This window comes from Phalacrocorax aristotelis, chromosome 2 (assembly GCF_949628215.1).
Source record: "Phalacrocorax aristotelis chromosome 2, bGulAri2.1, whole genome shotgun sequence".
NCBI classification, from domain to species: domain Eukaryota; kingdom Metazoa; phylum Chordata; class Aves; order Suliformes; family Phalacrocoracidae; genus Phalacrocorax; species Phalacrocorax aristotelis.
This window is the reverse complement of record NC_134277.1, coordinates 108,586,090-108,730,268: the sequence shown is the minus strand read 5'-3', so window position 1 is coordinate 108,730,268 and position 144,179 is coordinate 108,586,090. Positions and strand designations below refer to the sequence as shown.

The 144,179-nt window shown below is 37.7% G+C and overlaps 1 protein-coding gene across 1 annotated transcript; it reads left to right on the top strand.

Annotated features, from left to right (window-relative positions):
- Positions 1-52,118: 52,118 nt before the first annotated feature.
- LOC142053266 (cadherin-7) lies at positions 52,119-135,888 on the top strand. The gene is made up of 12 exons (XM_075084607.1): positions 52,119-52,633; positions 61,462-61,859; positions 92,182-92,476; positions 99,860-99,979; positions 102,319-102,486; positions 103,778-103,965; positions 115,787-116,040; positions 119,895-120,031; positions 121,965-122,086; positions 123,549-123,666; positions 125,725-125,976; positions 132,948-135,888. The coding sequence occupies exons 2-12, from the start codon at positions 61,650-61,652 to the stop codon at positions 133,439-133,441; spliced, it is 2,358 nt and encodes a 785-aa protein (XP_074940708.1). The 5' UTR covers positions 52,119-52,633; positions 61,462-61,649; the 3' UTR covers positions 133,442-135,888.
- The last annotated feature ends 8,291 nt before the right edge of the window (positions 135,889-144,179 follow it).

The window sequence follows — 144,179 nt, the reverse complement described above, 5'->3', positions numbered from 1 at the left end:
TTGCAGGTTTTGCTCTTTGAAGTGTAACTACTAACCACTCAGGAATGGTAAAGCAATGTATATCTATCACACAGTTTTGCTTTTTCTAAGACATGTACCATAAGTACATTCTGCAGAGTATGAGGCATGATACACTGGGGACTTGGCATGTTTTCACTACAAGGCAAATGATAAGCAACATTGTCTTTATGGTTATGGCAGAAGCCATTATGATATTCATTGGGTCTGCATTAAACAGTGCTTTCTTTATGTCTGAATTCATGCCAGAGTTAGATATATAGGGGTAAATTAAATGTGTTTATGCCAAGAATAATTCCTCTGTGAATTCAGTAAAAACTTCATACAAACAAGGGTACTTTGTATTTTTAATTGTACTTTAGAAGTATATACATTCTTGTTTGGTTGTGGAATAGCCAACAGGGTTCAGCAAGTGGTTGGATATGGTATTTTTATAATATTTTTTACAAAAATAAAGGCAGAAAATCAATCTTTGTACTTCTACTCCATTATAAAACAGTGTGAATTTGTTATCTTTAAAAATAATCACACTGTTTTTATACAGGAGGAGGGGGATGCTACAAAGCTTGAAATGGGAAAGCACTTTATCAGAAGTGATGTTACATGATCAGCAACTGTTGACCTAATTTCTACCATTGAGCTAATCTGTGATACAAAAATAAAAGAGAAGTGGTACAAAACTGGCTCTATGAAGACTTATGCTCACAAAAAGGAAACAAAAGATGAAAAAAAAAAGTTATTAAAAACTGGAATAAATAGACAATAGACTCCCAAAGAACATAAAATGCAAAGCAGGGCAAAAAACCCAAGATAGAAACGAAAAGAGTAGAAATGCGCTATACAGAAAAATGGTAGTGGAATCAGTCACACCCTTTTAAAAACGTTACAATATATAACTGAATTAAACTAATAATGTACAGACACACTATAAAATTTTTGAGCAATACTAAATACAGAAAGGGATTCCCAGGTCCAGTTGTCCAGTTTAGGGCCCCCCAGTTTAAGAAGGATGTGGAACTGCTTGAGCAAGTCCAGCGGAGAGCTACCAAGATGATCAGGGGACTGGAGCATCTCCCTTATGAGGAAAGGCTGAGAGACCAGGGTTTGTTCAGCCTGGAGAAGAGAAGGCTGTGGGGGGTTTTCATCAATACCTATAAATATCTAAAGGGTGGGTTTCGGGATGATGGGACTAGGCTCTTTTCATTAGTGCCCAATGACAGGACAAGGGGCAATGGTCACAGGTTGGAACACCGGAAGTTCCACCTCAATATGAGAAAAAGCTTCTTTCCTGTGAGGGTGCCAGAGCAGTGGCACAGGCTGCCCAGGGAGGTTGTGGAGTCTCCTTCCCTGGAGACATTCAAAACCCACGTGGACACAGTCCTGTGCCCCCTGCTCTGGGTGTGCCTGCTCAAGCAGGGGGGTTGGACAAGATGATCTCCAGAGGTGTTTTCCAACCATTACAGAATTGTGATTCTGTGTTTGGAGCAGACTTGAGGCTTTGAGATAATATTTTGTGAAGAACTGGAAGAAGACAATATGAAGAGAAAGACTCTCAGAAGTACAATAAGGGCAGTTTTAGAAACATGAACACCAGAAATAAAACAAAACAAAATAAATAATAATTAAGAGAACAAAAGAAAACGCTTAAGACTCGTTAATGACAATTGATGAAAAATAAATGGGGATCACATGCAACTACAATCATATGGGGTCAGATCGTGTCTTGTAGAACAAATTCAGTCTCACGATGAAGGAAATGATAACACCTGTATGACTTATAACACAACACAGAAAACTGTACTTTTGCATTTCCTGAAAACACGGAACAGAATGTCAATACTAGGAATTTCAGATCAACGTATAAAAGTAATACTTTACTGAATAATCAGCTGTGGTGTCCAGCTTTCTTCTGAGATCCAAACTCCAAAGAAAATTAAAAACAATCTGTGTGGTTGGGAATGATGTTACACTAAGTAATAACAAGATACCCACTGAATTATTAGCCAGAAAGAATTTGTCAGACATTATCACTTTATTGTGTTGTTTGGTGATTTCTGTAATTTATTCAAAAGTGAAAATGAGGTGAAATGGAATTAAATGTATTGCACTATTTCTTCCCATTTATAATTTATAAAGTCCTACCTCTGATAACTCTATGGGTGGGGAATTACTATGCTGCAGTTGTAGTAGATGACAACTAATATGTAGCCTGATAAGACCCACATACAGTTTTAGCATGAAGCAAACATTTCTATCTCAGTAGTCTCCTCTAAAGACATGGAAATAAAATTTGAATTGATACTTTTCAAAGCAGTAATATAAACAGTCTTGACATGACATTCCTATTGTAATGAAAGACTTAATGAATCTATGATAATAATTTAGCATTGAATTAATGCAAAAAGGCACACTTTCCCTAGTATTCTTAAATGTGAGCAAAGGAAATGTGATCTTTAGCATGATCTTTGAGTCCTGATCTTTGCAAAATTCCTGGGATGAGATGAATTGACATGTCCTGAACCATCTGTGGATGAAGGATTTAAAATTAACAAAATTTGTATCTATGTGTGCCTGTAAGAGTATAGAAAGTGCTTTAGGTAAGTTAAATAATAACAACATTCAGACATCTCAATGAGTTCACTGAAATATCTAGAAAAACTATACTTTTAATGGAGGAAGAAATTAAGGAAAGTGATGGACTAGGATACAGCAATAAGCTGCAGGTGGATGCAAAGAAGCTTCTTGAGGTGAATTATCAGAAGTAAGAAATAATTTCCTTAACAGGAACAGGTTGTGGTATTATAATGACTACACAGAATAAGTAATGTAGTATGTCTGTCAGTATATTAAAGAATTTTAAAGATTCACATAATCTTTCATTCCTACACATGAGATGTGGCCGATTCTGTAGCAGCTGACTCTATACAGTGAATAAACATCTTCTGGAGTTAGGTCTAGCCTCTTCCTTTACAGTGTGAACTTACCCAAGAGAGAAAGCAGTCAAATAGGAAACACAAGAGGAAATTTTAATCTGAGACCATTACAAAACAAGCAGAGCTGTGTAGAGAACTGGTATGGTCATGGTATGAAGGCATCACGCTTGTATTGGGCCATAAAAGGGACAGAGACTTGCATTAGACACTTACACACTTTTTACTGTTATTGCCATAACATTGTTTTTGTAGCAATCACTTTATTTTACATGACAAATGCTCTTAAGTTTGATTTCAGGTACAGAAATCTGTCTCTAGCACAGTCAATGTGTAGTATTTGCAACAAAACCTGAAGTGACAGGCATTTAAGCAGGCTTTTTACTTTATTTCTAGGCCCTCAAAGGGAAAATATATTCTGTTGGAAAAAATAGTGTTTCTTTTTTTCCTGAAGACATAGGTCTGTTGCTATTACATGTTGTGCATATATATTACATACTTTTATTTTCTACTCTTTCCATAAATGCACTAAATAATAATAATTTTATGCTTTTTTATTTTTAGTGATCTTTTCCCCAGAAAGTTACAGTTAATGACTATATAGTATATATGACAGTTATTAGCTGTTCTATGAAATGCTTTGTTATATGTTTTTGTGCAAATTTGCTGTACAACACCAATGTTTTAAACCATAGGTGTTGTCATGGTTTAGCCGGCAGCTCAGCCCCACACAGCCGCTCGCTCACTCCCCCACCAGTAGATGGGGGAGAGAATCAGAAGGGTAACGCTCGTGGGTTGGGATAAGAACAGTTTAAGAATTAAAATTAAAAGAAACAACAACAGAAATGCAATGTAAAGGAGAACAACGAGAGGCGCAAAGCCCCGGGGAAGGGGGGAAGGGAGGGGGAGGGGAACGAACCGAAACAAACCGCACGGGACACAGCCGTGCGCCACCCCCGAGCCACAACCTGCCCCCCTCAATATACTGGTCATGGTGTCACAAGGTATGGAATGAACCTGCCATTGGCCAGTCGGGGTCAGCCGCCCCCACCATGGCCCTGCCCCTCCCAGCCCCCCCCCCGCGCCACACGGCAGAGCGGGGGAAGCTGGAAAGGTAGCCGACCCCCACAGTGAGGAGAATTAACCCCTTCTCAGCCAAAACCAGCACAGGTGTTTACGTTAAAAGAAGGGATATTCATTTTCTGTACATATAATTTATTTCTAGACACTTCAAAACCAGATGGTAACAGTAAGTACTGAAGATTTTTTTTAAACTCTATGTGAGGGTGCAGGAGACAATGAATAAACCATGGCATCTTTAAGAAGGTCTATAATTAATTTTTTGAACAGATAATTGTTTATATAAACAATATATGGGTGCAAGAAATTCTGAATTCAAGGAACCTGTACAAAGAAGACCTTTCTTAAAATTGTTTTGTGATCAGGTTGGGAAAGGGGAGGGACAGATGAACATATTCAGCATTTTTCAGTGGATGAAAGAAGACAGGAGGATCTTAGATTTCACAGTATGTATCAAAACCAAATAAGTTGTCATTATTCTATGTTGCCATATTTATCTGTGTATATAACAGTATGGCAACCCTTATTTTAGAGGAGAGAGCTGAAAGGGTGAAAGAAGATAGCAATGTTTCTTTTTCTGTGAAAACTGCATTACCAACTTTCCAGTATAAGCTAAAGTGGCACACTTCTAAATGCACCAAAACACCTCAAAATATCATGTCTCCTTAAGATCTCAGCTAGATCATGATACTTAAATTATACCTCTTTGGTATAATTTGGCAAAACATCACTTAACAGAATGAGTATCTGTATGTCATCATTTATATGCAGCTTAATTCTGAAGGCCAAGAATCACAGAAAAAAGAAAAAAAAATATGCTTGTCATTAATTCATTAGAGGTGTATGCTGTTTTACTGGAGAGAAAAAAAAAGCAAAACTCCACAACCCAAACTTTAATTTACACAGTATGGTAAATCCAGAGCTATTCTGTTAAACAGATGAATTTATCATGTGCATCATTTCCATTCATAGCAACATAGATATTAACGCAATAATAAAATGACCAAAACCCATGAAAATGTTGCTAGACAACTTTGCCCTTACATAAGCAGTGTTATCATTTCCTAAGATAGATTATCATGAATTTGGACATGAATTAGGAATAAAGCCTAATATTTATGCACACATCTATGGTTTTGTATTAGCAGGTGGGCTATGGTGCTTATAAGGAGAGAAAAATGACTCATAACCTTAAGATATGAGTTGATCTTAGGGGAGAGTTTAAATTTTGAGGAGCCAAATTATACTAAACTCCAAAAGTCATGCTCAAATACTTGCATACAGTGAAGCAAATCTTTCAGCTGTCAGGTATCTGCTGTCACATCTCCATGCTGCAGGAACACGCTGACACAGGAAGCATTGAAAAATGATATGTCTAAGTCATAAGGCATAAAGGGCGTTTTGGAATTACACAGGTGTCAATTTAGGGTCTTAACAGATATAAAAAATATTTGATTTTATATTAACAGCGTGGCTTCAAATACAACATAATTCCATTTCCTCTGCTGGAATGGTTTAAGGCCAAGGAAGTGCCTTGGAGAAATCAGGTCTTTGTAATGTACCTTATGAGACTGGAAGAGTGAAAGCGAACATCTTCTGCTATCATGGTAATGTCAAAATTGGTTTTCCTCAGATCAATGTTTTCTCTCTGGTCGCTTCATTTTCCAGAACATTCTGATTTACTAATGAGGCACTAGAGGGTGCTGCAAAGTTGTGTTCTGATATTATACAGATAGCTGAACTATTTATTTAAATGTTTGTAGAAAATGCAGGTCTAAACTTTCAGGGTATAAACTGTTTTTATGAGGTACTGATGAGCTATCATTGGCTGGTAGGCTTGAATGTCATAATCTGCAGAAAAGGTAGAAAAATGCTAAAGTTTCAATGACAGACAGAAAACACGAGTTTCATGAGTTAAGTTAATCTTAATAACTAATAGTATGTTTTCTTCTTTCTTTATATGCATAAGTAAGGATCCATGTTAGGATACCGTTGCACAGCTATCTAATAGTTTGAATTTCATTCAAGCATGTCTTCTGGCCATTAGCATGCCATTACACTGACTCAAGAAGATTAACTAAGAAAGTAAAGAAGGTATTGTTCTAGAAAAACTGAAGTAAAATCTTGTGTCTTTAATATAATATGGAGGACCAGGTCTTTTGTTGTTGTTCTTGTTGTTACAAAGGCTTCTAAATAAGACAACAGAGCAGCAGAAGAAATAGTGTGTGGTATGATGATGGCTGAATTGTGTATAAATCACATAAATCACAGCCTACACTCCTTCTGAGCTATGGTGTGTACTTACGACCTCTTAATGGTGGAAAATATGGTGACTTCACTAAATTACAGTGGGGGGCACTTAGAATATCTAGATTTCTGGCATTTTAAGACACAGTGAGAAATAACAGAGAAAACAGCTACCAACTAAAATCCCCCTGTAAAATAATGAGCGCTGAAGAATGATATAGGAGGATATAACAGAATCACAGAATGGTAGAGGTTGGAAGGGACCTCTGGAGATCATCTTGTCCAACATCCCAGCTTGAGCAGGCACACCCAGAGCAAGTGGCACAGGACTGTGTCCAGGTGGGATTTCGAATGTCTCCAGGGAAGGAGACTCCACAACCTCTCTGGGCAGCCTGTTCCACTGCTCTCCCACCCTCACAGTAAAGTTCTTCCTCATATTCAGGTGGAATGTTTTCAAATTTGTGTCCATTGCCCCTTGGCCTATCGTTGGGCACCACTGAAAAGAGTCTCGCCCCATTCTGTTGACACCCAACCTTTAAATATTTATAAGCATTGATAAGATTTCCTCTCAGTCTTCTCTTCTCCAGGCTGAACAAATCATAGGAACATAGAATCATAGAATCATTAAGGTTGGAAAAGACCTCTAGGCTCATCAAGTCCAAACGTTAGCCTAACACTACCATGCCTCCTAAATAACCCTCTCTTTTCTATTCAGGATCACAGCATTGAATTGAAAGCCTAAAGTGGAGTAAAGTGATACTGTTTAATCTTATCAGTACTTAATGCCACGATTATACTAGGTTTGTTTACAGCACAGGTGCTTTAATAATTTTCAGGCCTTCCTAAAGACCACAACATCTTCCAGTAGCACATCTTGCTGATGAAAATGGTCATTGTCCAGTACTTCTTTATATCCAGGTAACTGCCGTAGTGACCATAATTACACAACTAAAAAGTGTCTTCCTAACCCTTGACAGTAACTGGATGTCTTATGCCTAGAATTGCGACTACACTTTATCCTATGTAAACTAAAGATGCCTGTTTTTATTCTTCATATGTAATTCTTGTGGGGCTTCCTTTTCTTTGAATTACGTAATTTACTGACCTCAGAGGTGTTTTTTCCTTTTTCAGTCATGTCCAAGGAAATGAATACTAATGGGGTCACAGCTATATTAAGGGAGAACGGCACCAGAAAAGTTCATAGGCACTAGTATAATTTTCCTATTATTCACTTCCATTACAGGAAGAAGAAATATGGCAATAAGAGCCTCCACATGGTAAAGCATGAATACTATAAAATACGTACAGTTTACTTACACTGTTTTAATTGTACCACTAAACGTAATGGAGAAGAAACAAGCGTGGGGGTATGGAGGGAGAAGGTTGTTACTTGCTGCGTTGCACTGTGCAGCTCACGTGAGATGGCAGTGACTGTAGCCCTCCTCACTTGCCTGCATTCTGCTGTGCCCCGGCTTATGCTCACATCTGGCAGCAGTGCTGCATGTTCAGGCAGACCATTCTGTGTGCTACCAACAAGCGATAATTATCATGCCATGCTAATGTCATTGTATATTAACAATTGTATGAAACACTGTTCGCTTTATGGTTTTTCTGTCTGTGGAGAATTGAAGACATAGAATGTCCTGAGTTGGAAGGGACCTGCAAAGATCATTGAGTCCAACTCCTGTCCTTGCACAGGACAGTCCCAAATTTACACCATATCTCTGAAGGCATTGTCCAAGTGCTTCTTCAATATTGTCAGGCTTGGTGCCATGACTGCCTCCTTGGGGATCCTGTTCCAGTGCTCCACCAACCTCTGGGCAAAGGCCCTTTTCCTAATATCTAACCTAAACCTCCCCTGGCACATCTTCCTGCCATTCCCTTGGGTCCTATCCCTGGTCACCAGAGAGAAGAGATCAACGCCAGCCCCTCCTCCCCCCTTGTGAGGAGGCTGTAGGCCGTGACGAGGTCTCCCTTCAGTCTCTTTCTTTAGGCTGAACAAACCAAGTGACTTTAGCTGCTCCTGGTATGGTTTCTCCTCTAAACCCTTCACCAACTTCGTGGCCTTTCTCTGGACACTCTCTAGTACCTTTATATCCTTAGTGCACTGTGGCACCCAACACTGCACACAGTACTCGAGGTGAGGCCACACCAGTGCAGTGCCAAGCGGGACGGCCCCCTCCTTCGACTGGCTGCAATGCAGGGCTTGATGCACCCCAGGACATGGTTGGGCCCTCCTGGCTGCCAGGGCACACTGTTGGCTCATGTTCAACTTGCCATCGATTAGAACCCCCAGGCCCCTCCCTGCAGAGCTGCTCTCCAGCATCTCATTCCTGAGTCCGTATGTACACCCAGTGTTGCCGTACCCCAGGTGTAAATCCAGCACTCACCCTTGTTAAACTTCATGCATTTGATGACTGCCCAGCTCTCCAATCTGTCCAGATCCTTCTTCAGGGACTCTCTGCCAGCTGTCAACAGCTCCTCCCAGTTTTGTGTCATGGTCAAACTTAATTAGTATTCTTTCAAGTCCTGCATCTAAGTCATTAACAAAGAGATTAAAGAGTACCAGCCCTAAGATGGATCCCTGTAGAACCCCACTAGTGACTCGCCACCAGACTGGTGTAACCCCGTTTACTATAACCCTTTGAGCCTATTTCTCACCCACTGCATTATGTGTTTATCCAGCTGTATGCTGGACATTTTGTCCAGGAGGATACTGTGAGAGTCAGTATCGAAAGCTTTACTGAAATCCAGATTGGTCACATCAAGTGGATTTCTTGGTCAACTAGGTAGGTGACCTTGTCATATAAGGAAATCAAATTTGTTAGGCAGGACAAACCAGGTCTCTCAGCCTTTTTTCATGAAAGAGATGCTCCTGTTCCCCAAATCATCTTCGTAGCTCTCTGCTGGACTCTCTCTAGTAGTTCCCTTTCTACCTTGAACTGGGGAGCCCAGAACTGGACCCAGTACTCCAGATTTGGCCTCACTAGGGTAGAATAGAGGGGGAGGATAACCTCCCTCGACCTACTGGCCACACTCCTTTTTATGCACCCCAGGACACTGTTGGCCTTCTTGGCCACAAGGGCACACTACTGGTTCATGGTCAGCTTGCTGTCCACCAGCACTCCCAGGTCCTTCGCAGCAGAGCTGCTTTCCAGCAGGTCAGCCCCCAACCTGTACTGGTGCCTGGGGTTGTTCCTCCCCAGGTGCAGGACCTTGCACTTGCTTTTGCTGAATTTCATGAGGTTCCCCTCCGCCAAGATTTCCAGCCTGTCCAGGTCTCATTGGATGGCAGCACAGCTTTCTGGTATATCAGCTACTCTTCCCGGTTTTGTATCATCAGCAAACTCGCTAAGGGTACACTCTATCACTTTGTCCAGGTCATTGATGAATATACTGAACTGGACTGGACCCAGCACAGACCCCTGGGGAACACCGCTAGTTACAAGCCTCCAACCAGACTCTGCCTCATTGATCACGACCCTCTGAGCTCTGCCATTCAGCCAGTTCTCAGTCAACCTCACTGTCCACTCATCTAACCCACACTTTCTATGCTTACCTATGAGGATGTTATGGAGACAGTGTCAAAATCCTTCCTGAAGTCAAGGTAAACAGCATCCACTGCTCTCCCTTCATCTATCCAGCCAGTCACACCATTATAGAAGGCTTTCAGGTTAGTCAAGCATGATTGCCCCTTGGTGAATCCATGCTGACTACTTCTGATAACCTTCTTGTCCTCTACATGCCTGGAGATGACCTCCAGAAAGAACTGCTCCATCACGTTTTTGGGGATGGAGGTGAGACTGCCTGTCCTATAGTTTCCTGGGTCCTCCTTCTTGCCCTTTTTGAAGATTGGAGTGACATTTGCTTTCCTCCAGTCCTCGGGCACCATTCCAGTCCTCCATGACCTTTCAGAGATGATGGAGAGTGGCTTAACAACATCATCCGCCAGCTCCCTCAGCACTCGTTTGTGTATTGCATCAGGGCCCATGGATTTGTGAGGATCCAGTTTGCATAGGCGATCTTTGACACAATCCTCCTCAGCCAAGGGGAAGTCTTCCTTTCTCCAAATTTTCCTTCTCACCTCCGGGGGCTGGGATGCCTGATGGCCAGCCTTAGCAGTAAAGGCTGATGCAAACAAGGCATTCAGTAGCTCTGCCTTCTCTGCATCCTGCATCACCAGGGCACCCACCAGTGGGCCCACAGCTTCCTCAGTCTTCGTTTTACTGCTGATGTATTTAAAGAAGCCCATCTGGTAACCTTGACATCCCTTGCCAGATTTAGTTCCAAGAGAGTCTTGGCCTTCGTCATTGCATCTCTGCATAGCCTGACAACACTCCTATTTACCTCCCATGTGGCCAACCCCTTTTCCACATACTATAAACCTCCTTCTTTCATTTGAGTTTTTCTAGAAGCTCTTTGTCCATCCATGCGGGTCTCCTGGCTCCTCTGCTTGACTTCTTCCTCATAACGATGCACCGATCTTGAGCTTGGAGGAAGTGGTACCTGAATATTGACCAGCTCTCTTTGACCACCTACCTTCTAGAGCCCTACCCCATGGGATTCCTCCAAGCAGGTCTTTGAAGCAGCCAAAGTTAGTTCTCCTGAAGTCCAGGGTTGTAATCCTACTTGTTGCCCTGCTTCTACCACACAGGATCCTAAACTCCACCATCTCATGGTCACTGCAGCCAAGGCTATCCCCAACCCTTACATCCTCCACCAGATCTTCTTTGTATGTTAGTATAAAGTCCAGCAGCACATCTTGCCTCCTTGGCTGCTCCACCACCTGTGTCAAAAAGTTACCCTCAGTGCTCTGCAGAAACCTCCTGGACTGTTCACGCCTTGCTGTGTTGCTTTTCCAGCAGGTATCAGGGAGGTTGAAGTCCCTGGTGAGAATCAGGGCCTGCAATTGGGAGGCTACTTCCACGTGTCTGTAGAGGGCTCTTTGACCTCCTCTTCCTGATCAGGTGGCCTGTAGCAAATGCCCACAACAGTATCACCCATATTTTGCCTGCCCCTTAATTTTTATCCATAAATTCCTACTTGTTCTTCCTCCACTCCTAGGCAGAGCTCGATACATTCCAGTTGCTCTTTCACATAAAGAGCAGCTCCCCTGCCTTTCCTTGCTGGTCTGTCTTTCCTAAAAAGTATGTAGCCATCCATGACCACATCCCAGTCATGTGAGCTATCCCACCATGTCACCATAACTGCAATGAGATCATGGCCCTGCAACTGCACACAGACCTCTAGTTCCTCCTGTTTATTCCCCATGCTGCGTGCGTTGGTGCACAGGCATTCCAGAGAGGTACTTGAGCATGCAGGTTTCCCTGAAGGGGTGCATGAGGACCCACTGTAGCCATGCACACCCTTGAGGTGGCTGGTCTTTTGATTGTGATCTGGTGACGCAGCTAAGGCACCTTTGCCGCTGCTCTGGTTGGCCTGGCTTAGACCCCCATTGGATGTGCTGGCATTAGCATTGCCAGTTTGGACCCTCCCCATCAAGTCCTTCAGTTTAAAGCCTGTCTCACCAAGTTGGCCAGCCTGCTTCCAAAGATATGTGATTCATTTACTAGTATGGCTGGCAGCATTTTCAGCCAAAAGCACTTCAGAGGTGATAGCAGTATATGGAGGTGAAGGATTATAAAGGAGACTCCTCTTCTTTATTTACATCCTCCTTGTCTTTTTTGACAAGCTTTGTTCCCCCAGTAAATAGGTTTCCTTTGCCTGTAATAGCTTTATTAATGTTTATTTCCAAACTGTTTACAAACCACTTGTGACATTGCCCAATAACAAACTAAGTTTGTAGATCTTGTTTTTAAACTTAAAGACACTAGTACAAGACACCATAATGTGTTTGAAGATTTATTGAACCTCCAGGACCTGGTGCTGGCACAATAATTCAACCTACTGCACCTGCTTGCAACACGGGAGATCTGACACGTGCTGCTGAAAACATGACTTAAAAGTTTCCATTTGTGGGAGCAAAGACCCAACCATGTTTCTCAGCAAGGAAAGACCCAACCATGTTTCTCAGCAAGGAAAGAGCTGCCTTGCCCACAAGAGGGCTAATATGGTTGTAAATTGGACAGATTTGTCAAGTTTCTTGGAAAACAATTTCAGGAACTGCCTTTTTGACTGCATAGTCTTTTGCAGGCAGATGTGGGTTCCATTGGCTCATCTTCTGCCATGGAGTAGACGTGACATGGACTTGTTCATGCAGTTGCATGCCCAGGATGAAGAACAGCTCTGTGTGAAGCTCTGGCCCCATGATCTGGCATCTGGCTGCTACTGAGAAGCTTCCCGTGCTGCTGCAGTTTGCAGATACCCTTCCTCCAGCACCTCAGGTTGCCCAGAGTATTCTGGTCTTGTCAGAGGTGATTCTCTTTACTTTCTCCATCAAGTACAAATGCTTTTTTCCCGTCAGGCAACAAAAGAAGTTGGTGTGAACCTTTGCACATCATTCCATGTAACTATTGAACTCCGGAAGTTCCTCCTGATGTTTTGCAGTCCTTTTGGGCTTTGAAAACAGCATGAAAGGGCTAGAAATAGTGGAGGGGAATATTCTCTACAAAGTCACAGAACTGATCTAGTTGTTATTGATATTTTTTCCTTTTACAACCACCCTCTAAGAATAGAATAAAACCCCTGTCATTTATCTCCCTCAGTGGATCCTAACCCTGTTACAATCTGAAAATTATTTCCTTTCCACAATAGATAGTGCTATATCTGAGCAGTAGTTAGCAGTTACTGTGTCAATGTAAAGCAATAGGCAACTTTGATAAGTAGATTATTGACACAGTAGATGGTAATTTTGCAGCTGCAACAATTGTGTCAATATACAATTGGGAAGTTTGTAATTCATGGATATGCTATCAGTAAATGATAAGTCATTATGGTGAAACCTGTAGTCCACTGGTTCACACGTGTACTGCCATGGTCTGTTTTAGCAGTGAACTGATGCATTTAGAAATTAATATACTAAATGATCAATGTATTATACTTAACATTAATAATAAATATGCATCCTAAAAACAATAGAAAGAAGCAAACGTAACACTGGAGGGTTTTAGAGTTTAAATCTTACTGCTACATTAATAGAAAAAAAATCAGACACTGATCCTAATTACACATAAACAACTGTAACATTTTTTGATTTCCCTTTCAAAGCATTTGAGCTGCAATAGTGATGAAAAAACATCCAGAGTGTCTTCCTTTTTCACTGTAGTCTCCTCTAACTTCATAATATCTAAACCAATTTAAACCTGTATTAATAAAAAAGCTTTGAACTGAGACCTTACGTGTCAAGTTGCAACACAGAATGAATTTTTACTGTCAAGTTATAATCCTTTATATGCTTTATAATTGAAATGCTGACACAGACTTCTAATTGTAGAGGTGTTGGCAGGTGCTGCTATGCTAGCATTATATTAGCAACTTTTGCATGTGAATATTGTTCATTAAAGGTTTTATTTATATCACATGCATACAGATTATAGGCTGTAGAATGACAGCTGTGTAAAATCAGTCAAATTAGAACACACACTATAGATGCAGTCACACATTAAACAGATTAAATTAGTATCCTTCAAAGTTTCTTTCACTTTAAAAATATATATGGCAAATATTTTTATAACTATGTGCTTAAAAATAAAACAGTTTATGATACAGTATTAATAATAAAGGGAAAATAAAAATAAATTTTCTCTTTCAACTAAACACTAAATTAGCTCAACTACAGTAGTTGCCTGAATTGCGAGTGAATGTTACAGAGCACAGATCTAATTGCTGTAGTGTTCCAACCCTCCAAGCAGTGCAGATGTTATGCAAATAGCTTTGTGTTCATTTTCAGACTGTAAAATGTGGTGCTTTTTGCAAAATCAAAATGAATACCAACATACACGCACACACACTTTTAAAAAAAATTAACTGAATTCCCCTATCTCTGGTTAGTAGAAAAACCTTTCAAAGCACACTCTTCTTTTATAGTGTTAGAGAGTGATCCTCACCAGAAGTCTTGATCAAAAGGTGGTAGACTTAGATAAAATTTGGATTTGAAGCTCACCGGGGCTGCTGGGTCTCGCTCTGTGTGTGTGCCTGTGTGTGCATATTGAGAATGTTCGGGCTATGAAGTTCCAGTGTGGTATGTTGCTACAAATGTCTTTATAACCCATTTCTATCCTGTCCCCATCCTGTAGAAGATCATGGTCCCCACGTACAAATTGCTGATATGTTCTGCCAGTGTAAATTAGCCCGTTTTCATCATTGTCTCATGATGATTTAGCATGTAAGTGCCTTAGAGATGAGACCTATGTAGGTGCTGAAATATTTAAAATTATCCTAGTTTTAAAAATTGTGAGGCTTCTTTCAGCTTTCTAATGTTTCCATATGCCTTCAGTGCAGAATTCCAGCTATCCGTGTTTACACTGCAACGTTAGTACATTTAGATTATTTAAAATACAAACAGAAAAGCAAGTTTAAGTGCTTTTTAACATTTATATTTTTTCTTTTATTTTTCGTTTTTCTTTTTTTTCTTCTTTTGTCTTTTTTCAGGAAGATAATTAATTTTATGTTAAAAATACATATATTTGTTAAGCTGGTTCTGTGACATTAACTTATCCTTTTTACATATAAAATATATATTCAGCAAGTCACCTCCCACTGGTACGTTTAAACGCTTTGTTATTTTTAGTAGTTATTCTCTTAAGTAGATGTCATTATTATATTTCCATGTATGTTTTATTTGACAAGGAGGGGAAACCTAGCTAGAAAGATTATTCCATGGTAACTTTTCAGTCTCATTTATTACAAGAAGTTGGATTCCTTATCCACCCCATCTATTCCTATCCTATCTATTCCTTATCTATACCTATCTTTCACTGCTTGCTCGATTACCGATTTGTTTTTCTCGGTTTGGCCCTATGTGTATAAGTGTGTTGTAGTTCATTCCTATATTCAGACATCCACATATAATTATGAATTAGTCTGTCCTGGGCTTATGTGCTGCATTCCTAACCCACGTGTTTTGCTACTACTGCAAACCGTCATTTGTTACGTGTAGCTACTTTTTTCTTTTGTGTGATTCATCAGCATATTGGACCACAGGGATATATCTTTAACAGCGTCACAGAGAAAGCGATTTCCAAAAATTGTGTTGGAAATTTTGAGAGAAATCACTGATGGCTTTGCATAAATTCTCAACATAAAATGTATTAAGTATCAATTAAGTCTTTTATCAATATAACTGGTTTTAAAAAGGGCAAAATTCTGGTAACGGAGTTCTTTTATTTGGCAACTGCATCAAAATTCTTTTGTCATTGAGATCAACTTTTATATAGAACTACTTGTTTGGGGAGTTTTTTTAGGTACAGTCAGAGCTTAGACATTTTTTTCTTTAGATAACAAGCACAAATTTAAAAAAAAATCCCAAAGTGATAGAAAAAAAGGCATCTAGATAAATTTTCTATTCCTGTTCTATCTTAATTTATATTTCTTACACAATGTGTTCAAGAGGAGCGATTAAGATCCTGCAACGTACCATCTTCTCTTGCTGTGGTAAGGAGGATCCTCGCACAGCAGACTGCTGATATACATTCAGATTTTCTCTCCAACTGAATCAGTGTAGAGAACTGAACAAAAGTTTTGACCTATTACTAGTTATTATTATAGTTCAAGAATAAGGTGAACTATGACTAATTTTCTTATTAAGGAGAGACTAGGGGCATAACACAGCTACTGGAGACATGGTTGCATAAACCATCAGAGAACATAGAAGACAGGCACTTTTTCTTTTTTTTTTTTTCTTTTTAATTATTTGGGTAGCAGATCATACTTTCTCAAGAAAAAATAAATGTATGTAATTGAGATTGAATTAGTATTTTCTCCTTTACCAGAGGAAATACAGGACAGAACAGGTGAGGCAGTTATAATGCCTTTATCAATTGCTCAAACATCTGCTGCCTGACTGCTAGAAATAACTTTCAATTAGCTAAACAAATGAACATGCAAAGCACTTTCTTTCAAAAACCTGCATTAGCCATAAATAAATAAATAATAAATTAAGGTTGAAACCAAGCAATAATTACATTTTTGCTTCACTTAGTGCTTGGGACATTTTTCACTGCACTCACAATTGCAGTGCTAGGGCTTTACCTGCTGAAGTGCACCATGTTTTCTTCAGTTGTAATTGCCAGTGGCCCTAAAATTGTCTTTTTATTATTTTTTTTTTTCCACAAAATAAGAGGGTAAGATATGAAAAAAATTATCAGAACACTCACAAAAGTTTTATTGTTCTGAGCATACTGAAATGCCAATTTGATTTCACCTCTGCCACCTGGAGGAAGCAGAACTCAGTTTCTCATCCTAATCACTATCACTAAATTTCTTCAGTATATGACAGCACACCGGGAAGGGGAAGTGCAGTTTGGTTAGGGCAGGTGCCTGAAAAAGAGGACTCCTGAGTTCATTCTTGTCTGTTTTTGGTTCAGGGTTTAGTTTTTGGGTTTGGTTTTGGGTTTTCTGTGTGTGTGTGTCATTGTGAGAATTAGTTAATTTTTCAAGAGAATACTAATACTTTGGTAAAAAAGTGCTTTTGCAAGGTTTTACAATTCCTGTTACTGTTATTATTATTTCTACTACTACTGTGACAACTACTATTAAACAGTTTTGTTTAAGGTATCATGCTGGACATAGATTTATAAAAAATAAAAACAAAATTTAAAAAAAATAAAAGGAAAATTACCTCCTTTATAGATAACACAAACCTTAATCATGTGGTACTTAAACAGACCACCTAATTAAAATAAAGACAAGGAAATTAACTGAAGTTAAAATGTCACTTGTTAATCCATTAAAATATCATCATCCTCTGATGCTGTTTTCTTTGACTGTGCAGCATAAATAAACAATCATCTCTGTAGTTAAGATTCAGGGGTATTTTTATTTGACCATTTTACGGCCTCATAATAAACTGGAGATCATTCATAAGGAAAATGCTAGTTTGCTGTGCCTCAGAAAATGTATTAGACTGCATTTGGACAGTGAGTGAAATGACTGTAGAGTGTATCTAGTGCACTTATAGGTGAATAAAATTGTTGCCATCTAAGGAATAACAGTACATTGGCATAAGCCATATGAGTTTATATATATATATGTGGATGGATGTGTACACACATACCTCTACGTATACATATATAAAACATGAAAATATACAGATGCATTTATTCATACAGATGAGTTTACCTATTTTATTCAACCAATGCCATTCTTTTTGTCCTGCAGCAAGATTAAACACTTGGATCCGCTGAAGCTATTATTCCACAAAAATAAATAAATAATATGTTGCAACATTATTTAATGATGGTTTTGTTACCAGAAAAAAACCCTCTGTTGAAGGCAAAAATGTTTTCTGTAAGTAAAGCACTTCAATTCAAGGCAGGGGTGGCTTTAGTTAAAACAATCTGTTTGTGGTCTGACACTGATTTATGAGGTGTAGCTTATTTATCTCCTTTGTTTGAATTGTCTTTTTCTCTGCTGGTGATCAGATATATTTTTAATATACTTTGTTTAGTTTTGGCAGAAAATTAAGTCCTCTGAGGATTAGTGGTATGCTACACCCTGAATTAACTGCCAAAGATGCAATAATTTTTCCCTTCTGCTTAATTGTATTGTGGAAGCAATCAGTCATGCAGCAAAAGCAATTACGTTTTTGTTTTTATTCTATTTTCTTACTATTTTTGTTAATATCAAAGTGCATACAGTGTTTGAAAACATGCTCTCTCTCGAGCATACTCTATCTCTGTGAAAGCGAGGAAGCAAACCAAATCCAATGGTAATGAAATAAGTCTTGGTTTTGAGGTAGGGTACGGGGTAGAAGAAAGAAATGCATATTCACAAATATCTCATAAAAATATTTTATGAAAACTTATTTAATAGATTTTGACAAAAAAATAAAATTAGAAAGATGTGACTGCCCTCCACAGAAAATTACATCTATTCAACAAAAATGAAACACCTGAATGTCAAAAATATTCAGCTGAAATATTTTTATTCACATCTGCTGATAAGAATGCCCTATTGGCATTCAAAAGTCTCATGCCACTACTCTCAGTAGGCTTGGTTCATTAGCAAAGATTTTTCCCCTTGACGCACTTTTGGCCAATATATAACATGAGTAATTTTTTAATGTACTGAGTTTTCAGCTCCTAGGGGAAAAATATATCTCTGCTAAAAGTTGAAGCTATCATGGAAAAAATCAGTGATTTTATAAATATTTTTTTTTTTTACATAGAAAACGTATTTCTCAGGCATTTTTATTTGTAACCTTGGCATTACAAAGATCTAGTGCTACAGAGTACAGTACCAGCCAACCAGCTAACTGACACACTGGGATCCCAACCTCAACTACTCCATGATATGGGTAGATATTTTGGAAAACTGTATGATTTTGGAACAAATTTTTCTTTCTGTTTCAACAATGAACACAAGGAGGATGTCCACTTATTTGTAATGCACAAAAAAGCCTTAGTCCTTTGAGCACTGCATCCAAATATACTGAAATAAATCTGTCTTGCCACTTTATACTGTCTGACTGTACATCATTCTTATTCATCACTCAGAATCATAATTATTCCCAAATTGCAAGCAAATGATGCTTTAAAACCTCTAAGGGTCCAGGAAAAGTGTTGATGAGAAGAAACACCACAGATTTCTTTGGATCACATTCAGTGATTTCTGCCCTTGATCTCCCTGAATCTGATATTAATTATAATACGCTTTATAATTCTAATTTTCTCCTGGTATAGCCTGATGGAAACTAGAGAGGGTGCTCTGGTGGATAATTTGGCTATTGTTTTTCTCAAATATCTGCATGATGTATGTACTTGCCAGGTATTAAGCTTATAAAATAAACAGCATTCAACATGGGGAAGAATGGACATTGCACATATATCAAGTACAAAGTATACAACCAATCCTGACTGTACTTTTAATCATACATCTTGTAGTTTTATGAACTTTCATATGAGCAAGATTCCATTTTCAAAAAAATGTAGCAGCAAGAATAAAATTTAATCATTTTGATGAGGTAATTTTATAATATCTAAAAAAAGTTTACTAAAGGATTTTTTAAACATACCAGAATTCATCAAGTTCAAAGAAAATTAAATACATATTCTCCTTTTTAAATATGTTGAACAACAAACAGTTGCTAAAGCTCCTTAGTAGTATCCAGAGAAAGAGAGAAACTCTACTTTAACGGTGGAAATCTAATTAGTAGCAACCTATTCATACACTGTAACTCTCAATGTGTATGCAAAACAATAGCTTCTGTTGATGTCTCATTATACTGTTCATCAAATTATAAATGTAATATATTTTCTTACATTTTGTATATAGTATTTAAAAATACCTTGTATACATTATTTTTGTACTGTGGGCTTGTCTGGAAAATCTATGCACATATTTACCAAACAGTTCATTTGATAGATTTAACAATATTTCAGAATAAAATATTGAACATTTTTTTCATTATTCCTCCAGCCCTTATTTTATAAAATATTGCACATCTTAACATTATTGAATTTTTTTCCTTTAATGGGATAGTTTGGCATTCAGCTTCATATTAAGTAACTTTCTTTAAAGCTCTTTTGCTCAACTCTTGAGCTTAATAGGCTGAAATTCAGTTTAGTGGAGCAGAGGGGGGGGTGACTGGGCAGGAAGAGCACAAGCGCAGCGGGTTCAGGGTGTTGAGTGTGGCTGTATGCGACAGGATTCACAATCTAGCACCTGGGTTACCCCTTCCATGTTTAATGCAGACTATTGCAATACACTTTATTTTCAGGGTGCAGCTGGAAAATCCCAAGTATCTAAATCAGTGCAGAACACAACCAGTTACCTTTTATACGGTACAATTTGCCAACATCAGCTTAAAGTACGGTTTTAGCAAAAGTCATTTTAACTGCTGTATTGGGTTTGTATGGCAAGGTTTTGGTAGTGGAGGGAGCTACAGGGGTGGCTTCTGTAAGAAGCTGCTAGAAGCTTCCCCCATGTCTGATAAAGCCAATGCCAGCTTGCTCCAAGACAGACCCACCACTGACCAAAGCTGAGCCCATCAGCCACTGTGGTAGTGCCTCTGGGATAACAGATTTAAGGAGCGGGGGGGGGCAAACCTGCTGCAGAGCAGCAGCTGGAGAGAGGAGTGAGAATATGTGAGAGGAACAACTCTGCAGATACCAAGGTCAGTGAAGAAGGAGGGGGAGGAGGTATTCTAGGCACCAGAACAGAGATTCCCCTGCAGCCTGTGGTGAAGACCCTGGTGAGGCAGGCTGTCCCCCTGCAGCCCACAGAGGTTAACAGTGGAGCAGATACCCACCTGCAGCCCGTGGAGGACCCCATGCCAGAGCAGGTGGATGTGGGCCCAAAGGAGGCTGTGACCCTGTGGGAAGCCCTCACTGGAGCAGGCTCCTGGCAGGACCTGTGGCCCCGTGGAGAGAGGAGCCCTCGCTGGAGCAGGTTTGCTGGCAGGACTTGTGACCCTGGGGGGGACCCACGCTGGAGCAGTCTGTTCCTGAAGGACTGCACCCTGTGGGAAGGACTCATGCTGGAGAAGTTCATGAAGGACTGTCTCCTGTAACAGGGACCCCACACTGGAGCAGCGGAAGAGTGTGAGCAGGAAGGAGTGGCAGAGACAATGTGTGATGAACTGACTGCAAACCCTATTCCCCATCCCCCTGCACTGCTTGAGGGGTGGAGGCAGATAAAATAGGGAATGAACCTGAGCCCGGGGAGAAGGGAGGGGTGGGGGGGAAGGTGTTTTAAGATTTGGCTTTATTTCTCATTATGTTACCCTGATTTGATTGGCAATAAATTAGATTAATTTCCCTGAGTGGAGACTGTTTTGCCTGTGATGGTAATTAGTGAGTCATCTCTCCCTGCCCTTATCTTGACCCACAAGCCTTTCATTATATTTCTCTCTCCCCTGCCCAGCTGAGGAGGGCAGTGATAGAGTGGCGTTGGTGGGTACCTGGCATCCAGCCAGGGTCAACCCACCACAACTGCCTGTTTTCTTAGAAAGTTAGGAAGACCTGCTTGAAAGGCCACCTTCTCTCCTTCCCCATGCTGCTGCTGTGTAGCTGTGACCAGAAGCCAGAGCAAGCCCGTAGCCTCACTGTGCTGAAGGAGCTGGTGCTGCTGCAGGTTCCATGAGTCCAGCCTATTCCAGGGGCCTCCCACCCCAGAGGGCTGGTCTGGGCCAGAGTCAGGTCATCGCCAGGAACTCACAGACCTCTGAAACCCGGGCAGGAGACCACACTTGGGAACTTTTGAAGTGGAAAATATGGCCTGAAACAGATTAGGGAAGGCTTTTAGTTTTGATACTAACCGTTTCATTGGAATACTCTGCTATATGCTAAAAATGAGGAAATCAATTACCATAGTACTTAAACACCATATCTACCATAATGCCAGAGGCAGACCTGGGCTCTTGTCTGAACCTAGAAGCAAGCCACTCTGTGTCCATCCAAAGATTACAGAAATCATCTGGAAATCTCAGGTGCTTGAGGCAGTGCTAAAGAATGATAACTGTATTCTTCATTGAAATGGTTTTCATTTAGCCCCATCGTTTGGAGATGATGAAAAAGGGGAAATGAAAGGTAAAAGATGAATGTACCTATGCAGAATGGTGCAAGTACGCATGAAAGATGATCCTACACAGCATACCAAATACAGCTCTAAAGCAGAGATCCATGACTTAATGAGAGTGTCAGTAGTGGTTAATGCATTGCTCTGCATGGGATATGAATCAGGCCATACCTTCCCATGGTAAGGAAAGTGTGATTTCAGATTGTTTCTGATATCAACATGCAACAATTCTGAGCAAATATTGAACTTATAATGATGATCACTGCATTTTAATTACTGAATAAATTATGTTGCATATAATAGTCAGTCCACTTGCAAGTACATTACATTTCAAGTACAAAAAATGACTATCGACTGAGAAAAAAGAATCCTGTTTTCTCAAAAGCATGCAAAAATCAAAGAAAAACAGTACTTTCCTGAAGTAGATAGCAATTTTATTAAAAACAAACAGACAAAAAAATCCCACAAAACTATGCGCACACACATACACACGAAGAGGAAAATTGGAAAAATCATATCATGATAGATTTCCCCCTACTTACCTTCTAACTTCTCCTCAACTTCTTGCTCGCATAGTCACAACAGTAGGGCAACTGGAATGACATCATCAGACCTGTGTAGAACACTCAGAGCATGAATTGCATTGCTGAATAATCAGAATTTTTCTCCTAGAATGCCCATTCTGTATTCTGAGCTAATACACTATTCTGAAAATTGAATATCTTTGCAATCATTTTAATATAGAACAGAACAAAACAATGCTGAAAGATGCTTACATTTAAATAAATTAGAACAAACTAGCAAATTGCAGAGGTTGAGATACAGGATGAATTGTGAGCACGAGGCAACTTTATCTAAAAAGAGTTCAAAACATGCTTTATCTCTGAATTCTTGAGGGGTGAAAAGAAAATCCACAATAAAGGAGGCAGTAGAGGAAGCTAGTTTTTTCACACAGTAACCAAACCTTTGTAAAGGGCAGATCCACCACATAATCCCTATTTACTGCAGTCTAAACTCTTGTAGGCAAATGTAAATATTCAGCATAAGAATGTGTGCACAATTCAGACATTCTTTATTCCTCCAGAGCAAGGCCTCTTCCGTACAGCTCATTGTCAATATAAGATAGCTGTCTGTGCAGAGAAAAGAAAAAACCACATTGTCCACTGTAAGCTTAAGCCCTTGCTCCAAAACGAAGGTTACTCTAATTTGAAACAAGTCTTTCTTGAGTCTTGGCATCAAGATATTTTCAGGCAATAAATATGTATGAACAAGTTCCTTATTACAGATTCCACAAAGGGCTTTATTCAGGTCTCTAAATGAAGTTTTTAAGAAAAGCCTTTTTTGTGTGTGTGTTGGGCAGTTTCCACATTTTTTGTTTAATAAAATTTGTAAACAAAACAGTCGGGATTTCATTACATTAATGTGGTGTACACAGACATTGTAAATGAGTATGACCACTGAACATACTCATTTCTGGACTACACAATGTGTGGCAGTCTTCTAAAATTAGGGATTCGCTAGCTCACTGTGTTTGTTCTGTGTGTTGCCAGTGTGCTTTAGTGAGAGTGGTTTAGTATTATAAAGTTTTAGTTAAGTTAATGCTCATTTTGCACCATGCAGTGTAAAGAGCTTGAATGTACAAAAAAAAAAAAAGGGGGGGGGAGGGAGAGGAATTTCTTAGCATATTATTACTCAATCACCTAAAAATGTTGGTATGTCATACTTTGTCATTTGATAGTTATTTTGCAATGCTCTTAGCAGACATATTGCTTCCCTAGATAGAGATTGTCTGAAAATTTCATTACAAACAAGAGCCTTCAGGGAAGAATGTTGCCTAATGAAATTAATCATTATACAAGTTTACTCTTTAATAAGCTACTTTATAAGAGATTGTTTCTAGTTTGGATATATTAGTGCAGATATGCTGTTTTGACAGTCACCACAGCATACAAGAAAGAGAAAGAGCAGGAGGGGAGAAGGATTGAGGGAAGGGAGGAGGAAAGAGAGGGAAAGAAGAAGAAATAACCTCTTTACCATCCCTTCCTCTCTTCCCCCTAATATGTCCTGTGAAACACTTGACCTCAGAAAACCACCTGGTCGTTAATCATGTGATAGATAGGAGATGACTACATGACTGGAGAGAGTGAAGATATATCCTATAGAGTATAGGTTTGGTATATTCTCGAGCTATGTTTATTGTACCTCACAGGTGTTAACGCAAATCAAATAATCTACAGAGAGGCTGGACATGATACAGAGGAATTGGATTTTGAGTCCTGTTCCTGTTTTATCCCTTAGAAGTTTTCAGGTGGGTATTTCTATGCAGGAGTCTTCTGGCTTTTTTTTTTTTTTTTTTTTTCAGAATCAGAGACTCACTGGTTCACTTGTGTCTGCCTCAGAGTTTAGGACCTACCTGAACTTTTTTCTTTTCTGTTTTTTTTTTTTAAATTATTATTTTATTTTAATTTTATTTTTAATAGTGCACTGTCTATTGGGCTTAAGGTTACATGCAATTGTGCAACTAGGAGGACCCTTGATTTAGAAAAAAAAAAAATCAATGGGTCCAATGCACAAGGTAGATATAATTACTCATAACACCTTAAGAACTACTTCTGGTCAAGCTTCAGGTCATTCACTGGTGATAGATTTCCCTGAAATCTATTTTGCTTATTTGCAAATATATTTTTCTTCTTATGCAATGTATTCTTAACTGTCTTTGAAGGTAAGCTCATACTTGGAGATTAAAAAAGGAAATCTGCTATAGCTTTCCAGTGACCATCAGCAGTGTTAGCAGGTGGCTGATGCTTCATGAATTATTGTTCCAGACTTGTACAACTGCAGAGTTTGGTCGTCATCTTTCTTTTCTTCAGCTTTCATAAAGACTTTGTGTTGCCTCCAGAGTTAACTCTACAGGCAAGAAAATCAACATACTACTTTGGGCATGAAATCAGAGTAGTCCCACAAGACAAAATCAGAGAACACTACAAATCATCTGCTTCATGTGTGTCCAGTAACAGGTTAGTTTTCTGCAGGCCACACTGGTACAGGGACATATGGCTTCTGCCTTGGCGCTGGAGCAGGGGGAGCTGTCTTTAGTGTCAGACAGTCCTAAAGGAAAAGGTATATGATGGACTATTCCTCCTTTTCTTTCTATCCATGCATATCACTTCTTTAGTTCAATATTTGTTCTCAGAATTCACAGTAAACGACCTTCTGAGGTGAAAACATACTATACTCCAGAAAAAGGTATATTATGAATTAGACATAAAAATACAAAATGTTAAAAATAGACAAGGCATATGAAAGGGCATGGCATTTTACTTGGTTATATTGTTGTGAACCCAGGTTTAATTCACAGAAATTAGCTACAGATCTGTAGGCCTGGTATTTTTCTCAGATGAAGAACATAATCTGGAAAAGAAAGGAGAAAAAGCAATTTTTATTTTGAGCATGAACTATAAACTATCGAATTTGCAAATTTGGACACTAGCTTCACTATGAGGCTTAGCCAGCCTTTTATAATTTAACAAGTAGCCCTGATAATCTGCTACATTGTGCACAATCATTGTGCCATTTCTAATTAAAATTGACAAACCCCTTGAAATTTCCCCTAGAAAAAACGCGGCAAGTTTAGGATAGCTTGAACTGGTTTAGGTTTTTGGAATGTATTTTTAAATAAGCACTTTTTGGAAGAGAAGCAACAATGTATAGAAAAGTATAAAAAGCCAGTACAAATGTCCAGAAAACCACACAGCCTTCTTGCAATGCTTACAAAACCTTTACCATATAAGAAAACATCGTGAAAGCACCACTTTCTCTCTAGGCATGTTAAAGATGCTTTGTGCTTATTTGGAAGGGGAGTCTCTGAGAAAAATATTGTCTTATATACAGTGTGATCAGAGCTGTTGTCTGGATGGCTGCTTGTCTGTTAAACCTGAAACTCCTACTGCAAAATACAGTGTGTGCTATGGCTCTTATAAATGACCTACTTAATCTTGATAGAGGCAGCACTGGACCACTTAATTCAAAGGCATCGTTTGACACCTCCTCCTCTCCTGCAACAAGATGGCATCCTTGTAGTACAATAAAAGAGTGGTTGGAGGGTGCCGTACAACAATTTGCGGATCAGGAAGCCAGAATCCTTCAGTCTTCATCTATACATTTCTACGCAGAATTATGACAGTCCTCTCTTCATACCTAACTGTGATTAAAGCTAGTTGTGTAATTCAACTTATTTATAGAAAAATACCTTTCTCTACTTCTGTGAAAATAGTGCAGGCCTTAATGGCCAATTTTTTAATGAAGCAAATGAAACAGTGGGGAAAATGTTACCAATATATACGAGTGCTGTATACAGTCCTGTGAGAGGGTATGCATTTTGCATATTTCAGGAGATTAATTTTGCCTGCAGTAACGCAGTCCACTTCTGGAAGGAACAGAGTAAATTTCTGAGACCATGCAGGGGGGTGGGAGAGAGTGGGGAAGAAATGGCACCAAAATGCAGATCTGCATCTACTCATATGTTAGGGGACTTCTGGAAGTTGATATTGTTAACATCCTTACAGACAGAGTACTGAAGTAGCTTTTGTAGAGACATTTCATTCTGGAACGAAAGTACATTTTTATTGATAGTGGCTCTCTTTTGCTCTACGAATACAGAATTGATGATGCTGAAGCCCCCATCTTGGCTAAGACACCTAGCTAGTGTTGTAATAGGCATATAATACAATGCATATACTCAGTAAGTATCTGGTTTAAGCAAGAACAGAACTGTGTTCTTTGCATGTGTGTCTTGCAGGTAATCAATGAGGTTGGTTGAAATGCATGGATTTGCATTCCTACCTCTAAAGACTGCGTAAAAAACCAACCCCCCCAAAAAAACAATTGGCCAGAATGCTTGTGGTTTCTGAAAAGATCTATTTATCTCTATTTTACACTTGTGCCTTCCCAAGTGACAATGAGGTCCAGAAAGAGAGTTCTGTTTCCTTGAGAACTTAATAGCAGAGAAATTGGTTCAGAGAGGGGAAGATAGAATTCTACATAACAGTTCTGTGATTTAGAGGGAAAAAATATCATTACAAGGGGAAAAAAAGTCCTTTTTCTGTCTTTGTTTAACATCTTTGTGTGTGTGTGTGTATGTTTTGTTTTCTGTTACAAATAAGTGAAGGCAGGAATTTTGAGAAAAAAACCTTCTATTTACTACTTTAATTTGAAACCAATTTTTATGAGTTACTTGTAAAAAAAGGAAGATATAAAAGTCCATACAAAGTTATAGACTCTTAGATTTCCTACTGCAATAAAATGAGTCTCTTTTTTATACCTGTTATTCCTTTAGATTGAGTAATGCACCTGACCTAGCCTATGCTTCCTTGTTTCCATCTTTGTTGATGAGACACATGAACAGCATTTATTTTCTGGCTGCCCTCTCCTTCTCTCCCTCTCTTTTCAAGTACTTGGATTCATGTGTAGCATATTTTGGCTTCTTTCGTCTTCTTGCATGATGAAGCATCTGCCTGTGGTGCCGAAGCTACTGGCAGTGCCTGTGTTTGCCCCAGAGCACGTTACAGATGGTAATGTCATTGCAGATAATGATAGCCTAATATGCTCACGGTAGCAACAGGGGACAGATGCTGCTTTTGTTCAGTTTTCAGCGGCAGATCCACCCTGCAGACTGGGGCGGAGGGGGGAAAACTACTTTAAGAACAAGCAGCAGAGCTGGCAATTTAGGTGATGGCCACTGGGTGGGGCAAAAGTGCACATCATTAAAAAAAAAAAAATACCGTGGAGGATTTGTCGGAAACAACAGGGGAATCAAAAGCACGACTCTTTAGGGTGGCCACGAGATTCTCAAAGATGTGGAAAAAGAGTTTCTACATATGAAACAGTAGACATTCTTAATTACTTTCATTACTTCCTCACTAACCTACATCAGATTACACAGGGGACCATTTCAAGGCATCTTGTCTACCAGGGTATGGATGTGAAAAAATCACACCCGATAATCTTCCATCATCACCAGTGCTTTTTCCACAAGGGGTTTACACTTACACATAAACACTTAAAATCCCACTGTAGAATGGCAAAGAACCATCCTTCCAGAGACTGCAAGCATCTATAATACATGTTGTTTGTTTACCTTTTGCTTTTGTGCAGCATAGTTGGATGAGGAAATACTTGCCAGACCATTATACTAAGTAGGAATTTGACTATCACTATTTTTATTGAGTGTAATGTTTTAACAAATTGCACTTGTCTTATTTCTCAGTTTAATATCTTGGGATCCTAAAAGAAAATTTGTATGTTTTTAATGATTAACATGATTTTAGTGCAAAACAGCATTTTTCCCTCTTGTAGTTAGCAACACTAATGAGAGCACAGACCTCAGATTATCCGTCATCCGTGTTCAGCCAGTGTATCAGAAACATAGCAGAGAAGCTGGTAGCTGAGCAAAAACATTGCCCTGTGCATGAACTTCTTGTATACCCTTTTACCAATACTCACATCAGCAATCTGTTTTCTGCCATAACATGATTGCTCTGCATGAGGTCCTTGAAAAGATTTCTTCCCACAGAACTTCTTTTCCTTTGGTATTTTTATGTGGGAAGGAAAATTGTTGATCTTAGTTCAGCAAGTCCTTAAAAAGGAAGACATAGGGAAGAAGAGAGGAAGTATTTCAGACGTTTCTAACAAATTTCCCAGACTTTTCCTGAAAAGCAATTGGAAAATAAACAAATAAACAGAAAGTCTCCATCATCTTTATAAGGCAACTGCCATATTCTAAATCAGCCAAAGGAACTAATCTGCATGCAGTTGTCCAAGCACTAAATCCAAGACAGAGTATTGCCCTTTCTTTTTAGACAAGGCCTTAAAAACACATATTTTTTTTTTGTCCTCTTCATCTTCCTACTTCTTCATTACTATATCCACCTATAACTCTAGAAGACCTCTCACATTTATGAACTCAGTAACTATTATTGTTTGTGTCATAGGGTCAGTGGACAGGACAGATTATAATACAGTATCATTTTCTGGAGGGATAAAAGAACACCATAACTTATTTTCTGCAAAAAGACTAAAGCAAGGTGATAGAAGCCATTATATTTCCTCAGTCATTTAACTCCATGGCTGGCACCATTTTTCACTGACCTCACAACTATCTCTCTTTCTACAGACATTTCAATTAAAGCTACTTTCTGTGACTAAAGCAGCCATCTGCCTATGTCGTGAGTCCTTCTGTTGCTAGAGAGGACTATTTCTCCTCACTCTTCTTTAGAGGAATTGACCACCCAGACATATTTCTACTTGCGGTACCTGGCCTACAAAATGAACTGCTGATTTCAGGTCATTTCCTGTTCATCAGGCATACCAATCAACAAAAATCATTAAAACAGATGTTACTATCTGTTAGTGGCTTTAAAAGAGAAGACACTGGAGAGCTGAACTACCTTGCAGAAATTTCCAGATGTGAAATGGTCCAATGCACATCACTTTCTTAATGGTCCTAGCCTGTGGATAAATGAACTTAATTCTTCATTGTTGCCAACTTTGCATTTTTCAAAATATTAAAAACTGAAGTGAAGAAAAGCAAGCACAGTCACAGATAACCATGAACTTGTCAACAGTACTTGGACTGCATAGTGTTTCAGAGGATACAAAAAAAACCTCTGCTAGAGTCTTTTAGTTGTCCTGTTGTAGTGATGATAAACAACAAAACAGAAAAAATTAATCTCAATAGTGTATGTAGTTTTACAGAAAGGGGGATGACTGAAATATGGAGACATTACTCCTGGCTTGCCAAGGAAGTGTGTAATTATGCTGGATATTGGATATCAAACTCGTAACTGCTGTCCTGTAATAACAAGATCACCTTTCCACCCTGTCTTGCACTGCAAAGCTAAGATAATAATGCTTTTTAATAATGTAATTACTGATAGTACTTATTACTTAAAATATTACCCAGTGTTGTAGTACAACTGCCAGTCAAACTGTGTACCAGAGCTGAGTCTGTTTCATAAGGCTTTATAAAATGTGAAGCACTTCAAACATATAGGTAACCATGGCTGTATACAAATGCGGAGACTGAAATACAAGTTTGGGCTTTTCCTCCAGGTAACTCTCTCTTTCCTGAACAAACTCTGTACTACTGTACAAAGCAGAGTCTTTCAAATTAATTCAGCTTTGGGCCCTAGTATTGGCTTGAGCATACTCTGACTAGGTCTTCCAAGGTATCTTCTTCCATGCATTGAAAGTTTCCAATTTACTTCTCTTCCAAAAATCAGTCATAATCCCTGTCTAAAGAAGTTGTAACTTTCCAGCCTACACAGTGAGTACATTGGAGATTTCCATTTAGATTTATGCCTCCTGACTTCCCATCCTTGTCTTCGACCACCGAGAAACTCTGCTTTTTCATACTTGTGGTGGGAATTAAATGTGGCAATATATTCAACATGGGTTCAACAGTCAATAAACAATTGTCAATAGCAACTTGAAATATTCAGTTAGGGCCTAAAGTAAATTTAATAAAAATTTCATAAGAGTTAATTAACATAAAACAGCCAAATGCAAAATGAATTAAATAAACTAAAATAAAGTTCATGTTTTAATCAGCAAAGCCTTGTTGCTTAACAGCTCCTCCAGGCTTAATGTTCAGCTTAGTTTCTGGATCACACTCTTTCAAATTGCTCCACAGAGACATAAATCTGACTGTAGCTACTGTATACTCTTGTGAGAGTGAGTATATGTGTATATTTCTGAGTGAGAATGTAAAATATAGTGTGCTGGTGAATTGCATGTGAATTAGTCTTTTCTGTAATAGGAAAAATTACATTGCAATATTTTTCTTTTACAGAACACTGTCAAATATTTTCAACTTTCTTTTGCTTGGGATGATACCAGAGAAATTCAAGAATAATACTGAACTCAATTAAACTGCATGAAAGCAGAATAAGGCTATTGACTTCACTGGAATTTTCCAGAATAGACACCAACATGTTTGAAATCTAATGCTAGCCCAAAGTTCCCTCCTTTGAGTGCCTTCATTGTAATATTTTTCTTTCTTGAGAAGGAAAAAAAGAAACCCCAAACATTTCACAAACTCTTAATCCATTGATCTAGGACACATGTATTTCAAAATAATGTCCAAACTTACACTTAAAGCCACGCAAATAGATAAATTATATGGATTATGCCACATGTGTTAGCCTACTCTGTCTGATCCGTTATGCATCATCACGCAACCCTCTGAACACTGTGAACACAATGAGTGAAAATGCAGCCGAGATGTCTTTTCTCCCTCCAGTTTCTTACTGAAGTTCAGAAAAACTTGACCACAACATGTTCTAAGCAACAAAGTTGCTGTTGTTTGGCAAGGTATAGCAACTAAGCAATCAATACACTAGCTGGCTACTTCTTGGATCTAAAGCGAGAGGGTTGAACTCCCAGTAGGATATCCACTGGCCTACCTGGGGCCCTGCCCTGGCTGTGCCTCTGTCCAGGAAGATGGGGAGAGAAATGTTGTCTAGCATTAGCTATAACACCAGGTCCAGAATGTATCAGACCAGTATTTTCTGTGTGCTCAGATATATGTCTGAATTTTCCTGACAAATGTAAAAAAACTTTATTTTTTGTTAATAACTACATGGAAATCTGCTTGTATGGTCACCTAGCTTATATATTTTATATATATATATATATATATATATAATATATTAATAACCTGCTCCATTCTTCAGTCTCTTCAGTCTATATTTCTGCTAAGGACTTCTATTTTCATATATGTTATCTGAGTTTTTTTCCCTAATTTTCCCCATCTCTAAGTTCATAATGATACTATTTTGTATCACAAAGATTGTGAAATTTAAAAGTGTCAGGAAGAGCTTTTTGGGCCTCAGGTAGAAAGTTTCAAACAAGTGCAAAGTGACTTTTTATTTGCTGAAGTCTATAAATGAATCTGCAGCTCAGAGCAAGCTTGTGAAAAGAAATTCTCTAAGGCAAAATAGTTCACATGGTCCTACTCAAGACAAGCAGGTAACTTCTGTTGTGGAAGTTGTGTGCTTCAAATACAACTAATTGAATTCTAGAAATTTTTATGTGGGAGCAATTACTGAATGAAATATTTTTTCATTCTCAAAATTATTATTCAGAATTAATATTAAGCATAATTTGTTGGGTTTTTTAAAGCAGTATTGATTTCAGTTATCTTGTTAAATGACTAGCGATCACTGTTAAAGAGGGTCCCCTCTGACAACCCTATAGCTATCAGCACTGTATCTGAAAAGCAACACTTGTAAAAAGGCCAGCCATCCTTTTACTATTGGTATGCCTTAGATAGTCACTGCATGATGTTTTCTGTGGTTTATCACATATTCATTCAGTGGAAAAGATTTTTAACAGAAAAATGCAAGAACATGTTTGACAGCCGGAGAAGACAACTCCTCAGGTACACCCTTGATTTTAAACAAAGTTGCTAAGATACAAGATTTTGATGAATGATGTTTTATAGTTTGAAATGCATTCTATGGGACCAACAACTCTGCATCAACATCTCACAGCTAGACCCACCTAGTAAAACTGATTTAATTTTGATGGTGTGGAGGAAGGTTCTCAGGCTTCCTTAGATATGAGTTCCTACAACTTCTCTTTAGTAAAACTTTCCAAAGGATGCGACCTGGGAAAACATAATCTGGGAGTGCAGCACAGGCTGGGATCCACCTGGCAGGAGAGCAGCTCTGTGGAAAGGGACCTGGGGGTCCTGGTGGACAGGAAGCTCAACATGAGCAAACAGTGGCTGCTGCAGCCAAGAAGGCCAACAGGGTGCTGGGTGGCATCAAAAAGGGCATCACCCACAGAGAGAAAGGAGTCATTATCCCACTGTACTCAGCACTTGTCAGGCCACACCTGGAGTACTGTGTGCAGTTCTGGTCCCCGCTCTACAAAAAGGATGTGGACAGGCTGGAAGGGGTCCAGAGAAGGGCCACCAAGATGATCAAAGGACTGGGAAGCTGCCATATGAGGGTAGGCTGGGAGAGCTGGATTTGTTCAGCCTTGAGAAAAGGAGGCTCAGAGGGGATCTCATCACCATGTACCAGTACTTAAGGGACAGCTACAAAGGAGACGGAGACTCCCTTTTTACATGGAGTCCCATGGAGAGGACAAGGGGGAATGGACACAAGTTGCTCTTGGGGAGTTTCGGATTGGACACCAGAGGGAAAATTTTCACAGTGAGGACAGTCACCACTGGAATAATCTCCCCAGGGAAGTCGGTGACTCGGCCACGTTGGACACCTTCAAGAGTTGTCTGGACAGGGTGCTGGGCCATCTTGTCTAGACTGTGCTCTTCCTAGAAAGGTTGGATTAGATGATCCCTGAGGTCCCTTCCAGCCTGTGATTCTGTGATTCTGTGTGATTCTGTGACCTAGTGGCTATCCAAACTGGTTTAAAGGCATCACAAGCCAGAGGAACATCATGAACTGAAAAAGTAACTATTGAAACACAGGTGGGCTCTCCCTGACTTGTACCCAATGATTTAATGTCACTTGTTCCTGTGGAATCTCTTTTGATGGTATGGTGGAATCTAAGGCAAATAACATTCTGCCTAAGATAATAATTCTTGGGAGTTTTTTGTTGCCTGATCATTCATTTTTCCTATAGGCAAGGGTGGTCCTGGTTAAGGCATCCAAGAAATTGTGGCAAGAGATTTAAATCTATTTCAAAGCAGATTGCATGCACTTAAGCAGAGCAAGGGTATCAGCCCTGGGCCTATATATTGTGCAGTCTCTCCACTGAGTTCAGATGCAGCACATGCTGCTGCAGAAAAAGTGTCACTGCAAATTTGTCAGCAGAATGCCCCCCAAATCAACACAAAAATAGAGGTCAAAACAAAAGTGGAGGGCAAATCAGTTATTTAGAGCAATCTCTAAAGAAAACCAAGGCCAGGTTAAATGCAGCTTATGCAATCCTTTTTAAAGAGGAGATTCAATAAATTTATGGAGCTGCAATCCTGATTCTGAGGCTCAAGCAAATGAGAGCTGAGTGGAGAATACATTTTCTTTGTATCAGTCTTCACTGTTGTGTCACAGACAACTGACCCTATGGATGACTTGAAACACAGTTCTATCAGTCATTGAATCTTTCAATTGCTGTGTTTCCTTACCTGGGATCTCTGCCCAGCAGAACGTTTTATGTTTTGAGAAATTGTTCATCAGTTTTAAGGACAACTATTCAGAATGAAGTAGACGATCTCTCCAGACAAGAAATAGAGGCTAATGTGCCAAAATGTAGCAAAATTTAAAACATTTAATGTCTAAGTTTAGATGCTTTACAGTTACAAATAGTATGATTTCAGAGGACTTGCTTTATTTGAAGAGTTGTTTCAATATACAAATTGCATATCACTCGTCCATTTGAGAAGCTATATGTGCAGACTGGTGAATGCGCTTTGTTATACATAATGTATTCTAATTTAACCCTTTAGCACTCATCTTCATAGGGCTTGTGTTGATTCAGCATCTACAGTAATTCTAAATAGTGTGGTTTTATTGATTTAACTTGTAATGTCCCAGCAGATCAGGTTGATTCATTTTCTCCTCCAAACTAAGTGAATTGACTTGAAAAGTGAATTTACATTTTGGTTTCTGATTACATCTCAGAACTACTGGTCAATATTAAATGAACCAAGCAACTGAATTTGTCATATTCTTGCACTCCTTATTTTCAGTGCATATTTACATTCTAGGTTTTGATAGCAATGTTCATAATATATCTTGCAGATACATAGAATTCACTTTAAGAACTAAAGGTAGAATGATCAAGGCATTTTATTTTAATAAATGAAGTACCATCTGCATCTTCACAAACTACAAATCTTACAGTAATGGCATTCTTACTGTCGACTAGCTCATCTAAGTATGGACAGCTTTGCTAGGGACAGAGTACATGTTCAGGTTTAACAAATCAGCCCAGGGTTCCACATGGTTAACTTTAGTTTTAGTAACGATGACCGTTGCACACAACTTCAGGAGCATGTTGTAATGTTTTTTCCAGCCAGCCATGATGCTGGGTGGTGTAGTGTCTTCACAGTTTATACTGATTATTACTTTACACCCAGGGAATTAAAAATTCACAGTAGATATTATGGGGTTTTATTCCTACATAATAAATAGAGACACATTCTCTCAGATTCTCTTTTAGTTCTTATTCTTTTTTTTTCTAATCAGCATTTTTCTTCTTGCAAACACAGATTTCTTTTGGCTATTTGTATACGGCATTAAAATTTTTTTTTCTCTTAAATGTATTACTATGCATTTTTACTTATGGTTTCTTTATTCCATGCTACAGCAAAATAGATTAATGCATTGAACTGCTTTTTATAGATTTCAATGTCTGATAAATGACTATGAATTTCAAAAGTACAGAGAGCATATCCAGTTCAATTCCTTCATGTCTCTGGGAAAGTAGTTACCTCACCAGACATCAGTTTTGTAGACTCTTTCTCCTTTTCATTTGAGAAGATATGCTCCTTTAAAACGTATTTTCTTTTGAAGGGGCTTGTAGGAAGCAGTGGTGGAATGCCCTTTGCCATAATCTCTAATTAGAGATCATGTCTGGGACAAAGCAACCCTATGTGTTCTTGGTATTTCTGAAGAATAAATTTAGTTTGTGTGCTATTTCAGCCCATTTCTGTTTTAATACTGCTGTATTAACTGAACATAAAACAACTAGAAAAGATGCTGTTTATGTTCTTTAAGGCTAGATTTTTTATCAATGGAAAATAATAATTGCAGTTAAAAAACTCTAGAAACATTTCACTTCTTCCTCTACTTCATACAAAGAAATCTTCTTACTCTTTCATAGAAAAGACTTCAGGAGGCTCATACATATTTCTTGAGCAACCAAAACCAAATTCAGAATTCAATTTTAGGAAAAAAAAACCAAAATTTATTTTAAATGTATTTAATTGGATATGCAAGGTTTCACGGCTTTTGTTTTACCTTTTAAGACTTTTAAGTGATTGTAGTATGCTTAAATTATGGCTTATTCCTGTTCCTCTTTGATAGGTTTCTCCTGCTACATTATGATGTACTCTTCATTTAATTTCTTCTGTACTCTTTTTTTTTCAAAAGATAAGGACTGCTCTTGGACCAAATAATTGGACTGCTAAGGAGCAAATACTTTTGGATTTGAATCTATAGCAGAACTCTTCTGCAGTGATTGTGTAACTGTTCTTACTCTGTCTGTGTCTTACAGGTCAGGTAATATGTACATCCCTCAGCTATCCTACAAAGGGAAAAGCTTTATCATCAAATTTATTTTGTTACATCAGAGCAGCTGATACATTGATCAACAGCATATTTCATATACCTTATATTGTATTTTTTGGTGGGAGTTGCATTTAAAAGTGGAATTTATCTATAAATTTGTGATTTGAAACAACATTCAAACATCTCTGAATGTCCTAAGTAAGAGGATAAAATGGGTTGGAGACTTCTAAGGCAGGTAAGTAGTTATATCACCTTTGTACCTCTTATCTAATGGAAAAGCATCACAATTATACTTGAAGTCTAGTCAAACCGAGAACAGTGTTTTACTCTGAACTGAAAATAGCAAAAGTAGTCCAAAATTGCATTTCAAGGATTTTAAGAAGCGTGTTCTATCAGGATGGCTTAGTTTCATGTTATCCTACAGTCTGGGTTTTTTTTCTCCCCCCTTATTTATTTTTAACCTGAATAACACCGAAAGAAGTACCACATAAGGTATGGAGGGAAGTCAAAATATATTGAATGTAAATTAATATATTAATTAAAACATCTGGACTGGAAGGGAACTTGTTATTGGTTTTTTGTGATATTCAGCCCAGTGGCACATCTTCAAGCTTAAGTAGCCTAGAGGAGTTGGGGAATATTACTTTATGGAACAATTTATCTTGGAGACATCTGTATCCTAAATCTTCGCTTTATGCTAATACAATTCTTCTTGTCTTCAGTAAGAATTTGGTGTGAATAAGTAGTGAAGGAACTATTCACATTAGAAGGTGTATATATATACACACGCACATACACACACAGATACATAAACATACATATATAAATATGGAATAGGCAAATCTCAAAATATGAAAAATGAAAAAGAAGAAGAAAGACAAAGGAAAAAAAATAAATATGAGTGTCAGATTTTAGAACTAGTGAAAGTACCATTTTGGCTGCCAGGTAAGGACAACATTTAAATTAAACAGTAGTGAAATCCTTTTATTTTAAGATGTCAGTGACATTATGTCATGAAAAAGGAAGCTGAAGACATTAGATTTAGTTGTATAAAGAATTTTTAGCATTGGTTTGTCATGACTGTTCAAGTAAAAGATTTAAGGTTAGTTCACAAATGAAAGACACTGTTAATGTATACTCTGTTGAGCAAGTATAATTAGTTCATGCTTATAAAGTGCTTTGAGGAAGCACACTGTTATCTAGAAGGAGACATATTTTTACCATAATATCATGCAACTCCTCTAACTATTTCCCACTTTCACAGTACATCATTTTAAACTGTTCAGTAATTGACACAGCCTTCTTCTTGGGCTAAACTTGCACGAAAGTGCTCATTATTGGATTGTTCTAGCAAGGTGAGGAAGTGACACTATGTTCACACCATATACACTTAGAAATGTTCCTGCAAAATTACAATTACTTCTGTGACTGTCTTATTCTTTTATTATATAGGAATTGTAATACTGGTTCAGATCCAAAGCCTATCCTGAGCAGAATCTCCCTGAAAAAGTGGCTGGTGTCAAATACTTTAAAGTCCTGGGACCCTCTCCATAGGCGCTCCATATCATATAGTCTGTCTCCACTTCTGACATTTTTTTGATTGCAAGCAGACATTCAACACCCAAGCATGAAGTACTTCATTATGTCTCAATATACATAAATCTAACACCTGATAACTTGTGTGCAAAAAACCAAGTTCTCCACATAGAGGTGGATGAAGAAAAGTTTTTGGCAGTGGTACACAGAGGCAATTGAGTGAACCAGTGGGCTGCCATAACTCTGGTAATCACAGAATCGTAGAATCGTTAAGGTTGGAAAAGACCCTTAAGATCATCGAGTCCAACCGCTAACCTATCACTGCCAAGTCCATCACGAAACCATATCCTCAAGAACCACATCTACCCTTCTTTAAAATACCTCCAGGGGTGGAGACTCAACCACCTCCCTGGGCAGCCTGTTCCAAGGCTTGACAACCCTTTCGGTGAAGAAGCTTTTTCTAATGTCCAACCTAAACTTCCCCTGGTGCAGCTTGAGGCCATTTCCTCTCATCCTATCGCTTGTTACTAGGGAGAAGAGACCGACCCCCGCCTCGCTACAACCTCCTATCAGGTAGTTGCAGAGAGCGATAAGGTCTCCCCTCAGCCTCCTCTTCTCCAGGCTAAACAACCCCAGCTCCCTCAGCCACTCCTCATACGACTTGTTCTCTAGACCCTTCACCAACTTTGTTGCCCTTCTCTGGATACACTCCAGCAACTCAATGTCCTTCTTGTACTGAGGGGCCCAAAACTGAAGACAGTACTTGAGGTGCACCTCGCCAGTGCCAAGTACAGGGAGACAATCACTTCCCTGGTCCTGCTGGCCACAATATTCCTGCTACAAGCCAGGATGCCATTGGCCTTCTTGGCCGCCTGAGCACACTGCTGCCTCATGTTCAGGTGGCTGTCAACCAACACCCCCAGGTCCTTTTCCTCCAGGCAGCTCCAGCCACTCCTCCCCAAGCCTGTAGCGATGCATGGGGTTGTTGTGACCCAAGTGCAGGACCCGGCACTTGGCCTTGTTGAATCTCATACTGTTGGCTCTGGCCCAACCATCCAGCCTGTCCAGGTCCCTCTGTAGGGCCTTCCTGCCCTCCAGCAGATCGACACTTCCACCCAGCTTGGTGGCACCTGCAAACTTACTGAGGGTGCACCCAATCCCCTCATCCAGATCATCAATGAAGATATTGAACAGGACCGGCCCCAACACTGAGCCCAAATCATTGGAGAGATGCTCAAGGAATAACAGTGTGTGCAAGCAAACTCCAACTTTTTATTCCCTAAAACCATCAGCACCTCCATTATCCATCATCTCATTTTCAGTTAACGAGTTTGCAGCTATGTTCTGATTTTACTTCTCTGATATTTTATTGCTCTATCTGGGGATTATAGTGCCATGTAACCTTCTGTATATGCTAATCCTCTCACTAATAAATAATTTCTTTATTCTGGGTTTAAAACTAAACCAAGACCAAAACCCTTAATAATATTCTGGTTTGTGTTTCATTTGGATAATTTTTTGATAGATCTTATAGATACTCTCCAAAGAATTAAAAAACAGATACTGCAATAATGGGAATGAGTGAAGGCCCTTCTCTGTGAAAATATGACTGAATTTTGTACTAAACCTTTGATTATCTTCCTAATTTGTTGACATTTCAGTCTATATTCACTGTATCTCTTATCAGGTTCCAGTGAATTTAAAAAATATGGAGGACAGTAGTTTTCTGTGCAGGAGAAGGGTTTTTACTTTGTAGTGCAGTTAGTTACCTTAATCTCCTAACTTCATTAGGAGGCTAACTGCAGTTGGTGGCCTCAAGGGCCCAAAAGAGTGAGACTTGTGAACTAAACTGAGATAATGAGTTCTCATGGGACTATGTTCTGCAGCCGGCACAGCGATACAAGGGTCACCCATCCCTTCAGCATGGCCATATGCAAATGGGTGCCAGAGGTTCTGGTTAGCCAATAATCATTATTGAAGGGAGCCCCTAAAGGGCTAGAAATGGATGGAATGAGCAGTTTGTCCTGAAGGGTTCCCATGCATCCCTGGTAAGCCACATCTCTGAGGTTTTGTCCAGTCTTCTTGAAGGTCCTTGATTTGCCTGAGATTGCCATCTACCAAATGTAGACATCTCACGTAAACACGCAGGTGATCATCCTGCATGCCAACTACAGCCAGTGAAAACTGTGGCCTCTGCCGAGAAAGAAGCTGCTTCAGAGCTGAACGCTCCGCTTTGGTTCCTATCAGCTTGCTTCAGGTAGAAAAAGAAAGACTGTGCGAATGTTGTAATTTCCTTATAAATTATTTCTTCCAGGGAGTCAAGGACAAAACTATAACCCACTGCATCCTTCAGACCAGAACATCACTGTATACCCACTCCCAGTGAAAAAGGAAAGAAGAAAGTTTTGAAATAGTGTTTTCATTTGTTTTCCTTTAATTTGTAAGGATACTGGAGAGCAGTGAATGCAATTTGGTGCGAATAAGGCTTGCTCTGGCACTGCTGTGTAAAGACAGTCACTTCTGGGTTGTGAGCTGGAATACATTCCTACTCTGTTTTCTGTATCCTAATTACTCTTTAATCCATAACATGACTGTGCATCATCCCCTCTCATTGCTTAATATCCTCAAAAGAAGAAATTTTCAAATGGCTCTTAAAATTCTAAATCACTTATATTCCCTGATTCTATTATGTATTTTAAATATCCAAGTAGTACTAACCCTTTAATAATGTAAAAATCTCTGTAACAATAAGCCTTGCAGTTTTTTTCCTTTTCACGTTGTACTCATCAGAGATTGTTATAGACCTGTGGTCAATGATACCAATTGGGAGCCATACACATACAGGAGATCAGACTTAGCTCTGTACAATTCTTGCCTGTTCCTATCAGCACTGAAAGTGCCTGGAGTACAATTAATGTGATATGGATAGTACCTTTTTTAAAACACAGTATAGCAATAACCATACATGAATTCTCTCTCTGACAGTGAGGTTTTTAAAGTTTATTTTCATTAGTAACCTATCTGCTTAAATTTTAAGGGCTTGAGTATTTGGGTTTTAGGCTACATTCTGCTGAAGCATATATATGTATATATGACCTTTTTTTAGATATCACCAAAAAAACTGTGCACACCTGAATATTAAGACCTGTACCCTCAAAATGAATATATGGGAAATTATAGGTTTTTAAATAGGATTTGCTACCCAGAAAGGGCAAGCACAAGCTTTTGCACACTCAATATTATTTTATGTTTTTATGCACACGAAGAAACTGTGTAGAAGCCCAAATGAGAACTTGCTTCCTTCAAAGCATAAATTCAGTCCATTTCTGTTCCCTGGTGCATAGCTTATTAAAGTGCATATCACCTCAGACTGACAACAGGCTAATGCCCGCACCCTTTCTACTGGTCCTCTCAGCAGTGTTTGACACTGTCAGTCATACATTCCTGCTTACATGCTGTACAAGTCTGGCAAGTGTAGGCAGAAGCACGCTGAAATGACTCTGATCTTTCTTGTCAGATTAATCCCAGAAGGCCCCATTTCCATCTCCAGAACGTGTCGTTGAAGAACTTGGTAAGGTTCAATTCCTTCCCCTTTCTCATTCAGTACCTATACTTCAGGGAACTATGAATTTGCAGGGGCTTGAGAAAAGACCAGCAAGAACATATACCCCACTAGCGGGATGAGTTAAAAAACAGATAATAGACCAGCAGATGTGCCCAAATACCTTTTATACTGAGCTTCTAGAAGAAGTGTGTATAAAGTTTTTGAAGGAAACTTGCAGTATAAGTTTAATTTGTTTGCTTCTGCCCTCTTGCCCTCTCGTCCCTATTTTTTGTTCTGCATAGTTACATATGGCCTTGTGCTGTAAAGCTGGCCAGAGAAGTGATCTATGTTAAATAAAACAAATCAGAAACTTCTATTTTTATTGTTTGATTTAACTTGAATCATTTAACTGATCTATTTCACAGCATGGCCTCACACACATGATGTCAACCCAGCTGATGGGATGGTGAGTGGCAGCCCAGGGGTAGGAAGGAAGAAGAGGAATGTCTCAGCTGGTTTTGTTGCCAGTGACACCGAAACACAAAATTCTACCCCTTGCCTAGCTGAAAACCACGTCTTACAAATGGGAGTGAGTTTTCAGATGCAGCTTTTCAAAGCTCATACACTTAGCCTATTCATTGCCTTAAAGAAAGGAAAGCTTTAGAAAGCACTATGAAGGAGATTTCATAACACAAATATCTATTTACTTATTATTTTTACAGAGAAAAATAAGTTAATTTTCTGTTGAAGATACAAACTCTTCCTGGTCTTCTTTGAACATAGAGCATTTTTTTCTACTTTCTGTGTGAAAACAGTAGGAAGTAATAGAATGAAATACTAATAAAGACAGATCGAGAGGTTCCTCAGTTTTGTGTCTGTAATTCAAGGAGTTAAAAGATTTTTTTTTTTGTGAAGTCATGTATCAGAGACTTTAGCATATCATTAGAACACTTTCTTTTCTACATCTCAATGTTTCTGAGTCAGCAGACAGGTTTTTACATATCTTTTCCCTTAGCTTCTGTTTCTATACCTGTTAATTCAGTAAATAGTATGATCTTTCTCCTTTCTTCTCCAGCTTACTAAGCTACCTCATGGATAACTGTACTTCAAAGGCCACATGTTATACCCAGCCATTCCATCTAAATGCAGAGCCAGAGAAAATGCTGTAATTCCTAATTTCCCCTGATCTTAAATCCACGGTTTTACGAATTAACATAAACATGCAGTTTTTGACCATTCTGGTAAAATTACCTATATATCCGTAGAGATTTTGCTTTCCTTTCAGAGGCATCAAAGAGTGTTTCCTTTTGAAGTAGTAAGTGCTTGGTATCGTGGCTTAATGCAGTACTGTATTGTTTTGTTTGGCCTCAGCCTCAGAGAGCTGTTGGTCTGATCCTTCACACAGCAGCAAATACTGTGATCTGATATCTGGGACTGAACCAAGTAATTGCAGGAGCTTGGCTGCACCAGGGAAAGGGGGAGGGTTATGCCTTCATCTTTTCCTGCTAATGCCTGCTGTGTCCTCTTATCACATTTGGTAGATTAGAAAGAATATTCATCTTTTATTATTATTATTATTATTTTATCTTTTTCTTTTGATTTCTGTTGGTTTTTTTCTTTTTCCCTTGAATAAAATTTATGTAGCAGCTTCCAGTCACTGAAACAGGTTGATAATATGGTAGGAAGTGGTGATGGTGATTATTATTCTCTGTAAAATGACCTCAGAAATAGTTTAGAGAACTTGCAATTAATGTTTCAAACAATATTGGGGCGGGGGGACACACGACTGATCTTGAATCACACTTACATCCAGAATATTCTGCTAAATGTTAAACAGCAAGTTGTTCCCAAGCCTGAATTGTCAGTGTTACTTTTTAAGTGTTCCCCAATTAAATAATTAGGTGTAACTTAATAAATGTTTGAACACCATTTTCTCCCTTCTTCTTTCAGTCCAACTGTCTCGTAGTTTATGTCACTATGGCCTACTTTTCAGCAAGAGCATGTCTTAATATTGAGTGTATCAAATCTAATCCTACGGTTTATTGTGGGCAGCCCCAGTTGGTCCTGTTCTAAGGCTTTGCCTCCCTTTCTGGTGAAAAGCACTTGTACCATGGCCCTGCTGGTGGCCTGAATCACCTCAATTTGTTCTAGCAATCACAGGCAGCTGCTCCATGTGAAAGGAGTGTGGACCACTAAACAGAACATTAGGACTGACCTCAGGCTGAATGCAAAAAGCTCAGCCTTTTCTGCAAGGCCAGTCGAGCATGTGCAAACAGATTTGCTGAAGTACAAAATGGTCCAGTGATTTAAGGCAAGTTTCCTTCTTTCTTTCTCTCTTTTTCCCTTTCAAAAATGAAACAGGATAGAGGATAGCCTGGGTACAATCTTAGCAACATCTGTTGCCTTTCACTAGGGTCTTGGCCAAGGACAATATCTATTCAAAGAGGTACTGACATTTTATTGAAAGAGAAAAAAAGCCTTAAATAGAGAAGCATTTGGACATGTTTCCCAACACACACAGTTGGGTCTTTTTATGGGTCAGAATGCTTTTGGAGAAACACTTCCCCCCCTGCACCCCCCCCCTTCCCCCCCTTATCTGATGAAAGTGTCAGAAAACAAATCTTCAGCAAATTACAGAGCTGAGTGGGCTTAAAACATGGAAGAACAGTTAAATTTTCCATTGTTTGCTTTCATTCTCTGAACCAAAGGGTGTTTGACAACCAAAATCTTAACCACACTTAATAAGAAGTGTGAAGGAATTTATGCTTAAGATTGCTTGACATCTGTTACTTTCTAATTTCCACATTAATTTATCATTTAAAACAACTAGTAATAGCAGTGGAGCAACTGCAGCATTTTAACACTGTTGCGATGACTGATATTATATGAAGATATATTTTGTAAAGTTATTTGTTATGTTTGTTTTCCTGTGTGCTCTCCCCACTGCCATAAACATTAATTTCATCCAGCACTTAGGAAGAGGCAGTTACCTGTTTCTCTCTCCCTTTTTTCCTCACATAGCTTTTCACAGGCAATTTTGCTCTGTCCAACCATGACATGCCTTCATAAAAATGACAGATGAAGCAGCTGAGTAACTGGTGGGTATATTATCCTCCTGCAGGGATCTGCTGTTCAAAAGGCACCTATTCTTTTGTTGGCCTTGAGACTGAGATGTATATTGCACCCCATACATGAAGCCATTCTTACCAGCCTTCCACTATTTTGAAGGTAATCACAGTAAATTAAATAAAAGCTACTCAAAAGAAGTCTAGTAGAATTATTCAGTTACATAGATTAGCAGTAAAGCTTTATAGAAGTATAAATTTTTAGACAAAGGACATAGTGCTAGAATCCTCAAGAGGAAATCTTGCAGTGACTCCAGTTCTACTGAATTTTGATTGATTAGGCCATGGTCATTAAGTTCAAAACAACGTGAATATCACAGAATCCCAGGTTGGAAGGGACCTCGGGGACCATCTAGTCCAACCTTTCTAGGAAGAGCACAGTCTAGACAAGATGGCCCAGCACCCTGTCCAGACAACTCTTGAAGGTGTCCAACGTGGCCGAGTCACCACTTCCCTGGGGAGATTATTCCAATGGTGACTGTCCTCACTGTGAAAAATTTTCCTTTTGTGTCGTAATATGTATGGATGACCACAAGCTCCATGACATGAGATGACTTAAAGTAGCTGACTTATGTGTGTATGGTATGCTTGGGTGTAGTAAATTATTAATATTTATCTGTATGGTGGTACTTCACACTGAGATCTGGATGCTTGTGCTCTATGTCCCATGATTCACCCAAAAAACCCTTGTCTCAGAAAGTTCACAACAGAAATACATATGACAAACTTCAGTGATTAAAGAAACACAAAAGCCATACTTCTGTTGAAAAACTAAGGCACATAGGACTTGTAACACTAAGGTCAGTGGTGCTGAATGATTAGGCACAGCATCCTAGTGACCAGTGCCTGATGTCTTAAAAGGCCAGACTGGAGGAAATACTCTAAAAGAGTGAAGGGGATTCAGTGGCTTTTCTGATGCTAGGGCACTATGCCATTAACCTGCTAAGTGTGGGGGGAAGCAGGCTCCAGAGACCTGCTATTTTCTTTCACCTGCCCACAGAGCTTTTTTCCCTTACACATACAGGCATGAGCAGAAGTAGGAGGAAATAGTAACAGATAAACCTCTGTCTTTACTCTTGCAGCAAAGCAACTGATGTAACTCCTTGGGACCTGCATCTACATAGCAATGGGCAAAGATTTCTACCACCTTCTGCGGGAGTGGGACAAAGTGCTGTCCTCCATACTCAGCTAGTTTTCTAACCAACAGTCACTTAGACCTTTCATAAAACTTCTTCTTCTCTCATTGAACCAAAAGTCATTTTTGCACTGATTTTAGTGAATAGAGAATCTATCCCAAGAACAGGTAGAAGATGGATGGCATTAAGGGATTGATGATGTTTTTAACATTTTAAGTGTAAAAATAACGTCTGAGTTGTCATTCCTAAGGAATAAAAAAATTGATGGATACATTAGCTGGGTGGAAAATTGACATATCGAATTATGTCTCCTTCGGCACTCACACCAAGTAATTGTGAGAGTGGGCAGTTCAAGATGATGAAGATAGTCACATTTTTTCTCTAACTCAGAAGATATTTCCATCTGCTTCCTACAAAACTGCTTACACGCAGTTTTAGAATTTTCTCCATACATACTCAAGTATAGGAGTTTAACATTCAGACATTAAATGTTTGATTGCCTGAAGGTGAAAAAGAAGGGTCACCAGCATGCTCCTTGCTTGTAGTGTTTCTTGTGCTTATAATGTTCAGACTGTACATTTTGGGTTGGGTTTTGGTTTGTTTTTTTTGTGGGTTTTTTTTTCTTGTTTTGTCTTTGGGTTTGGGGTTTTTTTTGAAAGAGAGAGATTGTCCAATTATTGCTGTGGTCTGGGGACTACTGAGCTAATGTGTTCACACAGTGAAGGTTATGAGCATCTTGAATACCAGTCACGATGCAGGAGCATACATAATTTGGGCCAATTATTCAGGAAAGTCTTCTAAAATTGCAGCTGCAATTTCTGGTTTTGTTCATGTAAGTATTCAAGCTTATATTGACAAGCTACGCTGGAACAATGAAACCTGGTTTGGGTTTAGAGGTTAGTGGAGGAGTTATTCACGTTAATTTTGTATAGCTGATGCAGAGTATAGACTCTGACCTGAAGTGATACATCCTGCTGCATATGGGCACTTACTGGTTTATTTGTGTGTATATTGGCATTTTTCACAAGTAACTTAGCTGCAGATTTTCAGATGACTGCTACACAGTAGCAGACCCCTGAAGTGTGCAAAAATCTCTGAAGTCAATTGGACTTCCTATGTATAACTCTTCACAGGATCAGACAAATATTTTCAGTCTAAATTGCAATTCCTCTGAAAAATTGACCTTAGTTGTGCCACAGTGTGAATGCCCTGAAGAACTAAGCTTAATATCCAGCAGAAAGTTATCTAACCTAATTTTTTTTCTTCTGCATACATCAGAAAAGAGAGGAGTGCTGATTATAAAAATGGTGATGTTTCTTCTCCACCAGCAGGGTCTTGCTGGCATGAAGCATTAATCTGAGACCCAAGTATTTGTGGATTTATTTATTTACAGTTTGAACTGTTGTGTTCATCAGTATTTTAGAGATGCTCATAAATGTAGCTATGTGAGATGTGTTAAGAGCCACTGTTTAACTTACTACAGTTGCAATGTTAGTGCAGGTCCAAGGATACACAGGTAGTTGGCACTTTGCATTTCTCAGAAACTGGATTTTCTTCTGCTCCTGCCCTGACTGTGCCTTTCCTAGCATTTTTGTTTGAACAAACTCATTTAATGAAGGAGAAAAAAAAGCGTTTTCGGGCTATTGTCCTCCCTTTTAATTGTCTTATAATATTTTATTTCCTAGCTCTTTATTCCTAGCCCTTTTTTTTTTTTTTAATTTGAATGTTCTAAAAAATAGTTTTAATGCTTTTATTCTCAGCACCTTTCTTTGGCTGCTGCTGATTCCCCCCCCCTTCCCCCCATTTGTAATCTATACTTCTTGCAGTGCACTCAGTGCACAACACTGCCAGCTTTGTCCCGCTGTATTCTATCTCAGTGCTAGCCAGCTTGGTACATCCACTTATAATATGATGAATAGCATCTGGAGCCTGGCCACACAGCCTACATTCTGGTCTTAGGGCTTTTTTAAGCCATCTATCCTTGCTTGTACAAATCGCCCATTCCTGTGTGGCCATAATGAAATTCTCCATTTCTCTTCCCAGTCCCCTGACAGCTTACCTGCCATTTGCCACCGCTTCCTTGTGAGATCTTCAAAATTCTTTCCATGCAGGTGTTTTTCAATTGATTTCGCCTTGTGCTGTTCTTACTGCTGTGTGACTAATAAATTACCCTCAATGGCAGAATCTTTTTCTTTTAATTTTGCAACCTCCTTATGGTTAAACGAGCCTGGTTTTTATCTAGTTTCTTAACTCTACAGGTTCCTTTCCTACAACTCGCTCTGTTGTCTTTCTCTGTTCTTCCCGACAACATAAACTCCATTTTTATCTTCGTTCACATTTATTACCTTAGGCAACGGTAACTTCCTATTACTTTTACAGTTATGTTCCCTGAGATTAACTAGATTTACTTCTGAGGAAGAACACCATTCTTGTAAGCTTATCAGTTACCCAGATTTGTCAGTATGTGCGGGCCAAATATGTAATCACAGGACTGTGGACACTCTAGAGAAGGTAAAGAAGAACCAAAGAGGAACAGGTAGAGCCATGATGGTAATGTTGAATTGATGAGATAATACTTCCAACATAGAGTGGGTGACTGTGGATACATAAAGAGACCTAACAAATTGATCAGCTTAATCACTATTATTGTTATTTGCTATGATTTAGTTCATATTATTATGTCTTTTGGGGTGCCAAATCTTTAGAGGACGTTCTGCAAAATACCATCTAAAAAACAGGTTGCTGAATTTTTGTGGCTCCACAGGGGATGGGAAAATCTCCTGGATTATAGACAACAATGTAATTGTCTCAAAAACTCAGTTTAAATAGGGAATTAAGTCGTAACTGGTAGGACACAGAAAAGCAGAGACATTCCTGTGTTGAGTATCTTGTTAAAGGCAGTGAGTGTCTTCAATTTCAATAGACCTTTTGTTTTTCCTGCTGCTATTGGTAGAAATGAGAACAAAAGAAGACTGAAGACAAGCAATGCCCATTTCTAGATTTGAATCCAAGCTAGTGTAACCAGAGCAATGGACAATGATTCCCTGTGCGATACAAAAGTTGAAAAATGCACATCAGAATTATAGCCACCTGTAAATAATATCTCTGGACAGCAGAAGTCCTTGCCTAAGAGCCATTTATAAAGGCATCAGTACTTGTACAGAGCAACCATGTGCTCATGGTGGTAGGAAGTGTTTTCCTTTAAAAAGAGATCTTAAACTACAAGTTCTCCTACTTGCCTCATGAAAGCCTAATATCCATATATATTTTCAGGAACAGTAAGGAAAAGTTAGCATTTTCCCTCTGAGCGTAATACATTGTCATATTGAAGGAACTTTGCAAGCTGTTGCTGAGTGCATAATAGAAGTTATTTCTGCCTACACAGTCCATGAGTTACCAGCATCCAGGTAGCAGTTACCAGACATTGCTTTTCACAGAATGTATATTATGTAGACTTGTAGGTAGAAAGGTATGTACCTGTAGGTAGAAATGTTAATGTTGAGAGACTCTCACTAGCTCAGGGGCCTGAGGACAACTATAAAACTTTTCTGTTTTCTGCCTCAGCTCAAAACCCTCCCTAGACAGCAGCCACCAAAGCTCTCTTTGTCTCAGAAGCATTGGAGAGCATGTTTCAGAGCAGGTTTTGTGGTTCTAAATCTGCCTATGGATCCACACTACAGAACAGCAACACCACTTGTACTATGAAGAGGCATCCTTGACACTTTCAGAATTCAAAGAATGGGAAAGGTGCCAGCACCAATGCGTCCTTTGATGCCTACAGAGTCTTTTTTACACAGCCTGCCTAAGAGACAGTCTAGCATTGTCCAATGTTTGTTTTTACAAACCGTAGACTTTCCTCTGGAAACGGTGCACCCATACCTCTCAGGATGACTAAATGTACTACAAAACATATTAGAAAGGAATACAACAGCACTGTAAGTATGGATTACAGCCAAAATGATCCAGTCAATGTATTGGAATGGACTGAGTCGTTGGCAAAAACACACCACCAAGATAGTCAAGAACAAACTGTATTAAAAAAATATACATTTGCTTATGTTACTAAAAATGGTAGATTGCCAAAAGTGACTAAGAATAATTGCTTCTTTATATTTTATTCTGCCTGTGCAATGAAATTAAATTGGTCTGCTTAGTCACATTTTTTGCTTGGAGTCACTGGGCTGTTTTGTTCCCATGAAAGTCAAAGGTTTTAATACATTTTATTTTGATATGACAGCATAAGCATTTAGAAAAATAATCAGACAAAAATATCTATCCTATTTTCAACACAGTAGAAATAAGTTCAAATGTTTTCACATACAGTTTAATGAAAGGCTTTGCTTGAGAGGATATAGATTTTTGGAACATAAAGCATATCCTTGAGAGAGGTCTGTTAAGTTAGTACGAACATCGTGAAACACTCTGCAAAGGTCTCCACATGAAAGCTTTTTAATTGGGTGATAATTGGCTATTCCAACTCTCCATTAGTAATATCTGGATCAGAATCAAAGTTAATGAGAAAGAACCCTTCCTTTATAAAGATTTTAAGTGATTGTAAAACTAGTCCCCATTTTGAACCTGAGGAACAAAGAAAAAGTTTGAAGACGTTAGGTAAAGTTTATGAAGCTCAAGACCCCGACCCCTTGTAGATTCTTTTTTTGTATCATCCCATTCCCAAACAATGATTTTTTTCTTTTCTCTTTTTAAACTGTTCTATTTTCACCATTGCAGTCATAGCTACTGAATTAAGTAGGAAAAGATAAGGTTTCCAAGTACTCGTTACATCTCAGAATGAATTTGAAAGAAGATAAAGCAGAGGTGTTTGTGATATTTAGTGATGAAAAAAGATAATCTGTCCTTGAACCTTGTCCTCTAAGGATCAGTGCAAAGAGTCTTATTTTGATTAACTTGTGAAAGATGAATTAGGGATTGAGGGAAGGAGGACAAAAGAAAGAAGAATCCTTAATTACAGTCTTAAGCAACTGTGTGCAATCATGTTTCAGGATTTTCTTCCCTGAATACATCTTATTACATTGTAGCCATGCACTCAGATGCTCCATAACTTGGAGAATGAAGATTGCTTCTAGCTGCCCTCTTTAAACTACTTCTTCAGTTCACAAATGTCATGATGCTGAATTGCCTCTTGCTGATTAGGAGGGTGACATTGGAAATAACGTCTGAAAATGAAGCTAAAAGGCGAGGAACAGACAGCAGTTACATACTGCATTTATCAAAATACTCTTGCATGTTTGCACTTGTGTTTTCAAAGGCTACAAACAAATCCAGAAATTACAATGATTAAAAAAAAAAAAAAAGGAACACTTCATGATCTAAACACATTATTTATTTTTTTAAGAGATGACGTTATCCTCACATTACTTTATTATTGTTGACACCACACTTCATAGTTTACTCTATAATAGGAATGAAAATTAATTATAAATGCACATTATTGGTTTGTTCATAGTACGTCGACAATGCTTTTTCTGCTAAAGCTATAAATCACAAGACATTGACCAAGGCTCATTTCTTACAGTTGCCCTTGTACGATCCATTGTTCTAAAAACAGTAGGTGTTAAAAATATTTTTGTCCGTGGAAAATGTCAGATCAGCAGCTCCGCCAACACTTGGAACCTCTGCCTCTTTTTGCAGGAGGCGTCCTGACTCCCGGGTGATCACGTTTCAGTTGTAGACCTGTTTCATCCTGCAGACCCAAAAGGCTTCAGCAGTGCTGAAATGAGACAGAAAGTTTTTGCTGCCGCTTTCCCAGCCGGACCAAGTCCAAACAAAGCAGGTATTCATTTCCTAGAGGGGCTTCCCCGGGCAGCTTTGGGGTTGCGGGGCTGAGCGTGGATGCTGCCAGGCACCAGCCCCAGCGTGACACTGCGCCTTCTCCTCCTACCGGTGCGCAGGGCTCCAGCACGGGCGCAGTCGCCCCTCTCCACCGTTTATTCTATGAAAGCACCTGGTTTATTTATTCCATGTGGGTTTTTTTTTATCCTCTCTTCCCCCCTCACCCCCCCCCCCACCCCTCCCCCCGGTTTATACCGGGTCGGGTAGGAGGGACAGCGGCACCGGGGAGGCGGAGGGCAGCCGGGGTGCGGGGGTTTAGCTCCCTTGGGCAGGTCGGTGGCAGGTCCGTGCCTTGCCCGGGGAGAGCCTCGGCCGCGTCCCGCGGCCCCGGGACCAGGAGAGGGGATCCCGGCCCGGCCCAGCCCCCGGCTTCCCCACCGCCAGCCAGGCGAAGGGGCCGGGGGAGGAGGTGTGGGTTTTGCAAGTGGCAGCAGGGCAGGCTAGAGAGGCTGAAAGGGCAAAACTGTAAAGCAGGGACCCCGCAAGTTCGGATTAGTTGTGCGACTTTGTTTCACGCCTCAGGAGCTCAACTGATCGCGGCTTCTAGGACAAGTTGGGGGGGTGGGGTGGGGGGGAATAAAATAATTCTTAAACTCTCTTCTTCAGCTCCGCGTTTCAAATGCAAATGGGGAAATAGATTGGCTCCCGCCCCACCCCCTAGCCCGGCTCCTGATTTTTATCCAAAGGACTCCATCTGTATATCCTGTCAAGGAGGAGGAGGAGGAGAGGCGGGGGGAGCGGGGCCGGGTAGGCTGCTCCCTGGATCCCTTTTCAATAGCCACCGCCGGGTCTTCGGGAGGTACAAAGAGTCCCGGTGCCTCCTCCGCGCGCCCTCGGAGGGAGCTGGCAGCGGGCTCCGGCCGCCGAGCGGTGACATCCCCTGCCCGGAGCATCATCCCCACCTCCTCTGCCTTCTTCCCTCCCCCCTCCTTCTCTCCCTCCTCTTCCTCCTCCTCCCACAGCCACGATCCGCACCCAGTCGGAGCTGGGCTTGGCATCGGCACCCACTTCTCCCACCGTGTGCCCAGCGGCTGGCCGTGCCGTGCCGCGCAGCGGAGGAGGAGGAGCGGAGCGGCGGCGCGCTCCTACCTCCGCGGGTGCGGGCGAGTGCGCGGGCGGGCGCGCAGCCCCCATGCCAGGCGGGCGCCCCGCCGCCCGCAGCCCGGCCCCCGCCTGGGAGCATCCCGCCAGCGCTTCGCCGCGGAGGGAGCGACGGCCCTTGGGATTAAAATACTCACTGCGCTGGGCAGCCGAGGGAGAGGGGGAACAGGTAAGTGCCGGCTGCACCTGTGCGTTTCCGTGCTTTCCGCTCCCCCTTTCCCTCCGCGTAGGTAGAGGGAGACCGGAGTAGTTGCAGGAAAGGGCTGCGCGCGGTTCTTCATCCCCCCTTGCCCCCAAACTGCCCCCGCTCGGCAGCGGGGCTGCGGCTCTGCGGAGGCAGCAGGACGGCGCGGCTGCGGGCGCAGCGGGGAGCGCTGGGGGCGGCGGGAAGGGGCCGGCGGGGCGGCCCGGGCGGCCCCGGGCTGCGGGCGGGGGCTGCGGGCGGCCCGGGCGGCGCGGCTGGGAACGGCCGCGGCGGCCCCGGCGCCCGGTGTCGCAGGGGAACCGTGGGAAGTAACAGCACTGATGCTATACGCGTGTGTGCGCCTTCTGAAAAATAAGAGAACAATAGCATCTCTCTGACTCTTTGGAGAAGTCTCACAGACAAACGGAGAGGTGGGGTGGGGGAAGGGAGGTCCACAGACTTCTGCAAAATACAAGCAGCGCTGAGTCCTGACTGTCTCAGCCCTTTCTGCCAAACCAAAGCGGCTGTCTTGCGTGATCTGAGAGTCCGGCGTTGATGCTACAGAGCAAAAGATTACTGAGGCCAGGAAATTTCCTGAGTTATTTCCCAGAGCTTTCCTCCTTTTATGTCAGGGATGTTCTAGAGTTTGCAAATGTTGAATTGATGGGAGCTTGTTTCTTTGATTAGTATTCCGCTGGTAAGGCTAGCTCTGCAGTGCTGGGCTGTTCGATACTGACCCTATCCCCTCTGCCCCGTCGCCCCATCTATCCACACATCCACGCGCGGGCATGCCCTGCTTTCCTATAACAGGTTGTGTGCACTGGTAGCAAGTGGCTTGTGGTCTGGATCCTCAGACTTCTAGTTGCTAAATGAAGGGAAAAAATACCCCATTCTGAGATTAGATTTAGCCTTTATACTCGTGTTTCAAAAGGTGAGGTAGTTCAGGTGAGCCAGGATTCTGCAAAGGAAGTCTTCCCTGGCAAATCGGGGAATTTAGGGAGGGATGGGAGACAGAGACTAGTGAGGCACTCTGATTCTGGGAACCAAAATGCTGATACTTTAATCTTTTCCCATTGCAAGGATAAAATCTTGTGTTCTGATAGATAACTTCTCAAGTCAAAGCAGCACTTGAAAGGGCAGGGTATACTTTATAGTGTCTCTAACAAGACATAATGCCTTGCCATTTTTCAGCTAAAACATAGGTGATAGTAGAGCTTTGCAGAAAATGAACCGCTTTTCCAGGACAAAGAAGTAAATTCATAAAGGAGCCAAACTCTTAAGAATGCAAGCTTCCTAAACAGTCTCTCATTGGCAGTGATGTGTCACTTTTCTACCCATATCACATTTAGTAATTGTTCCTGTGTTACATCATTTGGAGTTTGCAGGGAATTGTTACCAGTGAAAGCTAGATACTTATTCTGTTTCTGAAATGATAGGACTACGTTATCCCAGGTGAAGAGCTATTCAGATGGGCAATAGCATGGAAGTTGCATAAGTAAATTAACTTTGCTTAGAATATAGCTTCTGAAGGTACAACAGGTCAGCAGATAAAGATCAGTTGGGAAATGAGGCTGGTTTGCTCTTAGCAATATAATATCAGTTTTAAAGATGCAAAAGTGAAATGAGGATGTTTAGAAATAATATGACTGTGCCTCATTAGAGCTAGTTCAGTGCAACGGCTGTGTTACCATCTTTGGGGAAAAGAAGAACAAAAAACCCACTAAACAAATCCAAAAGAACTATCTAGGGACCAAATGTGACATCCCGTTTAAAGTCCTTGTACACACTTTTCTGGCTTTTCAGCCTGCAACTACCAAGGGATCTAATCTAAACACACTTCTTTTCTAGGGTCATGAAGAAAGGCTAAGTAAGATTTAAAAAACAATTGCGATAAAATCCACAGCAAGGGGAGAAGAGCAAAGGAGCTAAAAGCTGACTCTGACAACTTTTAATGTAAAGTATGTGAAATATCTTGGGTTTGAGAACTTAATACAGATTCAAAACTACCTGGAATCTTAGGGAAATATCAAAGGTAATAATCTGAGCTACCACTGCATGTTTAGAAGTGTGGGTCAGTTAATGTGAATAAAAATACAAACTTCAGTAATGTAGACTATTTTCTTGCAAAAAGACATTAAAGACTGCAGTTTTAATCAGAGGGCATTTTACCCTTATAACGGGAGACTTTACTGTAATTAAAAGCTGATGTAGGTCATTAGAATTGTGTTGAGTCAGATGACAGCCTCACAACTCTCTTAAGTCTACTTTTATTGATTTAATAGCAAAGCACTCTTGATTATTTGCTATTGATTCAATAGCAAAGAATTATTATCTTTCCATATTGAAAGGTAATGATAAAGCATTTGTATAACTGCAGATTATCCATGAACTATCTGATGAGAAGGATGGATATAGCATCCATGCAGATTTTTGTCTGTCCTTTTCATGCATAACTGTGTCCATGCGCATGTTGCGTCCACGTTTTTCTATGTTTCTTCAGCAGTCAGAGACTTGACTGAAGAAAATCATTATTAATGCAGAACCATAGGTTGTTCCGCTCTCAGTTACAAGTCCTACTTTTCTACAAACCTGGCTAAGCCTTTTCTCAAAGGTATTCAACTCAGCAATTGACTCCAATGTGCAATGAAAATATTTTAAACTTCAAATGGTTTGCAGAAGAATGTACTGCTTGGGAGTCAGTTTTAGTGACAGGTTGGCGAGTAGGTTTCTGTGTATGGCTTCGGCTCTTGGCTTCAGTATCTGATGCATTCAGCGGTTTTTCAATGAAGGCCTTTCTTGAGCCATTCAATTTCCTTTAGTTTATCACGCACATTTTTTTTTTTCATGTACGCTTTCATGCTACTACTGCGCATGTTTTCTTGTGGCAATAAAAATCACTAAATTCTAGCTGAGGAAGGCGATCAGATAGGTGGTGGTTACTTCTGTTCTTCTTGTCAAACCAGGCTTAACTCTAAGCAGTAATGCAGGAGTGCCTCCTCTGGGAATTCAACGGTTCTGCAAGAAAGTCATCCCGAGGTATTTATGTGAAGTTCCTCAGCTTAAATGATGCTGCAGAAATTGAGCATGTGGAAATTTAAATATTTGACTTGATTGGTCACAGATATACAAATACTGCTAGCGTTTCTTTTCAATGAGTGATCAAATTAGCATAATCCTTTCCAGCAACTTAGATCTATAAAATGTACCTTAGCAAGGTGAAAAAACAACAAAGCACTTTCACATGGAGAAAATGACACTAAAAAAAAAAATTATTCTTTCTTTTGTTAATTTTTCAGGGGGAAAAAAGAAACCTACCAACAACCCAAACAATTTAGCATTCTAGCCACATACAATCTTATGATCAACTGATCTTATGATCAGTATGACAGACCAAAAGCTGTTGCCTGGTTTTCTTTTCACATTCTTTGAAGCCATATAATTTATTGAAGTGTGCCTAGTGTTTTTCTGTTGTCTCATCAGGTCCTTTCACCTGAGTCAGAGAGTATTGGAGCCAGTTTAGTGTAACAGCACCATATGTTTGGAGCAGCGATAGTTTTTTGCTTGATAACCAGATGCAGACTGCAGGATGTGCACTACATTTACAGATATCCCATGTGAATATTTAGGCCAGTTAGCGGCAGGAGGCTGTGGTCTGTAGTTGTAATGTCATCTGGCACAGGGATTTAATAGGTTTCATTGTACTGCCTTGACTCGCTGAGCTCCATTTCACGGAAGGGCCCCACCTCACTTGCTCCAAGGCACCCTCCTTTTTTCTTTCTTCCTTTCCCTGGGAAAAGTGATAACCAGACATTGCAATCTACACCATAATTAGACATGTTATCTTCTCTAAACCCTTTGTCTCAAGGTTCACAAAGGTCCTGAACCTGCGAAGGAGTCTCCCGTGATATTTAGGAGGTGTGACATAATGGAGCTGCAGGCTCATAACAAAGGTGAATTTTCTGTGCCACAGAAAGTGACACCTTCCAATTGGCATGGTAAAATCAAATGTCAAAACATAAATATTTCTGTGAGAGTAGTTCAGCTGTCAGGGGGCTCACCTGCTGATTCCACTGTGTTTAAGGAAGATCTGGTGGCAACAGTCACCCTCAGAATTATGTCAACACACAGAGTCTTAATTTATTGAGTGATCAAAGTAAAGAAAGAAACCCAAACATGGGATGACTGTGCCCTACTGACCAAGCTAAAGCAAGATTTACTAGCAGGTGTTGTCTGGGCTGCACTTTCAGAGACAGTAAGGTCGAGGTTTACACGGTAAATTTTTCAATGGTATCAAAAATTGATGCAATCTGATGAGATGGTAATGGAGGTGGGGGGGAAGAGAGGGAAGGCAATAGGAGTGGAAAACTCCTCAGTTAAACCTTCAATGGATGCCCTGAGCTGACAGTGAGATTTCAAAATAGAGACATGTAATCCAGACCGGTAGAGTTTAGTAATGGAAAAGGTTTTGGATTTCCACTTCTTCCTGAAGAATTTGCATATTGGAAAGAATTTAAGACCATATATAGTGAAGGACAAAATTCCCTGTTGGGTTGAAGAGGTTGACAACAGAAGTTATGTGGTTTATAGATTAACCTGGCACTGTGACAACAGTAGAGATGTGTCAGTGGAAGTCTGCAGGAATTTGCACTTTGGCCGCAAAGGTGAAGTGGTACAAAGATGATTTCAAGAGCCTTCAGCAAATGGTCCTGCAAGGCTGTGGAAATCTCAGGTGGGGAAAGAGGGCTTCCACGAGCATATCTAGGAGACTGAAGACGTGTTTTGTCCATATGTACTGGTGTTCACTGCTACACAGAAACAACAAGGACTAGTCTTGAAGCGTTGTTTTAGAAATTATGGAGCGAAGCAAAATATTCAGAGAGATTTTCAGTGGGTGTAAATTACCCTTAATTGCTTACAGTGAGGGGAACTATTCCTTAAAGCTGAGGATCTTATTCATGATCTGAATGTTTTCGACAAATCAAGATTGCCCCTTGGAGACAGTGCATAATGGTGTCTTTTTGACACCAGCAGATTGTTTTGGTGAAGTAAAGTAGTAACATTTTTCAGATTAGCAGTGTTCACCAGAACACTTCTGCTACTAGACTGTGGCTTAAATATAGTTCAATTTCTATACAGCAGATGGGAGAAAATGTAAGTTTTACGGCTTATATTGGATAAGGAGGTTATTATTTTTTTAAATGTATATTCTTCAGTCTGATGTTTTATATATCAACCAGTTATTTAAGAACACAAATATGACAGCTTAGATATTTAGGGGATTTTTTTTTTTAAATTTTTATAGCTGTTCACACAGACAGCATGTTCCTGCTCTGGTAAGGCATACTAAGTGAACAGTCCAGATCACATAACATACTCTTTGAATTACACAGCAATTTTTATACTTCATATTTTTTGTAGTTGTGATTGTCAGGACTATGCAAAGTAAATAGGGAATACAAGCTTAGATGTCAGAGGTAGAGCGTAGTGCTTTAAATATACCAGCAGACAATTTTATTTTTAAAGCTTAAATTACATTTTATGTAGGCAAAGTGTGAGTAAGGAGACATGACTGCATTTTGCTCCTGTTTGGGGAGGGGAGAAGCATTTTGGAGATCCAGAAACAAGATGTAAAGGTGCACTTATGTCCTAGGGTACTTAGACATTAATTACAAGTGCAAATATTTCTCAGTTCTGTGTACTCTGAGTCCTGTTTGTGCAGAAAGTGATACCATTTTATAAAAGAGCATCTTTGAACACAAAATACAAAATGGTTGCAGGTCAGTTTTACCTTTGCTTCACACTCAAACCTGTAAATGCAGATGACAGAGAAGGCACTGGAATCAGAGCACTGCATTCCCTCTATTGCTGTCAGTGTTAGTCATATCCGCTGCTGCAAGTACAACCCTGAACATTGAAGTTATGACTTGATGAGAAAAATAAAAACCCCACACCTTTTAGTTTTCAGTTTTATGAATGCTATCATGTTACTTATGTGGAGTTGTGGACTTCATACTTATGGACTTCATAGAACAGGTGATGTTGAGGTGCTAGTTATGCTTGGACAGAAATATAATAGCTCTTTATTATTAAAAAAATCCATATAAATATTTATGTCTTTATCAGTAAGAAATGTAATGAAATGCAATTTAATAAATAATTATTCCCAAAACAGAAAAGATTTTTAAATACCAGACACTTTTACTTCTGTTTTGGGAAGTATCACACTCAAAAGGCAATGTGCTGAAAGAACTATAAATAAAAACCTAAAAAAAGGGGTTCTAAGAGGAATAGGAAGACTTATCCTGAAGAAGGAAAGAGCGTTTCAGAGCAGAAAGTGCTGCTACACAGCTGAATAAAAATAATTGGAATTCTGGAGAACGTGTGGTGAAAGTGTTTGAGAATGAGTAAATGACAACAATTTTTTTCTGGGGGGTGTGAGTATTCTGCTTTTCATCAGATTGTGCTGTCTAGCATATGGACTGTTTTTCAGTTGGTATTTTGGGTGCATTTTTCACTTCTGTGCTGTGGTGTGTGGCGGGGGACTATGGCACTCCATATGGTGGCTTTCATACTTTCCTGCAGGTGTAAAAGAAAGGATATAAGAGAACACTGTTCGAGATAAAGGTTAGAGCAATTCTAGGTTTGAAATGTCTGTTCAGAGCAAGAACAAGACATTTCAAACTGCTTAGTGGAAAGACTCTAACATATTGTAAATGTTTTACTGACATTTCTTAAGAAAATCCATTTCATATTTTTATCTCTGTTAAATAACAATCTGCTGCCTCTCTGAAATAAACTGACAGTTTATCAATATCAGATGTCTTTAACCTGAGGTGACTTAGACACAGAGAAGGAAAGTAAAGGGTGCATAAACAGCCCGTACTACAAACAATGCTTATCTTATTTGAACTGAGAGGTAGGAAGTGAACATATCACCAAGGAAGCACAGCTGCCCTCCTTAACACTCATGGCAGCCCTCTCAGTAATTACTATGTCATATGGTCATGATTTACCCAAAGGACCCGATCAAAACAGAGCTATGACTAGTTGGGATTAATTATTGTAAACTGTGCTCTGCTAGTGAGGATGACACCTGCGTGCTAATCCCACCACAAAAAGAATCTTGGTCCATGTTGAAGACACGTCTTTTAAAACTGTAGCATCAGGTTTTGAAAATTAGGGCCTTTAGGTAAGACATTGCCTATTCTCTTTGCTTTGCCTACAGGGAGACACTGGATTTTCACATATGAAGCTTTCAAATTGCTTCTGCTTAGCAAACATGCTCAGTGGGTTTGTGGTTTATCCCACCAGTCTCTAAGCAAAGCCTTTCTGGTGTAGGGCAGTACCACAGAAGGGATTACTATAAAAAGGCTTTAAATACAGTCTGTAATCAGAAGAGCTTTTTATTTGTTTCATGTTTCTGCCCTCTAGGTAGCTTTGGCAGCACGATGCATAGGCATTCTTCAGCTAAAAGAGCCTGACATACTGAAAACAGCAGAGAGCGTTTCTCTCAGTTTTAATAGTGGTGGGTAGGGATGTAGTAATAATCTAGCTAGAGCATTTAATGTGTATGTGAATGTGACAACGTCTAGTCTTTTTAGATTAATTAAATGTAGAAAGTATGAAATCTTCTTTCTTCCATGGCTTCCTAAGTAGCAGCGGTTCACTCCAAATGAATGCCTTGTTATCTCTTTTAATTTTATCCTCATATTCATCTTGTGTTTGGCACTTAAATACTTCTTGTCTGCCTCATTGCTCACTCAGACAAGGAGGTTGCCTGTTTCAGAGAGAGCATTGCTTACCTGGCGTTAATGCAGGTGATTCCCCCGAAATGCAATGCTACATTTGGTTCTGACTGACAGAATTTATACTTTTAAAAACATTATACTAAGTATACATTTTTACTTGTCCAGAGAAGGCTCACAATTGTAAAAGGCAGAAATAAAAGGACTTATTTAAGTATTGGAGGGGTATTTCTTGTTGTAAATTATTATTTTTAGTGAGTTCCACCAGTTACTAAGTGACCAAGATTTTGGAATAAAAAATAAGATGCACAAAAAGATAAAACCTGTATGTGTTACTGCTGAAAAATCATTCGTCATTAAATCAAGGTTTCATTGAAAACACAAAATTGAATTATCCTCTGAACTTTCTGAACAGGTTTGTGTATCAGTATATAAACCAGTCTAGCTTGCTTCTTAGCATGCCTGACATTTGCTTTAGGAATGTCGTAAAAATGAATGGGGAGATTCTGAGGGTTTTTTAGCTGGTCAGATTCAGATCAGAACAAATCATAACATTTCGTGTACTGTGACTAAGAATCAATCAAATTGATCTGATTCATCTTATACTCCTTTATTTTACTTTTCTGTTATATGGAAGAGAGTTAGCTAGTATATGTCCTTTCCGTTAATATAACTTCCTGTCTGTATCTGGTTTGTAATTATATCACGGTAATGGCAAGTAAAGCAGACTGTAGCAGACAGAGGAGGAAAAATCAAAACAAATAACGTAAAAACTACATTTGCTTTGATTATTTTAAAGATAAAAAAGTCAGCCTTTGTGCTGGGGAAACTAGTATATTAAGAGAACAGTCACGAGAAAACTTTATAAATACAGATCTATCAGCAGCAGTAATGCCATCCAAGGAATGAGCTCTAAATGCTCGGAGACTTGTTATGTAAACTCAACTGTGTTGATGATGAGAAAAATCATAAATAAACATTTTTGTTGCATTATGTGAAAGCTGCAAAGAATTTGCATTCTTCAAAGAAAAAAGTTCTGACAACAGTTCTTGTCTTTTTCCCGGATAGGTACCTATTACACCATTTCTTTGGTGAAGGCTGTTCAGCAGTGGTGACTTCTTCCAAGCGACCACTCCACAAATTATTATCTCTGGACTCCCAGCTGACACCCTGCCGGAGGCTAGAGCTACTGAGACAACTGGAATTGTGCCCGCTCTCGTCAAGGTTTTTTTTTTACACAGGGGAAAAAAAAAAAGATGAAGTTGGGCAAAGTGGAGTTCTGCCATTTTCTGCAGATACTAGCTCTTTTCCTGTGTCTTTCTGGGATGAATCAAGCAGAGCTCTCGAGGTCGAGGTCAAAGCCCTACTTTCAATCAGGGAGGACAAGAACCAAACGCAGCTGGGTGTGGAATCAATTCTTTGTGCTGGAAGAATACATGGGTACAGACCCACTCTATGTAGGAAAGGTAGGGGATTTAAACAAACTTTGGAAGATGCAGATGCTTGTTTTATGACATGTTTATATGGTGCAACCTGAAAATTACAGTTCTGTCAGTGTTGTTGCATTAAGCCAGGGTTGGACAAAGTTTTGTAGTTTGAAAAAGAAAAATGTTTAGCAATTCAAAACAGCAGCACATTACATTCCTGATTCCTCTTGCAATTTTCTTTAAAATCTCTACATATGAGCTATGCTTCTTTAAATGAGTGCAGTAATGAAAGTGTTTTATCACCATTTATACAAAGAAAATATTTTATTACTAACATTAGATGTATTTTTTAACATAGGAATAGAGAAAGCTAACCGTGAGCTAACAGCTCTTATAAGAGCTAACAGCTAGTCCCAGAAAACAGTTCTGTGTTATGTTGTTTTCTCCCTAAAGATCAGCACTGCTGAAGTCAAGAGAGAAAGAAACAGGCCTTTGGGGGTGTGACAATTAAAAAGGAGGGCATATCTGCATTACTGTTTTGCTTTGACATCGCCTGGCTGGCAGATTGGCACCTTGGGGGCCTTGCTGCTTTCCATGCATAGCACTGCCTTGTGGCTTTACCTTCCCTCTGATGGGCACCAGGCCAGTGGAGAAGCAGCCCTTACGTCAGGGCATCCCAAATGGCTCATTTCGAGTGCCCGTCACTGCACGTGGAACACACTGAGCACAGCTGTGAACCCGGGCCTTGGCTCATTCACTGCCTTGTGTTGGTGGGTAATATGCTTCCTTCAGCAATTATGAAGGAAAAAAAAAACCCAAACAAAAAACCCTCTTGTGTTTCTATGTACGTTTATGTGTAATCATCTTATTGAAAGAAAAAAAAAACATTTTTCTTTGTGATATCGGAATCAATAAGTAGATTTTCTCATTAAAATATAGCAAATGCATAGAAAACAAGGGAGTGACAGCTTTTGCCAAAATAGCATGCTTACAGAAAAGGAGGTGAAGTAGTCTGAAATCCACTGCTTCAAATATATGAGCGTAATAAATTTCAGCTTACTTAATTCGTCCTACTGAGAAAAAGCCTTGATGTTTGTGTTAACACAGTTAAGCACTTAGAATTTAATCATGCCAACTGAATAATCGAGTTAAATAGGGAACTGCTGTCATGATTACAGCTATGGTGGTGTTTAGGTGCTTTTCTGAACTGGGGCTGCTACTTTGCGCAGTGGAGCCCTTAAGAAAGATGTGCTAGAATCAGAAATATCTCATTACAGCAGTCCTGAAAGTTTTTGTTAAGTTTTACGTTATGTAGAATTTCCATTCTGATGCCATGCAGCTGCTGCTTGGCTTTGTGAGTTTTGTCTTTTAGACAAATTTGTTCTCAGATTGGAGCTTCTCTCGTGCCTCTTGAAAATGGCATTTTTGGCCTTCTTGCCCACTGATAAAAAAGGAAGTGTGGCTTGCAAATTAGAAGTTCTCTCCTGGAGAAGAAGTGACTTTAAATACTTGACTGAAGACTGGTTTTGATCTGTAGCAGTTCTTGTATTCATTCAATTGCTGTATTATGGCCAAAGATGCTATGGTAGCACTAGAGTACATGATATTTGCATGTATGTGGCTATTTTTAGCTTCACAGTCTGCTCTTTCCTGTCCTTTACAGAAGTCCTAGCATTCATAAGCAGATATCTTCTGAAAAGCAAAGCTTTTTTCCTGAAACAGTCTGTGCCCAGCCTGCTTTTATATCAGCAGTATGAATTGTTGGCTCAGGAACTCACATTTGTACCAGCAATTCATTTTCTAGGAAAAGCAGATAAAAATTTGCACTTGCAAAAGGAAGCCCATCTTCCTGGAAACAGAGCCCTTGCTGAGCATCTTATAAGATAAGACGTGCCCAGTTCCTAACCTTCTCACTGGAGAGGTTTTTTACTGTGTGGTTCCTGAGGTGCAATCATGACCGAAGCTGCATTCCCACGCAGGGGAGCAAAAAGGTGAAGAAGTGATTTTCTTTCTGTATGTTAACATATTATGTGTAGCACCACTCTCAAGTGAGCAGCAGTCACCTTCCTCCCCCTCTTTGGCCCTTAAAAACATTGCTGTTCTTGTTTCAAATCCTTTGCAGGAAGGTAGGGACCGAGAAGACCTAGATTTGGATAGGAAGGCTGGTTGGTTTTAATTTTTTTTTTTTAATTTTTAAAATTTCTTTCCCCTTGGTGAGGAAGCGACGGCAAGTAAAGAGCTGGCATAACTCACTTCTCTCAAGTGAAGTGGAAGCAGCAACCAGACTCTGCGTCATGTTCTGCAGAGTGCTCTGCTCCTGGGGAGGTCGGTCCTGCACTACCTTATGTTCAGGATGCTTTGCAGGGTGCCAGTCTAACTGCACATCCAGCAACAAGGAACCTTCCTCCAGATTTTAAGGGTTGTGAGATAAAAATGATTCAGAAACACTCAGGCAAATGGAGCTGGAATAGGGTATGTTTTCTCCCTGACGCTATTCAATTTTACAAAGCCCTAGGCAATTCTGTTTGGAAGGCAGCATTTGGAGAATGTTAGGGTTACATGGCAAATCATTCAAGAGTCATGAAATACCAATGTTAATTCCATGTTCAGCATTAACTCTGTTGTCCTGGGTGTACGCATTCTGACACTTTAATAACATGTTACGCAGGGTAAAATCCTATTCCTTTTAAATAATGTAACAGGATTTCTACTTACTTCAGTAAGATGAGTTTTTCACTTAAAATAATTTCTTAGGGTTTTCTTGTTTGTTTAACAAGGTTTCAGATCTATACCTGAAGTATACTGTGTCCTTCCTTCTTACATCCTTGACATCCTTTTATTGGCAGAATGTCTTTGTTTGTTTTTTTGAAAAATGTTTTTATTTTCTTAAGACGGCAGGGGTCTGTTTCTTGCATCACTCTGGAGAAGCCTCTGGAGGAGTTCCATTAGTTTTACACTAATAGGAGTCAGAGGTGACTGAGGTTTTTTGCTTTTTCTTTTTAATGTAGGTCTTTCCTCTCCATGGCATGAATTTTAATCATCTTGGATTCAATCCTGAGTAATTCTGAGTGCCTCTTGGGAGGTGCTTAACATGTAATCAGATTGTGGACTGAACCATATACATTTTCTTTCTGTCTGTCAGCACAGCTTACGTTATGTTCACTTAAAGGGCTGAAGCATTTAACTATTTAGACCATTTACCTGTTTAGGTAGGCACTGTTGTCTTCCAGACATGCCGTGTAGGAGATGGGGCAGTTAACTATGATGCTAATTTAGCTAGAAGCATAGGTGGCTTCTGTTTTCTGGAAAATGTTTGCTATTGCTTGGTAATATGTCTTGTGAAATGCCTTACTCTGTATTTTCCATATAAATGACTTTTATGCCCGAACAGATTCCATTAAAGTAATAGCACATAGCAGTTTTAAATGATTCAATGCAAAACCACCTAAAATTAAGAAAAAGTATATTGTATTACACTGAATATACAAAAAGCTGTATACAATCTTGTAATTAAAGTCTATATGGGTACACATTGGCAAAAAGGGGTGCAGTTAAAGGAGAACTTTAAAATTTTGTTGATCTCTTTTTTTGGTTTTGTTACATAAGTATCAGTCATCCACAGTTTGGTTTTGGTTGTGGCTTATTTTTGTTGCTGTTGGGTTTTTTCCTTTTTTTTTCTTTTAATTTCATTTTACGGGTTCTGCTGCAAGAGTGTCAGTCTCCTCAAAAACGTTGTAATGACGCAAAGTCTCAGCTAGTAATCCTTTCATTTTTCTTATTTAAAAAATAAAAAAAAAATCAAAAGAAGCCGCAGATAAACCTGAAGACGTGAAATAAGGCTGTGAGCTCCATGTGAGATGCCGATTGATGGCTGGCTTCACTGTTTTCATTTGGATCCAACCCAAAGCTCCTTTTCCAGGGATGGTTTCAAGCCCTTTCCTGAGCTCAACATTTTTTTGTTGTTGTTGTTGTTGCTGTTTTTACCCCTGAAATCTTGCTACGATATGAAGGACTGAAAATAAAAGAGAAAAAGACATAGGCTTGATTGAGCACAAACCCAAGAAGTTGACATTTGAGAGTCTCACTGGTACTTGCCAAAAATAACACTTGTAACTTCTAAGGTGTCCTGCATGTAGTTGTTATTTATAATGTATGGGGAAGCAAAGCATAAATCCTAACCTGCATTCTCTAGATGGTAAAATCAAGAAAAAAAGGTTAAATGAACGTCCTAAGAGTGTGTAGTTTGTTAGAGCTCACAGTCATTGCTTTCCAATTCCATTTCACCTGCCTCTTTGTTTTTCTTCTAACTATTTTAAGGTAGAGAGGCTTGTTGGATTCAATTTTCAAACATGGACCAAAGTGCATAAAAGCTAATATTTGCATTATTATTTTCTGGAGTAGTACAGAATGAGTGAAGCATAAAAAAAATGCAGTGAACTTAAACATTTCCTAGAAAATTGATGGATTTAAGAGAATTTACAGGTTTGCACCAAGGCAGAGTGGGGAAAGGGCTTTTCAAGCAACAAAATAACAAGAAGTATATGTTATTGTTGGCATAAAGAGTGGGTTGTTTTTTTCTAGCCTCATCATTTTGAAGGGAAGGAGGCTGGCCAGGGGAGGTTACTGGTTTTTTGTGTTTGTTTTTCAAAGGTGTTGGTGAATGTGTTAACAAGATGACAGAATTTTTCACATATTATATTTATCTGTGGTGTGACCTTATATCAAGCCATACAGATGTAGAAAAAGTTGGGCTCTTTCTAGATCATAGCCTGGGACTTTCAGATGTGGCTGATGTCTTTTTGTCTACCCTGGATAATAAGGGTCTTTGCTAAAATACTTTGAAGCAGTGAGCACCGTGGAAGTACTGGCCACTCAGTCAAACTCAGACCGATATGCAGCTACTGAGAAACTGAGGGAATTCATCTGTGATGAAAGAGCTGAGGATCTCTGAATAGAAGTTAGCCCAAATAGCTTTTCATCCCTCTAGAAACTGCACTACGGCAGTTTTACTGACACTTTGGGAAGTGAAGAGGCGGTGGGGTGAAATTGCAAAGGCTAAATGTAGGTAAAAGAGGCTAGGCTGCCTCATTTGCAGATAATGGAGCAGGAGGTGGGCTAGAGGGGTGTGACTTCCTGGAGGGCTCTGTCCCTCCCTCTGCCTCTGGGGGCAACCCACAGGGACCTGAGCTCTCTGCCCAGCCTCAGCCTGGGGTCTCACCCCTTCAAGATCCTGCACAAGATAAATGTTCATGTCTGCACTGCAAGTAACCTTCCGGCTGAGGGTAGCTACAGCTCTGCATAGATTTCTTCTCTTTTGTTTTTTCCCCCCCCAAGTACCTTTTAGGGGAAAAAAGTACCCCAAACAAAACCCAAACCAACTCTTCATCTGTCTTTGTGGACACTATGTTGAAAACAAAGATGGCCTAACAACTCAGAGAAGCTTCCTTTTGTTATATTCTTTGTTCCTATTCTATTTATGTTATCTTTACTTTTAGTATGATCTTTGAAGCACTGTTGTTTTATATACTCCCAAAAGGCTATTTTTGAAAGTGAAAAAGCAAATCTGCTCTATTTCTGATATTTATCCATCTTAGGAACTCTTTGTTTTCCTGTGCTATGAAAATTGATAACAGTTGACCTTTTAAGTAAAATGGGACATGCCATTCCTGTCAATGTTTTTCTACCACAAGTGCTGCAAATGAAACAAATGAACAGACAAAATAGTCAAATCCTGCTTATCTGCTCTGTGGATTGAATAGGTCTTGGTGAAGGGATGCTTCAACTATACAGCAGTGGTATGAATTTACCATCTGAGGTTGCACTACACAGTCACTAGTAACACATGCTTTTCTTCCCTGGATAGTCGCTGTGGGCTTTGCGTTATTCCATGCTTTACTTAATTTGAGTTACCCCAAATAACTGAGAGCTGATGGACAATCTGAATGTTTCCTACTTAGCATGTGGGGCTAAAGTGTCTCTGGGGAGAAGGGTGAGATTAAGGCACACAGGAAGAATTATCCAAAGGCATAACCTAAAATCTACTGCTTTTTCTTAGTTGATTTCATTAACCTGCACAGTTATAGTGTAATTTCCTCTTTCTCTCTTTATACGAAGTAGTCTTCTCACATAGCTGAACAGATACAGAAATGGGTTTTATGCTGGGGACTTAAAGTGATGACAATTTCACATGCTTAAGCACTAAAAGACAATTTGTATGTAATTTCATTATTAGACGTGATAATAGAGTTGAGAGAGTTACAGTTGGATACTGAAGCAGAACATGCAGCTTTTTGATCTTTTAGTATAATATAAACATTGATCCTTAACATGTGTCATTACAGAAGAGGAAGGTTAGTGAAGGTGATGACAACATCCGTAAATTAAGTAGCCCTCATCACAGCTTTTTATTCTATGGCACAGCCATGCTATTTATATAATCCTGTAATACCAGTTCTGTATTTCAGTAGACTAATAGGTTCTACCTACAGTGCTCTGCTCTGAATTTCTTCTGGGCATTATATAAAACTATATTTTATGGGTCTCTGACAAAACAGAAAAGAAAGAGTAAAAGTTAATTTTGCAATGATATGGATATGCAAGTCTCCTCTATGCTTGGCTGGTTAACAGAAAATGTCTTCTTTTCATGAAAGCATGAGATTTACAGTTTTGATGTCAGTCAAGCTCATGCTACTTCAGCTGACTTTTTTTAGCCATATTCTAACATTCCTTCTCCTTTTCATCTGCTGAGCTTGTTTTTAGTCCTCTAGTTCATGATATTGGCTGTCACCCAACATCCAGTTTTACCTCCATCTCACAGTTGTGTATTAATGATGTTGGAAATTCAGCATTGTAAAACTAGGGCTACTAAGAACTGTGAGTATTTGCACTATTCTAGGGCTAAGGAAGGCCAGTCGTGAACCAAATTCCCCCTATGTTAGGCACAGTGCAAGAAAATACAACCCCTGCCCTGCAATAGTGATCTTGCAAGACAAGAGGCAACAGTGGATTAAGAAGCAATGACAGAAACCAGAGGAATATGCAGACATTAGTCAACATCCTGAAAATAGCTTGAGAACAATAGCTCACTATTGTTCTTTGCTATGGAGATAGAATATTATTTGTTCTGCAAATGAGAATCGTGGAACATTTTTAAACATTATGAACTGATAACAGTTCTTTCCTGCCTTTATTTTCCATCCTTTATGGATGACAAGTTAGTTGAAATTCATAAGTGCAGATCTATTTGATATCTATGTTAGTACAAGGCTACTTCTTTCAGTTTGGTGAAGATAAAGGATATTTTTCCATTGCTTTCAAAACATCAAACTGCATATGATTTAAAGTTTTACATCTTGTAGACTGCAATCACACTACCTTTTCCATGTTGCCTTTTCTCCTATACTTGTAGTGTTGCATACATACAGACATAAGTGTCTTTCTACATATCCATTGGGCATTTATTCCATATATTTAGTGTTTCCCATGTGTCACAGTCTAAAAGTGCTGCCAGGCTATTGTTGCCTTGTCACAATTCTTCTGCTGAATTTCTTCTTTGCTCCACTCTATTGGGGCTTTTTTTTGTGGTTTGTTTTGGTGTTGGGTTTTTTTGTGTGTGTGTGTTTGTTTTGGTTTTGGTGGTTTTCTTTTTTAATATCACACTGCACTTCTCAAGTTCCTTGTCTTTTTTTTTTTTTCCTTAGTAATCACTTAATAGAATAGTACCTCTGCACACATCAGTTTTTTCAGTGCTTACTTTTACCAGTTAAGAGGAGTACTTGGGACAATATATTTAGAGATCCTGAAAAAATCAGGGAATGGTTCCTTCATGCCCAATACACTGGCTTTCACATAAATATACTGGTGATAAGTCCTGGAAAATCTCCGCAGCATAATCTTTTTCTCTCAGCATTACGTATTTCCCTGGAAGAGGTGGCTGAGCTAAGTGTTAATGGTGGAACTGCTGAGAGAAGAAATAAGTTAATACACTAGGTTGCTCACTTCTCACAGAGTAACTATTAGCTACCTTATGCTACCAGCATCTTCTCTGTCACTTTTGCACTGAAAGAGACACTTACTGTCACGTAAATTAGAGACAAGTAGCTCTTTGAAGAAACAGTGACATTTATGCTGTTAGGAGAACTCTAATTCTGTCCCAACTGTCCAAACCATGGTCATGCTATGAATACCAGCCTACAGCAAGCAGAAGTTTGAGGAGGTCATAGTGCTTAATCACTCATAGCTCCAAGGCTATAAGAAGGAGAATCAACCAGTTAAAAATAGGGGGTTTTTGTTTACATGATATTAAAAATATGTTGTCAACACCTAACTCTAGATCACTTGACCTTAATTTATAAATGGGAATGACCTTAACCTTCCCAGGCTAAGTGTAAACTTAGCCAATGAAGAAGCTCCTCTGACAACAGAAAAGCACATGACGAAAAGATGCTGATCACCCAAATAAATGAATATGCTTATAAAATTATACAAGATATTTAGGACGAATTCTTGCAGATGCTTTTGACTCACCTAAAAAATTACTGCCATTAATAGTTCCTTCCATATTCGAGTATTTGCTGGTGCTACAGCCCCGTGCTGTTGCAAAAGTAATATTGTTATTTATGTGGGTGTGAGGCACATAGTAAGTAGTAGAACTCTATAAATCATAAACAATATAGCAAAGAATAAAAGCTATTTTATCTTTCAGACAAGTAGGAATACCAAGACAAATACAGCTCTTTTGCATACAGTAGTTCATGTGCAATTATTCATGTGTCAGAAAATACAAAATATGCCTTACTGGCTCAGTCTCAGGCTGTCTTTTTCAGAATGCTCCCCTGGAAGAAGAAGGTAGTTCTAAACACTGGAGAAGCAGGCAGAAGTTTTTCAATATGTGTTGCTTATTAAGGTGTGTTGTTCATAGAGTAACGGAAGATCTAATCCAGAATCTTGAGATCAGTCTTATCGACCCTGGTAGACCATTTGAGAATATTAATTTTGGAATACAACTATCTGGCCATTTTAAAATTGAATTTTTAACTGTTATTTTATTCTGTGGTTAGTAAAAGAAGAATACTGAGGGCTGATTGATAACAGGTAGCAACATATTCCACATTTTGACAGTAAAGAATAGTGCTTTCCTTTCATGTAGTCATAGAGTATTAGAGCACTGAAGGCCTGCATTATGGTGTTTTATATGGTTGTGTAGGGTATATGTTGAGAACAGCTAAGGGCAGTCTGACATAATGTTCCACCTACATCACATGAGATTCTTTGGCCCTGTCTGCATAGAAAGATATAAATTTAATGTAATTTTCCAGGTGGTATAAGGAAATTTTCCAGTATGAATTCTACAAATTGTTACCATAGTCATACTGTCCCATTTAGTTTTCCTGTTTCTGTAAATCACGAGAAATTACCTTGAGGACTATAGAGACATGCAATGTTATTGCTGTGGAGTGTGTGTGAGAAGAATTGAGCATACAAAGTTAATTTCCATTTGAAATGCTTCCAAAATATGGAAAATCTGCTACTTGGATACATGTTAAGGATGATAAGCTGCTTAGACATGTCATACTGAGGTACCAAATTGTAACCATACTGATGAGGCAATCAAGAAATTCATTTTCCTAACAAGGCGGACAGGTGCAGTATTAGGCAAAGTTTAGCTTGTTATTCTGTAACAATGAAAAATTTTCAGACATAGTTGGGAAAAGCAGATGGTCATTCCTTAAGTTTCCTTAATCATGGTATAAATGCAATGCTGTGAATTAGCAAAATACTTAATCTGTCTTTCTTATACAATTTACACGTATTATATGGGCAGAGTAGGCCCATATTTTTATGTTTCTTTTTTAACTTGCAGGGCTATAATGCTGTATAGTGTTTATATTAAAAATATTAAATAATTCCTCTTGCTCCTGGATGTTCATAATCTTTGTGTATATGTAGACTGTTGTCCTCCCCACCCATCTTTTAACCTTTACCACTTGCCTATAGTTTAGCCAAGCAATATATATTTCACACCTTTAAAAAGTTTTCTTCATTAATCAGCACTGTGGCACAGCACTGAAGTCCTGTGTTCATCTTTGCTCCATTTTTATTCATTCCCTCTGTTTTTTCAATACTTTCCTGACGATAAGAAGCCATGAACAGAAGCACTCTACACCTTCAGCTAAACAGGAAATAAGCCAAGTGAAACTGTTATTTCCTGACTCATTGTATGATTCAAATTGAACAATTGATGTTTGTTTCTTTCTTTGCAAGTTCATGTCCACTACTCCTCTGAGAATCTGAAAGCCTTATTGCTTTTCTATTTTATTTTTTTCTGATGAATCAAGTGTACTTCTGAGAGCATCTCAATCCCTCTTGAAAAATTCAGAGAGCAAAGGAAGTATTAGTTGTTTCAATTTATCTGTTTGACTGATAATCTGAATGAAGCCACGCCAAAGAAGGTTTTATGGAGGAAGCCTCCATAAAGATTCTAGTCTTAATGATTTTACTAAGGAAAAAAGAGATTGAAAAAGTTTAAGAGAAGAAAAAGCATCCCAAAGAGTAAGTGTGAGAATGCAAGGACCATGATCAAGCAATATGTTATGTTTTTCTAACTCCAGAGCCTGACATAAAGCTGAAAAGAACATACCAAAGCAATCAATGACAAGATTATTTTAGGTTAAGATATATCATTCATATGTATAGGTCTTGATCCCCTTTGCTTTTTGCTAAGGATGCTATATGCATGTATATAGGGCATATATACATATGTGGTGTTCCCCAGGGCTCAGTGTTGGGGCCAGTCCTGTTCAATACCTTCATTGATGATCTGGATGAGAGGATTGGGTGCACCCTCAGTAAGTTTGCAGGTGGCACCAAGCTGGGTGGAAGTGTCGATCTGCTGGAGGGCAGGAAGGCCCTACAGAGGGACCTGGACAAGCTGGATCATTGGGCCGGAGCCAACGGTATGAGATTCAGCAAGGCCAAGTGCCGGGTCCTGCACTTGGGTCACAACAACCCCATGCAACGCTCCGGGCTTGGGGAGGAGTGGCTGGAGCTGCCTGGAGGAAAAGGACCTGGGGGTGTTGGTTGACAGCCACCTGAACATGAGACAGCAGTGTGCTCAGGCAGCCAAGAAGGCCAATGGCATCCTGGCTTGTAGCAGGAATATTGTGGCCAGCAGGAGCAGGGAAGTGATTGTCTCCCTGTACTTGGCACTGGCGAGGTGCACCTCAAGTACTGTCTTCAGTTTTGGGCCCTTCAGTACAAGAAGGACATTGAGTTGCTGGAGCGTGTCCAGAGAAGGGCAACAAAGTTGGTGAAGGGTCTAGAGAACAAGTCTTATTGAGGAGCAGCTGAGGGAGCTGGGGTTGTTTAGCCTGGAGAAGAGGAGGCTGAGGGGAGACCTTATCGCTCTCTGCAACTACCTGAAAGGAGGTTGTAGCGAGGCGGGGGTCGGTCTCTTCTCCCTAGTAACAAGCGATAGGATGAGAGGAAATGGCTTCAAGTTGCGCCAGGGGAAGTTTAGGTTGGACATTAGAAAAAGCTTCTTCACCGAAAGGGTTGTCAAGCCTTGGAACAGGCTGCCCAGGGAGGTGGTTGAGTCTCCACCCCTGGAGGTATTTTAAAGAAGGGTAGATGTGGTTCTTGAGGATATGGTTTCGTGATGGACTTGGCAGTGATAGGTTAGCGGTTGGACTCGATGATCTTAAGGGTCTTTTCTATCCTTAACGATTCTATGATTCTATATTGGTATAAGTCACATTAATCCACCACACAGGGGTTCAAGAAAGAAGGCCTTGTAGATACCAATGTTAGCTGACTTCGTTATGTTAACACATATGGAAAAAGAGAGCAGCTAGCCAGAGATCCAGTAACACCCATGTTTGAGAAATGTGCAGGACACTATGTCTGTTACCTAGCAGATGCAGCTGAAAGGGACAAAAATATAAATAAAGCTCAGAAGAGGAAAATGCCATGTTGAACAAGGTAATTTGTGATACAAGACAGAAGAAAAAACCAAATATCATCAAGAGGAAAACTAGTAAGAGAGTGATTTTATTTTTCTTTTCTGGGAACAGAGAAGCAAGGGATAGAAAATGAAAGATATAAATAGGAGAGTGCTAGAGAATTCAGAATTTAACCCAAAAAAGCCTAAAACGTGTGCTATATGGTGCCAAACAACATAGGACAAGAGAGAAAATACTTCCATCTGTAGAGGTTTCAAGAATTTTGAGGTGAAGATAGAGTGCAGATAAGCAAAAAAGCAACACACAGATCAGGAGGAGTCCAATCAAGTCTCAGCTCTCAGCAGATGGATAGAAGAATGAGAATATATGCAGCTGTCAGGACAGCAACTGGGCCATGTCCAGGCTGTTTCCACATTAAAAGCTGAAAAGCAAAAAGGTTAATGCTCCGGTCTACCACTGAGGAAAGCAGCCTGCACCCTACAAATTAAATTTGTCTTTGGAGTTAAGGGAATGAAATAATGACACTCATGGGTTTTCTAGGTCTTTCAGAACCTCACTAGACATATATCCTTCTAGACTGGTATTTTGACATTCACCATTTCATGTAACTGTTTTTCCTTCAATCTATTTGCAGGCTACATGAGATTTTTTTTCCTGCAGACTAATTTCAATGTGCTATCAAGATTAGATTTTGTTCCATACTGCGTAAGCCACAGTATCACATTCAACAATTGCCCTTTATCTATCATTTTAGTAAGTAGAGCTGTGTAGAAGATGATGGTCCATTCTGCTAGTCTGATGACAAAATAATCTTTACAGAATGTTTTGTTTTTCCCCAATTTTACTTCTAGAACACAAAATTAAATCAATGACTGCTTTTCATGTGGGATGATGCAGACTGAGGGCCCAGGTGCTTTGTCTTCCTTCCAAAATATCTGCCAAGCAGGCAAGGAAGGCAGGCAAGGAAGACAGAAAGATTAAGATGTCCACCTTGATGATATCATTAGAGATATAAGGGTCGGTATGAGCAGACTACACTATAAATACAAGATATTTAACATTGCTTCTGAAATAATTTTTTCTTCTCTGTATTAGATACAGTGGCCCACCTTCCAGTTCTGACCATTTCGTGCATGCTTTGTACTATCCTTAAACTGCAGTGACCAATTTGGAACAGTTTTTGAATGTAGCAGGATGAGAAAACAGGTTGTGGACCAGATTCAATTCTCCGTAAAATTACTTTGCAAGTTAATTAGCAAGATACAGGGGAAGCATGATGCAGCTTAACCGTCAAGGTCAGAAGAGTTAAGTTTATGGCAGTGAACAAACTGATCAGCAATATCGCAAATTTTCCTGGAGTCAGACACTCTTGCATCTGTAAATAACCTTTACTGATAACAGAACTCTGACAGAACCGATACGAGTGCCACTGTAGAGAGTAACAGGGCGAAACTCGATCTTTTTTCCCCATAATTACTTGGATCTGTTGGAAATATAAATACAACTGATGATGAACATTACGTTCATTACTTTTCTATCTGTTCTCAGAATTAAAGTACACTTTTGGTTTTGTTGGTGGCAACAGGTGTAATGCAATGAAATAAGATAGATTTTCTTAAACTCTAAAACATTAAGATACTATTTAATAATATTTGGTAGAGGATAAAATTATTTTATGAATTATGTTTTGGAAGGCAAAGTAAGAGTTGTTCTGTTCTTCATACTCCTGCAGTTGTGTGTCTCATTAATCAATAGACCCTTCCTGATGTTTTGCTGTAAGGCTGGACTGAAGGAAAACATTCAATACTGTTAATTTTTTTACCTCAGCTGAAGATTTAAATGCCTTCAGGGTAGAGTGTGGGACTGTCAGAAGAAGCAGTAGGTTGCCACATGGAAAAGACAGCTCAGGGCCATGAGTCTTCACATTGGCTTAGAAACCCTGGGTGTCTTCACTAAATACAGTCTAATATGTGTCTGATTGTTTACAGAGTAGCAGAAAATTTTCTCTTAAAAGTGACTGTATAAAATTATACTTCATTATTCCGTAGATGCATCCTATGTGTGAGTCACACCTGTCTGTTCTGGTGATAATTTTTTTCCTACTTATTATTGCTGTTAGTCCTGCTGAGCTAACACAGCTGAGAGACAGCAAGCTGCATTCTGTTATTTCTTGAGTGTCATCCCTGAGACGTGTTTGTTATGTTCCACTGACTTACACCTGCACAAGCCAGTTGTAAGCTATGGAACCATACATTTTCACAATGAGAACAGAATCTGAAGATAGCAGGGGTTTTACTTATGTAATCGGAGCCATAACTCACCTCCTGGAAAGAAAGAACTTGTCTTTACAATACTCGGCCAAGGTTAAAATACGAACAGCTTACGTATGGCTTGTCCACTGAGTCTATTTGAAATGCAAGTCACAGAAAGGCACTGCTGGTTTTATACTACCACTTTTCAGCAAGCAGCACATTAATAGAAAGTGTGGTTTCTGTATTAATGGCCTTTTTATTATAAAGTCGGTTTACTTGGTTAATTCAGTTTGTTCTTGGCCAGTTAACATTGAATTCAGTAGATTTGCTATTGAACAACTACTCTCCTTCCATTTGTACCGCTATATTTGTGTATATATGGACACAACAATATGGCTTTATTACTAAACTGGCATGCTTTCTCTTTGATAAAAATTGGAGAATTCTGGTTCCTCTATTCTCTTTTACAGCCATTGTTTTTTCCCTTCAGTCTTCCACCTGTTTTAATAGTAGCTGCAGAGCAGACTGAAGGGAATTCCTTATCTTGTGCTGTCATGAGCACTGACCACCAGTGTCTGATCACTTCTGTGAACAACATGCTTTAGAGTTTCTCATGTACTCTTCACTGAAAACAAATTTAAAAAAAAAAAAAAAAAAAAAAAAAAAAAAAACCAAAAAAGAAAGCCCAAACAATCCTTTTACCTTCTCGTAAATTTTATTGAGTTAATACAAATGAACATTAATGGGGAAAACAAAAGGGAACAAGCAATAAAAAACGTGTGTAAGAAAAAAATAAGCCAATACTAGCCAACCGCAGACTCCTAGAAGAGCAGAGAATGTGTGGGACCATTAGGAGGACAAAGGATTCACCAGTTAGGAATGCAAGGAATAAAGTATGGTTGAAGAAACACAATGACCTTTGAAGATGTATATAAACTAGACACCGGTGGAGAATATAAATTCCAGCTGTGAACTGCAAGTGAGATTATTGAGTCAGATTTTCTGTTCACTTCAGAAAGTTTGATTTTAATAATATTTGAAATTAATACAGCCTTGATCTTCATTAGTTTGACTGATCTCTTGTGACTTTTCTTTGCAGAAGCTTTTATTTATTTGTCTTATTTTCATAAGCTAGATTTCATCTATTCATAGGCAATATATCTTTTTACTAAACTGCCATTGTATTTAAATGACAATTTGCACATTTCTGAAGGGAAAAACTATAGAAAAATAACACAAATAAGATATTTCTGTTTCATGTGCATAAACAGTTACTATTTGGAAAATATTTACTGAATTTAAAATAATGTTTTCCTGTTAAAAGATATAAAATTTTTAGCAGTATCTATTAATGTACAAGGCTCAGAACTTTATGAATGGGCATATATTAATTATTTGTTTTCCCTTAAAAAATCCTGGAGCAGATCCTCAATGAATGGAAATTGCTCTCTCCTTCCAGTGCACAGAGCTGTGCTGATTTACACCAAGCCGTATAGAACTTCACTAAGGGGGGATATTTAGTACAGTTTGTTAAATTAAGTGATCATTTTAATGGACCACACAGAAGATGTAAGACAGAAGTGACAATGCCTTGAGTATAAAGTTCTGAACATTACAATTGGTGACAGAAGGCCAATCAATGAGACAGTAATCCTATAAAAATACAGAAAGATCAGATTGCTTGTCGAATTAGAACTGCTTTAATATGGATGCATGCAAGGGGATAGCAAAGGAGCTGGAAACTTTCCATCTGCTTTGTATACAAAGTGATTAGATTGTGATCACTTAGTCCAAGAGGATAGAAATGGTGCACAATTCTGCCAGGATGAGACATGCAAATTGGATCAATTAAGCTTTGAGAGTGCTCAGACAATCTGGTAGAGAAGTTTACATGCTGTGTCAAGTGAAACTTAACAAAGATCAGTCTTGAATGCTAGGGGCAAGTATTATAGTGATTTAAACTCTAATCTCCAAGAGTAATTCATTGTTTTCAGATTCGGTTATAAAACTGATCAAACACCATAATAAAATGATCAGATACTATATAATAAAAGATCCCTTTAGGAGGTGTTTGATGGTATACACAAGAAGCATGACAGACAAATTAGTAACAGCCATCTGAGTTGAAACATTTGAGGTAGATCAGAGTAAATTCAGCTGACTGATCTTGTTTGCAGTTGATGGAATACACAATACTAATAACTCCTGCACCTTCATGTTGACCACAATGCTTCAGAAGCAGTGAGTGTTCTCATAAGGAACTTGTGTGCTTTATATTTATTGAACCAGAGCTCGTTCAGAAGGGGAGCAACATGAAAATAATCATTAGATAAAAGTCCTCTAATTTTGTCAGGAACCATGGAAGAATTTGAATTATGTACCCTATGAATGTCTTTTATAGTGGCAAAAGGATATATTGTTTCAAATGATCAGAGGGGTCTTTATGTAAATCAGAAATTCTCAATATATGTGAAATACTAGAACCTTCAGAAATGAGTTTTCAGTAGAACATTTTCAGTAGAATACAGATGGCTTTCAGAATTAGAAACAGGTCTGCACAATTTGAATTTTAGTGTAGATTCAGCAAGTATACGTGACCAACATAAAATAACACCTGTACTTTCAGTATTTTCTTATCATTTGTTCATCTTTGGCACATAAATCGATTGTATTGTTAGCATTTAATGGCAGTGAGTAAGAATCACAGCAAGAATGTGTCCTAGTGAAAACATGAAGAACAGATGAAAAAATCCTGGGCTGACATCAGCATTGTACATGGCAAAATTCGTATCTATGGATTGTTCTGAAAACTATGAGTGATTTTCAATTTTAATCCATAAATATCTTCTCTCGTCATTTGAAATGTCAAAATATGTTTTAAGGAAACAAGGTGTAATGACTGCATAGGAATTTGATGAGATTGTGTTTATTAAACACTCATTGCACCAAAATAAAAAAAGGCACCAGGAGACCACTGCCCTTTACATATAGCTGTTAAAATCCTTCTAAGCTGGAAGGCTTTACAATTAACTTAGTATTGTTCATGTTAAGGCAGTTTATTATGATTTTGAAATACTAATGCATTATCCTCCCTTTCAAATATTTTCTGAAAAACAGTACAAAACACAGGCATTAAAGGCATTTATTTTCCAGCCCTTAATCCTATGGAGTAAAAATTCCTATCAAAATACGAATTACTGTCATGAAGTCAGTCTGGTTATATATATACCTGAAAGCAGACCTGTGAAATTAATGGTTAAAAAACAAAGTTAAGAAGAAATCAAACCTTTTCAAGTATTTATTTGCAAAGGATCATTTCAAGTGATCTGAACAGTTTAAGGCAGACTTTCAAACGTCTGTATTTGCTGTGCGTACCCCACTTCAGTTTGTTCTGAATACTAAACAGCATGTGGATTTATGTAATGGAATCACTTAAGCTTTCAATTCTGATTCGTACAATTAGTCTATGTGATGCACATTGCTGTTCATTAAAGAACCCTTCCTTTGCATAGGGATTAAGGCTCTATTTCAGAAAGGCGCTTAGGCATATGTTTAGTACCAACTTTCATGAGCATTAAGCAAGTCCTGAAATGCTGTACATGGATAAGGATGTTTTCCTAACTTAGGGAATTCTAAAATAAAGATTTGATTTAATTTAATGTAGCACAGGATTAAATTTCCCTCCTCTTTGGAGAAAATGTTGAACAATGGGCTCTTAGTTAACTAGCCAGTATATATAGATGGATATGTATTTTGAAACACTTTTGAGTAAAAATAAATGTGATAAACCATCTTTAGTGAAATACATAAGAGTAGGGAGAAAAAAAAAAAAAGAAAAAAAATGTCCTTTAGCCTACTGAAAAAAGAACAACTTCTCTGTCAGTGTTTTACCTTTACTGAACTGCAGTGTTAGTAACTTGTCAGAGTAGTTAGTAGAAAGGAATACAGAAATGTTAGAGTGTTTAATCAAGCCAGTCTGAAAAAGAGACTAAATGAAATGTAAACACACTGACAACAGTAACTTGTGTTTTAAGATAATACGTTAAATAAGGGATTCTTCTGCTGTCTTTAAGTGAACTCATTTTGAGACACAAGTGTCTACAAGAAGATATCTAATACTGCACTTCGTTTGGTTTTTCATGTTATGTTGTCATACCAGCAATGAAACTGTAATGCTTTGCTATAGATTTCCATTGCTGCGCTTTCCATATGAAATAATTTACTCATATTAAAATGTTATAGTAAAATTTTATATTCAAAATTCTTTGTTCTTGCTTTATTTCCTTGACCCACTGTCAACCCTGAGCGGTTATGACTTTCTCCCAACATACCTTCCCAGGGACTAGTTATGTGCGATAGAAGCATTGTGTCAAATACTTAATTTTGCGCTTTAAATATAAGAGTAGTCCCCCTGATCTTAGTGGGAATACTGATGGGATTAGATTTGTGGAAATGCTTTGAGAAATATACATGTGGTGTGAAATATTTTATAATATATAACCAATACAATCATATGAAGAGCTGTCAGTTTCAAGTTGACTATAAATCTTTCAGGAAAGTCAGCACTCAGTATAGCATTGATCCAAACGTGAAACTTTAAGAAGAAAGACAATAGGAATTTAATTTTTGAGGAGCAAAATCAAATAACAAACACTGATGCCCTGACATGTATATTATCATTTATGTATGTTAAAAATGGTGATGTTGAACAACATGTTGATTCTGCTTTGTTTTAAGTTTCGTAAATTTTATTTAACAGGTCCTTAACCGTTTTCATGGAATTGTAGGTTAATGTGGCTGTGGACCCACTGAATTACATTTTTTCTGTATTGTAAATATTTCATCATTAAAATTATCAGATCATGCTGTCTTCTGTAGCCCAGTACTTTATAAGCTTCTACAGACACAATTAGTTACCGTAATTACTTCAACTGCTTTACAGTTACAGATTTTACCATTGTCTTCTAGTCTGTCAGGGTTTCAGCACTTCCCACTAACACACAAGGTAAGATTATAAGTGGATTTTTACTAGTACTAAACTTTCAAGAGCAAATGAAATTTGAGGAATTGACACAACATAAAACCAAACCAAAATCAACAGAAAAAAAGCTCTGCACCCTCCGGGTATCTATTCCTTGTTACTAATGTTCTTTGGAAGCAGGTTCGTATGAGAAAAATCATTATCAACCAAGCAATGCTGCAAGCTATTTTGGATAGTTGAAGCAGAAACAGGATAATCACTCTAAACTATAGATCAGTGGTTTGACAAAGAAGAGACAATATGAGAGGTATAATTTCCACTCTAAAATAAAAACATTCAGTGTAAGGACAAATCTCATAAAAGACTTTAATACCAAATGAATTTTTGTTTGTAAATTTGGTATTATTGATATGGTAGTCAAACAAGAAATGTATATGATTATTTTTTCCCATTTAGTGTTATTACAGAGAATTCTTCAGATTACAGGGTTAGATATGAAAAAATAGATCCTCTAATATGCTCTCATTTTCTGTAGTTGAAATCCTAGGCCTAAATTATCATGGCTAAGTAGAATAAGCAATATGGGAGAAACAACTTTCCAGTTAGCATATTGTATTCTTTTTTCTTATTTCTATTTTCAAGAGCAGGGAAAAAGTAAAAGCATTCATTTTGCATTACGACGGGTATAAAAATGCTGCTGTTGCCTTTCTTGTTTCATCTCCCCTGTTTCCCTCTTTCCTGTGCCATAAGGCAAAGTGCCTTCATGTGTTCTCTGGTCATAAAAATAAATAAACAAAGCAATCTTAAAAATAATAAATAAATAAATAATAAAAGGATTAACACATTTTTTAGAATGTACAGTGATCTAAAAATATTAATATCACTAAAGATATATGTATTTATGCATATATGCCTATATTTATTTCATTGAAGAAAAGTGTACGCTCGTGAAACAGTTCTTTACTCAATGTATATTAATATTATACACTCAGAGATTGTTTTATTTGTGGGAAGTAATTTGAGAAGAATGAGTGAAGTGTCTTGAAGGTTCTGTTTCTGTAAGCTGCTACACATCCATAAACTTTTCAAGCCCATGGACATCTGCTAGACCAGCGATATTCTTCTATGAAGTATACTAGGGTCTTTGCTATTTATTTGCCATGCTACATTTTTTAAGCCTGATCACTTTCATAGAAGCTATATGTGGGGAATTCTGGGAGAGAGCATCCTCACACAATTTTATCACACTGCTGAAATAAAGAGTAGGGACTTTAAGAGAATTCTGTCTTACAGCTTCCATGACTCTTGGCAACAAAATAAATCAAATCACTGGAGCAGTAAATACGTTGGTTTAGTATATAACTGCAAGTAGTATGGTGCATTATGAATAGATATGGATCATGTGAAAATACTATTGGTATGTCTGGAAGAGAAATTAGTCCCTTTCCTGGGGAATAAGTAAATGCAGAGACCCAAATACAGCTGGTAAGGATAAACATTCAGGAATTTGTAGAGTGTCACTCCAGTGACATTTTTACATTATTTAATTGTTTTATGCACTTGTATAAATGAGGTTTGAGTCATTGGTTTCTTTAATCAAAAATTAAATCTATATGGGTAAAAACAGAAGCAGTATTTATATGGTAAGTCAGATAGCAAATCCACTGCTCTATGGCTTGGTTTGTCAGTGATGCAGTTTTGTAACTGAATTACTCAGGATGAGCACTCCAAGGAATAAATACTGATAGACTGAGAGTGGCTTGGGAAAAAACAAAACAAAACAAAGCTGAATATTGAACAGGTCTGTAAGGATTCCAATGTGCATATTGTTTACAAACACTGTGGTCTGTTTCCCCATTATAAATTCTAGCAAGATAATTTCTGAAAAGCTTGAAGTGTGTGAGAAGAAAGCAGGTCTCTTTTTTTCCATTCCTATTCTGAACATGTTATGTTGCCTGCAGGCTCTTGGTGGTGCTACAATACAGTATTGCTGTCCCCCCACCCCCAATAAATATTATGCAATTAGTAAGTGATGATGCACAGTATGCAGATGGCTTTTACCTCCCAAAGCTGCCAAACTGTCTTTTTAAGAGTGTGAATGACAAATAGTCATTTTGGAGAGTGACATGTCATGATGATGGCCCATTAAAACTCCTCAAGAATACTCAGCCGGCTACATATGCCCACTCAGCTCCATCTACAGCAGCAGCTGCTTCTGAGTTCCTCCTGTAGCTGCACTAATCTTAATGGGCTGGCTGCACGATTCCCTGTCCCCACAGGGCATTTCGTGTTCTTGTTAAATCTGTGGGGGGAGAAGGCACAGATTTGTGAGTACAGCATCTGCAGACATTAGAAAAGAAGAGGACAGAATAAGGAAATGTATGCGCGTGTGTGTGTGCGTGCGTGTGTGTATGTATGTATACACACATACACTTAAATGTAGCATTAATTGTACACATATATAAAATCACTATATCAGTGTGTATATAAAGAGCTGAATTATGTAAGTATAACACAGAGAGAGAACACCATAGACAAAACTGAGTGTTATTAAAAGAAAAAATGTCGTGAAAATGTGACATGGTTGCTCTTCTCACATCTAGTTTTCAGTATTTCCTATTAATTATTCAACTCACTAGCCTTTAGATGACAGCATCTCTTATTCCTAGAGGAACTTTTCATCTGAACTTTGTCTTCCACTTAGAAGCCTTGAGGGCTTACTTAGATACTAACTGGAACATTATGAAGTGTAAGTTTTAGAATTTTTGTACTTCTATTTTGAATTTTGTTTGAATAATAACCATCAAGGAACTGAAAAAATTTCACTGTTCTATTCCCTGTTTCACCTCCTTTTTTCAAAAGGTTGGCAAAATCAAATATTCACTTCACTTCATGTGGCTGAGGGAATAAGGTTATCCTCCTGGAACACTGATCAGTCACTTAAAAGTATAAGGACTATACATTTTCCACTAAACTCTTCTGCCAACATTTCTGATTCTTTTACTGGGGAAACAACATGGGGGAAGGAGAAGATAGTAAAACCTAACTGCTTATTCCAAGTTTGATCATGGGAGAGAATAAGTCTGAGTAAATTAATACAAATCCTTACCATTTTAATTTCTTAGGCACATAAACATACACTCTGTGGCAACAAAAATTTCAGAAACTACATTAATAGGGGAAATAAGGATTTTTTTTAAAAAAAAGAATGCTGACTGCTTCATTCAGAACAAGCTGACACCTCATTACCACTACTGTCCCTGCCTGTCAGCCATGTTTCTTATGTTTGCTCTTCTGGTTCTAGCACTTCAAAATCAAGGAGAATGTTAATATTTATTTTACTTTACTTTATTTTATTTTATTTTTTGTTCCCTCCAGAGTAGGCTTTATTTTGTGAACTTGGAGTAGTAGTAATACACACCCTCAGTAAAATGACACCTGACCAGATTCAGGTTATTAGCCTTTTTAATTCCTGTTGCATTAAACAGAACATGAAAAGAAGGTGCTGGTAAAGTTATACAGCTTTAGTCTCAAATACTGTTCTTGCTTAAGACTGATCAGTCACTGAAGATCAACTCCACTTACTACTTCAGCATTTTCTTTCCTTTGTAATTTTTATTTTTTCCTTGTTGTTTCCTCCCATTTCATCTTGTCATTCTTCCTTTTGGCTGTCTCCTTTTATCTTCCTCTTCCTCTATCTCCTCTGGCTTATCACATTCATTTGAGGTCTTTCATTAATTTGTTTCCCAATCCAGTTCTTTCCTGGTCCTTCAGACCTGTCCATGTTCTCATCCACTTTGGTTTTTTGGTTTGTGGAGTTTTTTATCTTTTTTTTTTTTTTTTAACCCCCAGTTTCCTCTCTTTCCTCTTTATCCTTCTTATATTTATTTTCTCTCTTATCCTATGCTTTCTTAATCATGCACCTGCATGAATACCTTGATTGTAGGTGGAGCTTTGTTCTCACTGGCTTTATATACACTGTTGAGTATGAAGATCTCAGAGGTCACTACACCAAATGACATACAATTTGCCTGCAGGAGGGCTATTAAGGACAAGCTGTGGGATGACACAGCTGGTACTCCCAAGGGGATGTGCCCTGTTTTTACCTTGAATGTGCAATATGCTCATGTGACAGGTAACCTCTCATTATCTCATTGCCTTTGTGGTGATCCTGGGTAGATAGAATCATAGAATCATTGAATCACTAAGGTTGGAAAAGACCTCTAGGGTCATCAAATCCAACCGTCAACCTAACACTACCATGTCTCCTAAACCATGCCCTGAAGTACCAAGTCTACATGTATTTTAAATACCTCCAGGGATGGTGACTCCACCACCTCTCTGGGCAGCCTGTTCCAATGCCTGAACACTCTTTCAGTGAAGAAATTTTTCGTATAGTGGCCTGTGGTCATTTGCATGACTCTAGTAATAGCAAGACGAAGAGGATTCAGAGACAGTCTGAGTTCAGGCAGCCTATAAGAACAGTGCTGGATGTGAAGACATCTCAGGAATGTCTTGGACCTTGATTGCCTCAGCAGCTCTTATGTCTTTGGTCAGCTCTGAGCACTCTAGATGCAATTTTGGGGTTTTAGATCAACACAGAACAGAAGTCTTGTCTAGGCTGACTGTGTTTTGAGCAAGCCGGTCACCAGCTGCTTGGGTTAGATGAAGTGGCTATACTGTGGTCTACACCATGGGACCTCATATGACTGTCTCTGCACTTCCCTGACAAAGAGAAAGTCTGAAGGCAACAAAACAGTGCATGAAATTGCTAGTATGTCAAAGTGGTAAATTGTGCCACTGTGGCACAGTTGCCTGTGCTTCTTTGCTACTATATTGACAACATTGCTGAGACAAGGAAACTCTGGCAGTGTTACAAGTGTATTCCTTCTTTTCAAACTCTAATTAAAAATGTTAGAGCTTTGGGTATAGCCATTTATATTGACTTGATCTCTTGTCCTCAGTATTATCCGTTATGCTGAAAGCACAGAACATAGAACAGCATATTTCTTTTGGAGTCCAGGCTTGTACTATAGTTTTACATAAATTAATAAAACCAAAAGCAAACAAAAGCCCTCCAGGAGCTCCTTTATCACTTTCTCAACATTTCTTGGAAAAAAGACTTTTATAAGAAAATCATTACCTGCTGAATAATACTTTCACTAGTGCTTGGGTGTGAAGTCAATTATATGAATCACAAGCCTTTGCTGAGATCAATGAAATGTTGAGGAATCTGCTTCCGTCCCACATGACTTCTGTAATGAGACTGAAAAGGAAATTAAAAAAGATGTCTTAAGCTGTTGATATAGAAATATGGTTACAGTTTACAAGAGTGAGAGTTTCATAGCTCCCTCTGAAAACAACAATTGTTTTAGTAACTAATGTCTTTGTGAGGCCCTTAAACATTGCAGAACATTGGATTTTACTTCAATGTTAACTCCATTGTTTATGGTGTATTTTAAATATTAGTTATTTGCATTGAAATTTTTCTAAATCTGCAACATTGAACCCTTAGTTATCCTGATAGTTAACAAATAAAGTGTTACGTTTAAAAAAGAAGAAAAAAAATACAAATATTTAGTACTTTATGAATCATCACAATGCAGAACATTTACTGGCAGTGATAATTTGAGGGGAAAAGGGGTTTCAAAACCTTCTAAGCGCAACCACAGTAAATACTGAATCCAAGAACTGAAGTTTTAGGACCTTGCTGTTGTGATGAGTATGATTTAATAGAAGTTGCCAGATTAAGTCTTTGTTTCAAATCACCTACTTTCTTTCATCTTCTGGCAATTACATGTTTAATCTGTATACACCCAACAAGTGCCCTTTTGAAGTCTTCCCAGAAGGTGGTGGTGGTGGGGTATGTTGTATATGAAGACAAGAGTGTCTTCCTCCTACAATCAATTCTCAGTTGTTTTGTGTTAATAAGTTGTGTTTATAAAATGGACAAGAAGATTGTTCCTGGCTTGGTGTTCTTTCTTCCTTTTGTCCTTTTTTGCTTCCTAGTCCCTCCTTGCTTTTAGTGACAAAGCAGGAATAAAGCTGCAGTTGCTTCAGTTCCATATCACTAAGAACCGTGGATGCCTGCACAGTTGTGAGGAGGAAATTTTAATTCCTGTCCTCCCTTTCTAGTTACTTTCACAGTGAGAAATGGTGCAGGCAAGGTTTCTTCCTTGAGAAAACTTTTCAGTTGTTTTGCAAATGAGTGCACGGTTCTTATGGTCTCAGGGAGCTATGGAACTAGGTTGTGTTGAATCATCTCATGTTTGCTGTCTATCTCTTTCTCAACATTACCTCTGTGATCCTGCTGGTACTGAAAACCCAACAGCTCCTCATGTTCTCCCTGTGCTTTTGTTGTTCACCCAGAATCTGTAAACTCTGCAACGAAACATTAGTCATGCTACCACAGAGAGGAACAAAAGCAAGACAGATCTTTGGGGAAGAAAAAATGGAGAAGAGAGGCACATGAATATTGCACCTGCTTTAAGGGAGCCTGAACTGAAAATCAGAGAAATAGCAAACCTCTCATTCAGACCTCAAACAGATCGGTGGTGGTCAGATAAATTGCTTTTAAAGCAGTGTAGTATCTCTGCTTACAGAAAAATTAATGTTCTTCTCTACTGAAAATACTGTGTTAGCGTATTTTAATGGCAAGTGATGAAAAAAGAATTAATCTTTGGTTGTACAGAGCTATACCTACAGAGAGACAAAATCCAGAAACTATTGAGTATTAGGCATCTTGAAGGAAGTGTATTATTTAGGTTTCCCTAGAATAATCATCATCCTAATAGTCCACATAAACATAAATGCATTAGGCGAGACCCTATACTAAGCTATATTGCTGCAGGGCCAAAATGTGTAAATTTGCATTAATCAAAGGAGTTCGGGTAATAGTGCCTCTGCTACTGAGTAAAGCTGCCTGCTTCCTTCTCTCACACATATCCAAACAAGCTTTTTCTAAAACTGAGAGGAGTTTTAGGAGTGGGGCCTAAGAAGATATGAGTGCCCCCTTTTTAGGTTGAGTTCAGAGACAGTAGAGGGCACTCAGTAAATTAGCTTTTTTTAAAAAAACTAAAAAAGTGCACTTATACACACTGGCCCTCTCTGCCTCCACAAGGCTTGTGTAACTTTTCTTATTAGATTTGTTCATGCTCTGCTACCTTTCCTAGAACATCAAAACTTATCCTCCTGTTAAAAATGCATCATCTCTCTGCAGAATCTTGCTGCTTCCCTTTTCTGCTCTCATGTACTTTTGTACATGGTGTAATGCAGGGAACACCCAACACCAAAACTCTTAAAATCTTCAGGTTAAATGTATGTACAATGTTACAAAGAAACAATAGGATCAACATATAATAACTGGATCATGAATCTCATACTGGAAATATGGTTACACGAAAGCCAAGGCAAACTGGAGAGTGACCATCATGTATATTGCATGGAGGCAGCAATGGATGAAATGAATTGGAAGTATAAAACTATCATTACCTATAGCTTTCCTCTTTCCAAAAACAGGGGGAGGAATTTTATTTAAAATATTTATTGCAAACTACTTCTGAAAGAATATTTGTCTGAGATGTTTTAGAATGGGATCAGATGAGATTTACCCAGTGAATCCTTGAATCCTCCATGTCTCCTGAAACAAGCTTTTAAAACTGTCATTGTCTTGACCCTCTCTACTTCTAAAGACATAGTCCCCATGTGCAGCTACAGACTGAGCTGCTGTTCTGTCTCCTACATGAATGTCTCTGTAGAAACTGGGAGGAGTGATAGACAAGCTAGTAGATGGCATCACCACAGATGATTTCTGGAGCCTTCCTGTAAAGTACAACTTTCCTGTGGACTAATATAATTTTACATAGTTGTTTCAAATTAATCACAAGAACAAATAAAAAACCCAGGTCTCATTGTTAAATGTACTTCTTATTAAAAAAGGAGGGGGGGAAAACCCAAAACAGAAAACCCGAAATAACAAAAACAAATAAGAATATGCAAAGTGTTTTCTAAAGCCAACATTATAAGGAACATATTACTTCTCACTTCCTAGCATGTTAAACTAAATAGCTGGAAGTACAGGTAGTCTGAGTCACATTTGGTAGTAGCAGAGCTGTAAATATGGTATAACACTGCTGCATTCAAAAATTTTGTTCTTAGTTGCAAATCACTGATGCCCCTACATCAATGACTTTGAAGATCACTCGAGCATGGCCCAGCATTGTTTTTTAAAGGCTTAGTAGAACAAAGTTTTGATAAAAGATACAAAGAAGTTTGGTCTCCCAGAGCCTCAACCTTGGAGTAACAAAGGTCATTGCTAATCACTTTACTAATCCATGCGGTAGCAGTTTTCTGCCAAGGCATCTTTCCAAAAAGTGGCTTCTGTTCAGCATTTCACTCCAGGGCACCAGCCACTGTAGTGTAATCCATGAGGAGATTTATGGACCTCAGAGTGGGACTCCTTAAAAAACAATATGTTAATCAGCAAGCCACTGAGTGAGCAAATGGGAAATGCTGAAGCTAGAGAATTTCTTTTTTTCTCTGGGATGTGAAAGCCTTACTCAGTGCATCTTTGAGGATTTACACTTCTTGCCTCTCCCCTGAAGGTCTCTCTTCTTTCAAAACACTGCTAGAAAGGTATTCAGGATAGGGCTGGATCTAAATACAAGGTGAAAGGGTGGCTGTGCAGCCTTGCAGGATGAGACCCAGGTGTGAGTGGTACACTCTGGTGTGCTGATGGCTCAGCTTCACTCCCATGAGAGATCCCGATGTTGCTCTCAGTAAACTGAGATATGGAATCCCTTCCCTTCTCTGAAGAGATCTACTTGCAAATCTCTAACTTTCAGAACACCGCTCCGCCTGATAAACAGCTGGCCATGCTGGTGTCATCTGCTTTTCTCTCATCCAGCACATCCTTAAGTGTGCAACAAAAGGTGCAATAAGTTTTATAGGGAGAATAGGAGAATCTCAGCTACAACAGAACGACCAGTGCTCTGCTAGAATATGGGATATGGAGAAGTCTTAATCACTTCGAGAAGGCAAAGGCATTGAATCTTTGTATACCATAACTTCAGTTCTTGCATTTGTGATGTACATTTTAGTGTAGACTGCAGGACTCCGGCTATGTAGGGGAAGCCATGCAATACCTCTGTAGCACACAGGAGACTTATAGACCCTGAAGTAGGACCTAGAAAAAGAAAAGAAGAAAAAAAAAGTCAAACAAATTCAAACACAAGCTATACAGATTCTTACTTGCACAGGCCTCTGCTCCTTTATAGGGAAGATGGGCACTTCTTCCAGTCAGGTTTGAAAAAGCAGCAAGAGCCCCAGCTGCCAGATTTGTGAGGCGAACAGAGGTATGGTTTATTAAATAGACCCCAGTTTATTAAATAGACCCCCAGCCATTAGGGATGAGGAATATGCCGTGCTGAGGATCTTGAAAGAGCCTGTATGTGAGATACATTTTACCTTGATCTGCTCACAGTGTCAGCATTGACTGTTTGTGAGAGTGCTGAGAAGTAGGACTTTAAATGTTCAGGAACTCCACCAAAGAAATCTCAGGCTTGTTTAGGTATCTCAGGAGTTAAGTAGCAGCAGAATGAGAATAAGGCATATTTTGAAAAAATGTAACTAATCTGATTTAGACACCCTAGTTCTGTTTTTTGATCCAGTCCAAAGCTCAGGCTCCATTTCTGTCTTAAAAGAGAGAGGGAGTGCACTGTAATTGCATAAGTATGAGATATCCAGACAGTGTAAGTGAAATAATGTGTAAGAAATAGGCAGCTTTTTATCCAGCTGAAAAATTCAAAACTGATCCTGAATACTTCCCTGCTGGAATAGGAAAAGGTTTTGCAGCTGTGTTACGTTATGCCTGAGATGGTAATTTTCTGCATGTATTCTGGAATTGATTACTATCCCAGTAATAATCCCCACTGAGAGAAAAAAAAATGTTAGTGGAGGAAATTACGGTGATGATGACTGTAGAGTTACCTCCTAACTCAACATGACACAGTTAGGGCAGGTACAAATTAGATAAGAGACATAAAGAATCTGACCATCTTTAACATTGTATTCAGCTATTTACAAGTAATAATCCCCTTTTTAACAAGTGAGCAAGTGCTTTGAATTTTATTGATGCTCTTTTCACTTGTACCATATTAAATATATCACATACGTGTGACTTTAAATGATATTGAGATCAATTACTTTGCTGATACAAGTTTGAAAAGTATATGAGATCTGTTTGAGTCTGTGTTCTGTAACAGGAAAGTGAGACTCAGGAGATATAAAAGAGCTACAAAAGCTGTAGAATCTTGCTCTGTGACTTAAAATAGCTTGTGCGATGAGGAAGAAAGTTTCTTTCTGTGAATCTGTCTTGCAATTCTAATAGAAGGTACATTTTGATCTACTGAGGTACATGTGTTCTGTGCCTGCTACAAGCTGTCCCAGGGAAACTACACCTGACTTTTGATGCTGTATAGTTCAGGTGGTGCCAGGACACTTGGTCTTTCTCAGACTCTGCATTTTTCTGAAGTTAGGTGATGGAAAAAAAGATATGGAAGTGATGTTACCAGACCATCAAGTAGTAGTGAGCAATATATCAACCAATCCATTTCAATACATTTGATATGTTTTGCTGCTCTACACAGTAAATGCTGAGGAAATCAGTATGTCATTTCCCATACATGCACAGGAGCAAACACACACTGACATGAAGTTTTTAAAGGCTTAATATAACTTCTTCATAGTTCTTAGTAGAACTATGTGGTATAACGACGTTTGTTTGAAGTCTCACCCATCAGTAGGATAATAAGCTGAAACCAACAATATAGTTAAATTCAGGTAGGAATAAAATCATGGTTATAAACATATGTGTGCATGTGTGTATGTGTGTGGCAACATAAAATTCTGGTATGAGAAGACTAAGACATTATCAAATATTTTTGAAAATTAGACTGTTTGCGGTAAAGAAAGAAATTATCTTGATCATAAGAGCAAGCTGACAAATTCTAATGGTCCTTCACATGCCATGCATAATAAACATTCAGCTTATCTTTCCTAGAACAATAAAATTTGATGTACTACTGCTCAGCATAAGAATTATTTTTACATATCTCCATGCCACTGACTCTCTTGTAAGTTAATCTCATCTTTCATCAATTTTTCACCAGCTTCACTCTGATGTTGATAAAGGAGATGGTTCCATCAAATACATCTTGTCAGGCGAAGGGGCAAGTTCCATTTTCATTATTGATGAGAACACGGGGGATATTCATGCTACAAAGAGGCTGGATCGAGAAGAGCAGGCCTACTACACGCTACGAGCACAAGCACTAGATAGGCTGACTAATAAACCGGTGGAACCAGAATCTGAGTTCGTCATTAAGATTCAGGACATCAATGACAATGAACCAAAATTTCTGGATGGTCCTTACACTGCTGGAGTTCCTGAGATGTCTCCTGTGGGTAAGTGCAAAATACACTGTTGGTGTTTTGGGAAATTTGTTCCTATTGCCTTTTTAAAATTTTATTATTTTTTACAGTACCACACTAAGTTATTTAATTATATATGAGGCACCTGCAACAGTTAGATATTTTAAGACTTAACTGGAAATAACATGCTAGATTAAGTATTTACCCTTTCAAAAATGTTGTGAAACTCAAATAGCTATGTAGGGATTCAGATAAGCATTTTACGGTGTATTTCTCATTCCAGTGCCCAGAAGCTTTGTTTTATAATTCTCATTAACAATAATAAGTTTCATACCTATGCTCTGGTATTCAGAGGTGATAACACATAATTTTGTTCAGATAAAGTCCGTTCTTAACAAACTTTTCAAAACCCTGCTAATGCACAGCATAATTTTTTTAGTAAGAGTTGCATATATCAGTAACAGTTTATCTTCTTTTCTGTATATGCAAGCAGGCAGGGACTGGGATACCACTTGAGATAGTTTCAAAATTCCAGTGGAATAAAAGAAGAATGGCTTTTAGAGGCTTCAGACCCTCTGTTGGAAAAGAAGAAATGTTAATTTTTCCTGAGTTTGAATTAGGGAAGGTTTTCAACACCAAACCCACTATCTCTTCACTTTGAAGAGACCAAATGCTCATCAGCTGTCAGGTGCCACTTCCTTTTGAAAGCTGACTGATTCAGGCCAGATAGGAGTTTGGCCCAGAGACATTTTGGTAAATTTTACTTTAATGTGAAATTATAAATGCAAGCATGAAGCTAAAAAAAGCAGAACAACTTAATCTACTAAAACTGAAATATGTGTATGGGAAGTCTCACTTCAGGTTAAGAGAGTTATATGGTGACTGAAATTAGGGTTTTCTTTGCTTGACTGATTTTAAACCATATAAAAGTTTGATTCTTTTACATAACAGTGCCCTTATAGAATTTGCTATAGTTTCCTCAGTACCATCTCCTGTGTTTTAGGATGTTAAACAATGCCTCTAAATTAGAGCTAGAGAGAGAAAATAATATTCCCTGCCTAAGTGCCCTGCAGCAATCATTAGTCAACATTGCTTTTATATTTGAAACTCAGCTTAGAAGCCAATAGCAGATAAGTAAAACACTGCTAATGAGTTTTTTATTTATTTATTTTACTAAGCGGTGAGCATAGACACTATTTCTCATTTGGTACTTGGCGCTTGTTCATTGTCACTTGAACACTATGTGGATGGCTGAAGAAGCAATAGTAGACTTGGAAAGCTTTTGAGGAGTATCGAAAAGGAGGTGAAGTGTTACGTGGCTAAGAACTTTTTACTGCTGCACTTTGGAAAAACAGAGATAATCAGATAGTCTAAGACTGTAAAACCTAAATATTTAGCACTTCAAAAATATGTTCTGTAAAAAATATATCTTTGTTTCAGATTTCTGTTTTATTTTAGAATTAGGTTATTTAAGTGAGCTGTAGCATGCAGCAATGATTAGATTTTTGGACCTTTGCTGTGTGCTCTGAAGAGCAGTTTCTCCACATTTCCCTTTTGTGTGTATTACCTGTCTTGTCCTGTACTGGCATATTGACATATGGGCAACTGATACAGGTATATGAGGTTTACCTACACACATAAATCCATGCCTCTACCCCTCAGCCATGCTCCATTTGTTCCAAAACTATATTAGGAATCAATCTGTGGGGAGCGCACAGCGTGCAGTGGAAAACATAAGGACTATTTTTCAGAATGAACTGCTTTTGCGTATTTTGTTGAATCTTTACCACATAAATGACTGAAAGAACTTCTCTCCCATATGGGCTGTAGCACCAAATATATATTCAACTTAGGTGGAATATTGTGTGAAATTATTACCTGATACTTGTGCATTCTCTGGGATTTTTGTTGACTAAGGGCGGTTCCATGTTTGTGAGCTTTCTGAAACTGTACGTTTTAAACATCTTCATGGTTTGTATCACACAACAGCTGAATACTGGATTGTCACTGAATTAAGGATTACCATGAAATGCCTGTATGGCACCTGTCTTACAAATTACATCGATTCATAGTTTGTTCATATAACACAATTTTTAATTAATCACCTAGACCTTTCATGAAATATTAAGGAGAAACAAAGTATCCTTCTCCTATTTTGCTTAAAATTATATCCATGACAAGGATTTTTAATTGGATATCAAACAAAATGAAAGAGATCACAGGATTATAAACCCAAATTAATTATAAAGCTATGAGAACTATAACCTTTAACCTAAAGGGTTGTTATGCAAGTATAATGGTTCTGTATTTCATGTGGCAAATATTTTAGGACATCATCTAAGGCTAACTGAAGTCAACTTTTTCTGTTATCTGAAATGACTTCAGGTCAGGTTGAAATTATATTTGGGTCAGGCCCAATTATATTGATTATCCTGGATAGGATAAATATCTTGATGGCTTGTAAATCTATTCATAGTAAAAACCTCAAAGATATGGCTTATCTGAAAATCACAAAGCTTTTCTCTGTATGCCTCTTACTTAAAAAAAATCTAGCAGTGTTATATTTCAAACAAAAAGATTGCGAGTTATAGTTAAAAGAGTATTAAAAGAGTGTTCCTGTGATGTGGATCAAAAAAATAGCTAATGTGAGATACTGGTCTGTATGGTTTATAACCAAAGTAACTGGGGATGAAAATTCCAATAGCCAACATAGTTCTGGTTTTGTTTAATCCTCTCTACTCTCCAGACATATTGACAGCTTTGCTTGTTATCCAGCACAACAAGTCTCTCTCTTGCCACATTTATTATTTCTGATTAAGATAGATAGAAACATTTAAATATTATACCAAATTAAAAAAAAAAAAAGCAGCTTTATATCATGCCTAAATATTTGGTACAAGTTGGTAGTTGGTTTTGAGAGCCTGAATGAAGGGACAGTGTCTCTCTCCAGTCACAAGCCCCCTGTGCTTCACTTTACCTGACATTGCTGGGCTGGGACCAGTCTTGGGCTTTGTCCCCAAGTGAAGGCAACCTAACAAGGCTGTGGGAGGAGAGGAAGGATGTGAAGAGGGCAGAACTTGCCTCCAGGTGCTGCCTCTCCCCATTCATGCTCCTGGAGGGGAAAGGCTGTGGGGGTCTTGCTGCATCAGCTCTCATGAGGGCCAGTGGCAGAAGCATGGAAATAGCAGATAATACAGAGCAGAACCAGACCAGGCTGTTGCATGTAAGGGTTAAGCAGGTATTATGGATAACTTGATAGTAAGGATGTTTAATTTCTAGTAGCAGCTGATATAATGTAGAAATGTGATGCCATCATGGAATTGTTTTGTGCATTACACATATCACACATTATTAATTGATATCAGTCAATGCCTTTACTAACTGACTGCCTTTAAAGGTCTATTTTTAATATATTAATGTGGATACAATTCAGTTGATAAGGATCTGTGCAGTCTCAATGATAAAGATTTGTTAAGTTCATCTAGGTTTAGAAACCAGTTTTTCCTTAAATGATTTCACCAATGTTAAAAATGGAAGTCACAAAAGCATTTCTGATACAAACTCATTTAAAAACTTTGGTAAGATACTACAGAAGTTACTGGCAAGCTTTTTAAAAAGCTCTGTGCAGAGGTTTCTAAAACAATAAGCCCAAAGATTTAAAAAAGATCCTTTTGAAGGATCTCTAACTCAAACTTCAGCAACCAGTTTACCTTTACCTGACCCTATGACAGAAAAGGTTGATATCTACATTGTCAGAATCATTGATGAATCTTGACTGAAGTAAATTAAAGTACAAATAACATTCTAAATTCGCAGTCCTCTCTTCAAGAACTCCTCCCTTCCTTTTGCCCTAATATCAGAACCTAAATAGGTCAAATTCTCAGATTACTGTGAGTCTGTAATATCTGCCAATATCTGTTAAAGGTTAGGTTAAAAATTATAGCTTAAACATTTGGGGAAAAAACAGAAATCTGTGCCAGCCACACAAAATTCAGTCTGTTAATAGTTAATAAAGAAATATTTGGAACACTCTTTCAATAAGAGCACAGATTTTCCCTCAGTATTTGCTGCAGTTGCTGAAAAAGTTTATGAAGTCACTACATGTTGAATTGTTTCTAATGAACTGATATTCAAGCCTTCTTACAACGACATAATTGTAGAGAGAAATAATTGTAGAGGAATCCTTATCTGAGAGGGAAAGACACTTTTTCAGTAAATAGACCGTATTTATTTTTTCAACCCATATCAGATACACAAACTGTAAGAAACACTTAAAATTGTAGTTGTGAAGCTACAGATGATAATAAGTCACTAATGAAAGTGTGGGGTAGGGTTAGTGTCCTGTTTGCACCTGCAGTGTAGGGCTCCGAACAATGCTACTATAAACAAGATTTACTGGGACACTCATTTTGTTGGATGGAGTGAAGTTGTGGTGCTGTTTGTTGACTGTCCCATGTTACCTGTAAGTCCTAATCTTGGGCACAGGTGTGACAGCTGACCGCCTGTGTTATGGGGTAGGGCAAAGTCTTTAGGAATAAAATGAAGACTTAATTTCAGTGCAGTGACACAAACTTTGCTTTGGTAAGATGACATATTTGGAACTACCTATTTTTCTTCAACCTATAGATTTATTGACTATCCATGAGTAATGGAGCAGAGCTTTACTGGTTACAGTATTTTTTTTATGGAAGATAAGCATATGAGTTTGACATTGATCCATTGCAAAAAAAATTAGGACAGCTTTATGTTGCAATGGTCATCCTCTGAAGGAATTCCTGTTTTTCAAGAGGAATCTGCTTCCTCTGGGAAAATCTCTGGAAGTCTTCACATACTGATCTTTCCATGAGTTATGTTTCCTTGGAACTGATTTCCCACACGTAGAACTTTTCACATAGTTAGGATACCTTATGTTAACTTGCATATTCTCTTTTAAAAATATATTTTGCAGCAACCTCCCTCTTGGCATGAGAATTCTGGAAGCTCAAAGATTTTGTGTGCAACTGGTAAAGAAATAATGACAATAGCAGTTGTTTTAAAAGATCTTTCCCCCTTGAGGTTCGAGAGAAGCTGATTAGTAAAAAGGGACTACAACAGTATAACTGTTTTTTAGTTGCTGATTATGCTCAAGTGGGATGAGTGCAGAAAGATTTGGTGTTAGAATTTCTACCTAAAAAAAAACCAAACAACTTTTCTACAGGATCTATGTGTTTTAAAAGAGAGCCAATTATATCCAGACACTGACTTTATTCATCCCGTGGAATGTAGAGGGTTTGTTTGCTACATCAATACATTTTTACAGCAAACAAGCACTTCTAATCTTGCAGGATTTCCAAAATGTCTGTGTTGAAGTTGCAGAGCCTGTAATTTCTTTGATCTTGTATTGGTCTGGAGTCCTTGAAAGTGGCAAGAGCAAGGAGCAAAGACGTAACTGTGTGCGAGGTTTATAAACACTTTTGCCAATATTTGCAGACACTGTAAGCTTCGTTGGCAGGGCTTAGGGACTTTGTAAATTTGGTAAGCCTGGCTTTCACAAAGAACACAGGATGTCAAATAGTCGTTATGATACCCTTGTACTCAAAAGCTGGAGAGACTCTGGCAAGTTTAAAATAGGGCCCTGTATAAAATTACATTATAAAGTAATCTGTAAAATCAGTTTGACATACTGAATCAAAGCTCTTAGTTACTGGTGAACAGAAAATTGATGTATTTGAAGTCCCATAACTGAAAAATGACTTGATGGATTAACTACCGATTTTCTTTTCCATCTACTTAATAGTTGCACGTGAAATTTCAGGTTGAGAATAACCTTTTCCCTGTCCAAAAATATTAGACAGTCCACAAGAGAGAAAAATTGCATTTAAAATAGAATTGCAATCATAATACTTTGTCATGGATACTTCAGGAAAAGAGATCAGGAATGTGGGTTAGCTAGGCCATAACTTAAGCGAATAAAGTTATCTTATGAATGATCATTTCTGGTCAGAATTCATTCAAGCAGATCCCATCCTTTGTCATCTGTACCATTTTAGGGAGGGCTGCACTTAATCCTTTCTCTGTCTCTCCAAACCTTCAGGCTGGTCCCAGGACCCATTTATGATCTTCTACTTAACTAAGAATTGAAAAGCTGAGGAAAATGGATGGGGGACATACTATATCAGACATGAAGAATTTCAGAACTTTCTCCCACCCATTTCCTAAAAATTCCAAGTAAAACTGACCAGAATACAACTTATGTTAAGTTCACACTGGACACTTGCTGTTGCAGTTTGTTCTTAAACAGTGTTTTCTAGACTTGCTGTTCTCATTTTCACATGTCAAAAATGTGTTCATTCAGAAAATGAACACTCTCCTTAACAAATGCTTTTCTCTAAGCTGGTGTCTAAATCCAGTTCATGAAGGAATCTGATCCTCTGTTCAAGATCTTTACTGAGTATCTGCCAAATTGCTACAATATTAATTTGCAACCTAACTTCCAAATCGGTCCCTGGGCGGTTGAATGGAAGGTCTCAATGTTCCAGACAATCTGCCAGTGAGAAAAGATAACCCTTTCTGGCTATCAAAGGGCGGTGACCATGGCCAAGGCCCTGGCTCCCAAGTGTTGTTTTATTCTGCTCTCAGCATATATCATGGAAGCTGTTGTACAGAACAAAACAAATGGGAACTGACGTGGAGAACATAATGAATAGAAGCAGGATGCAGAATGAGATCTTCACAAAATATACCCTTCTTGCTAGCCAGTTAGACATTTTATTTTCTTATTCCTGTCAACATAGAGACATTTCTTGCTCAAGAAATGTTTATCAGCAGATTATTACCACAACTGATACTAAAACATTGCAGATTATTGAAGAAAATGAGTATTTTTAAAAGAAATTTAGAGACAGCTCTCGCCAGTTTTTCTCTGAGCTGAAACAGAAACTCTTCAACCACCTTTTTATAAAAGGGTAAATAATTATATAGGCTAAAATTAATTATATGTGTGTGTACAATTATCAAAATATAGAATACTTATATATGTATATTTGAATTTCTAATTATGCATTACAATTTTAGCATGCAGACTTCTCTTCGAAGGGAAACTATTACTATATTTCATACTTAAGCATATTTCAGGCATCACCATCATTTAAGAAATATTGTTCACATACCCTCCACCAACCAAATGCAGAAGGGGGTTGGTTTTTATCGCTATGAGTCAAAGACTGAGACTATTGGGGAAGACAACTCTGTAATAGCCAATACTACTAGTTTACAAAGAGGACCCTATACTCTAAGCTGAATCAGTATCGAAATGATGAACAGTTGTGAAAAAGCCACCTCACACTGTTCCAGATATATATTAGCACAGCATGTTGAATACGTGTCGTTCATATTTTTGGATCTTTTATGTACAATAGTCCCTTAAACATTTTGCAGGTACCTCTGTGGTTCAAGTGACAGCCACCGATGCAGATGATCCTACTTATGGCAACAGTGCTCGTGTGGTTTACAGCATATTGCAAGGACAACCTTACTTTTCTGTGGAGCCCAAAACAGGTAACTTTCCATAATCTCTCTGCAGTAATGCTGAGAAAAAAGAAAATGTGCATTAAAACTTGCTAGGAACTTATTAATATCATCTCTTTGTTAATTGAGTATATTTGGATTTTGTTGATCTTGTTATTCTTCAGAATAGATTATGAAAACCACATGTATGAGCTATGTGATAAGCAAACATTTGCTGGAGTGGGAACTTCTTTCTTCTTGCCAATCTACCAGTTCCCTGGTCTGCTGCCTGATGCCATCTTTCTGATCAATGAAAATATCAAGACACTGTGAACAAGCTTTTTTTGCAGATGTTTGTTTTAGAAATATTTCAATGTCACATAGCTAGATTTCCTTAAGTATAGATTTACAACATGATCACCTCTCCATTCTGCATTTTAAACTGAAATTTTGTTGTAGGAAATTTGTCTTTTCTTTATTAGTTTGAAGAAAAAAGCACTGTGCTTCCTATCATAGAATCACTACACTTCATCTTAGCCAAAAGACAGAGAAGTGATATCCTTAACTGATATAACATTTTGCTGCCACTTTCAAAACAAATTACTGGTGGAACTTCTTTTTTACTATTTTAATGAAATTTTGTGAATATTTTAATCCACAACAAGATGCAACCTTTAATCCTCTGTCTGTTTAATAAAAAATCTACTGTATAATTTCATTGAGTGGGAAAATATGTTCTCACTCTGCTCAGTTCAGTTTGGTGAGACTTCACTTATGCCAACATGTAGAAGAGTTAAAATCTTTGTTTCAGAGATGGAAAAATTGAGACAAAAGGGCACAAACTATTTACCTGATATAGCATGAACAAATTGTGATGTGAATCAGACCTGAATCCCAATGATATGACCAAAAGTTTTAATGACATCTAAATTTGCAGAAATAAGTACTATAACTAACTTCATATTGCAACAGGTCCATCCTCAGCAGGGATATACAGAACTTCCTTTCCCCCCCCGAATTAGTATGATTTATAGTAGTTTTCTCTCTCTCTCTCTGTCTCTCTCCATGTATATATATGTACAATATATATTGTCATAATGACTGCAGACAGCCCTTGAGCAATAATATGGTAGTTTCTGCTAAATCAAAATCTTCAAGGATCCAGACTGAAATGTTTTAATACATTTTCACTTTGATGTGATACTCAAATTTCCTGTGTGCATGATAATTACCTTCCCAATTTTTGGTTAACATTGCCTGGCAATTTAACTATGATAGAAAAACAAGCAGGCTGGAAAAAAGCACTGTAGAAACAATAACATTATGAATTTGTGTATTCATTGTATTTTAACGTCTTGTAAAATGGGTGAAATAGTGCCAGGCAGTCTGTTTGTGAAATAAATGTTTCAACCCAGAGATGATTAATGAGAAGTCCTGCATTCATAAGGGAAGAAAGAAATAAAACTCTAACTAAACATTCAACAAATACCAGATAAAGAGATATGTGTCCCAAAGTGCCTCTCCTTTATTTAGTTTATGTTTCCTTTGCTCCACTAAGTGCTGGTGGAGTAAACGGCTGCCTCTCTGGAAATCAGAGTTAGTGGCTGTACTGTGTACTGAGCATGAAATATTCATAAAGTCATCACGTTTTGAGAAGGCATATTTATTTTCTGATCTATATCAACAGAACTGAAAGGATGAAACATGAAGCTTTCTACTGGTTTTCATTTCAAATCAATTAATTACAAATTGTATGCAGACCTTCAAGTGAATATAGCTAAAACTACTTCAGATATTACAGTATTTCCATTAATAAATAAAAAATCTCTTAATTACTTTAATGCTTTAGAAGTGGGTACTGTTAAAGCAAATATATGGTAAAATAAGATAATTTCAGATATATGCAGTGTGGCATGATATCAATATTAATAAGAGTTGATATTAATATTAGTAAGAGTTAATGCAGTGAATGACTATTCAAGAGATTGTGGAATGAATCTTGGCCTTGGAATCTTAAAAATGAATGCAGAATATTCTGTTACTTGCTCTAAAAAAGTGGGAAATCAAACCCAGAAGATTATATTTTCCAGGGAAGGGGGAGTGTTACATTATGAAGTCTGTAGTTCAGGGTGTATTTGGAGAAAACAGTCATGGATGGCATTACCTAAAGAATCCAGTACTGAATAAAAACTGGTGTGTTTTGTTGACTACTTAAAATAAGCTTGGAGTATGTCAGTTCAGCTCCGAGTCAAAAACTGTGATATTCTCGTCGAAAATAATTCCTTCCCCTCTTGTAATCATTGATCTGCTGCTACCTTCTAAAAGCAAACACAGTTTTCATGGTAATACATTTGCTTGTGCAACCATTGACATAACTTGTCTTACTGCAGGTGTTATCAAGACTGCCCTTCCAAATATGGATAGAGAGGCCAAGGACCAATACCTACTAGTTATTCAAGCAAAGGACATGGTTGGGCAGAATGGTGGATTATCAGGGACTACGTCTGTAACTGTCACCCTGACTGATGTCAATGACAACCCACCCCGCTTTCCACGAAGTAAGTTACTTCGTAAAAATATGACTTGTAATATTATTTCTAAACATTATTTTTTATATACATTATTATTATTATCATGCTTTTTCTAAACAAAGGGTAAAACTTCTCAGATTCCATGTTAAGTACTTTGAGAATCACTGACAGCAAGGTATGTTGTTGTTGTTATTACTACATTGGAAGAATCTTTTTTCTTTACCTAATATGTTTCAGGTCAGTTGAAATGAAGTCATGTACAGCGGGTACATTTTCTAATGTGTTTTACTTTGTCTCTGAATAAAAAGACAAAAAATGATACACCTTAGTAGGTATTTAGCCAGTTGGGCTTCAGGGTGCATAGTTCTTTAACTTGACTCGTAATCCTTCATATTCCTTTGCATTTTAGCAGGGTTTCTCTTGTACATACACTGTTTCCTAAGGAGTTAATCCCAGAAGAGCTGGGAAGTCACCTTCCCTCCATTTACTTACTTTCACCAAGATGGCTTTCATCCTAACCAAAGAAAGTAGAAGACAGTTGTATGCTGAGACCTGAAGAGATCAGTTTATTACTAGCATTTGGTCTGGAGTGCTTTTTTCTTAAAAAAAGTGTCTTTGTTAAGTAGAATTAAAATAATGTGAAAAATATATTCATGTCCACTCCAGCGTCATGTCCAATGATATAAAAAATAGATCTGTACATAACAGAATCTCTGTTATTTCAAGACACCAACTGCTTCAAATAATAATAGAATAACTGAAGTTATTTTTGAAGGAGAGGGTGTTATTTACTACAGGCTGCACTCAGATAACCTTTTGATGGCATATACACTTGAATGAAAAGGCTGGAATTTTCAAGAATGCAGATGGTGCACTGTTAAAGAAAAGAATATATATCAGTTTCTAGTCATGTTCAGGTTGCAAACTGCCTAATCAAGTTACACAGCAATAAAATAATAAGAGTTTATATTTAAATTATTTGACTTACTTGCTTTTTTCCTCTTTTGTGGAAAACAAGTAAAGTATTTTCTGCACTGGAACTCTGTAGCAGATATTTACCTCATGATTTCCACCTGTTTTGAATTATGTTTTTGCATCTTTGCCTTGTGTTTCCTTATTGTAGGGAGAAATTATGCCAATAATAAAACCTACCAATAAAAGGGCAATTCTATTTTAAACTGAATATATTCTGGTGGCCTGTATAAATATTAAAGTGTATGATTTAAAGGATTTAAAGGATGGAAGATTTTAAGAAGACTAGATTTTTAGCTTATATTCCCGGAAGACTCTAAATTAGTTAAATTTTTAAATTTCACAGGATCATATCAGTATAATGTCCCAGAGTCTTTGCCAGTGGCTTCTGTGGTGGCCAGAATAAAAGCTGCAGATGCAGATGTGGGACCTAATGCTGAAATGGAGTATAAGATTGTGGATGGTGATGGTTTGGGAGTATTCAAAATTTCCGTCGACAAAGACACCCAGGAGGGAATCATAACAATTCAGAAGGTAAGTCAGATTCTGTTTGGTTCTGTGCAAGATGAGGGCAGGTAATAAGAGTATGAGCTTTTGTTTCTAAGGACTTTATCTGTTGTAAAACTTTCCACTGACATATTTCATCTTGACTTCAGTGTGTGCATGTGTGTCTGTTTTTGAGCTTTTTATGACTTACACTGAAAATTCTTGTGGGATTTTTTTTTTTTTTTTTCAATAGCTCTATTGCTTTGAAGAGGCTTTTTTTTAAAGCTCCTGCAACTACAAATTTGGATGGGAATCTCAGCTTTAGTCTCATTTGTCCTTGTATTAAAGGCAAAATGTGAAAATATATCTTACAATAAAAAGGCAAACTCCAAATACAAAATGGATCCCAAACATAATTTTAAAAAAAATCTAATTGTCTTCGGCTGATGACGTTCTATTCAGGAGACATACATTACTAACATTAAATTTATGTATCAGTAAGAATAGTTCTTTTACAAGGTAATATATTAGAAAGAATATTATTTCAAAATATCCTGGTTTCAGCTGGGATAGAGTTAATTTTCTTCACTGTAGCTGGTACAGTGCTGTGTTTTGGATTTAGTATGAGAATAATGTTGAATAACACACTGGTGTTTTATTTGTTGCTAAGTAGTGCTTACACTTTTCAGCTTCCCATGCTCTGACAGGTGCACAGGAAGCTGGGAGGGATCACAGCCAGGACAGCTGATCCAAACTGGCCAAAGGGATATTCCATATTGTATGACGTCATGCTCAGTGTATAAACTAGGGGGAGTTGGCCAGGGGACAGTGATCGCTGCTCAGGCCCAGACTGGGCATTGGTCAGCAGGTGGTGAGTGGTTGCATCACTTGTTTTTCCTGGATTTTGTTCCTCTCTCATCTATTCACCACAACCCCACGCAACGCTACAGGCTTTGGGAGGAGTGGCTGGAGAGCTGCCCAGCAGAGAAGGACCTGGGGGTGTTGGTCGACAGCCACCTGAACACGAGGCAGCAGTGTGCTCAGGCAGCCAAGAAGGCCAACAACATCCGGGCTTGTATCAGGAATATTGTGGCCAGCAGGAGCAGGGAGGTGATTGCCTCCCTGTACTTGGCACTGGCGAGGCTGCATCTCGAGTACTGTCTTCAGCTTTGGGCCCCTCACTAGAAGAGGGACACTGAGGGGCTGAAGCATGTCCAAAGAAGGACAACGAAGTTGGTGAAGGGTCTAGAGACCACGTCTTATGAGGAGTGGCTGAGGGAATTGGGATTGTTTAGCCCGGAGAAGAGGAGGCTGAGGGGAGACCTTATTGATCTCTACAAGTACCTGAAAGGAAGTTGTAGTGAGGAGGGTATTGGTCTCTTCTCCTAAGTTAATAGTCATAACAGAAGAGGAAATGGCCTCAAGTTGTGTCAGGGGAGGTTTAGGCTGGATATTAGGAAAAAATTCTTCACTTAAAGAGTGGTCAGGCATTGGACCAGGCTTCCCAGAGAGATGGTGGATTCACCATCCCTGGAGGTGTTCATAAAACTTGTAGACATGGCACTTCAGGCCATGGTTTAGGAAACATGATAGTCCTGGGTTGACAGTTGGACTGGATGATCTTATAGGTCTTTTCCAATCTTAATTAAAAAAAAAAAAAAAGAAAAGAAGAAGAAAGTATTATTTTGTTATTGTTATATTTCAATTATTAAACTGTTCTTATCTCAACGCACAAGTTTTCTTAGTTTTGCCTTTCCGATTCTCTCCCTTTTTCCACTAGGGCAGAGAAGGGTAAGAGAATGGCTGTGTGGTGCTTAGTTGCCAACTGGGGTTAAACCATGACACAAAAAATTGAAATATTTAAAGAAATATTTTTTTCTTCTTAGGTTTCTATATGTACAGTTCAAACACTAACATTTTAAAATTGAAAAAATCATGTTTATATAAAAATATTAAAAGTCAAAATTCTTACCTTGCAGCAACACATTTTAAAGAGTATCCTTTTACAAATTAGAAGTGTGCTGAAACACTTTACCAGAAAATTTAATTTTGAGAAGAACAGGAAAAAAAAAAAAAACCAAAACAACACCTTAGAAGAATCTCTTCTCATATAATTTCATACTCTTAATGTTTGAACACTTGGCAGTGACAATACTGAATCTATGGCCCTAACTCTGCTAAGCAGTTTAATACTCTCCTAAACGAGGGACTGACTTGGCATTTTAGAATGTGTGTAAGTATGTTCCTGGTCAAGGACCTATGCTTGTAGTTAATATGATTCCACAGGAGACTTTTCTTCCCTTCTTCTTTCTTCCCTTCTTCCTTGTATACTCTTTAATCTCTGTAAACTTCACCTAGCAGTTGTGGGGTTTTTTGTATGATTTATTGGTGGTTTTTTGTTTTGGTTTGGTTTGGTTTTTTTTACTTCTCTGGTGCACTAATTCCTTTCTGAAACAATATAAAACTTAGTAATATTTCTCCTTTGAAAGAAGTTAATACTGTTGCAAAGCGATCCGCTATTTCTCTGATGCCCTGAACACCTGCTGAGAGCTAGTAAGCATCCACAGATGTCACAGCAAATGGAGGATGTTCAGCACCCTTGAAATATCAGGCTTTAATATGTGTAACGTGAATCATCTTTTTTCAAGGCAAACCCATCCATCTTATCCTTCTTGCAAACTGTGCTAACTTCTGCTTAGCACGTTTGAAACAGAAGTGATGAAAAGTTAGGTGTCTCTTTGTTCAACAGCCAAATTCAGTGTGGCTCCTTCAGTTTGCTTCTTTAAGGTTTTTGAGCAAAGACCTGGAAGAAATATGCTTATCCTAGAGGGAGAGCATTTATCAGTGCCACAGTGAGCAACACTGAATCAGTCGGGGGCTTCAGCAGTCTAATTTGAGAACTGATGTGTTCGCTTTAATTTTTAGCATGCTCTTGTAGTCATGGCGTTTGTTCCTGGAATCTCCTGATTCCAGAGTTGTCCAGTGGGACAAAGAGTTGTCATTTATTATTTCTGTAACCTCTTTAGCCAGGGAGGTGAACTGGACTTTTCAGTACTGAACATTTATCCTGAGAAGTGCTCTATGAAATGGCTATTGGACTACAGTAAAGATGTTACAAAATTTTGACCTGATGAAATGCTCGAATTTGCTAATAATTTTTAAACCTAGATGCTGCTATACTTTGACACAAGAATTCAGACTTTTTCCTCATCAGTGTTAGAACATTTCTCTCATTTACCTCCTATTATCAACTTTCTTTCCCCTGCCATACCCAAAAGGGAGTCCCCACGCTGAGGGGCACCTCCCAAACCTCTGGATGCCCTCATTTGGACTCCAGGGAACTTGGTGTCTTGCCTCAGGCTGAAAGATCCTCCCTGTCAACCCTGCAGATTGAATGGCAGAGAACATTGGCTGTGAGGGAATAAAGGAATTGAAGAGCTCCAGCACAGTGGCTAACAGGCTACTGCGCCTTGTTCTTCTCTGGAGGACAGGTACATAGAAGACCTCAGTGACAGTGTATACAGGTTAAATGGTCTTCAACCACTGAGCCTAATCTGCCAGATCACTATGGTGTCAGGCAGAGGTTATCCCTTTATGATAATGTGTGCCTGTTAGTAATGAATCAGGGAAGAAATTAAATCTGTAGCCTGGAATCTGCCTAAATATTTTACTATCTGGCACGTGACATTCTATACACCTCTGAGTGCAATTAGCTCTCTCCTTTTCAAGTCCCTGACATCAGCTGAGGCATTGAGAAGCAGCTCAACCTCCAAATGCATGCCCATCATTTTAAAATCCTGTGTATTTATATGCTCAGATGACATGTCTGTGTACACATCAAGCAGTAAAATGCCAAGGCAAAGACTTCTGAAAAGACACGCTTTGGTTCTAAATGCAAATGCATTGCCTTAGCTTTGCATATTTTTGCTCCAATCATACATACAAATCAGCAGGCCAGGCATGAAAATCACTGCCAGTATCTCTGAGCAGCTGAAGGCACTGCTCCATTCATTTATGTGCTGGCTGTTTTGGAGAAAGTTTGGCACCTGGTTATCAGACTTCCACATGGAAACTGAGGGTTTTACATTCAGTTTTTAGGATAACCATTTTGAGACAATCTGCAAAGTTGACTTCCTCACTAAAACTAAGGGTGTTTTTTTTTAAACACACAGGAGCATCAAGTCAAAAAAAGGAAAAAAATATCATTAAAAAATTGAGAAGTGAGATTTAAGAATTCACTGAGCAAAGCAGGATTTTTGTATGCTCTAAGTTGATGAAAAGTGAAAGAAATGACCAAGGATCAGTAAAAGCTGCAAATATATTTTATATATATCTGAATAAAAGAAATTTTTTTTTAAAAAGAGAGATACCAAGAATCGTGATATTAGAAAAAGTGTTACATGGCTAGGTATTTCCGAAGATTAATTTTGTATAATGGACTTGACTAATACATATATTGACTTGAAAGTTAGCAAAATCAGTGAATGACATTTGGGTGTTTTTAATTTTTGGTTTGGTTTGGGTTTTTTCCATGCACAGTTGAAGACATTTCTTCTCTGCACCCTATGACACAGAGACTTCAAAACATCAAAAGTCAGCAGAAAAAAATAATTGTGGTTTTACTCTAACAGTGATATTCATTGGAATATGGAGTGCATTCTTCTCTCATTTATATCTCTTCTGCATTGCTAAATCCAGATATCTCTGGCTTGCACTGTTTATTCAGGATGGATTTTTCTCTAAACAGTTTGAGAAGAGTGCTATTTTTCAAATAGTAGTAGTTCTGCTCATAGCTTTTATAGCCATGGCAGGACTGGAGATTACATGTTCCTGAACATGCTAGTACCGTTGCTGCCTAGTGTCTAATGTCCATATATACTAGATACTAGACTAACCTCAGTTCAAGGTAGCATTTTGACAATAGGCTGGTATTCTTGTAATAACTCCCTTGATCATATAGAATCTGACAAGGGAGGAATATATCCACCATGTTTTCATCCACTTGGTCTTTATCCCTCCAAAGAGTAAAGAGTAGGATTGTACTACCTTATGCAGCACAAGGAGCAACCATGCTGTACTGATGTACAGTATTTCCTGCTATATGGCTTTTCACATACTTGTGACACCTTATTTCCTTTCATCTTAATTAAGATGTTTGAATCAGGTATTAAATGAATGAGATGTGAAGTTCATGTATCCCAGCAAGTTGCTAAGTTCATTCTAGAAAAATATAAACAAAAAAATAAATCAAACCAACCAAACAACAAACTATTTAAAATATTCTTTGGGACAAGGACTAAGTTTTGTTCATGAATTTATGGCTTAAATAAATTAAGTAATAACAACAGGTTAAGTCTGGGTAGAACTGATTTTTTTGTGAGATCAGTGAAGATAGAATTTAATCTTATGACAGGAACTAGTAAAATTAGTATTGAACCATTTACTTGGGTATTGGCACTAAAAACTAGAGTCTACCTTCTTATACAATACATTATCTGAATTTATTGACTGAATTCATATACAAAAAATTGATCCAGCGTGTATCTAGGATGATATATAAAAGTGCATAAGTCATTTTTAAGATGCCATGCTCTGTTTCCAACCTGTAATAAGATATGAAAAATGCTAGAAGACAAACTTTATTTTCCAGAAGCTGGTATAAACAATAAGCGAATGGGACCTGTAAGTACAACTCAAAGTGATATTCTCAGCTTACAGGAAGTGTGCGAAAGCGGTGGGAGAACTAGTGGCGGTCTTTTCCTGTTAACCTGCTATGTTCATACAATTTGTTGCCTAGTAGTTCCAAGCCACTGTGGAAACCCTCCCATTTTTGTCTTTTACCACTTTCTCACAAACGAAACAGAAGAAAGCTCCTCCTTTATTTTTATCATGTACAGAGCAGTCTAAAGATGCCACCTACTCAAACTTCATGCTAGCGTTCTGATGTTGCAAATAATCGGAGAGTTTGGCTATCCTCCACCCTATAGGCACGCTCTCTCTAGTGAATTCCTAAGTAAAGCTAAATTAGATGTCTAAGTTACTTTTAAGCATGATTTAGGAAAACGTCCACCTTGGGTGATCTTTTCAGGAAAAAAAAGTTTTTGCACAGTTTTTGGAAAGGAATTGGGCATTTATATTTCTTAGAAGTATTTGAAAATTTTATCCTGGTTCACACTATGACTCAGTTCTCCATCTGTGGAGTAGGATCAATTCCTTCCTGTGGTTTCATTTCTAATTTACATTCTGCTATCAATGCTCTGCTAGTAAGGACTCAGATCATTTGCATAGCTATGTTTCACAGTGGTGAGGGTGTTTGGAAGAAAAGTGTAATTTTTCTGAATATATTGGAGTTTTTAAAAATGTGTTGGATTTGACTCTGCAGTAGCAACCTTAGAACTGAAGAAATACATATGGAAATTAATGATGCTTCAGTTATTTAACACAACAAATTCTGGAGTGCCCATGCATGAACAATTTCAAAGTGAATTCATGTTGACTGTTCACAGAATCCTGACTGTAATACACATGAACGGAATCTTGGCTTCGCTTTCTAAGCAAAAAACATATACAAGACCATATTGTTTGTAGTTTCCAAAGCACTATTCCTAAAAATAGTACACTGCAAAAGGCAGCATGTAAGTGCAGGTCTCACTTTATTCACAAAGTTGTAGCCTGTCGTTAGACTTCAGTAATAATAGCAGCTTAGTAGCAAAACACCTTAAGATAAAAACCTGATAGATGATCTGTATGTGCCTACACTTTTATCAGATACTTGGTGCTTAAAGTAGTAATGGTAATTTAATAACAAAAAAGGCTGCAAGGTATATTTTTATTATATGTATCACATGTGACTTTATGGAAGGTTATGAGATCTGATTCAAGCCATTTTGAAGTCTATGGAGAGATTTTAGTGGACTTAAGTGTAAAAACATAAAAGCCTGAAGACTATAGAGAAAGGGTTGCCATGTCTTCCTGTAACAAGTGGCAAGCATTAAGATTTCCCATGGTACAGTTCTTGTTCACTTCGCCTTCATTTCTCCCCTGAATACACAGCCCTACCACCAATATCACCAACCAATTTGAAAGTTAGAGGGAAAAATGTGAAAATAGTGTTACGAAATACTTTCTCATAGAAATTGACTGCCAAGAGATTATTCTAAAACCTGAGTTGGTTCTAAGAGTAATACTGGCAATTATAAAAATGGGGGTTTATGCATAAGCTTTTGAGTGAAAAGCTGTCTTGCTATTACTGCTAACCGTTCACTTTTTTTTTTTTCACACAGAAAACTTTCTTTCAATTCTTTATCAGAGTTTACAATGTAAGAACCCAAGGCTTCCAGGGTTCCTTTGAGAGATAATGTGCATTTGTTTGATGTACTGCAGTTTTCAATATAAAACCTCAACTGGGCTTAAAAATGTGATTTTCACCTCTGAAAAGTACATTATTACAAAGTTACCATACAATAAAAAATGAACTTTACAAAAATGGGCTTCCTGTGAATGATAACTTCATATCCAGCCTCTGTAATATAGATGACTTGTTTTGTAATTTCCTTCAGACAGGATAAAATTCTTAGTGCTTAAAAAAAAAAAAAAAAAAAAGAAAGAAAAAAAAGACAGACCCCACAAACCCCAAAATGAGAGAAAGATGAATGGATCCTGCACAGGATCTAATCAGATAACACTAATGCACAGTTATTAATGAAGCTGTCAAACTCTATTCACTGTACTGAAGGACTGTTGTCCATTTAACCTTCAACACTGATGTAGTGATTTGTAGTCTCTTGACTTGGTATGCTATTATTGGAATTTTGTGCTTCTGTTATAGCAGGAAATAATGAAGGCATGATCTGAAGACCAGTTAAATAATGCTCTCTGTATAACAGACATTGATGATGATTAGATAAGAAGAAAAAAAAAAAGAGTTCACTTTTTCAGTCTTTCATTAGTGTCTGTAGTATGTAATACCTTCATTTTATTATCTACAAATTGTTGAAAGATTTCCATCAGGTCAAGAACTCTTGCATACTAATCCTGCGATAGGGTTTTTTTTGTATTTTCCCAGATTATATTCTGCCTCAAAACTTGGTACCTGTGTGTTTACCATGGGATTTGAGGATGTGTATCTTACAGGAGCAGACTGAGGATGATGACTGTAGTTTTTATAGACATTGTCACGCCCCACAGGAGACAGACTGTGCTAACAAAGAACTAAAATAAAACAATATTACTGTCGCTGTATAACACAAAACCATTTGGTGTTGTAAAACCCCTTTGCCAATCCATAGTTCCCCTGTTCTAAACACCAGCTGTTCCCCACTGTATATGTACATACAATAGGTTTTTTACTTATTTTCATTAACAAGGACCCTTATAGCCTTTGGAAACTATCAACAGCATTGGGTACTGGAAGATGTCTGAGGGAATCCTCAGGGCAGGATTCATATTGCTGAAAGCAGAAGTTTACTTCTTCCAGTTATTGAGGCTCCCTTACTAGTGACTGGTGAAAAACAGGCATTTGTAAGTAGACCAGCTGATTTCGTCCCTAGAAGAATTTTTCTACACTCACAGTGAACACTATACGGTGATTTTCTCAGATTTATGTGGCTAAGTTAAAGAAGGTAAAACCTGCTCTTAGTAAGCCACCCTTTTCAGAATATGCATCTACACTATTGTTAGTTTTGCATCCTTTTCTATGAGGAAATATGTCTGTAATGAAAGTGGTTTTTGTGTATTCACTGCTAGTCTAACACTCCTGTAATCCAGTCAAAAAAAGAACAATCTTTTTCTATATTATAGGAATGAAATATGATGATTTAAAAGTGCATGTCAGCCCTTGTGATAAATGTTCACATGGAAACACAAGTTTTTATGTTTTCAAGTATTGGAGTTCTAATTTAGTCTTCTTTAATCAATATAGAAACATGGAAATTTAAAAATAATTTAAATATTTCTCCATTATTTTTCTTAGTCTATTCAAATTAGAATTTATATAATTTTTCCAATTACATAATTGTGCTCTATGCACTTTCTGTATTAAATCAGAATTTTCATAATCTTTTTTTCTTAGGATGACTCTGGTGAAGACATTTGTATATCATAAGATGATATCTTGTCTGCACTCTCATGATAAATCTCCATGTGTTTGAATAAGTGTCGATGCAAAACCAATTATCCAGTTTCAACAGATATCACTGATGAATGAGAATGAATTAACCTTCCCTTCTCCGCTATATATTTTTGTATATTCTGACTGAAAATATACAGCTTTCTAAAAGCTTCCTTTTTTTTTTCTTTTTAGTTCAACAAATCTCAGCTTTTTGTCTTTGACATTCTCAGGTTATCATTTCTTTAGTTAATATAATGTTTCTATTGGAAAATGAGAAGTCTTAAGATATTTGTGTGCTTGCCTGTCTCCTCCTTAACTTTGCTGCTCATCTGGTCATATCAGTTTTTTAATTGTTATCACAACACAGTATAGTTTCTGAGATATTTTTCATCATTGTAACACCACATTCTATTTGCATTATGGCTGTGAGGTTTGTTTCATACCACATACATTGTGCATTAAATATAAAACCAAAATTAAAATTAAAAATCATTCAACATGCTTTAGTAATAAATGCTGACCAGCTGTATCCAGTATAGTGACCAGTATCCAGACAAACTTTCTTTTATGGCATATCTGTGTTTGGAAAGCTACAGATACCACAGCTCTGATTCAGTGCAAAAAGTAAGCAGCTGCATAACCTGAGTATATTGGGTTTGCATGGCAAGGTTTTGGTAGTGGGGGGGGGCTACAGGGGTGGCTTCTGTGAGAAGCTGTTAGAAGCTTCCCCCATGTCTGATAAAGCCAATGCCAGCTTGCTCCAAGAGACCTGCCGCTGACCAAGGCTGAGCCCTTCAGCAATGGTGGCAGTGCCTCTGGGATAACAAATTTAAGAAAGGAGAAAAAAAAACAGCACAACTGCAGCTGGAGAGAAGAGTGATGATATGTACAAGAAACAACGCTGCAGACACCAAGGTCAGTGAAGAAGGACGGGGAGGAGGTGCCCCAGGTGCCAGAGCAGAGATTCCCCTGCAGCCCATGTAGGTGAAGATCCTGGTGAGGCAGGCTGTCCCCCTGCAGCCCACAGAGGTTAATGGTGGAGCAGATACCCACCTGCAGCCCGTGGAGGACCCCATGCCGGAGCAGGTGGATGTGGGCCCAAAGGAGGCTGTGACCCTGTGGGAAGCCCTCACTGGAGCAGGCTCCTGGCAGGACCTGTGGCCCCATGGACAGAGGAGCCCACACTGGAGCAGGTTTGCTGGCAGGACTTGTGACCCTGGGGGGAACCCACGCTGGAGCAGTCTGTTCCTGAAGGACTGCACCCTGTGGGAGGCACCCACGCTGGAGCAGTTTGTGAACTGCAGCCCATGGGAAGGACTTATATCGGAGAAGTTTGTGGAGGACTCTTCCCCAAGAGACAATGAAGATCACTTGTATCCTGTTTGGAGAAGCCTTTTGCTGCCACATAGAGTTTATAAAAGTTCAGTGCTTTTGAGTATGATGTGTTGCAATTAATTTTTCATTTTTAAATCTAGACTATTCACAGCTGTATTGTAATGTCAGCATAATCGCTGACTTTCAGATGCTCATCTGGGATTTATCCTACTGTAACTCAATGGAGAACTTAGACCCTTGCATTTGTAGGTCAACAGATGTGTGCTTCACCTCTGCTGCTCCTCTGAGTACAGGAATGTTTTGCAGATGCTGTCGGATGATTTTGCAAGCACATTTCAGAACCCTATGATGTATTCAGAATCAGAACTGCAGAAAACTTTTTTTGATCTATTTTATACACTTGGAATTATAGTTTGAAAATATAGTTGAGTAACCAGACTGCAGTTTTAAAAATGCTTGGGTCTTTTGTTGCTGTTCTTGATGATTAAACTTGGAATTGCAAAGGAATAGTTAGCTGGGTGTTTGGTGCAAGCTGACAAACTATGACTATAGGTATAGGGTAAATGGTGCTAATATTAACATGATGCTTTCTTTCAATAATTGCCCATTAGGTAAGATGCTTTTTTGCCTCCAAAATAATTTTCTTTACAGGGCTATCTTCCAGATCACAGATATCCTGCTAGTTGTGGGGGGCAATTTTTAATTCTAATGTAGTATTTATTCCAAAATAAACTATACTTTCATCAAAGACAAAGCAGAATGAAGGTGGAAAAATTAATGTGCATTTTGTTTAATAAGCAAAACAAAACAAAACAAAACAAAACAATCCCCAGGCTGCATCTCAGTACAAAATGTTATCATATAAACAAAGTGGTTTAACCAGTTGCCACGATTTCTGTACAAATTTATACAGAGCTTGCAGTAATAATTCAATAGTCAGTCCCAATGTTCTGCAAAAGAATAAACAAGCCTCACAATTTTCTGAATGAAGTGTTTTCACCAGTGAATATTATATCACGTTCTTATGTCTGGGTAGTAGGGCACATTGTATTTGACATTACCTTAGATAAAATACGGTTAAGACAAAAACAAGTATTGATTCACAACAATGAAATAACAAGGGAGAATTTGATCTTCACAGAAGTCACGGAAAGTTTTGCCACTAACTCAGAGAAATCTTGTTTCATTCACAGGGTAGAACTACCTTTACCATTAAAGTCATTAAGGAATATTCGCTAGTGAGACACTGCAAGTACTCTTTGGAGTAAGCTAAAAAATGACCCATCAACTGTGCTTTACCAATCAAAAGTGCTAGTTGAATACAAATGACAAAGTTTATTTTGTACTTACTGATGGTTGTAAGTGAAAAAGTTTTGCAGCAACATCACTGCATAATAACATTTCCAAATAACTTTACCTGTATAGGAGCTGGATTTTGAAGCTAAGACAAGCTACACCCTGAGGATAGAAGCAGCCAATATGCATGTTGACCCTCGCTTCCTGAGCCTGGGACCCTTCAGTGACATGACAACAGTGAAGATAATTGTAGAAGATGTTGATGAGCCGCCTGTGTTTACTTCACGTTTATACTCCATGGTGGTGTCTGAAGCAGCAAAGGTTGGCACTATCATTGGAACTGTAGCAGCCCATGATCCAGATGCCTCAAATAGTCCTGTCAGGTAATTATAAGATGTCTTAATTGTTTATTTTAAATAAATATTGTATCAAAGTTGTTAATTTCATGTTGGTTACACTGAAAGCGATTAGTTAGCTTTGTTCTCTTACAGAGGGAGATCAAGATGTTCTAAGAATTTACATATTTTGACTTCTATGCTCCTGAACTACAGAACCTTTGAGGAAATAATGTATTTAATTCTCTGTAAAACAAAGAGAAGAGAAGATATAATTTCAGGATTAAAAATAAAAAACTTTAACATATTACTCATATTTATATCTCTCTAAGTTTAGAAAGATTATTATCTATAACAAGTTATGTTCTCTTAAATCAACCAGGACCTACATATATATAATATACATATATGTGTGGGTCTATGCTTGTGTGTGCATAATGATTCATATTCTGCGTGCACTGTGCACAAGAGTGTAATAGCACATAGAGTTTTGCATGTTAAACTGGAGCTGAGGTCCCACAGGAAAGAAAACATTAGAAAAAACCTCTTTACATGAGAGGAATTGATAGAGAAGACACATCCTGTCCTAGTCAGGATGGTTAAAGGCACTAATCTTTTGTGTTTTGTAAATTCTGCTGCAGCCAAATATCTTCCTTTCGAATGGGAAGAGGTATGAACAATAGGGGTGCATGAAAACTGTCAAGGGCCTTTTCCTTTGTCTTCAGTGTGTGAAGTACCTGCAAGTCTTCCACAATCTAATGTTCAGGATCATAAAGAAACCATAAGAAAACAGAAAGTATCAATCTTATGTTTGCCTGTATCTAAGGTTAAAGCTCAAGGACAAAGACTCACCACCTAAGTTAAACCAGTAATGAGTTACCTGTTACTTTTCTTATGCATAGTAATATTAATTGTCAAAGGAACATGCAAAGGATCTAGAGGGTAATACTTCTGACTCAGGAATTTTGTGAACTAAACACCTGCAGGAAGAGGAACACATACACAATTAAAAATTACTACTAAGTTTCATTTGTTATTATTGTTCATTTAGGGCATACATAGAAAAGAACAGGTACAGAACTCGTTTGGATGTCACATCTTCTGGTGATGTTAAACTTTTACTTTCATGCACAGAAGATGAACTTGGGACTCTAGTGTAGCTCTGTAATCTCTAAAGCAGCAATCTTAAGTTGTAAAAAGTAAAGCATGTGTTTCACCACTCCTAGAGGTGATGTAAGTGTTCTCTTTCTCTCTTTCATTATATTTTTGCAACATACTTGAAATAGCTGACTCCTATAATGTATAAACAAGTCCCAGGTGGATGGTTGGCATGGATTTACTTGTGAAATTTATCTTTGCTGAGCTCTTTCTTTGCTGGGAAAGTGTTTTCTGGCACTGATGTTAGCACCTGGCATATAGTATCTGGTTTAGCAGAGTCATGTAGAGTAGGGTTAAATCCAGTTTCATAAATGCAGTCCATGCTCAGAATGCTTTTGCCTCCTATATAAACATAAGGATGAGTTTATCTGCCTTGATCTGGTTAATTTTTACAATTCCAGCATAAACTAGCCTCAGTAACACCTTTAACATTTCTTCTGCTTCAAAGTTGTTTGGAATTTGAGAGGGAGGAAAAAAGAAACAGTGAGGGTTTATCTATATGCTTGTGAACCCATCATCTACATTATCTGGGGTACTGACAGATCATATAATTTAAAGCTGTCCTGCATTTGCTATGATGTACATCATAGCCAGATTCACCTAAAATTGGAATGTGTTAAGGAGGATTAACGCATAATACTCTTCATGATCTATTTAAGAAGTTTAAATTATTAATCTATAAATAAGTATTCCAAATTCCAAACCTTAGATTATATTGATATTGAAATTTAGATTTGTTACAGTTCAGAAAATGTTGAAATTACAAGATCATATACAATTAAAACCTTGATAATACTGGGGGAGAAGTGGGGGCAGGTGGAAGTAATAAATATTTTTAAAATAAGAGGTTATCTCATATGGACCAGAGAACTATTGACATTTGAACTAGCTTAAATAAAGGATTTAAAACTCCTGCAGCTCAAAGGTTTTCAAGTATTAATGGCTCCAAGGAATTAAAGGATCAAAAGTATTTTAAAGTTGGTTTTTTTTCTGTTAGAATTTGAATATGGATACAACACTTATAAATAAGTTAAGGGAAACTGCTTGCCTCCTATGCATAAAAATTATTTTTATTCTTGTTTCATAAGGATCTGTTCTCTAATTTATATAACTCGGTTGCTCCCCCCCCCCTTCCCCCCCTTCCTTCCCTCCCTCCTTCCTTTTTATTGCTTTCTTTTTATTACTTCCTTGCTTTCTTTTCCTTTTTCTTTCTCACCTCTTTCCTTCTCCTCCTTCTCCTTCTTTCTCTTTCTGTCTTTCCTTCTTATTCTTTTTTTAAGAAAGGTCTTTGGCTCTTCAATTGCAAAGTGATAGTGTTAACAAGCTGGAAATCCAAGGGCTGGCAGGAGACTGAATCCCAGCTACGGGGCCTGCCGAGCCTGGCTACATAGCAGAGGTGACAGACATAGTCTCATGGAGAAGTCTGCCAGCCACAAAAGAGTTGAAGAGCACTGCTGACCAAATAAACAACAGTGCTGGCATGAAATAAAGTAAAAAATGAACTACAGTTAACATAAAATGGGAAAAAAAAAAAAGTGAAAGAGGGGGAGCCTTAATCCATTAAAACTGCCGTTACTGTTGTTACAACTGTTTTCTCCCTCTCACTGTGACATAATATGGTGAAACAATTCTAATTATGCAACAAGTCTCTGCTCTAAGATTTTGCAGCCAAGAGGGATAGGTAAAAACACAATACAACAAAGTAGGAGTTGGTGTATTACAACACAGAATAAACAAATATTGTCATAAGAACATCGTATCTGGGAAGTTCCATTTTTTAACTCTCTTCCATAATTCTTTCCTTCTACGTTGTTCGGAGGGTTTGGTTAATGTTGTATCAATAATCTTCCATCAGTGTGATGGTAATTGTAATAATCACAGTTGGTCTGATTCGGACATTTTAATTCATCCTGAGAATAGGGAAGTGCTCTGGAGTACATACTTGATCTAAATTAGAGTGCAAGAATCTGAACTTCTATTAAATCAAATGTCAACAATATTCCAGTTGTAAATCTAAATCTGCCTAATCAACTGTCCCTTTCTCTCAAAAAGGTTACAAGCAAAACACCAACAGGCCTTTTGACCTTTTCCCTTATGCTATTTCCTGTTTGCTCAGGAGCTCATTTCCCCTTCCCAAAACAAATTTGGAGGTAAAAGATATGTTACGCCAAAGAGTTAAGGGCATGAGCCTTTGTTTGTCTAATGACAGTAAAAACACTGGGAGCTGACAGTGATGACATGCAATCCCTTGACCTACTCTGCATCATCTCACTTTTCGTCCCTGTCTCTGCAGCTCTGGGAGACTCAGGGGCTCTTCTGCTGGTGATAGAAAGCTCTGTGCCAGCCCCATGGGAGCAGCACCAGGCTGGCACAGCCATGTAGCAAACTTCCAAATCACCTTCTCCTTAGCTGCAGTTCAGGAGGATGTTATTCCATGAATAAATGAAAGTTTGCCTTACAGCAGAGAGGAAGAAAGAGAGGGGAATCCCTATAACCTCACTGAAAAGGACACTGTGGGAATGGCGCCCACCCCTGTCAGCTCAGGTTGCTGTGTAACACTTTTGCCTTTGCATGTGGCTTTTCTTCTCCCAACACCCCAGAGAAACTGGACAAAACAAAGCTCAAAATGGGGAAACAGTAGAAGCTCTTTCTTTAATAAGAAAGAGAAACTTCTGAAACAATGGAATATTTTTACAAGCTGTAATTGAACATAAATCAAAAGTTTTCTTTTACCCTTCACCTAGGTACTCTATAGATCGAAACACAGACCTGGAGAGGTATTTCAATATTGATGCCAACAGTGGAGTCATTACAACTGCCAAATCTTTGGACAGGGAAACTAATGCTGTTCATAATATCACAGTTTTGGCTATGGAAAGTCGTAAGTAACGATTTAAAGATTTTATTGGCTGTTTATGTGTAAAGCTTCAGGCTTTGTTGTGATCAGCTGCATTGAGATAAATTATGAGAGTTTCAAACCATGGCAGATAAAAATTCCTTCTTACTCAATGTAAAAAAAACCTATGTGATAAAAATTAAGAAATACAACAGATTAAGTATTTGCTTATCCCTTTGCCTCACACCTTGTGTAGTCTTTTGACTCCTGAAAAACAAGTGCAAAAGAAGATGAAATATGTAAAGTGAGCAGTCTCAGACCAAGAATCATTAGAGGAAAAGTGATATGAAGTATAGAAGAGAACAGTTTGCCCATCATAGTGATGGCAGTCACTTAGAGTTGATTGCTGTCAGTCAGTCACAACATCCTTAAAAGGTATGAAGGAAGGGGGATGTGAATACTCATGTGCTTTCACTTTCCTGATGCTAAGGTAAGACTGTAGAGGATATTTCACACTTGGTATCTTTTCTGGTGTAAGATGAAAAGTGTTGAAGAATCAAAGCTTTTGAGCACATACAAGAAATCTGTTAATGAAAGTTCAAACATAAACTTGTTCAGCTCTGAATACATTCTGTGAAAAACTATATATTTTTGCCTTTATATTTGAAGATCTTATTTCTTCAGATTTCATCCTAAATACTACTCTGTTGGGCTGTGATAATAAAAGAGTTATCAATACTCTGACCTGCTATTTTAAAAATCCTCACTTCTTGCTTTCATTGAGGTTAGTTTAATGTTTAACCTGAAAAATAACATTTATCATTTAATGTCTGTACGAATTTATTTTGTATTCTCAGGAGCAGAATTTTGGTCTAAGAGACCAGCATGGAAACCAAAAATTTTCATGGGTAGTAACAAAACTGACAAGGTTGCCAAAGGGCATCCCTGACACAAGTGAGAGTCTAGGAGCACAAGTAATACCTTACAATACTTTAATATATGTTCATAGCTTGCTTGGTTTTCAAATAGCTTAGGTTTGCAAAGGAAAAAGTTGGTGCCAAAATTGCTTACTCCTCTGGTATTTCACATGTGGAATAACAAAACCAAAGCACTTCATGATCCACATTTAGATGCATTTCTGTGTTTCTGTAAGTATTTATAATATTTACTATAATGTGGTTGCAATATCTGATAAAAAGATACATAAGTATTTGAAGGCTTGTACGATTTTCCATTCTGCCCTGCTCTATTACTAATATCACCACTTGTGGTAAAAAAAATAAAATGCAATCTATCTTTTCCCTGCTCCAAAGCAGAAATATGTTCTAGTGAAACAAGTATATCACACACTGATGTCATTTATGCCTAGTCCAAAAATATCTACTCTTTAAAATCAAATTATGACACTGGACCCTGTACAGACTCATATTTTAGCTAGAAGTGTGCATCAGTTTAAGAATGTGCTTCATATTTGAAGTATTCAACATGTTTATGACAGTGTTTAAATGCTTAGTTTTGTGTGCAGTTTAAATACTTTGGAGTTTTGCTTGGGAATACAGCTTCCTCTTTTTTTCTTTTTTTTCATACATAGTTGATGGAATTCTGTTTTTAACTTCTTAATAACTGGATCAATCTGAACTGCAACAGTGCTGTTCTGGCTGGCCCTTGGTGATAGTTTTACATCTTCTTGCTCTTATCCTTCCATACAATGTAATTCAATGCTGTGATTAGTGACTTAGATTTTCAGTTTACGCCCAAGAGAAAAATCTTAGTTTAACTAAAGTGGTTGGAAAAGATAAACATTGTTTCCACTAGGTCCAGAAGATCAAGCCAAGAGCTTTCTTTGTCTTTCTAGGAGGGACTGCAATTGATTTGATAAGTATATGCAAAAGAAGGATGGAAATGAAACATGTACTGACCCAAAGAATAACTTGCAAGGAGCTCGTCTTCATTCTTTTGTTGGCTTCTTTTCCTATAGAGAATCCAGCACAGATTGGGAGAGGCTATGTAGCCATCACTATCCTTGACATCAATGACAATGCCCCTGAGTTTGCCATGGAGTATGAGACAACTCTCTGTGAAAATGCTCAACCTGGCCAGGTATGGCTTGATAGGTTTTTTTAATGTTTATTTTTATCAGATAGGCAGCCATTCCTTATGACAGCCTGCCATCTTTAAGATAAAATAGAATCAGCTTATGGCAGTAAAAATGATGCTTTGATGTGCAGCACAAACAAATATTCATCAAGCCCTAACATCTTTACCGTACCTCTGAAGAGAAAGACTCAGGTGTAAAAATTACATGTTGACGGTACTGTTAAAATCTCTGGTTTTCTTACTGATGTAATGGATACATTTTGCTAAACTCACCTAATTTTGAATAATATTAAGAACAGATACCTCCTTCTAATTTTACTGGGAAGTGGGAAGTCTTAACATGGAGGTTATTCTGAGACTGCAGACCTACCATTCCTAAAATGATTACACACTTATTTCCATTAAGAAGTATGGGCCATATGGCCACAATTTCACAAGGGAGATGTATTCCTACCAAATTCCCCAATGTTTTTAGCTCCCCGAATGTCTTCCAAGTAGCCCTAGACTCAGATAAAAGTATCTGGTGTTGTTTATCCTTGGTGTCTACAGTATTTGGACTTTTCCTCTCTACTTTGTAAGGCTCCAGAAAATACATATATTTTCTCATTCTCTCTTCTCTCTCCCAGAAAACTAGTCAATGTTTCACCCACATAGATCCCACATATTCCCTGGGAGGCTTTGCGCTTTTGTGCCTTCTCCTAGAATATTGTCCTTCCTGTGGCAGATGTTGTTTATTGCACATTGCAGAATCACAGCATAATTTAAATCCTCAACAGAAAACACTGTGATTATTAGCTTGTGTTCATGAGAAACATAGAATATGCTTGCTCTTATTAGAGTACCTGTTTGTTTTCCCTGTGATCCAGTCAGAACTGTTAGCTCTGAGTATTCCTTTTTTATGAATTGTAAGCAATGGTGACACCTATTTCTAGAAGCAGATTTTGACAGAATTTTAGAAAATAAAATTGGAAAAATAGTAATGACTTTTTAAAAACCCACAAATTATTACTATACTATGACTTGGCTCTTTTTTTAATGTATTTTAAAAAAAATCAAATTAATGAAATTGCCCAGAATCATAATATTCTCCTTGCGAAAGTTTACAATGCAACATTAATTGCAGCCACTGATAACTACATTAAGGACCATCCAGAAGATACACTTCTTCCACTGTGGCAGTCTATACTCCCTGCCATGGTGAATGACAGGACCTAACTTTCTCACAGGCCATACAGATTGTTGGTTTTGGCCAATAAAATTGGTACAGGGAAAGTAAAGGGTCGAGTCACGTTTTAGCTTTAATAGTGTTTGTATATGCTTAGGAGATTAGAAAAACAAAGTTCAATATGAGCAGGAGTCAAGAAAGAGTTGATACTTTGATAGGTAATACAGGGGTTATGCAATGTACATGTATTTATGCTTCTTCCTATTCCAAACAATGAAACCCTGATATGTGTCAAAACAGGTCATCCAAAAAATCAGTGCAATTGATAAAGATGACCCACCAAACGGCCACCAGTTCTACTTCAGTTTAACAGCAGAGGCAGCAAATAACCACAATTTTACACTGCAGGACAACAAAGGTAAGGACATTTATTTTTCTGGTAAATATTCACCACTATCACCTTTCCTTTTGAATATATCATGCTGATTATGACCTACATAAACTTCTGTTCTGGTGAGGACATAAATTAAAGTACAATCAGCCTGAAAAAATTTTATCTGTAGAATATTTGTCAAAGGAATTAAGCTGTTGTTTGAATTGTTTAAAGCCGTGAGCCAAACAGAGGAGCTTCAAAATCTTTCTCTTTTTTTTTTTTCCCCCAGAAGTCACTCTTCTCACATTTTTTCCATGCATTTACAGGTTTTTTTCTAAATTAAATTTTACCTTGGGGCAGTGACTGAAAAATGTCCAGGAATTCATGTTTTATTAGTATAACTCAGGGCATAAAAATTGAGTACATGGTAAATTGAGAAGGTGTTTTGGTTTTGGTTGGTTTTGTTTTTGTTTTTGTTTTGTTTTGAAAAACACACCTTTTCAGTAAGTATGACACCTAATGAAGAATGCTTTTGATAATGGAAGCTGTCTACACTATTTACACAGACTTCTTGTGACTATTTCCCCAAAGACTTATGCAAAGACTCCCACTGACATCACGTTTGTATTAGTTAAAATATCTGAGAACATGTTTCTAATTAGTGTTCTCATTAGTTGCACTGCATAGTACAGCAGCTGGGCATGTATCAGTCAGTTTAGCTATTAGCTGAAGCAAATATAACTAAATAGACACTATGTTACCCTTGCATTGCTCTTTTATAGATCAGTTCTAAACCCGAGCTACAAAGTCATCCTTATTAAAAAAATAAGAAAAACAGACATATGGTGGACTAAAGGGAACTGTTTGTGCAGGCAGACTTTGAACAACATTCACTAAGTATTACATGTGACCTAATAAAGTTCTCCCACACAGCTATTTATTGCCTTACCCTGCATGCAGTAACTGACATGCTTAGTTTTCTTCATATGAGCAGCTTGCAGTTTGAAACTAAAGACTGTAATAATAATACTGATCAAAACAATAAAAATGTATTAGAATAAGACTCTGTTCAGAAATCTGTCATTGTTACAAGTACTGTAAAGTATTTAATGAAAAGGCAGGCCCTCTTCCAATGAACTTGTATTTTGGAAAAAGTAATAATAGACTTTTGTAATGCCACTACCATATCTCATATGATGCTATATGAAGAATTGCTTGCATATTTTGCCAGATAGGTCATAACAGATGACACAATAAGATACCTCTACAGGACTATCACTGTATCTGTTTATAAATAGATAAGTAGATAGATAGACAGGCAGACAGACTGGCCGACCGACCAACTTTTTCTATACATTCTAGGAGATGTAACTCCCTACCTCTTACCTCTCACCTCTCAGGAGCTGTCAACCTGTATTGAAAACTGTGAATTTTGCACTTATTTTCTGGAACACATGCACTTTTTAATCATCCAACTCAGAGCAGCTTCAAACCACACATTTCAGACTGATTGTATAAGTCATCTTGACTCTCGGATGAGACTGAAAACAAGTGCATGTCTTTGTTACATGTGCAAATGCTTGTATTTGTGCACTGAATAGATATTATTTTTCTTTGCATTCAAAAATTATTTCATTGGCTTCCAGAACTTATTCTCCTGTTAATATGTTCATCCCTTCCATTAATATGATAACTATGTCTATAAATAATTGAAATAGACCCTTGGAAATTAGACCTGAAACAGGTATATAGATACTTAATCTGATCACTGAAGGGTGAATTTTTTTCTTTTTTATAACGATCTCATCTTCAACTATCTATCAAGACTGTGGAACTGTGAGCTTAAAAAAACCTAACTAGATGTCTGCAGTTTTGAAACAGTCTTTCCTGGAAAATAGAATTTTTTTTTTCCCCCGTTTAGTTATAATTTCTCAGCTGATCCTATCTCTGCAGCTTCAAAAATATAAGACCACGAAAGATAAACTAGTTGAAATAATATATATGTGGTTACAAAGTCTTTTAAGTGAAAGACTGTATTATGTATAGGCTTGTGTTTTAGAAATCTCATGTATTTTAGATTTATCTTTTTATTCCTTTATCTAGATAACACTGCAACAGTATTAACAAGAAGAAATGGGTTCCGAAGACAGGAACAGTCTGTTTTCTACTTGCCAATATTCATTGTGGACAGTGGATCGCCTTCACTTAGTAGCACTAATACCCTCACCATCAGAGTCTGTGATTGTGATGCAGATGGTATTGCGCAGACGTGCAATGCAGAAGCATATATCCTGCCTGCAGGACTTAGCACTGGAGCCCTGATAGCAATATTGGCTTGTGTCTTGACACTGCTAGGTATGTCTTCATCCTGTTACCCTTATTTTCCATTCAATGTATAGAAGCAAAAGATATATACATGTATACATATATATAAGCCTCAACCCCGCCTCCCCTGCCCCAATTTCTGTAACTAGGATCACCTAACATTCCAGACAGAATGGCATTTTGTTTCTATGTCAAGCTGCCTCCAGAGGTATATATGAAATAATAGTAAAGGAAAAAAGGCCGCTTGCATCAAATGTAATATTTAAGAGGTTGATAATGTAGTTTATGGAAGTATTTCGTTTAGCATACTCACTGTATAACCAGTATCAGTGTGTGTCCCTTTTTCAGAGGTATAGCTATTTTTAAACATTTATCAATTTGCATAGAACAAAAGGCATTCAGAAAGTACATCGGATATAATTTACTGATGGGAATCATATTTAATTGAACATCTACAGAATGATCTTTTGTTACTTCTGCAACTGGTTGCACAGTTGGTTTTTATATCATGCAGCGAAACTGCAACTAGATAAAAGGCAGCGGAAAACAGTGGAATGGTATCAATGTCCTAGTTTGGTTAGCATTTATCTTTTCATGCCTAGTCCTTAAACAAAATGACTATGTGGTAGTGGTAAAGGCCCAAATCGAGGAGTAAAGATGAAAGATCAGCCAGGATGCAGGATGATCAAAAGTGCAGTTTTGCTTAATGTCAGAAAGACCATATATTAGGAAGGGTACCAATTCAGCACACAGGAATTTTCTTGAGCGTTGTTATCAATGGAGAGATTTTTCTATTCCCTGGCTGTATATATCAGTCTAAGGGAAAAGGCAAGACCATAGTGTCCTCACTGTTTTAACCCCAGTGGTGCTTTATCTGTCACTGTATCCAAGTAATTTGAATAGGTTAAGTCAAGAGGCTTTTGTCCACACTTCTGTTGATGACAGTATTTCAACAATATATAGATTTCTCTTCTTATTAACATTGATTCACCTCACTGTAAACCATTACAATTTTTGGTCCAATGTACTTAAGGAAAGTTCTGTAACAATAGCAATTCACTTCATCCCAAAATGATGTTATATATAAAAAAGGGGTTTCTGAAGATTACACAAGAAACTACTGCAGAAACAATGCAGGCTGGCCTGGGCATAAGATTTTCTTAAATAGGAGCCATATGTATCAAAGAAGAACATTGGGTGGAGACACAGCATGCTACCAGGCAGTAACTTACTTATTCTACTCATTACACCAGGGTTCAAATACAACCAATAAATCAAGAAACCCGAGTTTTCATTCCGGTCATTTTTAGACTGTGCCAAACAAGTGTTTGGTAAAGAATTGAGGATAAGCTTTCTGAACACAGTGTTTGAAAAATGGGCTGTACACTGAAGAGGAAGCTGATGTATGACCACCTTACCATTGATTTTATTTGTCAAGTTATTGGACTTTCAAATACAGCTGTCTGAATGCATCACTACTGTTTATCCAAATAGACATTTGTATGTGCTGTCATCACTTCCAATCTAAACTGTTCCTTTTGGGTACATTTCAAAGCTGCAGGCATAGTTTAGGCTGCATTTGTATGCTAACCCTGGCTTTGAGTCCTGCCTTTTGGTACGGTATCCTGCTGCTGTTTTGTTCCCAGGCAGGTGCCAGTCTTCACCAGGAAGAGTTGCCTAAGCATCACTGCTGCCCAGTGGAACCCCAGTCAAGTGTTGCTGCTTGTCTGGTCCCAGAGCCTTTCTTCTTCTCTCATTTGTTCCTAGAAAACATTTTTCAGGGATCAGCTGAATGGTGGTACTGCCAGGAATTTACTTTCTCCTTTTTCCCTTTTTCTTGTCACATCCATTCCTGAGAAAAAATCCTGAAGATCCACTAGCAAGGCATAAAAAATGGACTTCAGCTGTTAGCAAGTGGTTCCAGGGCTGGGACCAAGGGATACACTTTTTTTGTGTAAGGTTTTATCAGTGAAAATTGGAGACAGACTACTGGATCAAAATTTTTTTCTAACCCAAGATTTACATGCAGTGCAAAGCCAGTCACATTCATCAATGTTGTCTCAATGTGAATGCCAGTTGTAAAGCGGAGGAGGCATGAGATTTGCATAAATGTCATGGATACATGCATTCTGGCACTAATATCTTGAATTCTCAACAAGGTCTTATCTTCCTGAAGTTAGTATGATGTCCTTTCGTATTTGTTCTTGCCCCATACTTCCCTTTGTCTAATAAAAACTGTCTTGACCAAGGCTCAGATTGTCTCAGTGGGATTTCTTAGTGTTATTTTTTCACTTAAGCAATGAATCCATTTTAGATAAGCACAACATTTTTACTGTTGTTAAGAAGGAAGAATGTTACTAAATCATAGCAGTTCACTAGGATTGCATATAACATAGTGTAGACTGTTCTTAAGCTAAAACAATTTTTAAAAGTTAAAAACATTTTACCAAAGCCTTTTCACCTCCTCATATCGACTGATGGAGAATAAATTCTAAATTTTATTCCACAAGCAAGTTCCAGTACTTTCTTAATTACTCAAAACAGCTTTATAATTACTCACTCTGCAGTGAGGCTATGTTTTAAAGAAAAAACCTTAAAAAAAGAGAACTGCTTGTAATTTATTCTATAAAAAGCATATGAAAAGCTAGTTTGTATTCATTTTAAACTGTACATAATTTTTAGAGAAGTAAGTAGAATTTTCTTAACTCCTCTGAAAATTATATGGTAATTTAATTCAAGGTAATTTGTTTTTCAGTTAACGTCTGCCAGACACAATAACTGCTTTTGTAACAAGTGTTTAGCATAAAACGTGTACATAAAATCACACAAAAAATGAATGTTCACCTGTAGATAACCCAATCATATTTGAAAGGTTAAAGATTTTCTTTGTATTGAAACAGTTGAGAGCTAGATTGACATAATGATTTTCATTATTTTTATCTTCCATACATCTGAATATAACTTATTAATACTACCTATTTTCTTAGAAACACTGAAGAAAGCCTCCTATTAGTGTGGTACTAGAATTTACGAGTTAATAGTACATTGATTAACTTCAAAATACAGATTTAAGTTATTATTTTTTCAGCTGAAAGATGAGAAATTTGTTATTATCACAATACATAAAAGAACTCAACTAAATGTGCACATATAACTGTGTAATTTGTAAAAAAGAAGAAACAGTCCTAGTCATAAGGTTCTTATTCTCTAAATAGGTAAAATGTGTACAGAATGTGGCTGTGTAGTGTGGGTGTGGGTTTTGATCTTGCAGATTTAAAAGTGATAAATATATAACAGTTTTAATTTGTGGGTATCCAAATTAAGTAATTTAAAAGGTGGTTGAATATGCAGTGCAGAAGTAGTTTTCTGAAAGTTATAGAGCCTATTAGGGTCACTTAGTGCGGGCATTTAAAGGTCACAGTCACTTTGCAAATATCAATCCAAACTGATTAAACAACAACTATATATGAAGCCAGTTAACCAGGATTTTAATGCAGGTTTCCTCAGACTTGGCCTCTGCAATCCCCAAATCTCATCTGACTGTACTGGCAACTGCAAGGTACAACTAAATAGGTTATTAGTGTGCTGCTTAGCTGGCTGAGGATCTCCAGTCTTCAGCTTTATGAATCATGACACACCTAAGGCATAAACCAATGTGCAGATTTGCTTGCAGCTGATGCAGCTTATTGCTATAGTAAATGCTAGGCTTAGGGGTGTAGCATATACAAGGCATGATAATGCTTGTGATTTAGCTCTGTCCCTTACTGTATAGCTCTGCATGTAGTCTTCTCCCTCAGGTTGTCTCAGGGTTTTTATGGCTTCCTTGCAATTATGTTGCAGTTGCCTTGAGTACAAAAGGAAAGATTAATACTAAAATAGCAAAATATGCTTAGGTGACCTCAACCTGGCATTTTACCAGATCACACCAAAATGGAAATTTCATAATAATTCCAGAGAGCGCATTGCAAACTGGCAAAGCAAAAATGCTCTCTTGTATTCAAAGGTGTTTGTTTAAATACTGATTTGGTGAACTGAAACTACTGAGTTTGTCATTACGTCTATACTAACCCAAGGATAAAACTATGTATTATCACAACTAATATAAATACAAATTATATTTTCTCTTGCCTATTGAACCTCTTAAACAAAATCAACATTTCTAACAATGCAGGTAAATCAGAACAAAAAGGTTAGTTTAGATCTGTCTTTATTAGTTCTGGTTATTTAGCCTCTATAGTTAGTTACTTCTAATAATGATTGGTTTATTTATTTTTTTAAATTGCATATGAAATCAGTATTGCCATTTCTTCTCTTTAGCATGAGTTCAGTGTACCAGTACAGAGCCAAAATAGTGGCCTTAATGTGGAATATGTATGTCCTTAAAGACTTTCCATTATATTATTTCTTCTCTACAAAGCATAAAATTAGGTCTTCTAGATGTTCAACCAGTCACTAATTACTGACTTAATCTCTGCTTTTGTGATAAATGTAGTAAAAAAAACCCACCATGACTTAATGAGAAATAGATAAGCTTTAAGACCATTTGCACTTGATTTAGATATCAGTGAAATTTGGTTTGGGCTTGCATTCATCTCTGCAGTTCCTGCAATGCAGCTAAAGCTTTGTTCATTTAGAGGTTAAACTTGATTGTTCATAGCTGTTTGAAAGGCTAGGAAATAATGTCATAAAGCCATCTAAATGCTAAAATATTTAACCTTTACAAAGATTCCATATTTTTCTTGGCTTCAAGCAAGTGTGAGATGTACAAGGAATATTATATAAAACATTCATTGTATCTTGATTTTTATTGTACCTTTAGGCAGACCTGCCTACTAAGTTTCATATTTTTCACTTATTAGAAGGTATTGAACTTCAAAATGAAGTATGTTAAGAGGGTCAGTGGTGTGAAAATGTATTTACACTTGAGTAACGGAAATTATTAGCTGCTTACTTATATGGCAACAAAAATTGTGGCAGTAAATGTTAAAAATAATAATTAAAAAGTTATGTCAATAGCAATCTTGGCTTAAATGTATATTTTTACTGTCAGCAAGCTAATTTGTCTTTCACTTTAAAATACTTTTTATAATAAGAAAAATCATTAAAAGTGGAGTGCATTTGTCTCTATGATGACAATTTTATGTTCTCTGCTGTATAACTTACAGCTCAATTTGTATTACACAAATATCAGAATATTTTGAAATTTCACAAAAGCCGCTTTAAAGGTCAAAATCTTATATTGTCAAACTGCTTATGTAAATATTGTTCAAAGCAAGATGCCTCAAACTAGTGGCTTCCGAATTCAGTACATAAAGCATGAATCAGGGAGATGCCAGGGGCAAGAAAGTGAGAGTGTGATGTTGATGCTGCAGTAATATAGAGTCACAAGGCATCCGTTAGTAGTTAGATCATTAGATGTGTGCCTGGTAGCCACTGAAAAAAAGGGGGAAAAATATTGTCTAATATATTTATCAAAAAGTTTAGAAAAAGTTGAACTTGTTCCAGTTTTGGTTTTAGACATACATGGCTCCAGAGGAAAATAAAAAGAATTGCAGAAACCCCACCTTTAAAGTAATCTTATGCTTTAGCCAATTCCAAATGGTACCACACCGTCTGTAAACATATGGTACAGCTTTCTTCATGTACAGTCTCTGAATGACTGGTTTATTCTAACCAAGTGATCCCAATATTAAATCATGCCTCACAATGACTAGATTGATATTAATTTTTAAAATTACTCCATGAAAAAAAAAGGTTTTCAGGAATGGCAGTCCTACATCATACAATTTATGGAGGTCACTTTCCAGAATACCTAGGTAGCTCAAGTTTAATTTTAGTTGTATCAACTTTTGCTTTTCCTGATGTTTATACAGCATTTAGTTAGCATATCAAAGTACTATAAGTAAAGATTGTAAACCTTAGGCATATGAATGCATATAATCACATATTCTTAAGATTAAAAATAAATATAAAATCAGAAGAGATTAATTGAATGTGGAATGACACTTGCTTTTCAATGTACTGTTATTTTTACAGTCATAGGTTTGCTTGCTATTTTCTAGGAGTAGCATTAACTCGGCAAATGTTATCCAGATGCTACAATTTAGTATTAATCATTTTCTAGGAGGATGATTCACACTCCATCATGTTCCACAGATGGATGCAATATTCATATTACTGGTTCCATATTTTGTGTGTCAGCAATGATGTTTCTCTACCAAAACTGTATTTGAACAAGAGAAGCTTTGAGTTAGTTTCTCCCATTGCTCTTGGCTGTCACTGAAGTTTAGTATTAGCTTTCAAGCAAAAAGGAACTTTAAGGATTAAAATTTTAAAAAATTACATTCCTAGCACTGGCTGATCCAATAAACTCCAGCCCTACCAGTTTTCATTAGATGTAATTCATAAATCTCAAGTACGGTACTTTGCACTTTATAGGAAAGTGAGGTCTTATATAGAGATACTTTTAATCCATGAACTAAGACAATCTTATTTTACATATTGCTTAACAATTCAGTGTTCTCCAATATATGATTTTTTAATATTTTTTTTCAGCAGAGATTGGCCATATACTTTAATTCAGTCACTTCCCAAACCATGGTTGTTAAATTGTATTCAGTTACTTTATGAATGTGCTTTTATCACTTGGGCAATTAATAGTTCAGGAAAAGGTCTTTTTTTTATTATTATTATTTCATGGCTGTGGGATTGTAATAGTCAGACTGAACCAGTCCTAAAATTTATGGTTAGCGGACAGCATAGGATATAGAATTAGAGATGAATACATTAATCCAGAATGGTTTTGGAAATAGATTATTTAACATCTAAAAAGCTCATGGTTTAAGAGCTATTTCAGAACCTGACAGGTTTCAGTTCTAACTGTATAAATTGCCTGCTCTTTCCTTGGGTCTTTGCCATATAAATTAATGAGTACTTCCACCACTAGGAAAAATATGAGGAAACTTTACCATTGCTAAAACTCCAGTCTTTCTGTGTTCCAGTTCTTGTCTTGCTGATTGTCACCATGAGGCGACGGAAAAAAGAGCCCCTCATCTTTGATGAAGAGAGAGATATCAGAGAGAACATTGTCAGGTATGACGATGAGGGTGGTGGAGAAGAAGACACGGAGGCTTTTGACATGGCTGCCTTGAGAAACCTCAATATTATCCGAGACACAAAGACCAGAAGGGATGTGACACCTGAGATTCAGTTCTTGAGCAGACCGACTTTTAAAAGCATCCCAGATAATGTCATTTTTAGGGAATTTATCTGGGAAAGACTAAAAGAGGCTGATGTGGACCCCTGCGCGCCGCCCTATGACTCCCTGCAGACATATGCGTTTGAGGGGAATGGCTCAGTGGCAGAGTCGCTCAGTTCTTTAGATTCGATCAGCTCAAACTCTGACCAGAACTACGATTACCTCAGTGACTGGGGCCCTCGTTTTAAAAGGCTTGCAGATATGTATGGGACTGGTCCAGACTGCTTATACTCATAGCCTTGGAACCTTTCTCTGAAAATGCACTGAAGAATACTAAAACAGAAAACTCAACCTTACAGACTGAAGAAAGTTGTAAATATTTCTCCATTTTTAACCTTTTAGGTTTTTTTGCCTTGGTGGAACATATCTTCATTAGACTTGTCCTAGGGGCTGCACTGATCACACAGAATATGAGCATTTGGTGGCATTTTTGATAAAATGAAATGCTCAACCACGTTCAAATAGATAGCAACTCTCAGATACCTGCAGAGCCAGCTCACTTTCAGGAGTATGTTATGCACTGTGACCTCAATGAGCCAATGATGATGTAGATGCCTTCACAGTATTGCTATATCTAGAACACAGAGTCTCTGGTATGAGATAAGTGTAAGAAGAAACAAATTTACAAATATAAAATATCATTCAATACAGCATTACCATATATAATATTTACAGATGGAAGTTTTTTTTTTAACAGATCTTCTTTATAGTGTTGTATGCAGCTTGCTAGGCTTAAAGCAGAAGGACAGACATGAAAACAAACAAAAGCCCAGCAGATAATTTTTTGCTTCTCCCTGTTTGTTCTCAGAGCTATTTAAGTAGAAGTCTCCATAATTTTCTGTGCAATTTTATGAAAAAGATACTGTTTCTACTAAAAAATTCCATAATGTTTGTCACCAACTTACTGGAGTAGTTTACAAACCACATAAAATCAGACATATGGAGGGGTATTCTTATGGTTGAAAAGTCTTGTGATGCCCGTGTAGGTATAGAAAAGATGTTGCTATCTATTTGCTATTTTTTATTATCTCTTCTGATTTGTACAGGAGAATTGATCCTTTTTTATTATTATTTGACATAACGTGTTATATTTATTTTGGAGCTTCAATCTCCACTAAATTCAGGTCCATTTTACTGCTTCATGGTATTAGACTTGTCAGAACATGCTGATTTTTCTCCAGTCTCAAATAAATGTAGGAAATGAAGCATGGAAATGGAGAAATGACAGTAAAGCAATCTCACCCGCCATTCATCTCTCAGAAAGGAGAGCAGCTACAAGGACAAGCAGTTGTTCTTCTGAGCCATTAGAAAGTCTGAGACATTTAAATAAAATATTTGTACATTGAATTTTTGGAAAGAAGACTACAGAGGTAGCTGGAAGTGTCTTTAATGCAAGATTTAATTTTCAAGGTTATATGCTTCAAAGACTGTAAACACCTCGTTTTTCTCATTCCCCTTCTCTTTTGCTGCTGATGAGTCACAGTAAAAGACTCTTTTCAATTTCTTTCTTATGTTAAGCAATGTAATGCTATTAACTCCAGAAATCATCTTTAGATCCTGCTGCACATAAGTATTTTTCCCCAAAGGTGTTAACTCACTACACATAATTTTTATGCTGGTTCAGGAGTGCCAAAACAGAAGGACAACTGCTGTTGGTTAAAATACTGTATGGTTTTGAAGTAGGATTTCTTAGAATAAGACAACTTTTTTATGATTCTGACAATATTTATACTTCATCTTTCATGATTATTACTAGATAATAAGGCATATATTCAAGTAAAATAGTGTTTTTAAGTATTATTTCAGACTGTTTTGTTTTAGATAATCTGTAGATGAGTTCCTAAGTTAGATTCTGCTCCTGCAAACTTTCTTGCTTGTACCTAACTTGAAATGACTTGACTTGCCTGAAATTACTGAGAGGCATACAGAATTGTTTGCAGGACTATGTTTGTGACTAGAAGGTACTCCATGGAGGACGATGCTCACTCTAAAAGTACTTCTTTCTGAAAGAAGGATCCTTGTACTAAAATCCTAATGTATGACTGACACCAGGCTGGGAGATGGGAATTATCATTAAGGCTTTGTAATTTTTTGCAACCCAGCATTATCAATTAACTATGTGAAAGTGGCCTTCAGCTCCATCAGAGAAAACAAAATAATTTTGATCATCTGAAACATATTTAATTTGAGTTACATTTCGGTAGACAATCATTGTTTCATAATTCAGTAGATTTGCTTCTAGTTGTATTAAATATATATATATAGGTGTGTATATATATATATTACAGATTTTGTAATGGAACTGAAAGATCTCACCCATGACTTTTAGTCATACATGTACAATTTTCAATAAAAAAATTAAAAAAAAAAGAAAACGAACCATGTGTATGCAGTTTAATGAGAGCGAGATATGTTGCAGGAGTTAAGCAGGTATTAAATCAGGAAGGTGTTGAGAGAACAGCTCTTTATTAATCGCCTTGTTTGTGGGAAGATAATTCATACGTCTGGATTAAGATGTCAAAAATGCTGATTGTAGCACATAACACTCAAAGGAGATTTAAATGTGATTTAGAGTAAACAATACAATTCCCTTGTTTTTCCACCTTCTATATCTGTAAAAAACCAAAAAGCTTTCCTGTTATGAAACTATGTTAGGTTTTTTTGGTTGGTTTTTTTTTGTGTGTGTGTGTTTTCCATGGAAAAAAGTATGTTTTACTCTAATGCCATAAATCTCTTGCATATGTGTTTTCTGTTTCACAGTTCTAAAATAATTGAGTAAATTTATTGTTACATTATATATGCTTACCTATTAATTATATTATTGCAGTAAGAAAGAAAGGTGGAAATCCCTTAGTTTTAATGACAGATGTTACTATGGTGTGTATATATATATGGTCTGCATACTATACAATGCTCTCCATAAGTTACCATGACTATAGGTTTTCACAGCTTATAATCTGATTCAAACTCTTTCTTTAAGTGTTATTTATATTGCATAGCCTGATGTCATAAAGTATATTCTACTGACTAAATAGCTTAAAATATAAGAAATATTTTCTCTGTCCTGGAAAGGTTATGAAATCTTTTGCACAAATTAATTAGAAAGGCCTTTTAAAAAGACTTCCAATTTTATTTATTTTTTTAACTCTCTGAAGAGCTCTAGTATCTAACTAGAGGTCACAAGTCCTTCTTAAAAAGTGTGTCAAACATTGCAGCCACTCCCATCTTATAATGAAATGCCGACACCTCTTTCCTTCTATCATATGACAATTGAATAGGCTTATTTTAAATTGAAATTTCCAAGTGCTTTGAAAAGCATATAGTTTTATATATAGAATATAAGACATAGAGCAGGCCTTCCTAAGTCTACTAATTCTGATGGCTGGGTTAATACAATCACTGCAGGACTCCCGAAATTTGATGATACGAAATGAAACCTCTCCTCCTTAAGAATTGAGGGGGGAAAAATTGCTCCTTTTTTAAGTGTTGTTTTCTTTGTTGTTTTGAAAGGGGGATTTTTCTTTGAAGTTAGGGTCTTTTCACAGTTATTTTATCCTATTTACACTTCAGGTGTTGGCACTCATCAATAACAAAATATTTCCTGTCCTCTTTTCTTTTTAAGGATTTTGGATGAAAACATGTTATGAAATATAAAATGGCAGCATCTTATTTTTATGGACAAGTACTCTTGTATGATAAAAGTAGTAGTCTGTCATTCTGAAAAAGAAATAAATGTACCATAAAACATACAATTACATTGACTTTTAAGATCATTAAAGAGTTGAAAGGCAAACACAATTACCTGTACCAAATCTAATATTAAATTCTTGGTAGCAGCCTGGCATGTGGCTGATTTTATTTTTCTATAAGTAAAACTTTTCTCTACTTTAAAATCTGTGGAGAGCAATCCTGCTTTGAGACAGCATTGTATTCATCTCATTAGTGTCAGTTAGATGGGGTCAAGTATATTTTTATCGGTCAGTGACTCTAAAAATTAATTGCAAAAGATAAAAACATAATTTTATTTATTTGACAGAAGCAGGAAAGTCTACAAGATTACCAGAGGACTACAAGATGCAGTCTTAACTATGGTATCACTAAGTTTCCCAGATATATCCTGAGATATAGTTACACCCTATCACCATTTCTTCCACACCAAGAATTGTTCCTTTGCTCAGTATAAATGCAGCTAAAGATGTATTGTATTGTTTACTGAAAAGTTTTTTATGGATTTCTACCTGCAGTTTTGTTCTTTGAACTAGGAGAACCACAGTACACAACAGGAATGATCTATTTCCTAGATGAAGGGAATGAAAAAGTATATCCATATACGAAGGATATACTTTGCTTTGTGACTATAGTTTATCATTTCTCACAAAAGAGAAAAAAATGTTTCAATGTAGTACATAGAATCTGTGAAACCTTGGACCATACAACTGCAGACAGAAGTATATTAGTTGAAATACCTTAATTTACCTAAGCATTATATGACACAAGATTGTCATGGAATTTTTATGTTTCTAATAAAACACAACAAAAACAGAAAACAGCATAGGAATTTCATGAACACCAGAAGAAAATCTGATTTGAAGCCACAGTGGTGTATCATATGCATGCTGCTTCTCTTATTTCACATTTGAACACATATTTTCTACAATTATATGCATATTTAAACATTCTACCCGCCACTATTTATTTTGAAATACCTTGTTTAACCAGAGTATCTGAAAAAGTTAACCATACTCCCAGAAACTTTGTCTCTCCCCATTAATATCTGATGTAGAAAAATATAGTTTAGACTCAGGCAAAACTCTTAATATTGCCCCCACAATAAAAGCAAATAGGTTTTATATTTTGACTCAAAATAGTTGAGAAGCTCTTAGAAGTGTTGCAAGGACTGCTATTTCCATACAGTTTAAAAAACATGGGTTATTTTATAATAAAAAGGTAACAGATTGAAATTCCTATACCTAGAAAAGGCGTAAAGTTTAATGGAGTTTAATATTTGGTTGGTTAACTAAGGTCATAAACCTATTGTGCATCATAACGGCAAGATGAATAGTGAACCAGGGCTAGAAAAAAGTCAAGAACTGCCTTTTCTCCTTCTACTCCTCACCATCTCTGCCAAAGTCAGAATTTTTTTTCATTGCACATCAAAGAAAAATCATGTTGAATGTAAGTTAGACACAGTAGGGAACTGGATCTTGGTCTTCTCCTCACAAAGGCTAAAAGACTATTTACTAGGTCATTCTATTAAATTATTCCTGTCTGATGATGTCTTGACTCCTAGGTCATGCTAACTGAACCTGTGAAGTTGTTGGGTTTTAAACTTTTTTTGTTATTGTTAAATTTGATATTCTTGGTGAAAAGATTACGTTTGGATGAGTTTACTTTTTTTTGTTTTTCTTTTTCTTTGTATGTCAAAAACATACCAGCCAGGTATATTCTGACTCTTTTTTTAGTTTTGACTTCAAACCAACCTTTTTGTCTTCTGTTAATAGCACAGAAGAAAGTCCTGAGATGTTCCTTCTCTTTGATGTCAAGAAACTATGGATAAAAACCTAAACATAACATCAGTAGACTGCAGTGAAACTCATCTGTCACTTTCTCTAAACATGAGCTCACAAACACTATAGTTAAGCTGCCATTAACACCATTCAAATCATGGCATGTGTCTGATCTTACAACTTTAAAATATACTTTCATTTTCTGGCACTACTATCAGTAATTTTTACATGTTTAGCAAAATAAAATTTTAGAATTGTCAAGGTTTGTTACCTGTAGCTCCATTTCATCATTATTATTTATATCACAGTCCTGATGCACAGAAAAACAGAAAAAGAGGGAAAAGTTAAAAAAGTAACACAGCACAAGTACAAAGTGCCCCTTTTTGTACTGACTTTTAATGCAGTGTTTTAATTATTGCTCTATCCTAGTACTCCTTAATACTTTGATAGCTTTTCTTCTCATTGAGACTAACTACTCATCAATTAGGATAAGTATGATATTCAGCCAGACATTCAAGCCACATTAGACTATTTGAGTCTGACAAGAATAGTTAGTCTGAGTTTTAATGTCTTTATATTTCCTTAATGATCAAAACATCCTTTATTATTATTACACTCTTGAAATTATATGGAGAAAGAAGTGTTTACTGATGCACCTAAAAATGCTAGGTGAAATCCTGATCATGTTGAAGTACTTGGCAGATCTCCCTATGGCTTTCAAGAAGTGTCAAGATTAATACATTGTTAGGGGAGACTGATAAAAGACCACTTACAGCGTCAAGATGAGAGACTGTTAATTTGAGCTGGATACCCTTTCTTTTTACACAATTTCTTCTACTGCCTTTCCCTTTCTGAAAGCCACAATCTGAGTCTTTTAATGGTAATACAAGTAGCTTAATAGGATGTTTTTAATGGCATAAGCTCTTACTATCAGCATAGTACACGTAACCTTGCTGTAACAAGCAGTACCTTTGCTCACAGAGATCATTACTGTGCACATGCAAAATACGGAGTGTTACAAAACGTTTACATTCAATCATTTGATGACATACCAACAGTGAAAGTTGAAAAAAATGGTGACTGGAGGAAAAAAATCCCCACCAACCCCCTATTTCTCCCTAAAATTAAGAACATATAGAATTTCTGAGGTATAAAATCAAATTATTATACCTTCAGTCTGTGTGACCGTCTGTAACTTTACTGACTTCCATGACTGTAGATACAATCCAAATGGATCATAATCTTCCTGTTTTGGATTCTGTTATCTTGCTGTTGCTTGAGATTTTATTAACATAGAAAGGGGCTGGAGCAACAACATAACAGAAAGATTAAGAGAACCATGCTTTTCCTGGTGTTTTTGTTGCTTCATACATGAACTAATGATGTGAAAAATAACATTTTACAAGATACTACTGGAATACAATTTCCTGTGAGCTAATAAAGGTTCCATCCTGTGGAACAATATATTCCAACAGTCTACAATACTTGGCCTAGTCTCATACTCTTATTCAAATATAAATAAAGAACTATTAAGAAGAAAGATTAAATATCTAAGTTATAATAAGAAATCTGATATTTCTCAAAACTTTATGGTTTTAGTATGGTATGCAATGAACTCATGAATGGAACTCTCATAGGACATACAGCCTGTTGATGCGGTTACTATTTCTGGCTGGATGTTTGGATTGGTTTTTTCCCTTCAGTTTCTAGTAGAGTTTGATTGTGACATATAGAAAACAACTACAGTGATGAAAAAGTGTGATATATTTACCTCCAAATATCCTTGTGAAGATTCAAGCAGTGTAAAAAATAATTTGTTTAATATAGGTTAGTGAAAAGATGAACATTTTCTCTCCCCTTTTCTTATCTCATTTTCCATCCTCTGCCCCTTCAAAGATAATATATGACACTAAAGCTTTTGCTTATATATAATTTTGCTGGTTTGGGTACACATTCATTATCTTTTGTAGTAGTCACACATAGAAGGCGAATGGAGAAAAAGCAAGTGTCAAAGTCAAAGCTTGGGAATTAGGAAAAAGATTTAATAGTTTTCTAATCTTTTTATATGACCTTGACAAACTAGCTTTGAGGTAGAAGTATGATTAATTTTTCTGTGTAAATTATTATACGTTAAAAAAATATGAAAAATTGATAGTAACAGATGATCATGAGAAACAGATTAATATATTATGTAGGAAAATTTTTTTTACTGTGGCTTAGCACAAGTCAATATATTTATTGGGACTCAAAGATTAACATAGACCATCTTGGCTCATGCACAAAGCACTTTCATAAAGGGACTTTAACTCAAATAACTACTCTGAAATGTGGGGTTATTTCATAATTAAAAAGCCACAGTTCCTTGGAATTAAACAGAGGTAACCAATAATGCAGACTTCTTGTCCTTCTGGGAACAGGTAGATATATACAGAGAAGAGAGGAAGGGGAAGATTTTAGAATTTAACACCTGTAGTGAATATGTACATAAATCCAATTGACTACAACTCAAGCAAGACAGGAGCAGAGGAGGCATTTTTCAACGGCATGCATTATAATCAGCCTCATTCATCCAATTATTGTCATCTGTATCAAGAGTTGTCTTACTTTAGTTTGGTCTTTGTGTACTACAAAAAAATCCATTTCAGAAACTGATAAGATTTCTGTTGTCTTTTGGTGAATTTACATTAACAAAGAGGTAAAGCGAATACATACCAAAGTTGTGGCTGGCTTGCAGTCTGTTCTCACCCACAATATAATTAAGGCTGATGGTATGCAGAGACCATGCTGAACGGCAATATCTTGCTGTGTTCGTCCTTTCCTATATACATCCACTACTCATCTCTCTCTAGTTGCTATTTCCTCGAGGAAAGTTTTTTCTTTTTGAATTCTTTTTGTGTGGTGCTTCATACAGTTCGTTGCAGATGGTGATTAGGCCTTCTAAACAGAGCAGAAGTATTACTGTTACTCTAACTACTACTATTAATGATGCTGCCAGAAAGAGACATTATTGGTCTTGGAATCAGAATATCAAGTTTTCCGCCCAGCTTTGTCACTGATCTGTTCTGTGACATTGGTTGATTCATCTGTCTTTGTTATCTGTTGGTATAAAGGCCTGAAAAGGAGCAGAGTGTTTTCAGTATTTTGGAGAATGAAAATAGGATGGTAATATCTACGTAGTAAGTGTTTGTTTGTTTGTTTGTTTTCTCTTTTAAATTGAAAATATGAAGTGTACTTGTGATAGAATTCAGTCCTGACATAAGTCTGGAGTAAACTGTTCCTGAACCAATGTCAGCAGCAATGTAATTTCAGTGTTATATATGGGCTGACAAGGGAGCAGTAAGAGACAATGAGCATTCCTGAAAATTACTTGGCATTACGAAGGCATATGAATGTGATACAACAGTCATACCAGTGGGACGGAATGTTGTAGAAAAAAAAACAAAAATAAAGGTTGCCAATATTTTAATTTCATACATCTTGTGTTCCATAGAGTTTCAGACAAAGAAAGATTGAATTAATTTGCTTATTCATTCTGTCTTTGAAGTAAGTGTTCTCTCAAATCCACAATGAAACAGTGGCATATAAATATATTGGAGGGCTAGTATACTTCGTTGTGTGGTACAAGAAAGCTTTATATCCTTCAGCTGAGTACACGAGTAAAGACAAATATTTAATTGACGTTTTAATACGGAAGAAGCCATATTTGCAAGTAACCAGGAAAGGTTTTGAGAATGTTTTTTCTCCTCAGCTAATTTACTTCAATAGCTGACGCTTGTTAAAATCTATTCCTAAAGTAAAACATGTATCTTTGTAAACCTTATGTTTTAACTGATCTGAGATTAATAAATATAAACTTTGTTCACATCAAGCTCCATCTGAGGAGGGAAAGTTAATTCATCCTTCTTTCCATTCAATCATAAATAAAAGTCTCAATGGTTTTGTAAATTTAAAATATATCTCCTTCCTTTGGAAAAGAGAAATTAAAGGCTCCCTCACTAGCAAGTTGTATTGGCAAAGCAATGTGTGGGAAAAGCTAATGGTCTTGAACAGACTATCTAATTGAATAATATCTCTGAAGTTTATCTGTCATGTGCATAAGGAATCACTGCTCTGTTAGAAAACCAAAGTGGAGGCAGCTTAGGTAAGGTATCATAAACTTCAGTAAGAAAACAGTTTTTGCTCCATCACTTTATCTCTGTAATTTAATGGTGGATGGAAATTATATAAACTGACTGATACAGACAAAATTGATGCATTGTTAATTTTAAAGTGGACTATACTGTCCAAATAATCAAAATTCAGGCCAATAAATCTGGACTGTTCAAATTTTTTCTGAGTGATTTAAAAAGGATGTCAATACTCTGATGCCAAAATTATTTTCTAAACTAAATGGGACCTCACAGAACAGAAGTTCCACTGTTTTCTTTCAACATGTTTAAATGAAAAAAAATCAGAGAACAGAAGACCTAAGAGTTTGAAGAACTCAAAGAGGACTTTTTGTAACTATAGCAGCTGTTCTATTTGTCATCCAGCAGATCAGAATTTGTGCAACATAGTGGCAATAATTTTGTACTAGAGCAGCAGTGAATTGACCCAGAGAACGAGATGTCTTTCAGTGAATGAGGCCAGGTTCAGACCTTCAAAGGTATTTAAGCACATGATCAATGATAGTGTGACAGCTAAACACCTCTAAGGGCCAGGATCAGAACTGTTCCCTCATCTTCTAAATTCCCTGGAGACGAGACATCTGAGCACAACACTCTTTAGAGAGTGAAATGTGACAAGACTCTCTACCTTAGGAAATCTAGTTATAAGAGAAAAAAAGGTCATATATAACTTTCACCTTTTTTATTTTGTTATTATAGTGAAAGAGTTCATAACAGTCTCTCATCTACAAATGACCAAAGCATTGCATGAAACTTTATCTGCACAATTCCCATTAAAACTGCATAAGTGAAATTCTTTAGAAAGCCTCCTTGATTTTTCTCGGGAATCTTTGGTAGTTCACAATAAGGTCTTTTATAATTCCTAAATATTTTTCAGTTGCTATGCCTTCTTTCTCCACCTGCTGCATGAAGAACCATACAGTAGGTCAATAATAAATCTTCTATTTGTCAATAATAAAGCTTCTTTTTTTCTTTTTTTAATAGAAGCTAATCCTTTGACACTCTGTGATCTGAAGTGTAGAATCAGAATGTCTTGTGTTTAGAAGAATAAGAAGCTAGCTGGGCTTAAGACAAAACTGTAACAACTCCTGAAACATCCTATCCTTTTTATTTTTCATAATACAGATTTTTCTATAAATAAGATCCTACTGACCTTTACATTACAAGACAGAGAGTAAATTTAATGGTATTTATACATATTGTCCAAGGAGCTAGATACACGTTATTTACAGCCAACAGATAGAAGAGTGAGTATGTGCAAGATAACACGATGTTAGACTAAAAGGATGCAACTTTAACCAG

Coding starts and splice junctions, on each gene's coding strand:
- LOC142053266 (XM_075084607.1), top strand. CDS start 61,650: ATGAAGTTGGGCAAAGTGGAGTTCTGCCATTTTCTGCAGATACTAGCT. Junction 61,860..92,181: donor ACCCACTCTATGTAGGAAAG/GTAGGGGATTTA, acceptor ATTTTTCACCAG/CTTCACTCTGATGTTGATAA. Junction 125,977..132,947: donor TTGTGTCTTGACACTGCTAG/GTATGTCTTCAT, acceptor TCTGTGTTCCAG/TTCTTGTCTTGCTGATTGTC.